The 113,342-nt window shown below is 30.7% G+C and overlaps 7 protein-coding genes and 2 long non-coding RNA genes across 23 annotated transcripts; 4 read left to right on the top strand and 5 right to left on the bottom strand.

Annotated features, from left to right (window-relative positions):
* Positions 1-2,156: 2,156 nt before the first annotated feature.
* On the bottom strand, positions 2,157-3,996 carry LOC107886098 (uncharacterized). The gene is made up of 2 exons (XR_001680639.2): positions 3,551-3,996; positions 2,157-2,404 (listed from the first exon to the last, which is right to left on the bottom strand). It is a non-coding gene; the product is annotated as an uncharacterized lncRNA (long non-coding RNA).
* Positions 3,997-12,589: 8,593 nt separating this feature from the next.
* On the top strand, positions 12,590-14,115 carry LOC107886097 (uncharacterized). Its single transcript, XM_016809932.2, has one exon. The coding sequence runs from the start codon at positions 12,939-12,941 to the stop codon at positions 13,815-13,817; it is 879 nt and encodes a 292-aa protein (XP_016665421.1). The 5' UTR covers positions 12,590-12,938; the 3' UTR covers positions 13,818-14,115.
* Positions 14,116-16,457: 2,342 nt separating this feature from the next.
* LOC107886096 (adenine phosphoribosyltransferase 4) lies at positions 16,458-22,196 on the bottom strand. Of its 2 annotated transcripts, none has more exons than XM_041083505.1 (6): positions 21,691-22,128; positions 21,230-21,340; positions 18,572-18,664; positions 17,954-18,103; positions 17,505-17,563; positions 16,458-16,859 (listed from the first exon to the last, which is right to left on the bottom strand). In XM_041083505.1, the coding sequence occupies exons 1-6, from the start codon at positions 21,770-21,772 to the stop codon at positions 16,842-16,844; spliced, it is 513 nt and encodes a 170-aa protein (XP_040939439.1). In that variant the 5' UTR covers positions 21,773-22,128; the 3' UTR covers positions 16,458-16,841. The 2 variants fall into 2 exon arrangements, with proteins under 2 accessions (XP_040939439.1, XP_016665420.1); XM_016809931.2 differs by lacking the exon at positions 16,458-16,859 and adding an exon at positions 17,028-17,325 and having other exon boundaries at positions 21,691-22,196.
* Positions 22,197-35,958: 13,762 nt separating this feature from the next.
* On the bottom strand, positions 35,959-41,270 carry LOC107886095 (uncharacterized). Of its 11 annotated transcripts, none has more exons than XM_041083503.1 (7): positions 40,838-41,258; positions 40,608-40,652; positions 40,422-40,524; positions 39,315-39,532; positions 38,827-38,910; positions 37,981-38,536; positions 36,308-37,861 (listed from the first exon to the last, which is right to left on the bottom strand). In XM_041083503.1, the coding sequence occupies exons 4-7, from the start codon at positions 39,423-39,425 to the stop codon at positions 36,513-36,515; spliced, it is 2,100 nt and encodes a 699-aa protein (XP_040939437.1). In that variant the 5' UTR covers positions 39,426-39,532; positions 40,422-40,524; positions 40,608-40,652; positions 40,838-41,258; the 3' UTR covers positions 36,308-36,512. The 11 variants fall into 11 exon arrangements, with proteins under 11 accessions (XP_040939436.1, XP_040939437.1, XP_016665415.2 ...); XM_016809926.2 differs by having other exon boundaries at positions 38,827-38,973; positions 40,608-40,699; positions 40,838-41,257; XM_016809925.2 differs by having other exon boundaries at positions 38,827-38,973; positions 40,838-41,257.
* A 5,443-nt stretch (positions 41,271-46,713) lies between these two features.
* LOC107886094 (protein RGF1 INDUCIBLE TRANSCRIPTION FACTOR 1) lies at positions 46,714-48,503 on the bottom strand. The gene is made up of 5 exons (XM_016809922.2): positions 48,045-48,503; positions 47,749-47,925; positions 47,590-47,664; positions 47,375-47,515; positions 46,714-47,259 (listed from the first exon to the last, which is right to left on the bottom strand). Exons 1-5 carry the CDS (start codon positions 48,045-48,047, stop codon positions 46,930-46,932), a joined length of 726 nt encoding a protein of 241 aa, XP_016665411.2. The 5' UTR covers positions 48,048-48,503; the 3' UTR covers positions 46,714-46,929.
* A 2,723-nt stretch (positions 48,504-51,226) lies between these two features.
* Positions 51,227-52,414, top strand: LOC107888016 (L10-interacting MYB domain-containing protein). The gene is made up of 3 exons (XM_041084240.1): positions 51,227-51,344; positions 51,405-51,565; positions 51,655-52,414. The coding sequence occupies exons 1-3, from the start codon at positions 51,227-51,229 to the stop codon at positions 52,261-52,263; spliced, it is 888 nt and encodes a 295-aa protein (XP_040940174.1). The 3' UTR covers positions 52,264-52,414.
* Positions 52,415-84,208: 31,794 nt separating this feature from the next.
* On the bottom strand, positions 84,209-85,132 carry LOC107888015 (uncharacterized). Its single transcript, XR_001681243.2, has 3 exons — positions 85,053-85,132; positions 84,667-84,803; positions 84,209-84,291 (listed from the first exon to the last, which is right to left on the bottom strand). It is a non-coding gene; the product is annotated as an uncharacterized lncRNA (long non-coding RNA).
* A 6,085-nt stretch (positions 85,133-91,217) lies between these two features.
* LOC107886093 (probable trehalose-phosphate phosphatase F) lies at positions 91,218-95,925 on the top strand. Of its 4 annotated transcripts, XM_041083495.1 has the most exons (14): positions 91,222-91,447; positions 93,096-93,192; positions 93,292-93,396; positions 93,485-93,834; positions 93,931-94,071; positions 94,176-94,247; positions 94,376-94,501; positions 94,626-94,682; positions 94,751-94,870; positions 94,957-95,034; positions 95,184-95,253; positions 95,330-95,400; positions 95,496-95,588; positions 95,687-95,925. In XM_041083495.1, the coding sequence occupies exons 4-14, from the start codon at positions 93,535-93,537 to the stop codon at positions 95,738-95,740; spliced, it is 1,182 nt and encodes a 393-aa protein (XP_040939429.1). In that variant the 5' UTR covers positions 91,222-91,447; positions 93,096-93,192; positions 93,292-93,396; positions 93,485-93,534; the 3' UTR covers positions 95,741-95,925. The 4 variants fall into 4 exon arrangements, with proteins under 4 accessions (XP_040939431.1, XP_040939429.1, XP_016665409.2 ...); XM_016809920.2 differs by having other exon boundaries at positions 91,224-91,447; positions 93,292-93,834; positions 94,769-94,870; XM_041083496.1 differs by lacking the exon at positions 91,222-91,447 and adding an exon at positions 91,573-91,695 and having other exon boundaries at positions 93,292-93,834.
* Positions 95,926-102,804: 6,879 nt separating this feature from the next.
* LOC121211139 (acid beta-fructofuranosidase) lies at positions 102,805-106,776 on the top strand. The gene is made up of 7 exons (XM_041083494.1): positions 102,805-103,391; positions 103,854-103,862; positions 104,783-105,639; positions 105,725-105,886; positions 105,979-106,214; positions 106,289-106,376; positions 106,476-106,776. The coding sequence occupies exons 1-7, from the start codon at positions 103,001-103,003 to the stop codon at positions 106,680-106,682; spliced, it is 1,950 nt and encodes a 649-aa protein (XP_040939428.1). The 5' UTR covers positions 102,805-103,000; the 3' UTR covers positions 106,683-106,776.
* The last annotated feature ends 6,566 nt before the right edge of the window (positions 106,777-113,342 follow it).

Genomic DNA, 113,342 nt, shown 5'->3' with positions numbered 1-113,342 from the left:
AAAAACAAGCTCTAAATTCAGGTGACAAGTGTTGGGCTCTTATAAGAAAATTGGAATATCTATATAAGTGTATGTGTTTAGAGATAGAGGGTTATTCTTCTTCTTCTTCCTTCTTCTAAAATACTACTATCTGATTTTTTTTTGGAACCAAAAACATTTCTTTCTTCTTTAAGCTAGATGTTGTAACTTGGATCTGCTCAATATTTATTGCATGTCTGGGTAAGTAATATGACTTTGCATATTAAACTCAGAAAAAGTAGTCTATAAAGAATATATGAGTAGTAGAATAAAGTACGAGGCTCTGCATGGTGGTTATCAGTGTTCAAAAAATAAGGAATTGTTTTTGAATGAGTCTTTGACGATATTCCTATGTTCTATAAGAGGTGGTTGTTGTAGTTTCATAATGGATGTTTGAGCCTAGAGCTTAAGTTGTTGGTCGTGAGTGTTAGGAGAGTTCTACACTAACTCTTGCATGTATATTGTTCACAGCGAAGTATGTTTGTAAGAGATTGATCGAACTATGAATTTTGATACATAGACAGTATAGTTTGAGTATGTTATATATGTGGCTATACGAATGATCACTAAAGAAAATATATGAGTGTATGAATGTTTGTTGGGGATAGTATGTATATTTGGAAAAGAATTTGATAAATTCAAGTATGTGATGTGTGGCGTATATGTACTGAGTTGTGAAAGTATGGTTGTATATGTCTGTCCGGAATGTAGGCTAGGAGAAGTGTGTTCTTTAGGGTGTATGTTAGGGAATTGAAGTATTGGGTTTAAATTGTGGCAGTGCTTGAAAAATCTATAAAGTAAGTTTGTGTCTGGTCATCGCGGTGGTATATGACGAAGCCCGTCGAGACAAAAAAACACAAACTCTGATATAAAACTCTAAAGAAAAATCCATGGCCATGGCAATATCTGAAAAAGGAATTAAGGACGACATATGTCGCCGGGGATTATGTGCGTGTCTCGAAGCAGTGACGGGCAAGAATCATGTGATATGAGTTTAAGTAAATTCATATCGCAAACACGACAGTCTTGAAATGTCTAGTTAGTTGGCATTTTGTGAGCATTTACGTGACCAACTCTGAAAGAATAACCTTTGTGGCAAACTTTGAATAAGTAGCCTTTGTGGCAAATTCTAAAAGAATAACATTTGTGGCGTATTGTAAATGAACTGCCTTTCAGGTGTACTCTGAAAGAACTGCCTGTGGAAAAATCGTAAAGAAATGGTTTGTGGTGTGATCTAAAAGAGGTGCCTGCGTGGCACATTCTGAGGGATTTCCCGTATGACGGGGTTCCATATTAAATGATTTAGCATGTTCAGTATGGCCTTAAGTAAGAACAGTGAAATTAGAATATTAAGGTATCTACTGGATTCCAGGTAAGTACGGAACAAGTAAGTTGTAACACCCAATACCTGACCCAATCATCGGATCCAAACAACAGAATATCACATTTGTTGCCGGAGCAACTGAAAACATTCATTCCAATACAAATAAATAAATAAAATCATACATTTAGACCCATGACCAAGTCATGATTAATATATATATATCAGTATCTCCACTATTAACCTATTTATTCGTTCCTATTTTCCAATTATATATATACCGGTTCACACACACACAAAAAAAAAACTTTATAACTTCATCTAAATATTCACATAGCATCATCAACATCAAACATCTGCATAGTACAAACCATTATCAACTATCATATATGGCTATTTATATAACATCAAAAATTGGACAACTTAGTTAACTCAATATATTAGTATAAATAACAGCATAATGGACAGTGAATATAAAACATTCGAGTACATATAAATTTCAAGCTCGCTATCAATTAATTTAGGTAGGAAATTATATACTAAAATTTCGATATTTCCATCATTCGGACCGCAAATGTCCCTTAAGGGCAGCGGCCAAGTTAAAAAAATGACAACCAATATTTTCTATTCGGTTTTGTATAGCTTTAACTTATGCTTCGGACATCATCAAATCTTCAACATTACAAGACATTAAATCAGCTTAATAGCATCACATTCAAACTGTTTTATTAGCCCCATCCGAACAGCTTAATTAACACCAATTTACATCCCCTTTAACAACGAATTTAACCCTTCCGATCAGCAACAAAAACTAATATTTAACAACTATTGTTTTCTTTTATTTTATTTCATACATGCAGCAGACCAATTGCTCCACATATTACAGCACATTCAAATCAGTATTTACATACTGGAATAATGAGCTTTCAAGCTGTAGTTTCCAGCAGTCATCTAAGCATTTAATTGTCAAATTTTTACTTCACTACTAACAACCGAACTTAGTAAGAAGAACATAATATTTTAGCTACTAAACTCGATTTATCAACCCCTACAACCATAGCTTACCTGCATGCAAACATTAGAATTTAAACATGAGAATTTGCAAAGTTTCCTTTGAAAAACTCACTCACAAGCACATTCAATTTGTCCTATTTTGGATAGCACAAGACAGCAACATGCAGGGCATTTGTATCCCGGAAGAACACACTCAATAGTATTAAAATTTATTAGCTCATCACAGTAATAATCCATGGTTTTTAATCCAATAACACTCAATTATTTGGTCCCAAAACTGAACAGCATAATGCAACAAATGGGACTATCTTTACAGCCCTCAATCGACATGAAAATAGAACCATTAATTTGTTCAAATTTTGGACAGCATAATAGGGGCACAAAATTGGATAGCAGTAATTTTTACACTATTTTCGAGCAGCATTTAAACTTACAATAAACTAATCTAGCTAATCTAGACTCAATTTGTACTTCTAAAATAACAAGTCATTCGGCAAATAAAACACAATTTACTCATTAACGGCACATCATCAATATCAATCTCAGAGTTATACATTTTAACCACGGCACCAAAGCACTATAAATCACAGCTATAACCCCTCTCAATTTGTTGTTTGAAGATACCACAGTTTCATTATTAAGACCGTTTAATTTACGACGATTAATCCGCTTCAAATAACGGTTTAAGAGAACATAAATCCTTACAGCATAAATACTTGCATTTTAATCAAGATTAAACAGTAGGACATCTTAATTATAACTATGACATCTTCTAATTTCAGCTTAGGACATTAATATTTAATCAATTGCAGTAGCAGGTTACCTTAATTTCATTACAAAAAGTCATATTCGGACAGCATGCATGGAGTTTGCATGCCTCGACAGTTCACTCAACAACTAACAATCATCAAGACTTTTCTCTTAATTTTCATCACACATACCAGCATTAGAGTACAATTAATCATTCAAGAAATAAGTTAAACTCACACCATAACCAACAGCAGCCATTTTTTTTATATACAACCATTTCTTCAAATTTCCAACATGATTTATTTGTTCCTAACCGAAAATCAACAGTAGCTAATTGACAGTTTAATAATAAAATTCAGACGACTTAATTGAAGTCACCAACTAGTTTAATTCGACTTGTCAATTAACTAAATGAGTAAGTGTGTGTAAATTTCAAGGAATACTTACCGAATTCTTCCCCAAATTGCTGTTACGAGCACAAACTTTCTCCTTGCCTTTACCACTTTAACCGTCTCCCACCTCTCAAGCTTCTTCATATGAAGAAACAACTATTTAATATGCCAAATCCATGGCCTCTCCCTCCATGCAACCGACCTTCCTTTTTATTTCATCCATTCGGACCAACAAAAGAAAAGAAAAGTAAAAGTACAGATAATATATATATAATATAGAAGAAAATATGAAGTTTTCCCCTTTCCTTTCACCATCGATTTCCCTTCTCACAGTTAAGGAAAAGAAGAAATTTTAAAGAATTCCTTTCTCCCTTTTCTCCTCTGGGGTTTCAGCATTTTGGGGAAGATGAAGAGAAAAGAAGAACAAATGTTCTTCCCCTTTTCTTCTCTTTTCTTTTCCCGATTTTTCCTTACCCTCTTTTTTATTGTTATCTATTTATTAAAATTTTTAAAATTTTATAATATATATGAAACACATATGTAAATCATAACCGGCCACTATAGTAACCATTTATATAATGGTTTATTTGTTAGATAAATCCCTTAGTTATAATTTAGTTTTTAATTTAATAACAACCACACTTTTACCACTTACGCGATTTAGTTCTTGTACTTAAATTGAGCACTAAAGCAACGAAATTATTTAATCAAAATTTAATTCACCTACAACATAACTCTGTAAATATTTAATAAAAATATTTACAACATCGATATACAAAAACGAAATCACAAAATTGGATTTTTCTATACTAATGACTTTTGAGTCGTTACATAAGTAATGAGTGAAGGTAAAGGTCTAAAGAGATTTAGAAATGTATAAGGGAATTGCAAGGTAAAAATGTCATGAAAAGATGTTCAATCTATATGTTTGAAGAATGTATTTGTCACCTTTGTTTGTGCTTGTTCAGGAATTAGGATTGTACTATTGATTCTTGGTTAAGTTTGCAAATGAAATGACTTACTGGTTGCATTGGTCATCTTAATGGAATTTGAGTGAATATATGCAAATTAAGATTGGAATATATGAATGAAGAACTGGAATCATCGATGGGAAATAGAAATGGGTTAAAAGTAAATTTACAAAAAAATCAGAATGTGGAAAGTATTCGCCAGAAGAAAGTCAGATGTCATATAACAGTAAAATAGACATTATGAATCATCAGCTACATTGTTCGTGTATCAACTAGGGTTAATGGCGTTTTTCTCGCTAAGTTCTTATGAACTTATCTGTGTGTATGTTTTGTTACATATTAGTATGCTGAGAGACTACGCCATGAGGGACGATGTTGGGACTACGCTAAGGAAGTGGCATATCGGTTTATTATGCATACAAGAGCAAGTCTAGTGGCGTTTTAGCAATTAGTAGTGCTACATATAAGTCTATACTTAGGATCAATGTAATAAGTTATGATATTAGATGATAAATTTTGTAATTAATTTATTCTACTTATCTTTGTATATGTCATTGTGTTTATGTGATTAATTGAATTTGTAATTATCGTGGTTTGAAATAATAGTTAAATTTATGTCTGTATTCGTATGGTAACACCCGAGACCCAGATTTGATCAATCTGATCGGGTCGAAGGTGTTACATTAAACCAAAAAGGTAAATATAAATCAATTTATTTATTATACGAACTTACCTAAACTGAAACAACAACAAACACGACACCAAGGACTACTCAGCAAATTTCCCCTTTTCGTGTTTATTTATCGATTTTGATCCTTTTCTTGATCTATATAATAATTTAATTCAATTAAAGATTCAAAATACGTTATAATATAAAAAAATATGCATATAACCATTTAGTAATATATTACGATATTTCCCTTAACTTTTACCTTTTATTCCATTTAGTCCTTAAAATCGAAATTTATATATTTTCCACAATTCAACCTAAAACCTTAGTGCCGAATTCAATATAGTTCCTTAACAGCACCTAACTAACAAAAAAATTGCAATAATTTCTTGTTAAATTTAATATTTTATCAATTTAGTCCTTGAATTCAAAACAAACTAAAATTACTTTACAAAATAGTTCTATTTTAACATCAAGCTTATACAAAATAGTTCTATTTTAACATCAAGCTTATAATCTATCAATTAACCTCAAAAACATCTAAAAACCATTAATGGAAGGTATCATAACCTTTAAGAGTTTTACAAAACAGTCCCTAAACTAGTTAGATAAAGCTATAACAATCTCAAAAACATAGAATTCACTAAAAACAGAAGCTAAATTCACTTACATGCAAAGAACCAAGCTTGATCGGTTCTTCTTTGTACAATAATGGTGTTTTCCGGTTGATATAGTTAAAATGGAGAAGATATTAGCTTTGTTTTCTTTTGTTTATGATTTTATTTATTCAATTACCATTTTACCCTTATAATTCATTTAAAATTTCCATCCAATACATGCATACATTGTCAATTACTATTTATTATGGTCTAATTACCATATAAAGCGAACCAATCATGCTTCTTTAGTCATTTAGCACATTTAAATTAATAGGGATTAACTTTTTCAACTTTTATGATTTAGTCTTTTTTACCTAATTAACCAACTAAACATCAAAATCATTGAACTAAACTTTAATATGACACTCTAATAGACTTGTAAATATTAAATAAATAATATTTATTGACTCATTAATTGGAATTGTGATCCCGAAATCACCGTTTCTGACACCACTGAAAAACGGGTTGTTGCAAGAATATTAAGTTAAATGAATATTAAACATATTTTACATTTCACATACATACTATATTTCAATGCTTTAGCTTATCTTTTACATGTCATTTAAATGTGAGTTCATACTTACAATTTCAGTTACATTCATTCTTCTCGTGACCATATTTTCACATATTTATACCAAATCATCATATTCATATAATCATTTATGCTATAATCACATATTTCATCAAGTAACAATTCAATTAAATATCAAGTCACAAGTAGAACTCAACTTTTATGAGACAAAGCACCAATGTCACCTTACTCAATTTATTACTTAGTCACCTTACTCAATTTATTACTTAGTTAAAATATGAATTAAAACAAGTCATGAAAGCACCAAACGTATTAGCTATTCGTTTATGATCCTTGCATTTTCATTTTCTCGGGACAGTCCCATGTCTTTTTTAGCTACTTACGATAATTCTTTATAGAAACAATATTGGTTTTCACCCAATCACATTGAAAACACATAATCAAACATATTTTGTATTTTATTCATTTTAGTCCTTATATCCAAAATACTAATATTTTTCAGTATTTATCATCAGATCAAATTCTAATTTCATATCCTTTCATTAAAAATCTTGTACTTTTAATCCATAGCATAATTTTTTAACAACTTTCAATTTATTCATTTTAGTCTTTAATATCACCAAACTAATTATATAGCTTAATAGAATTTCTAATCAAGTCCAACACTTGTCTCTAATTTTCAACTTAGTCCTAACATGCTCAAAACTCATACTTTAATTTCTCATCGAAATCAAACTCATTTCCATCAAATACCCAGTAATGGCAAATTGATAAACATTTAACAATTGACGGATCTAAGGCATGGGTAAGCTTAATTAAGCTTAGATGATCCTAAAAACATGACAATTTCAAAGAAAAAACATATTTAACTTAAGGATTTCAAACCAAATTGTAAAAGAAACTAAAAGAAATTACTCTTGTAACGCCCCTAACCCGAATCCATCACCGGAATAGAGTTACGGAGCATTACCAGAGTTACCGATTTATTTATTAGATATTTTATTTCATCTAACGTTCATATTTGGAACAAATTAAAATCAAACATATTGCCCCTTAAACGTACTTATTTTTCTCGACATGTTTTACTTGAATTTATTACTCGTCTCAATATACTTAATTTTCTTGTATCGACGTATCAAATATAATCACATATTTACATGTCATGATAAATATCATTCTCTTGCCATTTCTTCATAAACATAAATCAGATAATTCATTATATCGATATTTCATGCATTTAAAAATACAATTCAAATTACACTAATTTACCTCGTTGCTTGTTCATGTTTATAATTTCATTAATCCGATATCTTTTCTTTTCCACTTTCAAGTCTCGTATTCAAGTCATCCGGATCTTTATAAATAAATTTGATATTCGTTTTCACTTATTTCATATTCTAATACATTCAATTAATGCTCTAAACAAAATTACCATTTTGTCTCTAAACTTTTAATTAATGACGATTTCATCTTTAGGCTCAAAAAAATAAAATTCTTGCAATTTAATCCTTATTTCCAGCCATTATTCTCATACAAATTGATAACAACCCATGAATTCTATAAAATATCAGAATTTTCTATAATTTTAACACTTTTCAATTTAATCCTTAAAACATGTTTTTCCCCGATCTTGAACTAAGTTAATAATTTCATTCAATTTTATAATTTTAAATAATAAAATAATTCATTTCATGCAAATTGGTCATTTCTAACATTTTTACAAAATTTCCCATAAATTTTTACTTTTATTCAATTTAGTCCCTGAGCCTAAAACATGCAAATTAGCCATGCTAGCTGAATATTCATGCATATTTTCCTCCTCCTCCTCCTCTCCATTTCACATCCTATATTTATATAACATGCTATAGGTAACATTATCGATAATTTCACTATTTACTTATATGTATATTCAAAACTGTCCATTTGCATCATTGTCACTAAATTATTTATATCTTGAGCTTCAGAACTCAAAATTAAGATCCACTAATTTTATATGAAACTAGACTTACGTATCTTCTTACCATAAAATTTTAAGAATTTTTGGTTTAGCCAATAAGTCCAGTTTATTCTTTAAAGTCACCCTTATTCTGCTATCAGATAGTTCCGACCCTTCTTTACTAAAAATTAATTATCTCATTGTACAGGATTCGGATGATGTTCTCGTTTGTTTCTATTGAAAATAGACTTATTCAGGATTTTAAATATATAACTTTAAGAATCTAATTATTTTTCTCCAATTTTTGATGATTTTCCAATCAGAACAGGGGAACCCGAAATCATTCTGACCTTGTCTCACTAAATTTATTATATCTCACAATTTACGATCCATTGCTTACACCTTTTCTTCTATAAGAAACTAGACTCAATAGTATTTAATTCCATATTTTGTTCATCCTCTAATTTGATTTTCACAATTTATGATGATTTTTCAAAGTTAGCCTACTGCTACTGTCCAAAACTGTTTTAGTGCAAAATGTTTATTTACCACATGTTTATAACACCCTTATTTTCTTTCTCTACACTATTTCTCATTACTTTCTCTTATTTTTTTCTTCACTATATTTTTTTCTTCACTAACATATCAAGAACATAAGACCATATATAAGAAAACTCTACATTAACATCAATTCCATGCTTTTTCAATAATATTAATCTTAAAAATGTATTGAAATCTTGATGTTCTTACCTTATTCCATTAATTTCAATCTTTAACTTTATTTTCTCTCTCCTTCAGCTTCCTTTTCTTGAATCCAACTTGATATTCTAACTTCCCATAGTCTCCTTAACATTTTTCTCTTTTGGTAGTTATGGAAATTCTTTTGATTTTTGGGTGAAAATGGTGAATTTTTGATAGAAGGACCAAATTGTAAAGAAAGTAAACTTTCTTTCTTTCTCTCTTCCTCTCAAGTTAGTGCATGGGTAAGATGATGGATGGGGTGTGTGTGTGTGTGTGTGTTTTTTCTTCCACACACACATATATATATAAACTAAATAAAATAATAAAATAATAAAATATCTTATTAAAATATTAAATAAATAATAATTATCTAATTAAATAATTATAAAATATCACCAACATCATCATTACTTTTTAGATTCCTCTCTCTTTCAGTTGACCGTTTTGCCCTTTGTGATCCTTTAAAATTTCATTCTTGAGTCATTACTCAATTTGGTAAAATTACAATTTAGTCCCTCATAATTATTTACCTATTCAATTTGGTCTTAATTCATCAAATTTCTTTGGTTTCTAGATCATTCCACCGTTAAAATATTTGCACTATTAGTCCTTCAAAATTTTCATATTTACCTTTAATCCCTCAAATTTTGAGTATTTATTATTGTGTCACAAAAATTTTCTCACTTTTACAATTTAGTCCTTTCTTGAATCAATATGTCATAATATACTTTCCAGTTACATAACTCAATTTTCCTCTTCTTGTCACTTTATTTTCTTATTTTAATATATTAGGGATAATATCTTACTGTAGAAATTTTCAGGGTGTTACAACTCTTTTCCTTCCCCAAGCTTGGACGACAAAAACAAAATAGGAAGGTGATGATTCTCATCTTTCTCCTCTCACTTAATATATTTACTAATATTTAAATAGTGATTAAGTTTAATTAACTTAATTTTGAACCATTAAACATGTTTAATCCATTAATTAACCTTATTTAATCAAAAGTGAATATTGTCATCAAATTCCACTAATTCATTTCACAATAATGATTAAATTAATCATTTGATCCCTTTGATTAATTAATAATTGGTTCCTCAAATATTTCCCAATTTAAAACTTAATAACATTAAAATTTTACCATTTACTCTCTAAACTTTAATTAATAATTTTCTAAATTAAATTACTTGGCTGATATTAATTCCGTAACTACTCCTATCATAGTATCACATACTCATTTTATTAAATTAGATTTCGTAAGCAACTAAAATCGGATCGTTGCAGTAGATCACCATTTAATGCAAAAAGTTGTGAGTCAGTTAATGAGTTCATCTCCTGCTCAAAGGCTAAAATGGGGTAAATTTGAATGACCGGAAGGTGAGCTTTACATAGTGATGGCGTGTCAAACGATGTAAGGTATATGATTATATATTACGAAGGTGTGAGTGAGAGTAAGAATTAAGAAAAGTAAAGAGCATTTATTGGGTAAAGGATGGGAAAAAAATATGTGCATTTATGACACTTGAAGGCCTTCATTATTTTGGTCAAATTATGTCAAAATTCAAATTCATATCCTCCCCACACACACTTAATTTCAGGTTTCTGGTCTCACTCCCGTCTCCATCTATTTTGTATTCTCATTATCATTAATAATTAATTAATCACCTTATATTTCAACTCCATGTCCCTTTATTTATTTATCATTTCTTCCTATAGAAATGGTCGTTATTGTATCGGTTTCTTTATCATCTTCCATTTTTTTCATATAAAATTTATATTAAAACATTATGTAGTAGGTATTAGAGATTAACTCGATATTAAATAATTTTGTTCTTCCAATTATATATATATAAGAAAAATTATTAACTTTTCATGAATTACTTATTTATCTCTTAATCGGTAATTAAAATGACAAGGGAAGGGTATAGAAACCCTAGTTAATCTATTCAATTTTTATTCTATTAAGTTTTATTGCAAGTAAAGTGTTTTCTAGAAGAGTTTGCAGAATTTGCCTCTTGAAATGAGATTTAATTTGACTCAATCTCAAATTTAATTGATATATTTATAGCTTCCAAATACCGAAAATGAAAGAAAACGAAAACTAATCCGTTTTGGTATACCCTAAAAGAATTCAAAAACACACATAGAAGAAGGGTGTTTGAAAGGAAGCACGCCAAGATCTAACGCAGTTCCCGGAGCTTGAAAAATAGGTAAGATTCTGTAGGCGTGGAGGCAAAGGCTGGCAAAACTCCACCCACACCCTCTAAACCCTCTAACCCCAACTCCCCCCGACCTTATATTTACCATGCATGCACTCCTTTTTATTAACCTCCCTCTAATTAATATTCACTTTGTTCTTATCAACCTAATCACTCTTTAATCCATATATGCATTCAAATTGTTCTTGCCATTTCATCCACATCAATATTCAATCATGATTTCTCTCCATTTAATAGTTAAGAGGATTAAAATATATGCAAATCTCAATGTTGTCCCCTACCTTCATAACTAAGAGTCTATTATCCCAAGGGGGTAAGCACCAAATTGTGTGTACCAAGAGAAGAATTAAAAAGAAATGTGGTAAAAGAAGAAAAAAGGGGTTGTCGTTTTATAAGTTTGAATTTCAGTGCTCTTCCAAGATGCTTGTTTTTTTTTTTAAATCTCTGCCAGTTTCCATTCTCTTTCTATTCATTCCTAGTTTGCTTTTTTCTATTCATTCCATCTGTTTTTTTTTTCTCTCTTCAAAGTTCAAACTTCTATAAAAAGATTCCAAACCCTCTGAATTTGGCCCCTCTCTCACATATTTCTTTTTTCAAATAACACTATATTTAATGGAATCTTTAGAAAATAATACTGGGTTTTGTATGTAACTTATATATAAAGTTGGATCATGGCAAAGAAATCCAGTAGGTTAGAAGTCATGTAGGAATGGGAACAAGAGGGAGTTTCATCCTCTGTTTTTTATTGGCTTACTCATCTGTATGTGTATCACAATACAAGTGAAAGCCAAGGTCTACTGGTTTTCTGTTTCATTGAAACAGCAAGCTCACCAAGAACCACTGTATAAAAATAAAGTTCAATTATTCATTAATGTTTCTTTGATTTGAAGGAGCATTTTCATTTCTCTCAACAAAAAAAAAAAAGGAAGCTTTCTATAAAAGAAAAAAAAAAGACTTAATATTTAATCATTTTATGTAATAAAGCATAACATTTAGAAAAAAAAGAAAAAAGAAAAAAGGAACTTTCACTCCGTTCATTGTTCATTGACAAACTTAAGGCTTAGACAGCATATTATTCACTATGTACCTTTTTACGATGGATAAAAAGAATAAAGATAGAGATAGGCTAGCAAACTTTAACAAGTAGTAGTGGTAGACCATTTGCTAATGCTAGCTACCGGCACTCAATATCTTTAACCCCCAAAAATCAACCCTTTTTAAGTTTATTTAGAAATTATTTCATTCCTTAATGGTAAAAAAAACTCTGCAATATTGTTAAAGAATCTCTTAAATATTTTTACCATAATTTTTTTTAAAAAATGTGGGTAACAAACTTTCCTAGAAAAAGGAAAAAAGAGGAAGGAAAATAATAACTTTTCCATTGTTACATTGCTTTCTTTCATTAATGAATTTTTTGTCCATGGAACCAAAGCAAACAATTTCTAAGACAGAATCCACGTGGGTAATGAAGTTCCATAAGGACATTTTCGTCATTTCCACTTTCTACCCCTTCAAGACACAGCTCCTCCATTAATATCCCGCCATCTCCTTTCCTTTCCACTCTTTTCCCTCACTCTCAAACCCCCACCCCCAAAGAAAAACACACAAACTAAAAAGAAAAAGCAAACAAAAATGAGAGCAAAGCGTTAGAGAGAGAACAAAACAGGAAAGGAGAGCGATATTTTTTCTTTGGCTAAAAAAAAAAAAGGATCCGAGAATGGCGAGCGGGTGGGTCAAATCTTTGCAATGCAAATCGAGAGCATATGAAGATGTTTATCACCCCAGCCCTAAGTATTTGATCCCTAGTACCAGTTGTACACGAAGTTCTCAAAGCATCAAGGATGTCATCCAAACGGCCAAGAAAAAACCCAAGAAATCGGGCACCAAACCCAACCCCAAACTGCTTTCGAGGTCCAGCAGTAAACCCGAATCCGATTTGAATAGTACTCCGCCCCCGCCTCGACCTCGCCGGAGTAGTTCAATGCCTTCACGTGCAGTTAGGAACCCTGACCCTGTCCTGCCTGCACTGACCGAACTGCCTGAGGGTCACCCTTCGAGGAATGTCGTGGAGATTATTTTCCATACGAGTTGGAGCCCCAAGACTTTCACGGGTCGGATCGAGATGATTTTTAAAGTTCAAAATGGACCAAGGACGGTGAGCAGGTTCGAGGAGTACCGAGAGACTGTGAAAACTCGGTCCAGCTCGGGCTCGGGTGGCCCAGCTTCTGCCGACGAGGAAAATGCGAGGTGCGTAGCCGACGGTAACGAGGTAATGCGGTTCCATTGCTTGGGTCCCACTACAGGGAGCTGCGGAATGAACGAAAAGTGGCTGTTTTCCGGCGGGAAAGGTGCTGCGATTTGCACGTATTCCGGTAGCGGCGGGGCTCACGAGAGGGCGGGAGGTGGGATGGGGAGGAAGGCGATGTTGGTTTGCCGGGTTATTGCTGGACGAGTCTCGAAGCGGGGAGGGTTGGGGTACGAGACGTTGCTGGAGGGGCGAGTGGGGTGTGACTCAGTGAGTGGAGACAACGGCGAGTTGCTGGTGTTCGATCCACGTGCAGTGTTGCCTTGCTTTCTTATTATCTACAAATTGTAAAAATACTTTTTCAAAAAAAAAAAAAAAAAGAAGAAGATTTAAATGTTTGTTAAAATAATTATTTTTTGTGTGAGGGAGGGTGCATCGTCTTTATTGCATTTATCAACACAATTTTTTTCTTCTTCTTTTTGGTTTCAACTTTCCCTACGATTACTATTCTGGAAAAGAAAAAAAAATTGGGTTGATAAATGCTAATTAATTCAGGTACCTAACCCTTTTGCTTTTGCTTTTGCTTTTGCTTTTTCTTTTGTATTTAATTAATTAACCCAATTTAACGTCTGGAGTTTGCTTTTGGTTTGATCATGAATACCATTTCCATTCAGTATAATGAATTTGATGTCAATTTAGGTGATAATTCATAATTATGAGTTTGATTGAAGTTCAGTATCATATTTAGGTTACTATAATAATCTCACTTACTTTTAATTTAAATTATGCATATCTTCATGTTTCAGTTGCCGCCAAATAAATAGTAATAACTATTTTAAAATACATTCAATGTTTGAATTGAATAAAAAGCCAAAAATCATTAATAATAAAAAAAATAGATATTTTTAGCTCTATGTTTTGTCCATCATGATTTTATCTGAACCCAAACAGAGAATGATTAACAAAAAGTCAAGCAATAGATAGGAGAAATCCAGGGTCAAAGGTGATTCATCTCCCAGGCAGCTGATATAAGATTCAAAATCCCTGGAGACATTCAACTCCTATCATCATTACCATTCTACCTACTGCAAGTTAGTCTGAAATCAGCGTTAGAATTGGGAATGCATCCAAAGATGTTTCGATTGTATTTATGGTGCATGCTCAGTAACCTGCAGATATGATAATTAGTGTAGTTACGTCTTCTTTTTTTTGTCTGCTATTGTATCTATATTTAAAGTGATATGTTTTTATATCAATTTTGAAATGTTAATTATCATCCTAATCTTTGAATTGGCAGTAATAAATAAGATTAAAATATTGTAGAATATATATATATATATATAAAGTGAAGGTTTGTACGTAAAAAAAATATAATAAATATATTTATTAAAACTTAATTCGTACTTTAGTTACAATATTAAAGATAATCATTCATGGTGTGTAATCAATTTTTTTTTGATTTATTATATAAAAACATAAAAATATCTTCATAAAAAATATAATTTATTTTATATTCGAAAGAATATTTTAATAATTTCATAATTGATAAATTGATGCCCGATTAGCCCGTGATACTAATATCTTTAAAACTTTAATTATTTAACTTTCCACATTAGCTTATTTCACTCCATGTTTTTACTTTTTTTTATATACTTTCATTGTATAAATTATTAATAATTAAAAAAATACTCTTTGTACTTTTTGACATCAATGTCTCAAAACTCATAGTAATAGTTAAACCACTCTGATTATCTGTTTTTAATCTAATTAATTCAAAATAAAATTTCTTAAATAATTGAAAATAGAAAAATGAAATAAAAAATTATTATTATCAATACAAATAAGCAATAATTTAAATTAGATTCAAACAATTTTTAAATTGATTTTTATTTAATTTTGCATCAATCCAATTTTAATGATTTTAGATTGGATTACTAATTTTGGATTGAATTTTAAAAATCAAATCTGTATTTTTTTTTAGTCAACAAGTGTGCACAGCTTTTACATACCTCATCAATAATTATTATTAAGTTAAAATTTTATTTTATATTGTTTGCTTCTTCTTTTACATTTATTTATATTAAATAAAGGTTTAATGCTCAACAAACTCTATTACTTTTCCCACATTTATACTTAAAACCTTTTTCTGCTTAGTTAACTAAAATACTCTACGTCAGTTAAAAAGAAATTAGCACTAATAACCTATTATAAAGTGCCAAGTGTTGTGATTTCTTCTAAGTTAGTAAACAATGTGGGGATGACATGGAAAATATGAATTAAAATAAAAGTTCTGTTATTTTCCTCTACAGTTAAAATGATTTTTAATTTTGCAATTTGCATTATCCTTTTTTGTCTCCTCTCATTTCTTTATCCCCACTCTTCTCTGTCTCTTAACACTTTAATCAGATCAAATAATATTACTTAAAAACATTCTTTTTCCTCAAAGCTTTCCCAGATTTTCTATCTTTCCAAACAACCATTTCCCCTTCACTTCCACACTTCATTCCCATTCTTTAGCTACTTCAAAAGGGGTATAAGAAGTGACAGTAGGATTTGGGGTTAGTGAAATTCTCTTGATGGTGGAATCCAAATTATTTGGAGATTTGAAGACACAAAATGGCGACATCTATGGATGTTTAGGTAGAAAGAACAATGGGTTTTGATTCTTCTTTTTAACAATGTTCAGATTTCATGGAAGAAATTGGCCAGCCGGTTTTTGGGTTCCGAGGGATTTAGGGGTGACTGAACTGTTGTTTAGTTTTCCTCGCTAGGTAAAAGGTTCTCGCTCGTTAAACTGAATTGTTGTTTTTCTTTAATTAAAATTTAAGTTATTTCCATGTAGGCACCAAGTTGGTTGCTGATGCAGATATTTTTTTGAAATGTGGCTTTTTTTTTTATAGGTGGAGTTCCCAAGTTTTCGGAATATTTTAAGGCTGTTACAAAGAAAAAATAAAAAATTGCAATACATTAAGATATACGTATAAGGCGAGATCCAGAATAACGTTACTTGCATTATAACCTGCCAAATACGATAATGTTAATGTTCCTAAAATTTGAAAACACTGCAATCACCAGCCGACAGTGACATTGTAATGGAAAGTGAAAACGTAAGGGCACCGATCTCCACAACACTTGAGAACCTCCCTCTTCTCTTTTGTCTTAACCTTTGCCATCTGTATTTTAAATTAAGGAAAGATGCAACCGACATTTGCATTTTTGGAATATACATACGGTTTTTTTAGACCGTTGTTTTCTGCCCAAGTTACATCCATGGTTGAGTTGTAAAACATATGACCTTCAATAACAGCGGTATTGAACTCTTCCTCAACAGTGACAACCATTCCTAAATGTTTGTTCTCTTTGTGGACACGCAATCTAAAAGCATCTCCTGCCCTGAAGATTGGACAAATCCCGCATTGTTTGTTTCAGCATACATATCCAGGTATAAGAAAGCTACTGTTGTTACGAGACACGATTTTCAGGCACGACAATGGGGGGAATCTCTGTTTGTAGAAACTAGAAAGGGTCCATCCACACATGTCTTATCAAGACAACAATATATTCAGGGTCTATAAATTTCATTTCTTAAATTAAAAAAAAAGAAATAAATGAGAATAATCCTAAATAGCATTTTGTTTAATCAAAAGCCCTTTCTCCATCACCAAGGTTTTATCAATCTTCACTAATGAGAGTAGAGAATAAATAATAGTAATAATAATAAAAATAAAGATTCCAGGTGCAAGTAGATATCCATGGAGCTCTAATGTACATCTCGTTATGCTAGTGCACCGTTTGTCGGATAGGCTCAGTAGGACTCCAGAAGTACATACAATGGCTTGCCATTCAAGCGTTCTCGACCCTACAAATATGTTAATCACAATATTTTGCTAATTAAGGCCTAAACCAAATATACACAAACATCTATGTATATGGATAATGATATATACAGAAATTGAAAATTCCTTTGCCTTCACAAAGTGTATGCTTTTATGAGCACAATATACAAGATGCAGCTAAGATTGGAAGTTAAATACACACCTTTAAATCTGGCAACTCGATAACACATGCACATTCAACTACTTCTGCTCCAACGCGTTCTGAAGATTACCACATTTACAGTGAAAAGATTCAGCAAAATCAGGAGAAGACAAATGCCATCTTTGAGAATATGATAATCAATGTCAATGAAGATCACACAAGAATTAATTTTTGTTTCCTAGCAAAATATAATCACGGTATAACACAACTCAAACTAAATGTCACAGTCTGCTGCTACTTCCTTTTGGCCGAGACACCTCTCTGAACTCACTGACCTACCGAACTGAATGCCATGTTATGAGCATCTTATTAACAGTGCAAATACAAATGTGAACTGCAGTAAGAAACATCTTCAGGCAGCTTTTCTTGTAATACCATTGCCATTTAGTTATATGCATTCGGCTTTTAATAACAATATGCTGTTTGTGTTAAGAGTTTGTAAGATTTACCCAGTAACTTCATAGCAGCACAAAGAGTGCCTCCAGTTGCTATCAAGTCATCAACAACCAAAGCCCGCTCACCGGGTTCAACAGCTCCAAGATGCATCTCCAGACAATCCCTTCCATATTCCAGTTCATACTCTTCTGAAATAACTTTACCTAAAACATTGTACATTTTTAAGGAAAAAAAAAAAAACAGACAAGTTAACCTCGAGAATTTAATAAATCCGAATGGTATGAAAATAAATAAATATACTACTCAATCTTTGAGAATATCAAGTGATAAGATAAATAATGTACTCAGAAAATTATGAATATGTACGAAAAACACAGGCAATCAACAGTTATCACATTAGAGACAGCTCTGACAAACATGCACAAGTAATCACCCTGACTAATCATCAATCTTAGTTCATCGTTAAATACTGACTATGGTGCAATTTTTATCACTAAGCTTGAATTTTCTATTATTATAACAGTAAAATAGATAAAAGTAGAATGAAATGTATTACCAGAATTCTCGGGTACATCAGATAACCAGACAAATTTCTGATTATACAAGCATGATATATATATATATAAAATATAAAAGATTCTTGTGCATATCTGCACGGTAGGAAATATTACCAGGCAACTTGTTCGGTTTTCTCAAGGGAACAAACTTTGCTCCAATTTCCAATGCAATGGGAGTACCGAAGATAAAACCCCGAGCTTCTATACCTGAGATTCAAGCTTTCTTATTATAATCTGTAAGTACAACATATGCTAGAGGGAAAACAAAACAAGAGACAAATGCAGTGATAGAAGATTAATGATTTATATCAAAGGCTTAATATATAGATTGGCCCCTAAACTTGGAAAATTTTCTCAAATTGACCCCTAAACTTTTGTTTGGATCACATTAGTCCCTAAGGTTGGCATCCATTGCACAAATCAGTCCCTATGGTTAACACCATTAGTTTTTTAAGGCATAATATATAGATTGGCCCCTGAACTTAACAACTTTTCTCACATTGGCCCCTCAACTTTTTTTTGATCATATTAATCCCTAAGGTTGGCATCCATTACACAAATTGGTCTCTACACTAACACAAGTTGTTTTGAAGAATTTGTTTATGTGGACAAATATGGGGTCAAGATGTGGAGAAATACACATGGATTCATCTTTAATCATTCTTAAAAATTTCTTAAAAAACCTTAAAATTTTGTTAAAAAATAAAAGAAATATATAAATTATAAAACTTTAAAAAAAGAATAGGTATATAAATTGAAAATAAAAATAACAAATTTAGTTAACATTTCAAAAAAGGTTTAAAAAAAAATTGGTTAAAATTGTAGTAAATTAGAAGAAACAGTAAAAATATAAGATTAAAAAATATTTTAACCATTAAAGAAACAAAATTGACCGGTTGACATTGGTCAACTCCCTCTCAATGTCGATCAATTCTGGTCAAGCCCAGTTAACTTCAGTCAACACTATCAATTTTTCATTATTTTTTGTTTTATTCATTTTTTATATATTTTTAATTTTTATTTATTAAATATCTTTAGATTTTAAAAGTTATTTTTATTTTTTTTTAAAGTTGAATATTTAAAGAGTAAGCTTTTAAATGTAAAATACTAACTTAATTTATTGTTTTCATTTTATATTTTTTATATATTCAATTTTTTTTTCAAAATTTTAAAGCTTTTTAGTTTTAAGAATGGTTAAAGATGAATCCCCCTTGTCCACCTCAACAAATTCTTAAAGAAAAACAATCTGTGTAGCAGATGCCTACTTTAGGGACCAATATGATCTAAAAGAATTTTAAGGGCCAATGTGAAAAAAATTGTCAAGATCAAGGGCCAATCTATATATTAAGCCTATTACAAGTGGTATGTAAACCCCCTGCCACCCCTCCAAAAACGTTGTAAAATATTTTTGAGTTGAATTAAATAGCAAGTATTGCTCCAAATTCATCCCCCATTCCTTATCCGCTTAAAATAGGAACGAACTTGGGTATTCTAAGTAAAAGTTAGATTCTCCTCCTCAACCTTAAACCAGATGAAAAGCCAACTAAACAAGAAGAGCAGGCCAAGGCTAGCATGAATTACTTAAACGTGACATGTAGAAATCGAACCAACCACAAGAAGCATAAACATGATCAATGCGCGACCATTGGCAAAGAAATTGGTAGTTGATTGACAGTTTGCATAATCAGAAAAGATTTGAGTCTGACAAAAAAGGGCTTGAATTTCCAAAGGCAGTCAAATACAATATACACCCTTGTTCTAGTATGACAAAATCAGAACCCTAGGAACTGACCAAACCTATTGCACAACATTAACAAGAATGGTGAAAACGTGTTACCCTTATCTTGTGAGGGAAACGCCGCCATTTTCCACATAGGTTCCATTTACACAAGAAGACAACCCATGTCTACTTTACCACACACAGAGACAAATTATAATGAACATGCAATAAGACAAAGCACATATAAATAATAAATGCTTAAATGATTCTTTTCTTATTAAAAAGAAACAACATACTGACCAAGGCAACACTATCAATGATAGGATTATCAAAACCCATTTTAACTGCCCTTGTAGTGTGTCAAAGTGACAAGGCAAAAAAAACAGCAAATTATCATTTTATCCAGCAATGTAGAAGCTAACCAAAGCCAGCAATGAAAGGGAAAATGGAGGAAAACAACTAGTATTTCAATAAGCAACAAATGCATCAATCATTCAGCAGTGATAATCACATTATGGTTGTATAATTAAGGCTAAAAATTATAAGAAAAAGGCGGCTGGGAATTTACATCATCCTGTCCACCTCAAGAAAGGTGGGCATCCATCACCAACCACCATCAAGCCAAGTAGGATCCAAGGACATGGCCACAACAAGAATGTGTGTGGACAAAAGAGAGTGAGAGGGAGCAATCAATGGCTCCTCCCACTAACAAGGGGTGGTAGTCAAACGAGAAATGAAATTTAAAGAAAAAAAAAAAAACAAGAGTCACTTCCATTCCAAAATCCGTGAAACGGCATTAAAAAAGATAACCAGAAACTTATGCAATTTGAAGGGGGCATATCCCTTTTACCCCTGTTTCTACAGAAGCTTACTTTCTCATAACCATGGACCCCACCCTCTTTGATGCTAATCAAACAGCCATAAAAACAGTTCTTGAAAAGCTATGGATCAAATCTTTGGCACATCAAAAACCATAATAGTTTTAGGGAAAAAAAAGGACCTTCCATTTTTATAAAAAGGTTTTCTCCCCTTATCTTCACTTTGTTTTTTACCTGCAACAACTGAAATGTTCTTCCCTTTGTATCTCTCAACGAACAAATCCACTGTGTCCTTGAATGCTTTAGGATCCAGTAAAAGAGTAGTTATGTCTTGAAACATAATACCTGCCATTTCCACCATACATGATACCAAATGCACAATCTAACGTCAACAAACAATATGGAACTGGTTTAGATAAATCATGCAATTTTCTTTCAAAATGACAAGGTCCCAACTTGAATTGGGCAGAAAAACCGTATTAATCAATAAAAGTTCAGTCTTTATGGTCGTTTATATTATTCCAAAGGCTGTAAAAATCTGGGTTTTAAATCATAATCCATTTTACAAAACTTTCAAGGCAACAAAAACAAAAAACGGAGTACATGACAGAACAAAGAGACTAAGAAACCTTTTTCTTTTCTTTTTTAATCTTGCAAAAAAAAATTTTTAAAAGGGAAAGAAGGAACAGAGGAACCTGGTTTGGGGAAATTGGGGACAACACGAATCTTGGATTGGATGCCATGAATACGGGGATCTTTGTCTCTGTAAGCCGACATTGTCTATTGTTTTTTATGCAATCTATCTGTCTATAAATATTATCTATTTCCCTGTCTTTTTAATCTTATTTCTTCTCTCTATGACTCGCACCATGTAAGCAAAGAAGAAAGAAACAATAACACTCAACAAGGAAGACAGCCAAAACGGCCAACACTTCCTTTCCTCTTGTCTCCCCTCTCTCCCAATGTTCTTCCTTTGATACTCCTCACACCCTTTAAACGAAGCAAGACAAAAAAAGAAAAAAAGAAGTGGGCATTTATAAGAAGAGGAGATTTAAATTCTGTTAGAGAAAGAAACAGAGAGAGAGAGAGAGCGAGAGAGCTCTCTGCACAAGAAATATATAGAGGGTTTGCTGGATGTAAGTAAGAGAGAGAGGGTGTGTGTAAAAAAGGGTTAAAAACAAAAAGTTGTATCACGAGGCCCCCCCCTGCTTTTTCCTCATTAACTTGTAAAATAAAATTTAGATTTTTTTGTCAAATATATATATATAAGCTTTGCAATAATTTAAACAATACTTTAAAAAATATATAATAAAAATTTGAAAAAATAATTTAATTATGAAAAATTAAAAAGAATATAAAAAATTATGTATTAGAAAATTTTTAAATTTTAAAAATATTTTCTCAAAAAATAAAAAATATATATAATTTTAAAATTTTAAAAATAACTTTCTAATATAAAATTTAAAAATACTATTAAGTCAACATAGATCAAAATCAAAGAATGTCACATGGCACCTTCTAATTGGCCACATTTCATTTAATATTTTTAAACAATAATAGATTTTTTTAAAAGTAATGAACTAAATTGATAAATAAAATATAACTTTAGGTATTAATTTGATAAAAAAAAATTAGGTATCAAAAAAAGAAAAATTGTATACTTTAAGGCAAAAAAAATTCATTTGCCGAACTTAAATTTTATTAATGATGTTAATTTTAGATATTATAATAATACATGGATTGATAGTTCATATATCGCATTAGACAATTTCAATTATTCCAGTAACAATTTAAACACTAAATATGACATTATCCCAAAAATTATTACATCGTCAATTATTTCTTATCCACTATTTAGCGAAACAATTTTTGTTAATTTTATGTACAAATAATTTCTTTTCTTTTGAACTTTCATTTACCTTCTTTTTCTTTCTTTTCATTAGCTATTGATAATCCAAACATAGAGTAAAATAAATAACTGATGACAAAATATATTTCAATTTGCATGAGGAAAATAAAAAATAAGAGAAGAAAAAGCATTACACTATAATGGAGAGAATATATTAATAAAAGTTTTTATAAATTTTGGGAGCAGAAATTAAGCCAAGACTCGCTCACTTTCCACATTCCCACCTTGAAAATTAGCGTAGTTTCTTCCCAAATCTAATAACAACACTAATGTAAGGTCGTTGTTGGTATTAATTTAAATTCCGAAAAGCAACCCATCCATCAAAGAAATTCAATATAGGAGTTAGGACAAAGTGAGATAAAGACTGATAACTACCTATAAATCTTGAAGATGCATAGAATTAATTGACCCAGAGAAATTAGATGATAATAATAAAAATAAATTTGGGGTGTTGGTTGATGCCAAATATCGAAAATTTCAACATCAACTTACAAAATTTGCAGTTGATTTTGTGCTGTGTTTGAGACAAAAGTCTTTTTACTTTTTGTCTATCACCTACGGTTCTTAACTTCATGTTGTTTTCCTATATGCCTTAGTGTCGTTTTATTTGTGAAAACTTTAGATATTTGCAAAAGAAACAATAATAATTGGTGAACCAAGTTATTAGCTTTTTAAATACAATAACACATGAAAACTCAATTTAAGGGTTGAATAAAAAAATATTTGCTAATATTCTAAATAACCCTTACATTATTACACTTTATTTAAACAACCCTACCTATTATTTCTTCACTTCCTCATTTTACACCAAACAATTCTATCCATTAAAAATTTTCAACTAATAACATACGCCCACATCATATAAACTTTAAAATATAATTTCTATTTCTTTTATTTTCTTTTACATCATTTCTCTCTCTTTATTTTTTTTCCTTCCTCTGTAATGTTTGCCAATGCTACCTACATTTGAAATTGGCGCTCCTGAGGTCAAGATGCGGGTGATTAATTATGTTTTCGAACTTCACTGCCTACTTGCTTGACCTAACGGGATTGAAAAAATTCTTTCATCAATCAAAATTGGTGTTCTCCGAATCAGACTGAACTAAACGATTAGATTGAAGAATCAATCTAGAAATAAGGGTTGAACCAATTGAACCAAGTTAAAAATTAGGTGAACTAGTTTTCTCTATTTTTTAAATATTTATATAATGAAAATCATACTTTGTCATTCTTCTTGCTACATGTCAATTTTTATGTGGTTGTACTTTTTTAATAGATTTAACGGTTTAAGTAACGATTGAACTAATAAAAATGTCAATTTAAGAAAAAAACAGTTTAGGTACCACTTATAAATAAAAAAAACTGTTTAAATGCCAAAAAAAAATATTTGATAATCACCATATGAGCAAAGCGACCCCTTGACCCATTGTCAATTTTATAATCAACTTCAATCACCTTCCCAACTATAGTACCAATTGGACACAATATGTCTCTGTTATACATCTCTTCAAGTAAAGCAGGAAGCCTAATCCATACCACCATATTCGAGGGATAAAAGACTGCATGGTTGAGCTATTAGTTATTGATCAAAGATTACTTAAGGATCTTGGGTTAAATTTCTTTTATAGCCATTCACTGATTTGAAACCCAAGAAGAAATAATGATTCACAATGTACATAAGTTGCATTGATTGAGACGATTTTCACAACGAATAGATCTTATTATATACAACACTACAATTAAATTTTTTTGCCCAAAAATTTGATAACAATTGTACGCTTCATGCTTTTATTTATCAACAAATAAACTCTATCAAATAACCGGATCGAAGAAATCCCATCAACCATCTATTCGCAACATCACCTTCCGAGAGTTCAAAATCTTCATCCTAAATATTCCCCCAATCCTCTTGAGCATCCTCATTACCATTCATCAACATGTCCTTGAAAGAAGGGCACGTGTCAGTCTCCGCATTCATAGCCATGTCACCCTTGTCCGATGGTTCTCACCTTTTTCGATGTTCTACTAGCAGTACTGCTCATGAAATTGCTGTAAATTCATACTTAATTAACATCCAAATTTGTGACAAATGATATATATCATCTCCTTTGTGTAACAATTATGCTTTCCTTCTTTAGTGTGTTAAATTTCTAGGAAAATGTAAACAAATGTTGAGGGTATTTTATAGCTAATGGACTCTATTAGCTATAGAAGGCAAAGAAGTATGAAAAAATGCATGCAAGGACGAGTTTGTCAATAGAGCAATTATAAGTCTAAAGATTAGCTATTTAGGTGATTACATAATTGAGATTCATGTGATGATATTTGCTTTTCATTGTCTTTGACATCAAAATCTTCAAAATTAATTATTTTTTCAAGAGATTAGATCTTGCAGGATCCTGTATGCTTTTTACGGTAAGGTTTTTGACAAAGGCAATAAATTTAAATGTACGTACTCCAAATTTTGTTATATAAATGGATTGACATATTGGCAAAATTAGGTTTGTCAACATTTTTGGCAAATTATTTCAATTCACTTCGTGTCAGGTCCATTATATACGATTTTGACTTTTCTTCTTCTCTTTTTGAATTTAGATTTTCATGTTGATGATCGTGGAGTTAGGGATGGAAAGAAAGCTAGCCCTACCCTACTGACCCCCACTTAATTTGCCTTTTCTGGAAAAGAAGAAGAAGAGAAACCCCGGACAAATGTATTCATTGGGTTAATAGATTCGTATTTGGTAAGCTAATATTGAAATTTTTAATGTTATAAGTTGAGTTTAAAAATGGATGTTTCTAGGGATGGAATGAAAAAGTTTTTTAAGTGTTGAAATTAAATTATAATTTTTATGATAATATAAATGTGATTTTATTATTTTAATAGTTTATATATTTATAATTTTTAAATGATTAAATTAAAATTTTATTATTTTTAGGAAGGCCAAAGTATAAATTTACATTTATTAATTTAAATTTTTAAAAATTTTAAATAGCCTAAATAAAAATTTATCTAGTTTAGAGGGGTCGGGTCCTCTGCCAGCCCATATAGTTACACCCTTGTATGTCTCGATTTATATATATACTAAGTGAAATCAACTCGGTTAAATCAGATTAGAAGATTTATAACAATTAAAAATTTGATATATTATTAATACTAAATTTTGTGACGTTAATCTAATATTAACATTAAAATTATATAAAAAATTCAATAATTGAATTATGGGTAGAGTGATAAAAGTAAATCAAATAGAAATTGTCTTTAGGCTTGGGTTCCACATCTCATTTTAGTTGTTTCATTTAACTACTTTATATACAAAAATAGCAAATGACAAAAAATTATTATATATGACTATTCGTTATTTTATTAAAAATCAGAATTTAAGTGAATTTTTTAATGAATTATATAAATATTTATTTTTGTGATAATACAAGTGATATGTGGCACTCAATCCACTAATATTATCAAATAAATTTCCATTGTTAATCACAAGAGTGCAAAACATTGGTTAATTAAAAGAAATGTTAGTGAAAGTAATAGTAGAAAATATTATGATGGTCCTTCAGGGTATTAACTTTTAACTCAACTATATATATTCCAGAATCTTTTGGTTTTTCTTTCTCCAAGCCGCTAGCTTTCAAATTCCATATTATTATTTATTTATTTATTTTACTTAATTGATTAACTCCACTCTCAACTAATCTACTGCTGATGTTATACTTATACCTTTTGTTCATCTGGTTTAATTGTAACTATTATAATGTAAACTGCCTTTTCTTTTTTATCATTTTTATTACTTCACTTGGATAACATAACAATCAAATTAAGTAGGTAACATCTTAATTTATATCAATATCGTATACATAAAATATAATATAAATGGATGAATGCTCAACTCGATAAATTAATGAAAAAAATTATATGAATATAGTTTAGATAATTAGGGTGAATAACAATTTCATTATACGTACTAATCATATATATTTTTTTTTTATACAATGTCTACAAATATTTTCTAATCAATAATTAATAAGAAAATAATGCGTTTCAACACTCTTGAACTCAAATTTTCTTATATTCGATTGAGTTATAATTTTTAAAAATTGTAAAAAAAATATGTTTTTAATAAGTGTTAAAACAAATGAGTATAAAAATAAAGAAAGGAATGGAGACAAATTATAATAAAGGATTAAAAAATTAAAAATTCCACCGGAACCAAATAGAAAAGAAAAATAAAAAAGAGAAGGGGGAAGTTGGGTCCGAGACGGGGACCGCATTGTTTGTTTCTAAACAATTAGCCGCAATTTATGAGATGAATGGAAGAGAGAGAAAGTGGGACATCACGCATGAGAGGCACGTGCAACTCACACGCTCGAATCCGGCTGGGGTCAATTTGTTGGGTTGCTGACGTGTCTCAATCATATGGTCCGCTCTTTCCATATGTCCAGGCCTCTCTTACAACAAATATCCATCACCCGGGTTTATTAGAATTCGGCAAAATAACCCCCCTCCCCTGTCTCGCATTTGCAAAGATTGATCAAATAGGAATGATTAAATTTTCATTATTTCTTGAAATTTTGATATTTAATTATTGTAATTTTATTTTTAATAATTTAGATTTTTTTACTTTTTAATTTCAAATTTTAACTTTTACTATTAAATATTTTATGTTAAATAAAAAATTTATGACAGATTTTTACCAATCAAATTTGCTAGCTTTAAATATATTATTTTGATAATTATACTTTTAATATAAAATAGGTATTATAAAATAAAACTCAATAAAAATATACAAGATTGTTACACCCCTATATAATAGCCTAGACAAACCCTCAGAAGAACCTCTTGTAAGATCGTCTATCTTATAATTTTTTTGTCAAGCAAAACCACTCATTAACTGTCACACCGAATCTTAACTACCATGTCCTACTCAAGAAGATCATGACATGTTATAGCGCCACTCCGCTTAAGCTTATGGCACTGAACAACTTGGCCTATGAATTGTTAGCCCGATCCAAATTGGGCCAAGCTTGAAAAAATATTTTTTTCTCTCAGATCGACCAACTTGACTAGATTTTTAATTAAATATTTTAAAATTTTAGTTGTAAGATATATACCTGTTAATATAAAATATTATTTTATTGTTTTTAAAATGATGACATAGTTTTTTGAGTGGATCAAGCTAGGTTGAATGTGGACCTGAACATTTTTTTAAATTAATGTATCGCCCAACCCATAAATTAATCTACTCATCATTTAATTTCAGACTTCACATTCTCTTCCTCTTCTAATCTGGTCATGTTATCAAACAACTCTCTATCTTATTCCAAACAAAATGAACCACCTATCTTCGCCTCCTATTCAATGTATCAACAAATAATTACGAAAAATGAAAAATTCATCAAATCCCAAATTAAGTCAACAATGAAAAATTTTAGGTAAAGGATATGAATAACAAATAATTAATTTGTACTTGAAATTAGAAAAAAATTTGTTAATTAGCTAACATACTGGGTCAAAACCAGAAATTTTTTAGGGGGTCGAAATTAAATTATATATTTTTACGATAATAAAAATGTAATTTTACCATTTTATTAGCTTATATCTTTATAATTTTTAAAAGATTGAATTAAATTTTTATCATTTGGGGAAGGCCAAAGTGAAATTTTACCATTAAAAATTTAAGAGGTTTAAATAGAAAATTTCCATATTAGGAGGCCGAGGCCTGTGCCAGCCCTTGGGTTTGCCATTGTTGACATATTAACATGAAAAATTCATATTAAAGTTAAAAGAGAAGATATATTATTTATAGTATTTATATTGAGAATGATTGAGTTTTGGTGTGACTTCTAACTTTGAGTTTAATTTTTAAAGATTGAACACTTTTTTTTATGATATAATGATTTTTTTAGCCTTTCAACTTTATAAAGAAGTTATTTTATCCCTATATTTAATTTTTCGTCACTTTTAGCCTTTAAATTTATATTTTTAATTAAATCACCCCAAAATAGATAAAAAAAATTGAAATTTGTTAACTTTGCTAGCGTGGCTTACAAGTAGGTTGCATCGTAGATGACATACTAGCATTTAATTATTTTTAAAAATTAAAAAATAGTTTTTTATAATTTTTAAATAATTTTTAAATAATTTTTAAATCATAAAAATAGTTTTTTTAATTTTTTGAAAAATTAAATTTTATAAAATTAATTAAATGTTGATGTGTTATCCATATAGCAATCCACGAGTATGGAATGTGAGAAAAGTTAAAAAGAATATTAGCTTTTTCATTTATTTTGGGGTGGTTTAACAAAAACTGCAAGTTTAAGGTTGAAAGTGAAAAATTAAATGGACTAAAATGATTTTTTTTGTAAAGATGGAGGGTCAAATAAGTCATTATGCATTTTTAATTAGTTATGCAATCATGAAAAATATTTTCTAGGCCTTCATATTAGGGACAACAAAACTCGAATCACCCCATAGATTTTGAACCAATCCGATCCAATCCAAATGGAACATATTTTTTCTTCTGAAAAGTGGATGTGGGGCGGGACGGAGCAATGTGGATTTTTTCTTTTAGATAGTGAATATGGAGTAATTATGGTAATTCTTACCCCACCCGACCCGCTCTAATATATGAAGTTACCATTGTATCATTGTATATATAAATTATTAAAAGGTTAACAATTTAAAAACACAAACTAGAATAAAAATAAAAATAAAAATATTTTATGTTTAAATATTTTTTTTGAAAAATTATGTTTAAATATATTTACTTGACTTTAAAAAAATTAAAAATATTAAAAATAAGTAACAAAATTAAAATTGAAGCGGAGTGAGGCGAGGATGGATGGATTTAACATCTATAGAAGTTGTAATTATTTTGAAGATTATACATATATAGTGGAGTGGGGCGGGTGATAGAGCGAAGCAGTGATAGATTTAGTAATATTTGTCTCCGCCCTAGCTCCATTGCTATCCCTACTTTGTATATCTGAAATCTCTTTATAATTTACAATCACATCTTCTTTAGGTGGGATATTAAAGTTCGATATATATATAAATTATTTTTAAATATAAATTAAATTACTAACAAGTGATTTAAAGGGGAAGTAAACATTATTTTCCATACATTTAAACAATGTCTGAATTTTGAGAAATTTGAACTAAGTGCCACTATAATTCAAACAAAATTGATTTTAGAGGACAAAATGTACGAAAACACCTATAAATTTTAAAAAAAAATCATATATGCATATAACTACATGTCATTTGCTTACAAAAGGAATTACTTTATCTAAAAAATATTATTTTGGTCGCCCACAAAGTAAGTGTCATAAATTCAAAAATATAAAACCCAAATGGGAGGTTCTATTTCTAAAAGAACTAAATGATGGAAGTGTGAAAAATGTGGATCCTCATCATTTGCAAAGTAAAAAAAGAGTCCACACTAGGATTTTATATGAATGATGATGATAGTACGTGGGGGCAGTCCAAGACTTCCAATTTCAACTTTTATTTCTAAACCCAATAAAACTAAAATTAATATTTAATGGGTTGACGGTATATAATTTCATATAATTAAGAGTAAAGTTACATTAACATATCATCCTCGGATTAATTAAAAATATGCTGCATTTTTCATTTATTATGGAAGGGTGAAGTAGAATTTCCTTTTAAAATTTTAAAATAATTATATCAATTAATACAAATGAAGAATCATTGTGATCATAAAAAACAAGCAAATTTGTCTTAAGCGGCGGCAGAAATTGCTGTTTTGCTGTCGTATTAGTTTATTAGGCATGGAATGCAATTGGGTTTGGTGGGCTTTCTTACAATAGGAACCATTATTTTATTATCTTTGTTGCTCATAAAACAACTTTCTGTTTCGTTTCCCTTGTTCCTCTCTCTTACAACAAAACCAAATCATATTGGATAATGTGTTGTTTTTGGAATACGACAACATGTAATTCCATGATAAATTATTGAGTTTGTTAAGAGGTAAAGCTTGGGATGGGAATAAAATTAAAAACACCCAATCTTTTGTATTAAAAGCAACAGTTTGGGAAGGAGACCCGGTGGTTAGGAGAATGGTGTAGGGCAGGTAAAACAGGATTATAAGGATAGCTGGGTAGGGTACCCTACCCTAAGCTAGAAACCTAAAAAAATGTGGGATTGGAGGAGGGGGGGTTGGTACTCAGAATTGTGGGGAAATCTGTTAGGAAGATAGGGTAGAGATATTGTTGTCCCCACTTTTCCCCATCCCATCAAATACCAAATCTAATGAGCAGTTTGCTACGTTGTTTTTTTTTGGGTTTCGAGTGGCGTTTAGTTATTCGCTGTTATCTGTGCCACTTCAACTAACCTATGCTCCCCCTTGCTTGGGGTCTATTGTTAATTTTTATTTAGATTTGAAAATTTAATCTAGATCTCCAAATTTTATTGACTTTGATTTGAAAGAAAATTATTTGATATATTATTAGTGAATTTTTTTTAAAAAAATTTTGAGTGGGTTAAGAGTTTAATAAGAATATTATAGAATATAGTAAAAAAAATAATTATATAAATAAATATGACACTTGTAATATCTTAAGTTTATTTGTGAAATTTAAAAAATTCTATTAACGATGTAGTAAATAATTACTCTTAATTTAAATCTGTTTAATTTAAATTTAAATTAATTTTAATTTGAAGGAAGTTACTCAAATTTAAAGTTAAAATAATTTGAATAAATAACCAAGTGACTTGAATTTAAAATGATCGGATGATGAAATGATCTAAACTTATATTGACTGAACCAAAAAAACTTGACCTGACCCAAACCAAAAATATCACAAACATTTTAAAAATCGAATTGAAACATAAAACAATTCACAAGTCAAATTGCAAATCTGATTGAAACCCGCCATCTTTGTTTTAATCTTGTACAAGTGTTAATTTGGAATTTTACCCGAGCATTAGGAACATAATAAGTTTTCTCTCAAATTAAAACTCTTTCTATCATCGCTCAACCTTTCCAATGCAAAATCCTATGGATGGGCGACTGCCTTTTTTTTAGCGACAGGCCTCCACTCCATTCTGGCCACACTCCCTCATCTTGCCTCCCTCCTCCCCATCCCCATCCCTTCCTCTCTTTTTCATTTTTCTCACTCTTTCCATGTTTCTCCCGCATCCATCTTAGACATCTTTCCCTTGTTGTTGCAGAACTTTGCTCGCTCCTTGTGCAACATTTGACATGAGGAGGTGCCCTTTTTTAAAAATTAAAAAATAAAAACTTTCTCGAGTGGGTTATGGCTTATGTTTTCCCCTATTCATTGAGGCTCGCTTTTGTCCATGCTTGGTTTCGATAGTTTTTATCAATCTATGATACTCTAATGGTTCCATTGAGAAGAATATGGCTGTCGTTGACGGATCTTATGTACCGGCTCATGGAGGTTAGATCTAGTGGTTGATGTGGATTATGTCTGTGATGTTCATGTTCTTGCAAGCATTTTTTCTCTGAAGCGTTGGGTTTGGAGAACAAATGTTTTCCCATGTCTCTATATTTTTGGCAGGATTTTAATTTATTTTTTTGTTACATAACAATTTATTTTCATTTTAAAATATCGTACAAATAAAGTTAATAGTAAAAGTTAAACAATATTAACCTTCTAACTTAAATTTTAAAATATAAAAAATTAAATTGTTACAAATAAAAAATAATATTATTTAATTAAATTTCAAATGTATAAAAATAGCTAAGCTTTTTAAAGTGAAAGATTTACCAAGTCAGATGGTAGAGAATTAATTTTATTTAATTAGAATTAAAAAAAAAACCTTATGGGTTGCATTCATTCAATTGGTGGTGTTGGCTTAAATCCCATAGCTCATTGGGACAAAAAGATTTCAAATCTAGGGTTGTCTTATATTGAAATTTGTTTTATGTAGAAAGAAGAAGCGTAGTACAATCTTGACATATATATATATATATAATTCTCACTTTTATTACGTCCCAAGTGATATTTAACGAATGGGGACAAAATTTGAAACATAGAAGGACCTCTCATTTCACAAGTGGGGACACCATTTTAAGTTAAGATTTTAAATTGGATCTACATCCAAACTCGGTTCTCTCTCGTTTTATGATTTGGGGGTTTGGAAGATGACAGCATTTGGAGATTCAGTTCTAGACTTTGTGCAGACCTATCGACATGTGTTGGGTCACAATCACATTTAACTCATTTTAATGTTCGTTGCAAGAAAAAGATCCTTCTTTCATCCTCAACCAAACAAAAACACACTCTACACTGCCAATCCTTAAACATCTTATTTAAATTCAGACAACAATGATCATTAAACCTTTTGGTGCATGTTTAACCACTCAATTTATGTGTGTGTGTTCTTTTTTTTTTTTTTTTTTTTGGTTTTAACCAGTGATGTTCCTTTTTCTTTCAGCCAATGAATGTGAGTAATATATTTTCTCCACGAAATGATTGTTAGTAGGAAAATACATTAGTAGTTGATTATTGCTTCTTTTCCAAAAAATTCATTGGTGTCCATGGGCTTAAAATTTTTTTAGCCTGAATTTGGTAATAGTTTTTAGGGATTCAACACTTTTTTTTCTAGATTAATTCATTAAATCTGAAGGTGAAAACAATTTTCAAGTTTAAGGATTAATTTAAATAAAAAAATAAAACCCAAAACAATTATCAAATTTAAAATTAAATTGGATCAAACCCAAATAATGCATTAAGTGAATTATTTAATTTGAACTGGTGGACAAAGATGGCATCCAGCAGGTTGAAATGCCAACAACTTCATTGCCTTGATAAAATTAGTTTATTTTTTAACATAAAAAATAAATTAAGGTCTCTCCCACGAAGACAAATAATGTGATTGATGATTATTGATTAAGAAAAATAACTAGTTTCAAAAGATAATCATGATTCTAATTAGTTATTATTGGTTTGTTCATATATTCTAATTCATTTACTTTTATTAATTCAAATAAGGAAAACGAAGAAGAAAGATGATGATGGAATGGGGGTCTACCACTACCACCCAAGGAAGCTTAAGCAAAGGCAACACAAGTGGCTGAGATGAAATAACACAAGGTAGTGCCCCCCTCAACTTTACATAACACACCTGCTTCTTCTACCCAATATTCCACTCATGCATATACCTAAATAATATTAGGGATCCATCATTTCGATAAGGTTAGCCCACACTTTGACAAATCATAGTTTTGCTTAAAAGGACCTTCATCATTCCATCTACAATTTTATTACCATAACATCTTAATTTATTCATTTAACTCGTCCTTTTTTCTTTTAAAAGCCATTGATTTTCTTCATACAAATCAAAGTATCCAAAGCCATTGAAAAGCAAATGAATGGAAGCCCATATCTGAAAAAGGTGAAAGAATTCCTTTCAATTTCAAGGTTTAACCTGATAAAGTTAAACATGTGGGCTCAATATTTAGGCCCATCTCTTAAACACCAGTGCTTACTTTTTCACTTATAAATGTATCTTTGCAAGCAAATGTAGAAACGACAACACATTTTAGCACATTAATTGTGTTTAGTATTGGTAATGGTCGGTCGTTGGTTCTTTTAAGTAAGACCACCCCCCACCCCCGGGGGCCTTAATGGTTCTTAAAGTGAAGTTGCGACTTTTGGAGCCCACTTGGGCCTTTATATGTTTTTGCTTCGAATATGAATGCCAAGTATTTGATTGGTTTCTCAGTGGAGAAGACTAATTGGTTGACTTGATCTGCAACCCCTACTTTGAGATGCAAAATTGGGATCATCCATCAATTCAATGGGATTTACGGTATGGGATTTTGGCAATGAACCCTTTCGGGTCCTCTTGCAGTCTAATGGCAAGGATCATATATTCAACTAAGCAGGGGAAACTAGTGCAGATAAAGAAACAAACAGATGATGTGATCCCTGACTTTTCATATTTATTATTAGATATGCATTTCATCATGAATTTAAATGCAGTTGAAATCCCTTTGGAATGAGGTTGTTTCGCCAAGATTAAAGAACTTTTTTTGGGAGATTATTGCGTGGTTTTGTGCCTTGTATTAGTAAGCTTTTGACACTTGGGGCGAATATCGACTCCTTTTTGTCCGAGATGCCGTCAAACTAATGAGGACTTGGATCTCATCTTTATACATAGCCCTTTTGCACTTGCTGTGTGGCAGAAACTTGGTTTTGTACCAGGTTATTCATGGAACTTTGGCTAATCAACAAGATGACAGGAGGAGGTGTGTTTTGGGAATGTTATGGGAGGTATTTGGCACAGCAAGAATATGGTGGCTTGGAAACAAAAAGTTATCATGGCAGGCCAACTTGTCCAACCTGCGGATGAATTTATGTAATGTTGGTTGGGAGTGAGGTTAGTTCACAACTCTTAGGTTGTCATGCGTACGTCGGTTGAGGCGGGGAATGTTCGTTGGCAGAGGCCGGATATTGGAAAGCTTAAAATGTAATGTTGACATAACCATTTTGGCTGATAGTGGGTGTATGGATGGGCAGCAGTTGTGCGAAATGATTCAAGTGACTTTGTGCGGTGTATTTCCTATTTCATGAAGATCACTCTTGATCCCTTCCAGCCAGAAATCCATACGGTGCGGGAGACCTTTTATTGGCTCAAGTCTTTGCATTTAGATAATATTGCAACGGAGATTGGTAGTTAAAAGGCTTTGGCAAGCTTTTCATGTTGATAGAATGGATGCTTTGAATTCAGGTTTGTTATTAAAGGATTGTGTTTCCATCGTTTCGAAATTTCAATCTGTTTTGTTATGTTGAATTTATAAGTATGCTAATAAGGCTACTATGCCTTAGCAAGGGGAGCTTTGTACTGACTTTCCTTCCACTATTGCTAATATTGTTGATACTGAGAAATTCTCTAATCTAGATGAAAATGTGGGGAGAATTTAGGTGAATGTTTTATCCTTGTATGATGTTTCCAGCTTTTTCTCATAAAAAAAGTGACCCCAATTCAATGCATTATTTAAACGAATGCCATTCTATCTAAGGGTGGTACTGGTAGGGTATGTAAAATTACAGAAGGTGGCATAAAAGATTCAAAAGATTTAGGTGAATAATTCTGGCACATTATTCCATGAATCTGTTCCGCTAAAAACATGTTTAAGCACTCTCTCTTTGGACCATAGGTATTTTTCCTTTGCGGGGCCACGATTGAAGCATGCTTGTTCCTAAAGGATGTGCTCTTTAGTCGCTTTACTTCCATTCCTTCCATTATTTCATTGAGTCATTTCATAAGATCAATTCTTATGCTAATCTATGGAGTTCAGATAACAAGCAGATTTAATTTCTGAGATCTTTTCCTCCCTGGCTTACTGAAACAAAGAGCCCCTCTCTGCTGAAATGGAAAACGCTGGTGCCTTCTCAAAACAATATTTCCGTAGTCAACACATTGCTCTTGTTATTTCATCCTTGAATCACATTTCAGAACATAGCTAAATAGCTCTAAAAGAAAAAGGGTCAAAAATAGGAATGTCATATCATAATATCATAACATAGTCAAATAACTCTAGATCAATGAATGAGCTTAAAAGATAATTTGCAGTTAAAAGATATGGGGTTATACTAACTTGAATAGTATTATCTAAAACTTTTTCTTCCAACATAAGTGAGTCTTGACCGTTTGCCTCTCATTGGTGTGCACCAACTCTCTCCATTACCCATCTTAGCTCTCATTCTCTTGTACTCCCTTGATCTTAAAACTCCCTCCAGAATGTTTATGTCTTCACGAATTTCATGTCTAGAAAGACATGCAAGACCTGGAAGTATGTCCCTCTGAAAATCTTTCAGTCTTCTTCCTCTTCTCAGTTTGATACTAAAATCCTTTCCCTCCAGCTCACTTACTTCAAATGGCTTTGATGCTACAGAATAGACATCAACACTGCTTTCACTCAGTTGCAGAGTCATTAACTCAAAATAATCAGAGGTACACCGTCGATGCCCCTTGTCCTCATTCTCTAACTCATTAGATTCCATCTTGGTTGAAGATTCATGATGGAAAGCTGGGTTCTCCAGGGATAAATGGATAAGTGATTCAGCAGCTGTTTGGAGCAAATCATCCACTTCTGCTGATTCTTCCCTGTTATTGTTACATTCATGTTTCATTTCATTACTATCAGAAGATCTTTGATCCAGCTCACTTGAAAAAGTTTCTACAACCTGAGATCTTCCATGGGTTCCAGAAAACTGATCAGAAGCAGGAAGGTTTGAATCATAGGGTTCAATTCTGGATTGCATAGTCCTTACAGGGCTTGAATCATTATCTGAAATGCAGCTAGACTTCCCTGAAATAGGAGACTGATGAGTATGTTCATCTTCAATTATAATTTGGGTTTTATCAGAACATAACCGTGTGCCCCCTTTTTCAGTCTTCCCGCAATTCACCTGCATAGCAACTGCACGTGCAGTGTTCAGACCATGAGCAGGATCAGTTTGTAGTTCCGGCATCAGGACATCTCTTCCATTTTGGGTGTTTGAATGGTGACTGCCATGTTCTTGGGAAAGGTTTGTTTGGGTACTGGATATGCATGCAAGACCAACAAAGCTTGTTTCACATTCATTCTTTCCATTGAGTTCGGAATTTCTGACTTGAACATCCTTTATCCTATCTTTGCTATTGGAATTCATCAAAGTAAGTTTTACACCATCTTCTTGTTGAAGCATCTCAAAATTGTTATTGGAGAACTCCTTTATTTCCTTTATCCCAAATGCAGTAGGACACAAGGTTTCCTGACTCCTGCTAACAAGTTCACTAAAACCACCGGATAAGCTAGTTGTTGATGGATGGGCAGCTATGGCATCATTTAAGTGACATGAGGAATCACCAAGCTGAACTTCATTAAGATCCAAATGTCCCACTCCATAGGATTTGAACTGCTGCTTTCTAGTCAAAAAGTTTTCATGTGCCATATTATCTAGTCGTTTTGATCCTGTAGAGGAGACAAATAAAGAAAAGCTAACTTGCAATATTTAAAACATATGATTGAGGTGGACAAAGAACAGATGTTCCTACAAAAATGCTGCTCCAGCGTGAAGGAAGCATCAGTACCTTGATCAGAACAGCTCCAGTCTATGCAGCATCTGCTATCCATGACAAAGGAGCTACTCTCAGCAATCCCACGACATAGCTCTTTCTTCATGCTTCCTGAAATGACTGGATTAGAGATAACAGTAACTTCTGAATCATGCTTTCCTCCAGAATCTGCAACTTTAGCAACAAAATCAGAAGGCGGATGTTTTGCCTCCTCATCTGAGGTCCTCTCAGTAGATTCTTCCAAATCAATGACAATTCTGGGGCAAGTATTACTATTCTTGCCATAACAACTTCTCCGTGTATCTTCCTTTTTCCCTGCAGCCACTCCAAGGCTTAGGGAAAGCCTTAAGTCTAGTGGATCTGAGAAATCAGCATATTGTTGAGAATTTACATAGATGGCTTCTTTTAAGTGATCCCCAACCTTTCTTTTATTTAGAAGATTATCATCACCAAGATTTGTATATTGATCAGATAAAAGTTGAAGATCGAAAGGTCCTCGCTGAAACTTATGGTAATTGTTGCCCTTCCACTCACCTAACAACTTCTGACTTGATGATAATCTTGAGCCCAACTGAACATTTCAAAGAGAAAAGGCATAAATCAGTTAGCCTGTCAACTAGATCACTTCCAAACAATAAAAAGTTATGATAATTCATGCAGAAGTGAAAACTCTTAACCAGATTTCTTCTATGACAAAAAAAAAAAGAAAAAAGAAAAGAAAAAGAACTACCATATCTCGATTACATGGCATCATATTCCAAACTTCAAAAGCCTTTGTTCTCTAACTAATAAATTGAAAATCACTTTAGCATCTTTGGAGGTCAACTTTCTAACAGTCAAAAAGACAGTAGCCTCTATTACCATGGGAATTGAATCTGCAGGGAGTCTGGTTTCTTGGGACCACGATTGGTCATTTTCTTTCCATAAATTGTATGTTTCATGCTCCTGCAGGTGAAGATCCTTCATTAGAGTCTTCTGAACACTATATAAACGATGGAGCTCGTGGACCTGATAAAACCAATAGCAAGAATATAAGCATCTAAAGTGAGGGTAGAATCGTGTTTCTTTATGCATCAGATTTTGACATGCATGGCCTCATTGTCCACCCTTTCAGTAAAAGCAATATATTAAAGTATAAATCCAAATCATGTAAACTCATCCAGTTTGAAAGCTATAAAATTAACACCACAAAGTTTAAGCCAAAAGTTTCCACACCAAGATCGTCAAAAGTGTGCCCAACAAAGGGACATTATTAATAAGCATCAAATCCTGGCCTGACTTTATGGCAAATTCAGAATAGAAAATTTTAGCAAACTAACAAGTAATGAGCCGAGAAGGTATCCTTGTACCTGATTTCTGAATATGATCTCCTGATCGAGCATCGTCAGTTTGAAAATATCTTTAAGTGAATCAGTGTATCGTTGCACTGAATTCAAATCAAAATCTCCCAGCATCAACATCTTTTCCTCAGAAGAATGAAACAAATACCTCAATTGATATCAGATCTTGCATCCTCGAATAAATGAGTCTTGAAAAGATGTTTCACATGTTCCTTTGCTCTCCATTTCTGCACACAGTTGTCACATAGAAACCACGGTGATAAGATAATGACTACCACTAGTAATCAATAAGGTTGCCATAATGACTACCACTAGTAATCAATAAGGTTGCCATTCAGGGAAAATGATAATAGCCAATAAGGCAGCCAATCTTGGAAAGACAACGGTCTTTCCGTGTGAGAAACACGTCTAGAAAAAATCATGTTTAAGAATTATCAGATGAAATTTGAAAACATTCCATCAATTTCATTATAAAAACATAGAATTTAACCTTGCCTTGTCCATTCAAACAACATATTTAAACCGAAACGCCAACTGATTATAGTCATTGCAAGATTTTAGCCATAATTCTAACTACTGCTATACTTTGCTATAGAACAGTTTAACCTTATTAATATTTCCAACTACACAAATTTGTTTGGTCAATATGAGGTGTAATTGGCAAATTTAGAATTATTACTAAAGAAGAAAACCAAAGTAGCCAATAGCAAGGACTCTGAAGAAATGGCGAAAATATCTATGTTATAAATGGAAGAATTACTGACTAACATCAGCATCATACATCAATGCATTTTCTTAGCTGTTTCCCACTGAAACAGTGCTATTTGTAGGATATTATGACACAATGGCATCCTTCAGAATTACAGATTTAATTCATATATAAACGTTGAAATAGCGTATTTCTAAAAGATAACTTAAAGGCTCAACTAAGCTTCATCCATAAGAAACTTTTCCCTATGATCCAACAATTACCAGCTGAGGAGAAAATTAGGTGGCTGAAACACACAGCGCCAGGAGAACATTGAAGTCACTTCTCACGATCACATACAACAATCTTATGAAACAAGCATGGACAAGTATGTGATTAAAAATAGATGCGGGTCTGTAGATATTTACCATAAAAAGGTCTCTCTTTTTTTTTTGCTTCCATTCAGACATAACTAATGTAGTGACTAGTCCATTGTTGAAACATGCAGATGAATCTGGGTAAAATTTTAACCTATAAAACAAGCCATTGAAGCCACATTCTGCTTATATTTATACGCCTTTTAGAAAAAGAACAAGAAACTTGATTATGATTACCTCGAAACGGAATCTACCGAGAGGAACAGAACTTGATGTTAAATCCTAATAATTGGTGATTATATCAACGCTTAGTAAAACAAAAAGCCAACCTCATAAAAAGCAAAGACATGAAGCATTAAAGAAAGAAACAGAAAAACTAACAAGACATGAACACATAAACAATAAAGAGAAAAAAGCTTAAAATATGACCACGAAATCCCAGAAATATAGAGGGAGAAAGAACTCACCAGGAGACAAATAATCCACAAAAATAAATTTAAAAACATTCCGCCATGAGATAAAGAAAACCCTCTACTTTCCACTTTGTGGTTCTTCCCAGAAACAAGTGACCCAACTGTATTAACCAGATCACAATAAAGATGTTAAAAGAAAAAAAAAACAATTCCCAAGAATCTCAACTACTAAAAACTCAATGCAGTTAGACGAAAGAGATGATATGTTAAAAAAAAAAAAGAAATGAAAAGGAATCAGATCACGGGTTTGGGACCAAATAGAAAGAAACTAAAAGAGAAAGAAAGGAAAAGAAAATTGAAAGAGGGAGGAGAGAAGATAAAAAAAAATTCTCATTTTCTTTTTATATTTGAGAAGAGATTGTTGCAGCACATCATTGTTTCTTTTTATGCTGCTATTTATATTCACTTTCTGTCTCTTTCTCTCTCACACATATTATATAATCTTTGGGACTCCACTGGGTTTCTTTTCTTTTTAGGGTTTTGACAATGTTTACTTTTTTGTTTATCTTACAAAGATTAGTTCAAATTTTAATTAAACTCATTTTTCTAATATTAAATACAAATTTAGTATTCAATTAGGAAAGGAAATGTAATACTAATTAAATATATTAAACTATACTTATAAACATTTGCTAGCTGCTACTAGTATTATTATTTGTAAATAACACTATTACGAATATATGTTCAATAAATTATAATTTAAAATTCAATCAATAGATGAAAGCTCCGGGATGGTAAATTGTAATTAAATTGATTTTTATTTTATTTTACGTTTTTATCCCTCCATTAATAGTTGCTTGTTTTAAAGTATAAACCATTTAATTTTGTAACCCCAGTTGGTCCACCGCCAGTGCCCATCCTTATTCCGAGATGCCCGATTTATATTATTCAGTTGAAATAGAAAACTTGGAAATTAATTCAGTCATTAATGTGGTAATTAAAGAATATTTATGACTTACCTTTTACTTGCATATGAACAAGTTGGTTAGACATGAATGCATACGATTTGTACTTGAAAGTGAGAGGTTAAGAGGGGACATTATATTATAATAATATTATCGGTGGGACCATGCATTTCTTTACCCATCTTATTATAAAATTTAATAATCATTTTTTTAATTTTAAATACAATCCATATATTAAAAATGATTGAAAACATTATTAATTTAAAATGTGCTCTTCATTTACTTTTAAATTAATCATTATTATTACCTTAAGTGAACACTCCGATTTCTACAAAAAAAAATTTTAATAAATTTATCTCAAATATTTATTTATTTTGTATTTCTGTAAAAGTTTATCAGAATTCCATTCAAAAAGTTAATCAGAATTAGAGGTATATAATAAGGAATAATACAAAAATTTAATCATAAATTTTATTTGAGTGAAGGCTTTTTTGAGAAATGCGAAAACGGTCGGGGTGGAAGGATTTTTTTATTATTATATAACTATGAGGATAAACAGAAACCAACGATCAAATACAGCTAACGTACATCCATGCAGCAAGTTGCTTCAAATGGTAAGTCCAAACGCAGTAGCAGCGCGTATGATTACCCTTATTGACCCGACCCGGGTAGAATAGTGGAGCGAGGAGGTTTCCGGGTCAGAATGCAGTGTGGATGGGTTTGAAGGATTTGGGGGGAGGCAAAGTGATGAAAGTCTGAATTTTGGAGAAAGGGGAAATGGAAAAAGACAAGTCTTTTTCAATAACGAAAATAACGATACTCGCAACTATGATAATTTTTATAATATTATTATTTATTTAGGGTAAACTATTAAAATAATTATTTTTATTTGTATCAAGTTATATTTTAGTAACATATATTTGAAGTATCATATTTTTATTATTTATAATATTATTTTGTTACGAAATGGTTAGTCTATCTTTAAGGTATGTTACCTCTCAAATGACAATCTGACTTGATAGTTAAAATGACTTTTAAATGCCAACATAGATGTCTAGGCAAATAAATTAATTAATTTTTAATTAAATAAATTGAATTAATTGAATTTTCTAAATTAATTAAAGGAAGATGTTAATTTGATAATCAAAACTAATGCATCATATTATTCTTTGAAATAAAAAAAAAACTTCGGTCTCATTTTTTTTAAAATTTTTGTTTCCATTTTAAATTATTTGATTTTTTATTCAAAATGAAAGAATAAAAGATCGACTCAATAGAAGGTTCAGTCATGAATAACAGTAGGTAATGAGTTTTTTTGTTCTTTACATGGGCTTTGAGTTCATATATTATGTATTTTTTTTTGTAAAAAGGTGGTCCATTTTTTATATTTTTCTATATTGTGACAGACAAAAAGGACACACTTCATATTTGTTTATTTGTATATTGTGGGCAACCACAATTGTAATTAAGTATAGAGGTTGATGTGTCAATTTATTCATCTTCTTTGTCGTTTTGCTATTCTTTTCTCTAATTGTTACAAAAAGAATCCAATTGTTACTTCTTTTTAAATTGGAGAAAATTGAGTTTTAAGACTAAATTTTGTATTCTATTTCCATAAAAAAAAATTTAACTTTTTTCATCCCAACTGGACATCCATGCTGGCATTTAAAATTAAATTTAATTGTCACATTGAACTGTCATTTGGGAAGTAACAGATCTTAAGGACAGAGTAACCATTTCATAACAAAACGATAATGCGGGTAACTAGAACATAACATTTTAAATATAAGTAATTAAAATATAACTTAAGCTAAATAAAAGTGACTATGTTAAAAATTTATCCTATTTGTTTATGAAAATGAACAAAAATTGATGATAATATTTACGAATAGGATGCTGTCCTTGTCTGGAGTAGACATTACAATGTCTACCGGGACTGCATTGCACTGCCGGAATTTATTGGGAAAATGTTGAACCGTGTTAAATGTAATTTTCGTTTTCCTTTGGTTAAAACCAAAAATTCATTAGGTAGGAATATTCCTGTACTTTATTTTTCTTTCTTCTATTTTTGGACATGAAGATGATCATGGTTTAGCTGTTAGTTTTTGGTTAACTTCAGATCAATGCCTAACATGGTTAAATAGCTTTTGCATAATTGTGTATTTTTAACCTTTTTAAGTTCGGCGCTGGAGTTGGTAATTGATGGCTTGTTGTCACAGTGTTTTAAAACACAATGACGTGGTATTAAATGGTGGTGGGTTGGGATAAAGTACCGGAATTAAGTATCATTTACTTCATTTTATCCTTCAATCACAATATTGGAATCAGATTATGATTTTATGAGATTTGAGCATATTTCATAATTAATTGTTTATTTTATCAAATAGTGTTTATTAAATACTGTTACCCGCTATTAATACCCTAATTTTGGACAACAAAAAATTCAATTGCTGGTGTTTGCTACTTCGATAGGTGGAGTGTGGACAGATTTGGCAAGGATGGGAGGAAGTACATAACTTTGTTCATGCCAGACCAGAACACAATCAAAGCAGCTGTCAAATGAAAAAGAACGCCAAAAATGATTACTCTTGTGCACCAGCCGAGAATCGAACCCGGGTCTGTACCGTGGTGCTGTCTGCTCACATTTTGATAAATGTAAATATATATTATTTTAATATTAAAGTTTCGGTCTCCATCATTGTTGCCTCTGATTTTGCAATGAGAATTCAAAAACGATATTTTATCTTTAAATATAATTGAATAAAAGTGTAATTAATAAAGTAATAATTATATTATTTTATAATTATAAATTATTGTAATTTTTTAGTCGTATTTAGCTGACAGAATATGATTTCTCATGTCATGTTTGATAATGAAAATTATAATTATACAATTGCATAATTTATAATTTTAAAATAATTATTATTATAAAAAAATATTATTAGTATGATAAAAATAAGTTTTAAACAAATAACAAAAATTAAAATCAAATAATCATATGTATTATGTTAATATAAAAAAATAGTTGATAATACGATTACTACTAAAAATAATAAGAAAATTACACATCGTATACAATTTTATCTAATTGTTTTATTTCATATTTGTTGGGTTATTCATTCTTTAATATTTAATATTTCGGTTCAGCCCAAATAGTATGTAGAGTTAATTATACAAAATTGTATAAACTTAATTTGAAAAAAAATTTATGTTAGATTATATTTATTTTTATAATACGTAAATTAAATAAAAAATAATATATATTTTATAATCTATAACATTTATAAAAAAAATATAAATTATTCAATAACTTTCATAACATTTTTTATAAATAATATAATTTTTTCCATAACTTTATAGAAAATTATTTTTTGTAAAGGGTAAACTACACCAAATACCATTAAACTTTGACTAATTTTTAATTTTGCTACCTAACTTTAGAAAATTACAAAGATGTCAATAACGTTATTGCGTTATTACAAAAGATGCCACTCTGCCGTTTACTATTGTTACTTAAGTAGTGATGTCTGATGCGGTATGTTAAATGTACAACATATTTAAAAATTAATTCAATATTAATATTAAAAATAAATTTTTAAACACATGGCAGATTTAACATGCCATACGCTATTACTGAAGTAATAGCACTAAACATTCGAGTGGCATCTTTGTAATAACACAATAATGTTAGTGGCATAGTTTTAAAAGTTCAACGATAAAAATTAAAAAGTAACCAAAGTTCAGTGGTATTTGGTGTAATTTACCCTATTGTAAATAAGTTATGATTTCTTTTTTTTCTTTTTTTTATTAATAAGTATATTAGTTTTATAATATACAGTAAGACACATAAATAAGTTACAATAAAATAATATAATTTTTTATAATATGTAAATTATTTTTTAAAATAAACTTTTTAGCAAATAATTTTAATTTTTTTAGGATTTAAATGATATAAAATTTTGTTATGATTTTATAAAATACATAAAGTATTTATAAAAAATAATTTTTTAAGATTTATAATATGAGAAATTTTTTTGTTATAATCAACTCAAATACTCATAAATATTCGTATAATTACTTCAATTCTTACCCTACCGCTAAGAATTAGAAAATATAATTTAAGTGACTACTCTAATTACATCCAATTCGATGGAGCTAACAAACTTAAATAATTACACAAACATACAATTATTATATAATTAAAAATAATTAAATTAAAATCCAATTATTAAATTAACTGAGTGTAAGGAATGAACAGATGTAAAAAAAGAAAAAGGGGGTGGCAATTTGCACAAACAGCTAAAAAGTTAAATACTTTCCTCTTGTATTGTCATGTTTTATGCACGGTAAAAAGAAGGATGTGGAAAAGAGAGGAAAAAAACAAAATGTAATAAAAAAAAGGGTGTTGTGGGCTTTACCAATTCCATCTTTCCATGGTGTTATCTGTCTGCTTATCTTTTGTTGATTTTAGGGGCCCATTTTTCCAATCCAATCTCAGAGGCTTAAATAATGCCTTCAGATTTGACATTTTGCTATTCCCGTTTCCCAACTTGCCATAGATTAAGGTTTTGATTGAATGGTACCAAAAATTCAACTACACTTTCAAACCCCTATCATACTACCTTTTTACTATTTACCAAAATTCAATCTCTGCTTTTTCTTAGTGTTCCATTATAACAACAATTTTGATTTCAATAGTTGATGATATTTAATAAATTTAAACGTCAAATCCCCAAGGTTTTTCTTTATATATATAAACAGTAATAATATGGATAAGCTTGTTATGACTTGTTTAATCACCCAGCAAAAGGACGCTATAGTTTATTTAAACACTATTTTGCAATGCGAGAGAAACCCACTTTTCCTTTTGTCGCATTTAAACAAACCACCCTTTGAGATGGTCAATTGTCTGCACCTTTCTAAACCATATAATTCACATCCTTCACATGACTTTTAAAAGTTAACTTGACTCAACAATGGCTTAGATTTAGAATCCCATCTGAATTACTACAAGTTTGACATAACGAATCATCTTTCTCTAATTCTTTTAACAGTGATCCAATTCTAATATGTATTCTTATGTCTAATAGGTTTAAAAACTACACAAAATTTGAGGAAGAGCAATTAATTGATTTTACAATGCACTCAAAACTTCCCCATTTCTTTGGAAACACAACCCATTTAATTCAAAGGTGATCTATGAGGCACACCTTTCCGGCGGCTATTACTCTCAGCCTGTGAGCATCTGTGGCCGTGGGGAACTCGAGGGGTTAGGATGCAGCTCCGTTTCTTCTTGTTTATCTTGAGAAACTCGGTTGTAGCTGTGCAAAGAAGTAAAGATGGCTTGCAGTTGGTTCCACTGTCACCATTGCTAGTGGCAGCTGTGTTTGCGGATCCTCCTGACCAACTTGATCTATGGGAGTCCAGGACTGAGTCAGGAGTCATTTGAGGATCCTCTTCCTGCTCTACCAACCAAAAATCATTTCTACTTTTGTACAACAAGTGCTTAACCTGCATGCATGTTGCGAAAAAAGGACATCAAATTTAGAGTTGAGAACAAAGAGAGAAACAACAACAGTGACATTGTAAGAAAATCAATATTAGGGAGTGTGAATATAGGATGAACCTTGCAAGAGAGGGAGCAGAAGAGAAACGAGTCTTGAAGGCCGCGATCGCATTTGACGCACAAGTTACCAGAGCCTCTAAATGGGCGTGACATTGGCCTTTCATTCAAAAATATTACTTTGGCACTGTTTGTTGTGTAAGGCTGTGGAGTTATGAAACTGATCAGATGAATAGAATCCAAAAGAAAGAAAAAAAATTCAATGATTATTTTCATACTTGAACGAGGGAACAATTGATCAGTTTCTGAGCATCACTCAATCGTATAACATCTTGATAAACATACCTTCTTATCTGTGTACAAGGAAAAACAGAGTGAATTTGATCTGCAATGGTGAATTTTAATATGATTCCTGGGGAAATTATAGATGAATGAACCTGTAAGCGACGATGATGACGGTGAAGAGGCAAGCAGTGAGGGCAAATTGTAATGCAACAATTCAAGCAGAAAATGTTCTTCTCATTCTTCCTTGCAGATTCATGAAGTATGCAAGGATCGAAGAACTTTTGTCCAAGAAGAACCCCAAGCCAATGAGGAATTGATCTTGGACCAACCTGTAAGAAATTGAAAAGAAAAAAAACACCCAACAAAGTTGAATCAACATCAAATGATTTCATGAACTGAAAAAAAAAATTAAGTTCCAGAAATTAAGGTATAATAAAGAGACATATACCATGTTCTGTTTTGCTGTTTGTAGAAGAAGCAGGAGTGGATGTCAGGAGTTTTATAACGAATAATTGGAGGAGGAAGAGAGGTGGGCGTTAATAAAGTCATCAGCCATCAATGAAATGTCATTGAAAGAGAGATCTAAAAAGAGGACAAAGAGTTGGGTTGAGGGCCTTTGTGGATGTTAGTGGTGGGGAGAGATACGAAAAAATCAGGAAAAAAAGGGAACGGCGCCTCTCTCTCCAGTGGCAGTGCCAGCAGTAGTGGCAGCCAACAGCAGCGACTGTTTGCAGTGTTGTAGCGAAATGGGGCCTGGGCCTCATTTAAGGCATAGATGTGAAGGGGCTACCTACACTATACTAGTAGTTAGTTGTTGTGGTAAGTGTGTATGGTGTGCAGATTTTGAATGTCAAAAGCAAATCTTTTAGCAGATTTTAGACCTTAACCTATCATCTCTCTTCCCCCCTATAACCTTTTAAGTGTCTAAAACATTTATGCATACTGTGCATTGATTTTGTTCTTATCGTGTTCAACTCACCCTCTTGGAAATCCGGATGCAATCTTCAACTTTGCTTGAAGTATGGGGGTATTCATTCGTTTTTCAGCCAAAAAACAAAATTAGGCGTTTCCGAAGGAGTTATTATTATTTGAAACTAGGGTGTTAACTCTATTTTATTTTCATGAACGAGAATACAATCTCGATGTCGTAATTAAAGAAAAAGATAAGGTGCAAATTTTGATATTAAAATGTAATGATATTGGTGAAAAAGAGGCAAGTGAGAGATGGAAAGGGACGCGTATGGGAATACATAATATAAACAGTAGTTATTTGTGGTCGCTACCAAACGGACCAAATTCGGCTAATGTTGACCATTGTTGCAGAGTGAGTGAAGAAGGAAACTATCATTAATGTTCTGTTCTTTTAAATCCTCCCTTAATTATGGAGCTCAAGCTTAGGTAGTTATATTAAATTTGAAACTTTTTTAATAAAATTTGAATTTTAAGTCTTACTAGTTAATCCATCAAATTTTAGCCTCCAACTCAACCTTAAGTTATTTACATTTGGACTAAGGCCCCGTTCAGCACTACTTGTGTGATGGGCTTTTGGCAAAAAAGTAATTTTTTTGTTAAAAGTAATAAAGAATAACCTTCATCTGTACCACTTTTTTCAACTAAAAAAAAGGACTTTTGCACATATGAAAAGAAGAAATTTTTTGCTTTTATCAGCCAAAAGTACTTCTTGGCAGTATTTTACTATTTTAACCTCTGCTTTTTCTAGACGTTAGAGGATATTATTTTCCTCTTTTCTTGTCTGATTTGTTCTCTGGTTTGTTCTTCTTATCTTCACCTGCTGCTTTAAAAGATTTCTTGCAGAACCTATTTCTTCCATTTTAAGTAAAAAAAGCAAAACCATAACCAAAACATGTCTCATCTGCTGTAATTCTTGCAGAAGTGTTTTGTTCCTCCATTTTAATTTTCAACAATATTTTCTCCATTTTAATTTTCAACAATATTTTCTTCTCTGGTTTGATCCTCTTCTCCACCACCGGTGAGTTTTTTCTTTTCCTTCTCATTCTTCTCTTTAATTTTTTCGTTCTCATCTTCTTCTCTTCTTCTCTCAGTTTGGGGCTTCGCTCACTCACTCTCTGCTTTATTGAAAGCTCACAAATCTTTCTTGCACTCACTCTCTTAAGCTCAAATCGCCCACAAATCTGGTACTTTTGATCTTGCTTTCCCATATATTTGATTCCAATCGATTGATCGTTATAGCAAAATCTTGCTCTCTTTTTTCCTGTTGAATTTTGTTGTTAAGTATGCTTCATACTATTTATTTCTGAAAAATGGTTCTTTTTGGGGTCTTCTTTTTTTTATTAAACTGTTTTAGTTGTTTGTAGATTGAAAGAACTATATCTATGCCTTTTATCTTTATAAAGATTTTGCTTCCAGTGATGGGTTAGTTTTGTTGATAATTTTTTCGTTCAAGTTTAGGTAAGATTGTTGAAATTTGGTTTATTTGTAGAAAGAAGGAAAGTCAAAAGGTTAGTGTTGCTTCAGCCCAACAAAAAAATAGCAGAATGTTGCAAAACAATAGGCCACCATATTAGTTGTAGTCAAATAGAAGACAATGTCTTGAATCTACTAAAGATAGAGCAAAAATTAATCTAAAATTTATTAAAGATGTATGCCCAGATCTTAAAGCACCTAAACTAGGATGTAATAGGAAAGACATAAATAATATAAATTATGAGTCAGAAGATTATTCAGATATTAACAAAATAGATAACATTAAAAGAAGTAAAAAATATCCTTATAAGAAAATATAGATACAAAGATTTTAAGAGAAATAAAAGAAGATATTCTAAAAGAGAGAAATATATGAGGAAAAATACTTTCTCAAAATAATATAGATAATGATAAAAAAATCTATAAAAGAATGTAAATGTTTTAGTTGTGGAAAAATAGGATATAGCTAAATATTGTAGGGAAAAAAGATAGGATTAATGAGATAAATATTAATAATGAAATATTTAAAGGAAGAATTTACAGATAGTGATATTATATATTTATAGTATAGAATGACAGAGAAGTTCATACAGATAAAAAGATAGAGGATGTAGATAAATTTGTACAATTATTAGATTGTCAGGAACAATTTAATCAAGAATCTAAAATTAGAATAATTATGTTTGATATGAATGAGCTAATTAAGTTTGCTGCTAAAGCTAACTTTGATTTATCACCTAAAAACTATTTTATCTATGTTAATTATTTCGATACCAATTGTCGAGAAAATTCTCAACATGGCTCGCTGCTTGGCTGCTATCTTCTCCATATTTCTACTCCAACGTAAAGAAATTAATTCTATAAACACTTTTAACCAATGCAAAATATTTCAGGTTATTTTATTAATCATTAATAATTTCAGCGTTAAACAGCCTCTCTATGTTTTATTCGTATGCTTGTTTTGTCATTGAAGCTGCATGGTTTAATTGTGTTTGATGTTATTATTAGTTGTGTTCTTTTTCTTGGTTATTATTCCATTCTTGAAAAGTTGATTTTGATTGAGAAAAAAAAAATCTTAGGATCCTATCTTGATTTCGATACACATCTAAAAAAATATACTTTTGTGACATTTGATTTTCTTAATTGCTTTACTGGCTGAAACGAATCTGTTCGTATACACAATAGATGAGTACGTCGGCGATTGAAGTTAGTGGTAAAAAAGTGAAAGCAATGTGGGATAAGAGATTGACAGAAATATTTTGTGATATTTGTATTAAAGAGATATTGAAAGGCAATAGGTCTGGTACTCATTTCACAAAAGATGGATGGTTGAAAATAATGACTAACTTTGAGAAATAAACAGGCAAGGGTTTGTCACAAAGACAACTTAAAAATAGGTGGAATGCCCTAAAAAAAGAATGGAAAGCTTGGAAGAAACTTAAAGGCGAAGATACTGGTCTAGGGTGGAATCCTATAAAAAGAACCGTTGATGCATCGGATGATTGGTGGGAGAGTAGGCTAAAGGTACATTAATAATTCCCTATATTTTTGTTTTTTTCTTATTTATGAGTTTATTGATAATTACTGTTATTAAACTATCATTTGATATGTAGGTTGTGCCTGAAGCTCAAAAATTTAGAACATCGGACATTGATCCTGAATTCGAAGGGAAGTTAGACCAAATGTTCATGGGGATAGTTGCAACAGGTGATAAAGCATGGGCACCTTCTTCTGGTACACTCTATAGTGATATTTTTGAATATGTTAACAATGAAATACCTGAAGAGAATGAAGAAGAAAATGTGAGAAATGATGTTCACATTTTAAATGATGTTTACATTTCAAATGATGTTCAAATTGATGGAAACGGTCAAAAAAGGAAAAACCCTGAGATATCAAGTTCACATTTTAAAACTGGAAGAAAGAAATCCTCAAAGCAAATTGGAGGGGCTACAAGATTGTCTAGTCAAATAGAAAAATTATGCAATGCAACTGACAATATGAGTCAAGCCACATCTAGTTTGGCTCCTGTTATGGATCCATATGGTATTCCACAAGCAGTCAAAGTGCTCGACAGCATGTCGGAAGAAGTTCCAGAAGCTAGTCTGCTATACTTTTTCGCACTTAGATTATTGCTCAATAAGGACAAGCGAACTATGTTTTTATCAATTAATCCCAAGATTAGAGCTTTGTGGCTTAAGACGGAAATGGAGGATAGCTGAAAATTTTCTAATCTTCTAGGGTTAGGAGATATCTATTATGTGACTAAACAAAAATCCTAAACTAGTTTTATCAATAGTTATTTATGTTTGGTTTTTGGATATTGAATTTATGTTCTACTTATCTATGTGTAATCTACTTTTATTAATAGTTGTTTATGTTTGGTCTTTGGTTATTGAATTTATGTTCTACTTATTTATACTAAATTAGTTTTATCAATAGTTGTTTATATATGATTTTGGATGTTCAAATTTTTTGACAGGTGATGAGTATAGTTGAGAATTACAGCAGTGATGACAGTGATGATGAAAGGGAAAAGAAAGAGATTTTACAACGCATGGAATGTTTTAATCGATTATTTGTTGTTGCATCTTCTTCCGTACAATTATATTACGAGAAGTATATATTAAAGCAGCCATGCATGAATTCAAAACAGTCAGGTGAAACATGGATTCGAGAGATCCTTAACGGTCACGAGTCACGCTCTATGATTAATTTTAGGATGTCTAAAATGGTATTCACAAGTTTGTTGAGAGTTCTGGAGACAAGATACAACTTGCAAACTTCAAGAAACATATCTTCTAGTGAAATATTGGGAATTTTTTTATACATCTTGGGTACCGGTGCAAAAGTTTCCCAATGTCGAGAAAGATTTCAAAGGTCTGGATCAACAATAAGTCAGTACTTTGCAATTGTGCTTGAAAAAGTTTCAAGGATGGCCACTGATCTAATTGCACCCGAAGATCCTTTTTTTAGCTCAATACCCGAACAAATACGTAATGATTCTAGATATATGCCGCATTTTAAGGTTAAAATTTAATTTTATCTTATTATATTTTTAATATTTTTGGTCGACTTAAAATATGCACGAGACTAATATGATTATTTGTTCAGGATTGCATAGGTGCAATTCATGGTACTCATATTGCCGCTATTCTTCCACCAAATGAACAAATTCCCTATATTGGAAGAAAAGGTATCCCTACTCAAAATGTCATGGCAGTATGTGATTTTAATATGTGTTTCACCTTTGTCATGGCTGGATGGGAAGGATCGGCACATGACACTAGAATATTTCTTGATGCAATTCGAGATCCAAAATACAAATTTCCGCACCCACCAAATGGTTAGATATTTTATTTATATGTGATTTTTAAAAAAATAAAGTATAAGTTCTTTAATTGATAATTTTTATAAAAAAATTCTTGAATTAATTGTTTGTTATATTATGACATGTAGGAAAATATTATCTTGTTGATTCTGGATATCCTCAAATGAAAGGTTATCTTGGACCATATAGAGGTCAGCGGTATCATTTACCTGACTTTCGTAGAGGTAGACCGGTATCTGGTAAAGAAGAGGTATTCAATCATTCACATTCATCATTACGTAGTGTGATTGAACGAACATTTAGTGTTTTGAAAAAAAAATGGGCCATTTTAAGAGATATGCCAAGTTATAGTTTTGAAAAGCAAACGATGATCGTTGTTGCTGCAATGACGATACACAATTTTATCCGAAAACATGCCGGCCGAAATGATGCAAATTTTATGGAATACGAAGATATTAACTGGGCATATGAGAATAATATTGATTTAGAAATTGTGCATGGTCGAGAAAGTGATGATGACGACGACGACGACGACGACGACGATGGTGATGATGACGGTGAATCAAACAATTCAATTGGTTTTGAAATGGAATTAACAAGAGATGTTATAGCTTCTAGTTTAATGAATTCACTTTAAATTGTAAATGCTATTGTAAAATTTTTAGTATTTATATTTGGTATATAAATATTATCCCTTTTTGAAACTTTAATCCAAATATATGTAATATTTTAATTTGTTAGGTTTATATTTTCTATGTTATTTAATATGAGTTTTACAAATGTGTTAAAAGCATTAATTAAAAATAAAAAATAATTTTTAAAAATAATACAATTGTGTCAATATCTAATTACAAATATTTAATTATTATATTTAAATATTTAAATATAGTTTACATATTTTAATTAAATTTAATAAATAATTAATATTAATTACTTAGAAATATTTAAAATTAACATTATATATTAAAATATTAACAATGAGTTATAATAAATTATTTTTATATTATTGCTAAAATTTCATAATATTAACTAATTTAAAAATTATTTAAATACATATTTGTTACTTTATAATATCATGTCTAAAATAGACATTTTACTTCTCAAAAGTACTTTTTGACAGTAATACCAAACACTTAAAATTTTCAAAAGTACTTCTCAAAAGCACTTCTCAAAAGCATTGCCAAACTGAGCCTAAAAAATAGCTAAACTAAAACATACGTGGCAATCTTTATAATTAATTTATAAAATTTATTATTAACATATCAAAGAAAAAACCCAAACAAAGCTTCTTCTTCTTCTTCTTTTTTTTTACTTTTGAAATTGCAAATGAAAAATAGATAACCATATATATTCCTATATATAAATTTTGGACTAATTTACCCTTCATTATTATTATTCCAATTAATTTTAGTTTTTTTCTTAAATAAAGTTTAAAATTTATTAAAATAGTAAATGTCATAAATCAAAATTATAATTATTATATTTTATTTAAAATGTATTTATTAATATATTAATTATAAATTATAATTAGTGTTGCAATCACTTTTGATAAATTATTATAATTATGATTTATAAATTTATATAAATTATAAAAAAAGTAATAATTATCATAATTTTATGAAAACTGATATTAAAAGTATTACAGGAACTAAACTTGTTTGAAAAGACAAATTCTATAATAATAAAAATTGAAAAAAATGTGGTTCTATGTAATTTTACATTCTGTCAATTACGCACTTGAATTTTATATTATAGCCAAATGAATCAAATAAGATAATATTACATTCTCGTAATCTTATTATGAAACTTAATTTAAGATTTGCAAACCAAGCACACTTTAATAGTTTTTCAATTTTTTTAGGTCTTTTGTTGATATTACAATCAAAATGCTGACGTCAAATTTTTTAAGAACATTATTCTAAGAAAACATACCATATTATGACGAGTTTGTATGAGTGCTCTTTTAAGAGCATTATTATTTTTTAATTTTAAAATATTAAACCAAAGAATTTAATAAAAAATTTTTTAACAATTGTAACAATTTAATTTTAATTTTTAATTCTTAAAAGATAAGAGACTAAATTCTTAAAAATAAAATATAAAACTAAGTCTCAAAGGTACAAAATATATGTAGACTTAGATCATATATTGACTTTTAAATATTTACTTTATAATTTCACACAAACAAATATTTAACTGAATTAAAAATTATACAATTTAAATAATTTAAAATATAATAAGAAGATTAAATGTTAAATTAATATGTAAGATATGATTGCATGGTATGTATAAAGTCAAAACACAATCTATCATGTAAAGCCTGTCCTGTCATGCCCTACCGATGACATGATACAACACTTTATTTTTTTACGACTGACAAGTGACGGTGGAGCTAAGGCAATTCCATATCCAAATCTAATTCCAATTATGCATATTTTTTGGTTATGTTTAGCTGTTAGCCATTGGGTTTTTTGGTGGTTGTTGTACTGATTCCTAAGTTTTATATTTTTTGTACTGGGTGTTATTATTAGGATTATGATTTCCACATATAAATAATAATTTCGATTATTAAATTAAAAAGAAAAGTAAACGGCATCGGGGAATGGATGGGCAAAAGGAATGGTAACAAATAAATTATTTTGCATTTGCCATTTTTTGAATTTAGTCCTTTGGGTATTGAAGATAAAAAAAGATGTTAAATTGCTATCATATTTACGACCATAATGATCTATAGCTTGTTCTATTAGGTCGGCGCGGACCAAAACTTCATTTATTCATTACCACTTCCATTTCTCATATAATGGATGTGTTGATTTACAAAAACAAAGGTCAGAATTTGCCATGGGATGCATCATTTTGATGATCTTCAAGATGTAATCAAATAACTCTCCAATTTTATTAAATAAAATTATACTTCTTATTCATTTAACTTTTTGGTTTTTTTAAACATTTTAAATTTAGGTTTTTTTAAATCACCTTTGTTCACTTTACTAACGTGGTATACCACATGTTTGGAAATTAACCACCTAATTAGCTTTTAGTAGAATATTTGGGTAATCATTTTAATTGGTGGGTCTCATCAAATTGGATATAATTGAAGCACCCTAATTACAATTTCTAATTATTGAGGGGAAGGATGAGAATTGAAGTAATTACGTACATGATTATACCAAAGTCAATTTTTTTTAAATAATTTTATACAAGTTATAAAAATTATATTGTGGTATGAACATTGCTAGATTAGCCATATATACCAAAAAAAAAGTTTATTGTCCAGATAGGCCTTTTTTTTTAAATTTAAGGAAATAAACCTATTTTAGAGAGAGTGTGTGAAAGTGCGTCCAGCTCATCGCACTTTCTACATAAGTGGCAAGAAAAAGCCCGCCTAACTTTAAATCGCAATTTTTAAATTTTTTATTATAATTAGTTGTTATAGTCAGATGGTTAAATGTTAGTGGTTGTCTTTGAGTGTCAGGTTCAATTCCTCCTTTTCTAAACATATTTGTATTTTGTATTTCATATTGTTTCAAGCTTTTTTTTATAAATTAATAAATATATTATTTTCAAAATAAAATTATTTTAACTCATGTTTTTAATTAATATCTATTTTATTGATAAAATCAAATAATAAATATGTAATTATATAATAAATATATATTTTACATATATTATTATGTTAAAAATATTTGAAATTAATAACTCATTTATATATAAAATAAACATCAACTAATTTTTTGATATATTTTTCTTTATAATATTTATATGTCAAACATTTATTTTCTCCTCGTATATTATGAGTATGGTGATTTCTAATATTATAAGATGAAACAATTATTTCAAATATAATTATTATTTTTATATGTAAAATATTTTAAATATCATTGTTTTTTCATCTACATTGTGGGTATGATATTTCAAATATTTTTATATGTAAAATATTTTAACTAATTATTTCAAATATCATTATGTTTATATGTGAAATATATTAAATACACATACACAAATATATAATACAAAAATTTATTACACTCATGATATGGATTGAAAAATAAATATTACACATATAAAAATTATATTTACTAAAAATAATGATATTTGTAATAATTGTTTGATTTCATGAATAAAAGAGATATTAATTAAAAATATGAATTGAAAAATTGAAAAAATATATTTATTAATTAAAAAATAAAAAATGCTTGAAACAACATGAAATAAAAATTACAAATGCGTTTAGAAGAAGGGAAGTTGAACCCGAGACTCCAAGATAAAATTATTATTATTTAACCATTTAATCAAGAGAGTTGATATGTTAAAAACATTAATTCAAAATAATAAAAAGCTTAAAACAACATGAAATTAAAAAATAAAAAACAAATGTGAGTAGGAGAGGAATCAAATACAGGACTTAATGACAAAATCACTAACATTTAACCAACTCACCAAAGATACTAGTTATATTAAAAAAGTAAAAAAAAAAGTGATTTAAAGGGAAAGCGTGTCCAGCTGAGCACGCTTTCCTACCACCTGTACAGAAAGTGTGTGCAGTTCTCTTCCTAAAATCATCATATTTCCTTAAATTAAAAAAAAACGATCTATTTGACCAATAGACTTTTTTAGGGGGCATATATGGCTAATATAATTTATGAACACATATGAACGTTTAGGATGGTTATGACAAAAAAAATTATATTATAAAAAAATGTTTATTTTATAAAGTTATAACAATAATTTATTTGAAACTTAAAATTTTTTAAAGTTATAGCCAAAAATTTTATGATAAAAAATAATATACTTATTCATAAAAAATGTTATATATTTTTTATTATCATAACTTAATTATAATAAATAATTTTCTAAAGTTATGACAAAAAATTATAGTATTTATAAGAAGTGTTATGAAAGTTTTAGACCATTTATAATCCCTTTGATAAAATTTATATATTATAAATTTTATATTATTTTGATTTAATTTACATATTATAAGAAGGGGTATAGTTTAACATAATTTTTTCTCTAAATTAATGATAAATTATAAAAGTAACCTATTTTAATTTCATTATTAATGCGTTTTTGGATGATTGATTATGCAAATTAGTGAATTTGATGCTCCTAATTCTTTTAAATTCATGTTTCTATACTTAGAAAAGTATTTAGGAGTGAAAAAAGAGCCAAAATCGGACAAAAAAAGCTGTTTTCAAGATCCACCCGGGCTGGACACACGCCCATGTGCCAGCTCTTGTCAATTTCATACCCTGCTTCCCAAATACACGGAAAAACCCAGTTTTTAGGCATTCTGAGCATTCTAAAGTCTATAAATACCTATTAGAATAAGACCTAAGAGGGAAATCAGAAAAGATCAAATAAAACACTCAAAGAACGCCATCGGAATCAACTCTAAAGCGGATTTCCCTCAAGATCGAAGATCTCCATTTAATTTCTTTCGAAGTTTTATTCAGTTTCTTTATATCTTGTAGTTATCCTAACCTTGAGATGTTTCTATTCAGTATTATAAACTAAATTCCCTAGATACCTAGGGAGGATGAAACCTATGATGAATCTTATTATTTGATTTCTAATTTACATGACAATTATTTGATTCTCATTCTCAATTATGTATACTTATTTCTTATTTTAATATTTCCGGGATATTAATTCATGTTTAATGTGCTTATTTCAATGGAGCAAAAGTCTCAATTTAAGAGTAGATCTAGTATAATTGAGTGGAGTCGCATGCAATCCTAGAAATATGACGACATAAATCTACTAGATTAGAGTCAAATCTAATATAGGGTATCCATAGATCGAGTTAATGCAACAATATGGGTTTGAATTAGAAAGAGATTTCAATTAATCAACCCATAGTCAGTTGTTCTTACTTTCGAAAGAGATATTAATATAATTTAGGGATTTCTATGGATCAAGACACAAGTGAATAAATCGTTTAATTCATATTCATAATAATAGGTGAAGTCTAGGTGGATTCTTTCAATAAGGGTATTGTCAATCTCATTGGTTATCTTCGATTATTTTCCTATTTCTTTCTCTGTTGCGTTCTTAGTTAGATTAGTTTAGTAATTTTAGATTAAAAACAATCACTCCAAATTATTGGCTAAATAATAAAAAAAGGGTAATTACTAGTACTTTTAGTCATCATGGATATGATATTCCCTACTCACCATAGCTATACTATTGTTCGATAAGTGCGCTTGCCTTAGTCGTATTTTTAATTAGTTTAGTAACCATCAATTAAATTTATATAAGTTTTTATAATTAAAGTTATAGACTATTCGGGCTACGAGCCCAAATATAACAAGGTCAATGGTAATTATGCAAATAGAAAAAAATTTCTTGCATAATATTATGAGGTATGATACCATTTGATAGAATGGTTCCAGACACAAACATCATAAACAATTCAAGAACTATTTAATTTAAGACATTCAAAACTTCGAGATATGGTTAAGAAGATATTTGTTGCTCTAAAAAAGTATTTCTTATTAACAACATCACCCTAGTGTAGTATAAAAAAACAAGGTTGAATCGTACTAGCATGTTGTATATTTCATAACTTCAATCATAGGTGGAATTGAGATGATCCCTACTTAATAGAGTACATGGAAGAAGGAGATGTTGATAAATTTAATGATGCATATTCAAATTAAGATAATAATGAACTCGTTCAAGGAGCATATGTTAAATATTGAAGAGAGAATAACTTAACAAATATGCACTAGAAAATTTAGATAAAACTGCATATGATGTTTATTTTTCTTACTATTTTTATTAGTAATCATGCTATCAACTACTTTTTTAATCGAACATAATAATATGATGATTTGAATTTGATTATTATTACTTGCTTATTAATATTTTTTGTAAATTATAAATTATGTAACTGTGAAATTACAAATTGTAATACCAAACATGGCATAGGGAATTACGATGTAATTACACTATTTCAACCAAACATGTATAAGGAATTACACTTCTTTATAATTACAAGAAAGTGTAATTACTACTTTAATAATTACACATTCATTCTTGTCCAAACAAACCTATTGACTAGAAAGTTGTAAGTGTAATGGCGTAAATTCAATGTTATCGGAACAGTGGTTTCGTAACCACAAATCCGATTTAAAGAGAAATTTATTTCAATATTTTTGCTTGAAAATTTATATGATAGGAAAATCGTATGAAAATATTGATAGGAAAATTTTATCAATTTAGTGATTAGTTAGAAAAAGAAATTATTGAAGAAATTGGGTAAAATAAGGTATCGAGACCTCTATCTCGTAAAACCGAGTCAAAAATAATTTTATAAATATTTATGAAATGTTATTAATGTGGTATTAAAATTTCGTTAGGAAATTTTAATGTTTGGGTAGTCAATTAAATGAAAATGACTGAATTGTAATAGGTGTAAAAGTTGCTAGAGTGATTAAATAGCTTATTAGTCTAATGAGAAAGGATATAAAAGGCAATTAGACCCAAAAGTTATTTGGGCTGGACGGCAAGGGTATGAAATCAGCAGAAAAATTGATAAATTAAGGGTGAAATTGGAATATTGCAAAATTAAGTAAATAAAACTAGGACTAAATAGGAAATATCTAGATTTCTCTTCATTTCTCTTCAATTCCAGCAGCTAAAAATGCCATAGGAGGGTTCTCTAAGCTGGTATTTCATAATTTTTGCACCAAGTGAGTTAATCCTTGCCTTTTTCTTGTAATTTTTGTGTTTCTAAGACTTTTACAACTAGATCCTACTATTAAATTCATTAGTTTTTGATTTCATGGATGAAATTTAAAGTCACCATGGTTGAGTGCTGTAAGTTTATGATGAAATAGAATGAAATTAAAGCTTTAACTTGTTTATGAGATGATTTTATTAGGCAATTTCAATGGAAATTGATTTTTGGGACCTAATTGTGAAAATGTTTGGAATTAAAGTCTATTGCTGAAATTCTGATTCCTAAAGGTTGTAAACTAGTTTAAGGTGATAGAATAAAATGTTAATTGAGAAAAATCAGCTCAATTGAGAGGCTAATTGAGTAGGGACGAAATTATCATTTATTAAAAGCTTAGGGGAAAAATGGTAATAAACAGCTTGCACTAAAACAGTTTGGACAGCAGCAATAGACTAACTTTGAAAAATCACCAAAAATTGTAGGAATCAAATTAGAAGATGAACAAAATATGGAATTAAAGATTATTGAGTCTAGTTTCTCATAGAAGAAATATTGTAAGCAATGGATTTGTAAATTTTGAGATATAATGAATTTTGTGAGACAAGGTCAGAATGAATTCGGGTTCCCCTGTTCTGACTTTGAAAAATTATAAAAAATTGAATAAAAATAATTAGGGACTTAAATTTATATGTATAGAATTCTGAGTGAGTATATTTTTAATAGAAACAAACAAGAACATCATTTGAATTCTGTATAAAGAGATAATTTATTTTTAGTGAAGAAGGGTCAGAACTGTTAGACAACAGAACAGGGGTGACTTTGAAGAATAAAATGTACTGGTTGGCTAAACCAAAAATTCTAAAAATTTTATGGTAAAAATATATATGAGTCTAGTTTCAGGAAAAATTAACGGATCTTAATTTGGAGTTCTGTAGCTCAAGTTATAAATAATTTAGTGACTATGACTCAAGTAGACAGCTTTGAATGAACTATAAATAATAGTTGAATTATAGAGAATGTTGCATATGAACATGAAATGTATTAAATTGATAATTAAATTTATTTATTTAGATCCAGAAGATTCAAATACGAAGCTAGATCGAGGAAAGAAAAAAGTTCAGGATTAATAGATTTTTACTGTTTACAAACAAGTATCAAGGTAAGTTCATGTAACTTGAATTATATTCTTAAATGCTTGAGATTGTATGTTATTGATGTGAATATGATTTGAGTGTTCATTGTATGAAAATTAATGAAACATTGATATATTTGATAAAATGGGAAGAAATCCCAGTTGAATGAAAGGAAAATTCGATGGATCTCTAAAAAGGAATCGACGGTAAAAAGGATCTAGCCCGGACGGGTGATCCTATCCTGATATAGCCCTCCCGAAGAATATGTGTAAAATGGATTTAGCCCGGACGGGTAATCCGAATTAGGGTCTGAATTTAGCCTGGACTGGTAATTCAGATCCAAGCTCATTAGAGTAATTGTCGTTGCAGGGGATTTAGCCTGGACTGGTAATCCCGACAATACTCTATGAGTTTATATTGCAGGGGATTTAGCCTGGACTGGTAATCCCGCTGCAAGGTTGAGGTTCGCGGGAGTGTGCTCTCTGAAATGGAAATGTGCGCACATGAATATGAATTGACGGACCCGGAATTGTACACTAAAAGTGTACGTCTGAAAATCCATCGAAATTTCGATAAATTCAACGGGATAAATATGAAAAATAATAAGGGAATGAAAATCATGGTATTGATGAGTACATCAATCATGGTATATATATTATTGATACATGGAAATTATTGTACTAACTTGAATGTTGAGTTTGTGCATGGTAGGGTAATAATGCATTGAATGGATATATGAATGTTTATTATATTGTATTGAAAATATTAGGTAAGTATAATTCTTGTTACATGAGCTTACTAAGCACAAAGTGCTTACCCCGTTTCCTTTTTCCCTGTTTTGTAGTGTTAAGAGCTCGGAGGTCGGATTTGGTCGGAGACACATCACACTGTCAACCTCAGGATTTCGGTATATAAAGAAACTTTATTTTGGAAATCAATGGCATGTATAAGCTAACAAAGTAAATGTTAACGTGAAATGAATGTAAAGTTAGCCATTAGTATGGTTAACAAACCTGGTTATAGATATGTGATGACGTTATCTTATATAAATGCATGAATCTATCATGAAAATATGTTGAATTGAAAAAAAAATTTAATTCGTAAACTCCGGTAATGCCTCGTACCCTATTCCGGCAATGAATACGGGTAGGGGTATTACATTTATTGGTATCAGAGCTACGGTTTAGCCGGTTCTAGGACCGATGTAGCAAATACGGGATTAGCTATACATGCCATTTAAATTATTGTTGATAGTGTGATATCTCCTGACCATTTAAAATGTGTTTTTCTTATAGTAATGTCATCCGACCAAGCTCAATCTGAGGAAGCTGGGAGTCATGCTCCGGCTTCAGTACAAAGAGAAGAAACTAGCAGTAGAAGGCCTGAGACAGAGGGTCGAGGGGAGGAGGCAAAAACAGCCTTATTTTCAAATGATGAATGAATGGTTTAATCAATACTTAAGAACTAACCCTTTAGTGCAGCAAGTTCAAGCTCCCCTTCCTGCTCCTTCACCGGTTCCCGAGATCCCACAAGGTACAGGTACTGAATCTGTTAGAAAAGAGAAAGCTCCAGTAGATAAAATTCGAAAATATGGGGCCGAAGAATTTCGAGCAGCAGTTGATGATGATTCCGAACGGGCTGAATTCTGGTTAGAAAATACTACTCGGGTTCTGGAAGAATTATCTTGTACACTAGAAGAATGTCTGAAATGTGCCGTCTCACTACTAAAAGATACAACTTACCATTGGTGGAATACTAAAGCTTCAGTTGTTCCGAAAGAAGAGATTACATGGGAATTCTTTCAGACCGAATTCAGAAAAAAATATATCAGCCGGAGGTTCCTTGACCAGAAAAGAAAAGAATTTCTTGAGCTAAAACAGGGCAATAGATCAGTATCTGAATATGAAAGAGAATTTGTTCGATTGAGTAAATATGCTCGAGAATGGGTACAGTCAGAAGTTGAAATGTGTAAACGATTTGAAGAAAGGTTGAATGAAGACATTAAGTTACTGATTGGAATTCTTAAAATTCGAGAGTTTGCTACATTGGCAGAGAGAGCTTATAAAGCAGAAGAATTGAGTAAAGAAAAGAAACAGGCTGAGAGGGAAGCTCGAATTTTTAGTAAAAGACCGATGGGAAAATCCCAGTTTTCTGCTTCAAAGAAATTGAAGAAATATCAGGATCGTCCTACTTCAGCCATTGGGTATTCGGGCAAAGAACGAGGTTCTCAACGCACTAATCCAAGGCCTTCTACTCCATTAGTGACCAGTGTTGGCAGTGTTGGCACTCCTAAACCGAGATGCCAGTACTGTAATAAAGCTCATTTTGGTGAATGCCAATTTAAGAGTGGGGCTTGTTACCGATGTGGTTATTTTGACCATTTCCTCAGAGATTGTCCAGAAAGGGTTGAAAAAGAAGTTGAACATATATCGAAGCCGAGTAATCTAGTTTCGAGGGGCAGACCACCTCGACCATCCGGTAATGTCAATGGTAGTCGAGGAGCTACAAAAGATACTATAAGTAGGCCTGAGGTACGAGCACCTGCTAGGACATATGCCATTCGTGCCAGAGAAGATGCTTCAGCACCCGATGTTATTACTGGTACATTTTTTTTACTTGATACTGATATTACTGCATTGATTGATCCTGGTTCTACGTATTCATATATATGTGTTAAACTTGCAATTGTTAAAAATTTATCTGTTGAACCTACTAAATTTGTGGTTAAAGTCTCGAACCCCCTGGGCCAGTCTGTGTTAGTGGATAAAATTTATAAAAATTGCCCACTGATGGTAAGAGGTTATTGTTTCCTGGCTGATTTGATGTTACTGCCATTTGATGAATTTGACATGATATTGGGATTTAGCCTGGACTGGTAATCCCGCTGCAAGGTTGAGGTTCGCGGGAGTGTGCTCTCTGAAATGGAAATGTGCGCACATGAATATGAATTGACGGACCCAGAATTGTACACTAAAAGTGTACCTCTGAAAATCCATCGAAATTTCGATAAATTCAGCGGGATAAATATGGAAAAATAGCAAGGAAATGGAAATCATGGTATTGATGAGTACATCAATCATGGTATATATATTATTGATATTGATACATGGAAATTATTGTACTAACTTGAATGTTGAGTTTGTGCATGTTAGGGTAATAATGCATTGAATGGATATATGAATGTTTATTATATTGTATTGAAAATATTAGGTAAGTATAATTCTTGTTACATGAGCTTACTAGGCACAAAGTGCTTACCCCATTTCCTTTTTCCCTGTTTTGTAGTGTTAAGAGCTCGGAGGTCGGATTTGGTCGGAGACACATCACACTGTCAACCTCAGGATTTCAGTATATAAAGAAACTTTATTTTGGAAATCAATGGCATGTATAAGCTAACAAAGTAAATGTTAACGTGAAATGAATGTAAAGTTAGCCATTAGTATGGTTAACAAACCTGGTTATAGATATGTGATGACGTTATCTTATATAAATGCATGAATCTATCATGAAAATATGTTGAATTGAAAAAAAAAATTAATTCGTAAACTCCGGTAATGCCTCGTACCCTATTCCGGCAATGAATACGGGTAGGGGTATTACAGTAAGCTTGTTACAAAGACTTTCTCATCACAACCATCACCCATATTTTACCAATATTTCACATATTAGGACTTCCAAATAGCTTGGTACAATGTCTTCATCGTCAACAACTAGAGTACGAGATACTCTTCATTCATTTACTTCAAATATGGTACATAATAAAAATTTCCCAACTGGTTTCGAGAATGGTTGAATTGATATGGAACATATTCCTTTAATATCTTATTAGAAAAAATCCAAAACTTATGACCCAAAATTTTTAACAAATTTTAACTAAAGCCAAATTATAAACACAAATTCAAAACAATTCACTTCTTTTCAAAATTATGTATTTTTTTTGGATTGTTTCATGGAATTATGATTATGAATAGTACTAATAAATGAGGATCCCAATGTTACCTCGAAATTTTAAAACAAAGTGGTGGAAAAAATTCAATGACGAGAAATATAATTCTTAGTGCTTAGATGGATTTTTCAACAAATATTCAAGATTGTGCAAGTCCATTGCCTCAAACCAAACTGTTGTAAAGTTTATTGTTAGCGCATTGTTGGCTTAGGCCAAGACCAAAATAGAATATTGGAAGCTTATGGCTAAAATGTTTAGCTCAACATACTTCGATTCAAAAGACAATAAATCGTCAACATCTTAAATTAAAACAATAGATCTTGTAGATGATACTACAATAGTGACAATCACTAAAATCGATAAAAAATGATAAAAATGAGATAAATAGTGAGATTCCGTATAAAGTTTTTGAAATGTACATGCAAAAGTCTTCAAAATAAAAAAGATGAATAGTAAGGTTCCTTGTAAAGTCTTCAAATTTAGGGAATATATTCTAAAATGATTCAGAGAATAGTGAGATTCATTGCAGAGTTTTTGAAATGATTGAGGGAATATATTCTAAAACAAGATGAATAGTGTAGATTCCCTGCAAAAGTATCTAAAATTGTAATAATGTATGCAAAACTATTAAAATTTTAATGATGTGTGGAAATAGATTCCTCAATAATGTCATTGTAAAAGAGGTAAGAGCCTTCTGTAAAAAACTCTTAATTAGGAGATAAAAGGCATGTCTTAATTTTCTCAAAATTCTTTTAAGCACAATTTTTCCATCTTCTCAAAAAACCCCTCCAACAAATTCTTTAAAATTTTTTTTTAAAATTTAAAATTCTAAGTTTTCATTTACATTCATCTTTAGATCCTTAAGCCTCATTGGTATCAGAGCCATAAATAAATATGTAATTTTAACTTTTAACTTTTAATTTTTTGTAATATTTTTGAGTTTTGGTTTAACTATATTTGTTAATATATTGTTATTATCCATTTTGGATTAGTCCAAATATGTGTCAAACCGTCAGTGTTGAAGCTATCAAAACTATCTTAATTTTTATTATTTTAAGAGGCTGAAGACACATAGTGTGTAATGTCCTAAATTCAATGTTATCGGAACAATGGTTTCGTAACCATAGATCCGATTTAAAGAGAAATTTATTTCAATATTTTTGCTTGAAAATTTATATGATAGGAAAATCGTATGAAAATATTGATAGGAAAATTTTATCGATTTAGTGATTAGTTAGAAAAAGAAATTATTGAAGAAATTGGGTAAAATAAGGTATCGGGACCTCTATTTCGTAAAACCGAGTCGAAAATAATTTTATAAATATTTATGAAATGTTATTAATGTGGTATTAAAATTTCGTTAGGAAATTTTAATGTTTGGGTAGTCAATTAAATGAAAAGGACTAAATTGTAATAGGTGTAAAAGTTGCTAGAGTGATTAAATAGCTTAAGAGTTTAATGAGAAAGAATTTAAAAGGCAATTAGACCCAAGATTATTTGGGCTGGACGGAAAGGGTATGAAATCAGCAGAAAAATTGATAAATTAAGGGTAAAATTGGAATATTGCAAAATTAAGTAAATAAAACTAGGACTAAATAGGAAATATCTAGATTTCTCTTCATTTCTCTTCAATTCCAGCAGCTAAAAACGCCATAGGAGGGTTCTATAAGCTGGTATTTCATAATTTTTGCACCAAGTGAGTTAATCCTTGCCTTTTTCTTGTAATTTTTGTGTTTCTAAGACTTTTACAACTAGGTCCTACTATTAAATTCATTAGTTTTTGATTTCATGGATGAAATTGAAAGTCACCATGGTTGATTTCTGTAAGTTTATGATGAAATAGAATGAAATTAAAGCTTTAATTTGTTTATGAGATGATTTTATTAGGCAATTTCAATGGAAATTGATTTTTAGGACCTAATTGTGAAAATGTTTGGAATTAAAGTCTCTTGCTGAAATTCTGATTCCTAAAGGTTGTAAACTAGTTTAAGGTGATATAATAAAATGTTAATTGAGAAAAATCAGCTCAATTGAGAGGCTAATTGAGTAGGGACGAAATTATCATTTATTAAAAGCTTGGGGGAAAAATGGTAATAAACAGTTTGCACTAAAACAGTTTGGACAGCAGCAGTAGACTAACTTTGAAAAATCACCAAAAATTGTAGGAATCGAATTAGAATATGAACAAAATATGCAATTAAAGCTTATTGAGTCTAGTTTCTCATAGAAGAAATATTGTAAGTAATGGATTTGTAAATTTTGAGATATAATGAATTTTGTGAGACAAGGTCAGAATGAATTCGGGTTCCCCTGTTCTGACTTTGAAAAATTATAAAAAATTGAATAAAAATAATTACGGACTTAAATTTATATGTATAGAATTATGAATGAGTCTATTTTTAATAGAAATAAACGAGAACATCATTTGAATTCTGTATAAAGAGATAATTTATTTTTAGTGAAGAAGGGTCAGAACTGTTAGACAACAGAACAGGGGTGACTTTGAAGAATAAACTGTACTGATTGGCTAAACCAAAAATTCTGAAATTTTATGGTAAAAATATATATGAGTCTAGTTTCAGGAAAAATTAACGGATCTTAATTTGGAGTTCTGTAGCTCAAGTTATAAATAATTTAGTGACTATGACTCAAGTAGACAGCTTTGAATGAACTATAAATAATAGTTGAATTATAGAGAATGTTGCATATGAACATGAAATGTATTAAATTGATAATTAAATTTATTTATTTAGATCCAGAAGATTCAAATACGAAGCTAGATCGAGGAAAGGAAAAATTTCGGGATTAGTAGATTTTTACTGTTTACAAACAAGTATCAAGGTAAGTTCATGTAACTTGAATTATATTCTTAAATGCTTGAGATTGTATGTTATTGATGTGAATATGATTTGAGTGTTCATTGTATGAAAATTAATGAAACATTGATATATTTGATAAAATGGGAAGAAATCCTGGTTGAATGAAAGGAAAATTCGATGGATCTCTGAAAAGGAATCGACGGTAAAAAGGATCTAGCCCGGACGGGTGATCCTATCCTGATATAGCCCTCCCGAAGAATATGTGTAAAATGGATTTAGCCTGGACGGGTAATCTGAATTAGGGTCTGAATTTAGCCTGGACTGGTAATTCAGATCCAAACTCATTAGAGTAATTGTCGTTGCAGGGGATTTAGCCTGGACTGGTAATCCCGACAATACTCTATGAGTTTATATTGCAAGGGATTTAGCCTGGACTGGAAATCCGGCTGCAAGGTTGAGGTTCGCGGGAGTGTGCTCTCTGAAATGGAAATGTGCGCACATGAATATGAATTGACGGACCCGGAATTGTACAATAAAAGTGTACCTCTGAAAATCCATCGAAATTCCGATAAATTCAACGGGATAAGTATAAAAAAATAACAAGGAAATGGGAATTATGATATTGATGAGCTCATCAATCATAGTATATATTATTGGTACATGGAAATTATTGTACTAACTTGAATGTTGAGTTTGTGCATATTAGGGTAATAATGCATTGAATGGATATATGGATGTTTATTGTATTGTATTGAAAATATTAGGTAAGTATAATTCTTGTTACATGAGCTTACTAAGCACAAAGTGCTTACCCTGTTTCCTTTTTCCCTGTTTTGTAGTGTTAAGAGCTCGGAGGTCGGATTTGGTCGGAGACACATCACACTGTCAACCTCAGGATTTCGGTATATAAAGAAACTTTATTTTGGAAATCAATGGCATGTATAAGCTAACAAAGTAAATGTTAACGTGAAATGAATGTAAAGTTAGCCATTAGTATGGTTAACAAACCTGGTTATAGATATGTGATGACATTATCTTATATAAATGCATGAATCTATCATGAAAATATGTTGAATTGATTTGGTTGATGTGGATTGGTCTCGATTTAATATTACAGGGAAGGTTAGATATTTATAAAAGGGCTATATTGAATAAAAAAATTAATTCGTAAACTCTAGTAATGCCTCGTACCCTATTCCGGCAATGAATACGGGTAGGGGATTACATAGTGTTTAATGATTCATTATTAGGAACAGTTGAAACAAACCTATGTACTAGCTCGATACATTTTAATTGCTTCCCAAATTTTATGGTTTCATTAATTGATAAAAAAAATTTCAAAATCCTTGACCCTTCAAGTTCATACTCGTACTTACAAGAAGCATCCTAGAATAGAGGTGCTAACATTAGTTTATTAGCTCCATTTTAAAGTCATGTACTTCGTAGTCAACACTACAACTTTAGTCCATAGCTCAAAAGAAGAAACTTTTTTAATAGAAACAAACACCTTACGATTCCACCGTATTCTAGTTCAGAAGTATCTGTTTCTGCTATCTACTTGTTTCATATGGTGAAAACACCTAGAAAAAAACGACTATCATTACTTGTAATAATTGATTGTTAACTTTAAAGGTAAAAAAAGGTTTTCGTAATTTTAATATTCAAAAGTTCAATTGAATGCAATATATATAGGGGCTTATTTGATCTTTTTGAAAAACTTTAGGGGCTTTTAAGACTCTTTAGCCTAAAATTTAAGAAAAATCAATATGAAGAAAGAAATTATGGTTAAATAGTGTGTAAAATAAATAGAATGTTGGTAATAACAATATATCGCAAAGAAAAGAGAAAAAAAAAAGAACACAAAAACCATTGGCCGAGGAGAAGAAAGATCACTATGTCGAATTCGAATGATTACAAGAGGAGTAGACTATATGTGATTGCTCGAAATAGGGCCTAATCGGAATAGTGGTTTCGTAACCACAAATCCGAAGTGAAATAGTTTAATTTTATAAATTTTTATTAGTTACTGATTGATTGAAATATTGTGTGAAAATATGGATAGGAAATTTTAATACTTTAGTGCTTAATTGAATTTTTAGGACTAAATTGAGAAAAATGCAAAGTGTGTCTAATTAGTGATTAAATGACTTAATTGAATTATTGCATGAAATTGGAAGTGTTTATGTGGCAATTAGACCATAAATTAGTGTTATGGACACAAAAGGGTATTTCTAGAAAAATATCTAAGTAATGGGTCAAGGGCATTTTTGTCCAAATTGGGTAAAAGACAAAATAAAGAGAAAATAAGTGTCCATCTTCTTCAAAAAAATCAGAAGCTTGCTGCCGAAAGTTTCAGGTTACCATAGTTAAGGGTTTTGATTTTCCTAAGCTCAATTGTAAGTGATTTCTTGCCCCGTTTTTAATTATTTTCGTATTTTTATGCTTATTGAAGCTTGAATTCCATGTTTCTACCATTTAATTTAAATGAAATTAAAGTTTAAAAATTGACCCATTCATGATATAATTGTAAATTGATTAGTGATGTTAGATAATGAATGTTTGAAGTGTTAATTACAAGTTTTACTAGATGAATTTCAATGAAAAATGTTGAAAAAGGGCTAAATTGTGAAAGATGGTAAAGTGTGCATAAAGTTGTGATTTTGTGAAATTGAGGCCCGTTATGAGCATGAAATATGATTTAGTGAAGTTTGAAATTTAAGAATTTAGAGAATTTTATTTTTACGAGCTTAGGGACAAAAGTGGAATTTTTGAAAAGTTATGGGGAAAAATGTAAATGTGTCAAAATGTTGTGTATGAATTGTATTTGAATGGAATATTGATAAAATGTATTAAATTGTGTTAATATAGATCAAGAAAGAAGAAATAGTGCAAGTGATCGGGGAAAAGAGAAAGTTATCGACTAAATTACAAAAATAGTCGTTTTGCATCCGAGGTAAGTTATATGTAAATAATAGTTATATTTGTATAAATTGTGAATTATATTTGATATGTGAGTTAATATTGAATGTGGAAGGAAAGTTGTTCATGAATTATTCAAGTGATAAAGTGTTGAAAATAAAGTGTTAAGTGTAAATTCCCGGTTGAACTTAGGAATAGAATTGGATACAAGTGACATGTCACTAGAGACCAGTGTTACAGTGTTACAGTGAGTCCCGGGTGCTGGGTGATCTAGCATGTGTTGCAGACACCTGACAGCTTGTGTGAGCAGACCCGTGGACATTTCCAGTGTTATTGATCAGTGGTAGCTTCGGCTACATTTCAGTGGTAGCTTTGGCTACATCCAGTGGTAGCTTCGGCTACATATCAGTGTGGCACTTATGTGCTAAATCTCTACGTATCCGTGTATATTCCAAGTGTTCAACGGGATTAATAATGAATTAAAAGTGTTAATTATTAATTGAGTAATTATTGTTTACATGTAACTTACTAAGCTATTTATAGCTTACACATCTCTTTCTTTCCTTTGTTTTATAGTGATTTGAACTTGATCGAATAGTGGACCGTCGGAGCTCGTATCACACTATCATAACCATCTCGGTATTATGTGCTTTTCAAAATGTTTAAACTATGGCATGTATAGGGTCTTAATCATTTTGAGCATGTCCAAATGATATGGCTAATGTTAGCTATTGAAGTAGTTATTAAAGAATATGTTTTGGAGTTATGTACGTTTAAATGGTAACTAATTCAAAGAAGCAGTTTCTTTGACAGCAGCAGTGACGTGAATGTGAAAAATCACCATAAATAGTAGAAATGGAATTAGAGGGTGAATGATATATAGAATTAAAGCTTATCAAGTCTATTTTTACATGAAAGAAACGGTGTAGGCAAAGGAATTTTATATTTTGAGATATTTAAATTTTAGTGAGACAGGGTCAGAATGGTTTTTGAAGTCCCCTGTTCTAACTTTAGAAAATCATTATAAATTGTACAGAAATAATTATAGGTCATAATTTATATGTTTAGATTCCTTAGTGAGTCTATTTTCAAAATAAATTAATGGTAACCTTATATGAATTCTGTACAATTAGATATTTGATTTTTAGCACTAAGAGGTCAGATCTGTCGAGCTGTGAAACAGGGGATACTTTAATGAATAAACTGTACTAATGTGCTAAGTCAAAAATTCTGAAACTTTTATGGTAAGTAGGAATATGAGTCTAGTTTCACGGCAAATTTACGGATTTAAATTTTGAGTTTCGTAACTCAAGTTATAATTAAATTAGTGACAGTTGCGCAGGTGGACAGTGTTGTTATGAACAGTGAATTTAATTTTAAAAGCAAATTTTTATGCTCCGAATCGGTAAGTTAAATTGGATGACATCTCGTACTCGATTCCGGAGACGGTCTCGGGTAAGGGGTGTTACACTATATCTATTTATAGGCTTGTAAAACCATATTCTAATAGAAGTGTAGTAAGATTGAAACACCTTATTCTAATCAATATCAAATAGATGGAGTTTAATAATGTTTAAAAAACCTTATTCTAAATAAAATAAAAGAAGTGTAGTTCTATATGGATTTTACTTTTTATTTTATTTTATCACTATATTTTATTTAAAAAAGGATTTGGGTCACTTAATTCTAACATAGTGAAATCTTAGTTTTGATTTATAAGTTTGATCATCGATACAAAGATAAAATTCATTATTCTTCAATAAATTAGTTATAGTTGTTGACATCGCACCTAACAACCAATCTCTTCTTACCTCCCTCAATAATCAAGAGGAAGCTTGTTAACATTATTTATCTTATTAACTAACAACCTTATAATGAAGCGCCTAAAATTTAATTTATTAATAGCATAAAAAGCTAGAAAAAACCAATTTTAGCAAACAAAAACATACAAATTAAATTCTTTGAGACTCGATTACATATTCATGTAACAAAGAATTGCATAATTCATCATACAGAATCATGCTCTTATTAAAATAATTAAACAATTATAGATTTAAAATATTAATTGACAAGACAGATGTTATAAAATATCAAATATTCTAAACTAATAGCAAATGCCGTTGGGTTTAGTTCTGATCTTAAAACTATGTATTTATATGGTAAATTCTGCATAAAGGAAAAAAAAAATGCCCTTAAGAACTAAACCAATTTTCTTGACATATTTCAAGTGCAAACTTACAAGCCATTATTGAGAATTTTGTTGATGTTTTTAGGCTTTTTTAAGTGTCAAAATAGTTTCGTTAGACCTTTTAATTCCTTTAAAAGAATTTGACAAATTATGGCAATACGAGTAACGCATCCATTGAAGTGGAAAAGTGAAGGCAGGCCATACAAGTGAGCAACTTGAGGTTTTGGGGCAGGCCTAGCTTCGGGTTCTGCATGGGGATGAAAGTGTAGAAAAGAATAGAATATTATTATGAAGAGCAGCTGTCGAGCTCGTTCTTCTCAATCCAAAAGCTTGCCAATAATGGGTGTGTGCACTTGCATAATCTTCATCAGCTCCAATTTGTTTGATCCAAATTCATTAAATTTTTGTTGTTAACCATGCTTTGCTAAAACTAAATGTTTTATGAGGATAAATGATATACAAAAAAACACCATATTCTAAGATGTTAGCAAGCTTATCTTTGATTGCAGGGATCCAGCATCCTTCTTGGACCTTTTGGCCCACAATTCTTCAAAGAAAACTGGTGCAGTGATATGAAACGAACATTGGTCAATTCCAAGAGCTTTGGACCAATGTTGAGCAGCCCACTCTTTAAGGGTTGGATTATCAAAATGAGGATCACAAGGATCTAAAATACGACATAACTGCGGTTGGTGCCTTGATCTTGACGGTCGAGTATGGTTTTCAGGTAATATATATAATGTCTGCAACAAATACAGGACATTAACTTTGTTGAGCACCAAACCAACATTATCGTCAACAACACTTAGTTTATTTCCTCAAACGGCCCTGCCGCATCATGTGCATGTGCAATTATATGTTCTATCTCTCCACCATAATTTACTTGCCTCTATTTATTTATTACTACTTTGAGGATTTGTTTAATGATCACCAACTGAAAGGGAACAAACTTCTAGACATATTATACTAATCACACTTGTCTTAATAATTAATCAAACTGCGTTTTTCAGGTAACAGAGCAACATCAGTTTTTCTGGAAGTGGATTAGGTTCAGATCAGTTTTATTAATTCCACTTGATATTCTCTTCTTAATCTTTATCCAAAACCAAAACAATCATTTTAAAAGTACATTTAACAGATATTCAAATCCGTATATGCCAATTACGCTGTTTCCACCGATTGAATCCTCCTAAATCTCCTCATTGGCTATATATGCGTGTAATTCACCATAGAATCCCAGGATTATATGTCACCATCTTCCTTTCTCTTTGTCGTGAATCTCTTGCATTAATCTCAAGGATTGTCTTTAATTATGACGAGTTGATGGGTGGATAGAGAACAGAAAAAGCCCTTTGAGAGTAGGCAAAGGACAGCAAAGTGAGTTCCAACTCATTAAAACCATAGAATATATTTGAATGAATGAATCATAACGATGTCAATAATGTGCAGTGAAAACATCAACAGGTTCAACTTGGCTCTGAGCACAACACCTGAGCCAGGGAGTTATTGATTTTAAAAATTAACTTGGTGATCAATTGTTAGAATATCATTCTCAATAAATCTAAACCAGTCCAGACAGAGGCTGATATATGTTTTCCTTTAAATAAGTTATCCTTTTAGGCCCAATTGGTCACCTTCGTGTACATGATCACACCCAAAACAAAAGACACAGTCATTAAATGCTTGATAGAGGAGGTCCATGTCTTCCCTTTTATTAACTTATCCCTTCAAACCAAGTCTTGATCTTGACCTTTTTACCTCTCTCAATCACGCACGCTTGATTATAATTATATTGCAAAGTTGGGTGGTGAAAAAGTATAGTATTTTTAGTGCTGACTAGATAGTTTTCTCAAAATTTTCATGATTTGGAAGTGAACTAACAATCACAAAAGAAAAAAACCCATAGTTCTGGAATGATTAGGACTTGCGAACTACTTTTTTAACATAATATGCTTCACATGATGAGTTTAAAAATTGGGGGTAATAAATAATAATAATAGACACTCAATGGTCAACATGAACAGAAATTGAGTATTTATTTTGGATAGCGATGGCCCTATAAGTTTATTTCTAGGATAGCCTGTTTGAGCAATCTTCCAGCTTGAAAAATGTCACCGCAAATAATTACACAATACTTTATGAAATGTGGTAGTTAATGGAATCTAATTAAACAATTAACCTATTGGATCTCATCTTATTATTCTTAATTTTTTTAAATCTCAACAAAATTTGCTCTATACCAAAATTGAATTTCTTTATCTAATTAGATTAATAAATTTAAGTTAGAAATGATTGAAAGAATAATAATAAACATAAAGATCGGAAAAAGAGTAAAAATAGGTGTGGGTATAGAAATTGTTTACCCAATTCTAAAGTATTTCTAGTCCTATTCGGTCTTATCAATTTGCAGTAAAATATGTGGTTTAAACGTATTTCACTCATCAAGTTAGAACCTTCACTTTTATATATCAATCTAAGATCACTTTATTCTACCAAGACTTCTACTTGAAAACATGATACTAACAACGAACAAAGAAGTGTTATTACTCAATAACTAAGCGAGGCTTCTTTAATTAGGTATTATAGGCTTACAACCTTTTAATCAATGAAAACGTATATTTCCTTGAAATGTGTTTGAATAAGTCTTATACATTGAAATCAAATCATTGGAGATCTTCAAGTGTTAGACTTTAATAAAAATCAAATCTCTTCATTTATTGAAACACAATCACATGTAAAGTTTCCGTATAATCTTTTTGCGTGATACTCATCGTGGATCAATTCATATAATTACTACTCAAAATTCTTAAAGGATGTAAGAATTAAACCTAGATATTTCAATAAAAAAATTGTTAAATTGCATAATCGATCTGTTGCAAAGTGAGTTGCAACTGATAATAGAACATGCAACTAATGTAAATAAATTTATTACATTAAAATAAATAAAAAAATCAAAATTACGAACTTGCTAGACATGTAATCACATGAAGCTAGTTAAATTTGAGATAAGTTTGTTACCAATTTAGAGATTTCTGGAATCTCCTATGACAATAAACGAAACAGGTCAGAGTGCATAGGAAAACTTGTAATTAAAAGCAATAGGTGACCGACAGCATGGTGTTCCATTAATTGACTGAAAATTTGTTTGATACCAAAGCTAGGAAGTAGCTGTCAGTTTGCTTATGTTGTCTTTCATGCAACTCCGCATTAAACTGATGCTGAAGAAAAATTGAAATGACAGAAAAGGGAAAAAGGCTTCTAGGGTTCAATTTCGAACTGTATCGATGCCGCATATATACGTCTAATTTATTTAGGTGGTAACTGATGGAAAGGGGACCTTTTGTTTCCCCTTGTCCTTTTGTTTTCTTTTGACAATGGTGTCCAAGGGTTTGGTCTGGGACAATAACCAGCTTTTGATGGACCACCTTTTGCATGAGACGCACCATGTCCCATGCTTTTGGTCCTATCGTACTCACTGCTTCATTACTGTCGAAACGTTTTCAAGAATACTGGCTCGATTTGATATTAGGTTTCTTTTTTCTTTACATTTAGATGCTGTTGAAATGTCTTTGTTACTGTAAAATTATTGACCATTTATTAAATAAAATAAACTTAATTATCACCTTTCCATTACAGCAAAAAGAAGATTGTGGAAAAGAAATGTTTGGATTTAAACCCACAAATTTACTACATTTCTTGTAAAATATTGACTGTTTTGAAAAATATTTAAAATCAATTTCGAATTTTCTAGTTAACATTATCAAAAGCAATTCTATTTAAATATTATTTCAATCCAAATAGAATTATATTCGTACCATAAAACAGATAATAACATTTCTTATTTATACTCAAAAAGAAAATGTTAGCCTTTGAAATAAAAAAAAAATAAATTAAAATATCTGTTTAAAAAAAAAAGGTAAATTAAAGTAAGAGAAATAGATAGTGAGGGAATATGACATAGTTTCATTTATTAAAAGGAGTCAAAACTCCTATCTACCCTAACTAAATTCTAGCTATTCCCCATTTTATGTAGACGATATTACTGTAAAAAAACAAAAGGGTAGTGATGTGATGGGTAGAAAAATACAGGAGGAATGTAAACAGTATTAATCATAAAAATGTATAGCAAGTTGCGAGAGGGTAAATATTTGGGTTCAATAATGTGGCCGAAAGTTTGATAAAAAAACAAAGGAATTGCATGCCCATTTGAAAGATACCATTAGAAAAGAAGCCTTAAAATTCCCAAAGGTCGTATGTTGCCCTTGAAATTCCCTCTTTTCTTGTTGTTTTCTTTTCTTCATTAAAGCTTAAAAACGACCTTTCAGGCGCAGACAAAGGGAACCCAGTTTTCCCATTTTTCATTACGAGTCAATAATATTATACTCGGTCGTGTCAGCACCGAGTCAGGCTCTCTCTCTCCATTTCATCACCCTCGCGTCACCCAACCTAAAAAGTAATTTTGAAGTTTGTAATTTAGATAATGAAAGAAGTTTATATAATTTAAGAAAAACTTACCTTTTCGATGAAAAGTTTCAGCCATGTCAGCAGGAGATTGGTGTCAATGATTGGGCATTGTAGTGGGGATAGTGGGCCAGGGTTTGAGTTTTGTCTTTTACGGTGTGGGCAACCATTCACCCTCGTGTATCCGACGCCACCCTAACCGTACTTCCCATTTAGGATAAATTTCATTCAAAGTCCATAAACTATTACTAAATTTATGTTTTAGTTATTTAATTTTAAAAAAAATTATAAAATGATTATTAAAATATTTTAAAAAATTCTATTTAAATTATTGAATTATTAAAAAATTTTTAGTTAAATCATTAAGTAATTAGGGTTTTTTTAATCCAACTAATGAATTCCAAGCAACAATCTGATCATTGTTGCGATGGATTCGTGCCTATTGATGAGTTGAATAACACACCTTAAATTCAAATTAATCTAATGGTCATTGTTCAATATCGAAAAAGAAAATTATTTGGATTTTGATTCACAAATTTGTGACCTTCAAAGTTATTTTATGAAAAACCTAAATTGCAAGAGAAAGAAGATCTTTCAATTGGTGTAGGTGGTGCAAACAAACAAGGTCATACAACAATTTAACAACTTAATGACTTAACTGAAAACTTACGAATAGTTTAATGATTATTTTATAACTCTTTAAAATTGAGTGACTAAAACGTAAGTTTACTAATAATTTAGTATAGTTTACCCTTACAATTTTTTATTTTCCATTTTGTTAGCTTAAAGTCTTAACTCAATTGGCATTGACATTATTTCTAATACAGGAGGATGTGAGTTTAAGTAAACTGCAGCACATTATCCTCCTCTCCTATTTAAAGGTTAAAGATAAATAGTTCTAATGTTATATAAAAAATATATATATAAAATAATAATCTATAATTAAATTAATGTTAATAAATAAATCACAACTTTAATAAGTTTATTAATGTTTTTCGACATATACTACCCAAGATATGCTTAAAATTACATTAACAATGTACAAAACATAATTGGCGTTTATATATAAGATCCCAAGTAATTATCCTTACTTACCAAAAAAAAAAAAGTAATTATAGTTAATCAATTAATCTCCACTAACTTAGAAAATAGACGTATTTATTGGCGAAAGGTGGGAGGTTAACGCACTTCTTTTTTATGCAATATCCCTAATCCTACCACTCCCTTTCCTTATGTTTCTGGCACTTTAAAATATATAATACCATTTTCTGAACAATCTTGAATTGGATGAGGATTAAACTCATACCTTGAATAATAACATTCGTAATTGCTACCTATGGGCAAGTCTTAAATCAACTTTGGATGGGCGATTTGGTATGGTACAATGTATTTAGTTTATTTTTTGTCTCACAATATTATTACAGTATTTAATTTCATAATTACCGTTATTTTTATATTAATCACAAGTAAATGTATCATTCATCTAAATTTATCCTTAATAAATGAGTGAAGTTAACATAATTGAACTAAACACGTGAGTAATGAAGCGCACTAAAACAGGTATAGTGGAGAGTGTATCACATCAGATTAAGATTTGAAACCAATTCTTAAACCAAACTTGACCCAGAAAGAAGGTATGGAAGGGAGGGTAGCTAGGATTTTGTTTGGTATCCACCTGACCTGATTAATATTGTTTGGTTGGTTATTCTATGGTGGGGTTTCATCATTTGCCTAACTTTACCTACTTTCTTTTATTTGCTTTTCCTTCCTCACTATTACGTTTACTTTACCTAAACATTAGAGCTACACTCACAATGTTGGACGATACACAGTTGGTGAATCGGTATGATCTATAATTATCGTATTCGATAAATTGAAGAATAAATTTACATGATCAATTGAATGATTGAATCTATCAAGGGAGTTAGTGATGAAGTTTAAACTACCCGTGCTGTTGAAGTTGTTCATTTGAGTCAGGTTTTTCTAGTTCGTAAGGTTGTTGAGGAATTAAATCGTGGAAGTTGCGTTCAAGGTTGTTCGCTTGGTAAGGGTTAGTTGTCGGGCTGCTCCTCCAGTTAATTTACTACTATGGAAGAATGAGGAGGTTTGAGGTTGTTCCTCGACTGTTAAAACCGACTTTATCGATTAGAGAATAAAATCTATTTTTTGGGATCAGATTGAAACCAAAGTCAAAATGGCGCTTGAGGCTAGATTTTTCATTTATTTGTTTTATTTAGATTTAATTTTGTTCTACTTATTTTTATTTCATTTTTATTTTTATTTAATTTCTATTATTTATTTAAGATTTATATTTAATCCTTTTTTTTAATTTGAAGATTTATCTAATATTGGCCATAAGAAATATCAAAATTAATCAATCACGTCTTTGTAGGATCGGCCCTACTTTTTATACTGCAAATTTAAATTTATTTCTTATTTAAGCGTAAGAATTTATTTTTGGTGGATTCAGCACCCACCAAAATTTAGTGTCGTTGTCAAGCACTAACACTAACTAATTTTGTGTTTTCTTTATGATCAAATTTGGACGTATAAGCCACTCGAGCATGATCTAAAAATAGAGAAGATTTCTCATGTAAAAAAATAAATGATAAATTATTGAATGTGTTCTGCTATAGCTATGAATTATCAACTGTTTGGGTTTATATTTGATTACCCAATGAGATCACAAGGGGTAAATGTATATTCCATGGAAAGTAAACTTGGTGATATTAGTAATATTGTTCATCAAATTGGTCCAGAAAATATGACGTCAATCACGGTGTATGGTATATTTATTGCACCCAACCTTGTGACAGGAGCGTGTTCTGTTTGGGAGGACGATTATTCGAGCAATTTAGTACTACTGGAGATTTCCACGAACAATCTCAAGGATAATACGTCTCATTCATTACGACATACAGTTATGGGTGAAGAAACCATTCTAATATAGACTACGAAATGAGACCCCAATTCGATCCATTTTATCAACCTAGTCCACCAATGCAACAACCATAGTCCTTAGGTAAACTTTAGAAGACCTCGTAAATAACTTTGCCACTAACACTTTTAAATTTGAAAAAAAAACTCTTCAATTCCAATAAGAAATAAGGGTAAGTAGAAAAGAATCGGAGAACATAATGAGTTGGTTTGCCATATAAAAGAGTGAATTGAACTCCTAAAAGGAGCTGTCAACCCAAATGAAACTTAACACGAGCCAAAACGTGAGCTAAATGACTCTAAAAAGCGGAACAGTTTTGAAATTTCCTTCATATTTTAAAATATTTTGAAATAATTTATGGATTTATTTATACTTACAATATGTATGTATAAATTGACTTTTAAATATTTATAATATGTATGTATAAATCGTGGATTTGTTTATACTTACTTTTTTTATTTTTATTAATAAAATATGCATATCTATGTTTGAAAATTTTTATCTTAAGTATTGTTTTTTATAAGGAGAAAATTTTAAACTTAAAAAAAATTATTTATACTTACAATAATCAAATATGATTTAAATTTCAAATATTATTATCTAGACTATTAATAAAATATCATATAAATAATGTATCAATTTAGTTAAAAAATGACTAATTTACTATTTTATTAATGGTTATTATTATTATTTTGATGGTTTTTTTTATTTTATCTTTTCATATTTTATATCGTTTTAAATAAAAGAAATAAAACTAATATGTCATATGATTGAATCTATGCCTAATGAATTTATAAATAAATTCTTTACCACTACACCATTAACAATTTTTAAGTAAATTTAAAAAAAAAAATTAACTTTTAACATAAAATATTTTTTTCACCGAATTTATGTATATAAATAATGTCACAAGTTAATTGAATATTTAATTAAAAAATATTTTTAATACTGAATTTTCTTTTTAAAAATTAATCTACTTTAGTATATGTTTATTATATATTATTTTTAAATACAATTTTTATTAGTTTGTGTAATTATTTTTGACGTTGCCTGTAAATATTTTCCGAAGTTTGGTTTCAACTTTAATAATTTTTAAAATTAAAATTTGAGTTTTAAAAAATAACTTTTGTGTAAATATAATTAGAGTGAGAGTGAGTGGATCAAACCACTCAAATGATGAAGCCTAATCATAACATTGCATGACATATTAGGTGACATCATGTATTTTGTCGCTACATGTAATAGATGACATAGTAGTATCACATCACCCTGCCTTCATCTTTAATGGTTGTTTTAGAAATATGTTGGAATTACAAACACCTTAATTTCACAAGAAAATAAAAATAGAAAACGTTGAACATGCTTTTAATATCAAAATGCAGCACCACAATTTAACAATTTATTGCTCATATACTTTTTTTTCAATTGTGGTGAAGAATGAGGTTGCTTAAATTTACACTCTCAGGGCACGTTTGGTTCGCTGTAATGGAATAAAGGTGTAATGGAATAGAGGTGTAATAGCAAATCAACTGTTTGGTTGAATGTAATGGAATAGAGGCGTAATAGTAATCTTGTGTTTGGTTGAATGGAATAGAGGTGTAATAGCATAATGGAAAAAACTAAAATGACTAGAATACCCTTAGCATAAATTTGTTTTGGTAAATGATTATTGTTATTGTTATTTAAATTTTAATAAGATTATTATTATCAATAATAAATAATTTAATCATATTTAAACATAATTATTATTAAATATATTATAATTAAAATATATAATTTAATAAAATTCTTAATAATTAATATTCTTATATGAATTTACTCAAATTATAATATATGATACTATAAAAGATAATTTAACATAATTATTATTAAATATATTATAATTAAAATATATAATTTAATAAAATTCTTAATAATTAATATTCTTATATGAATTTACTCAAATCATAATATATGATACTATAAAAGATAATTTAACATAATTATTAGACAACTGCCAGATAAATATTGGTCCAGGAAAGTTCCTCAAATTCCCCAATCACAAAACCATGTTACGGTTTAGGAACAAAAGATCAGCCCAATTTCAAAGAATAGTTGATCTGAAATTTAGCAATCATGGACGACTGAATGGATCTAAAATTTAGTCTAATTTAGTATATAGTTGATTTATAGTTACCTTTTAAGAGGTGACATATAAACTTTAAATACCAGCATTTACAATCCTTTCCAATATTCTCAATTGCTGGAACCTCCTTTATATTGTCATGGTACATGCTTTCCCGGTTAAGTATGGTATCCATTGTTCTGCAACATTAGTAGATAATGTTCGATACAAAAAAACATGTTAAATAACATGTCACAAACTATATTAACATTAAAAAAAAGGCATACTAGGATTTTCTGTTCCCCTGGTAACAATTAACTGATGAAAACTTTTGGGGTAAAACCAAAAAAATATATAAAATATAAAATCAAAGAAGGGAAAGATAAAGCTCAACATTTGATGTTTGGTTGTAATGGTAGCCACCCTGATATCATTACAGTTAAAAAAAAATGGGATCATTGTTACAACTATAACAAGGCCTTGATTTAAGTGAATCCGAGTATTGAACCGAGTTCTAAGAATCACAGATTCACAGGTGGGGTTTTTATGTCACTCTGTCTTGTCTTCTTCCAAATCACCATTAGAAGATGCTCCATTGCTGCCCTGCACCGTTCTAGTTTCCGGTGCAGTTCTAAAATCTTTTGAAGGTGTTGGAGAGGGTTTTATGAGTGTCAAATTAGTATCATCTTTGTCAAAATCTTCATTTGCTTCACCAGAGTAAGCATACCTATTAAGATCGGAATAACAAAATGGTGAACTATAAGAAACTGCAAAGACATTGAAATAAAATTCTCAAAGATCGACACTGAAACTAAAATATGCGGGAACATCAACCACAATATAAAACAGCCATACATCTTTAAATTCCGTAACACAAAGGAACTAGCTACAAATTAAACAAGTAATCAAGCCTACACAGACATCTCAAGTTGCTGAGTTTTACCTTTATTAACGATCAAGAAATATCTTAAACAATTGAGGGTGTGAGTATGAAGTTTTTTTTTCTTTCATTTTGAATGTCCATAAAACAGTTCATAAACAACCGTAGCAGAAAAGGAAAGGCAGAAAGAGAAGCTTAGGGCTCAATAAGTTAGATATTTACCGCGTAGAATTCTGAGAAGGAGCCCAAAGAACACAAATGACACATAGCAGAGAGAAAGATAAGATTTGCCAGAAGGCTGGGATGATCCAAGCATTCTGCCACTGCTCGTTGTAAACATCATTTGCCTTGAAGTAAATCTGAAAAGGCAGAGTTTCGCAGTTGTAAGGTGCAGCAGGTTTTTGATAATGATGCCATTTCTAAAATGCTATATTTTCATCACACTATATGTTGCAGTTTTTGATTACTCTACCCTATACTTCCCATCATAAAGATACCAGACTGCACTTAAATTGCTAGCGTGTTCTTTGCTTTCTTCTACATTATATGCTGAAGTCTATTGATAAAGCAGCCTAAAGAAAGCATCAAAGATAATGGACTTGATTTACCTCGTAGCAAATCCAACCGACATAGACAATAACTACTACTACCAATGCATTTGTGAACTTCCTGTATATATCCAGCTAAACCAAAGTTGAAATGATGGCTTTTGGCAAGTAGCAAAGTACCTTCTTGATCATTCTATTCCAGTTCAGAGACAGATAATCAAAGAAAAATCTTGGTTAGCCTTTGACCTTATATCATTAAATTTTAAAGAAGAAATGTGATCACATCAACAAGCTTATCTTAGTAGGCCACTTCATACATAATCAAATAGAAGCATAGAGAAGAGAAACAGAACCATCAATTAGTTATGCAGATCACATAAAGAATAAAATTGTTTTGTAATTTGTTCAAAAAATGAAATGATGAGACCTGAAGCCAATATTTCAAAAAAGATACTTAAACTAGTGAACATATTATGGTTGAAATGCGAAACTATAATGTCTTTTAATCTATTAACTGAAAGGTTAAATTTAAAAACTGTTTTAGCATGCTCACAAAAAGTTTTATTTTCCAACACTAATAAAGAGAAGGCTCAACTCTCCATTAAAATTAATCAAATAACACAACTTAATCTTGGGGTATTTACAAAGAGACTACATATCACAAAATTCTCCTCTAATAAAATAAAGTTAAAAAGAAAGAAAAGTAGCAACCGAACTCGTTGTTTTTCTCCTTTTTTGCTTTACTTTATAACCAAATTTTTAGCTTAAAATCAGTACAAACCAATAAATATTTCACTGATTCCAAATTTCAGCACACAATTTAGGAAATTAACTTCAATGAGTAAACAACTACAATGTAATTTATCTCTTTTTATGCAACAGAACCTATTGTAAATCCAAAAAATGAAAACCCAGATTTCCAAAAACCACAAGTTTTTATCGCCGCAACATCCCCCATCTCAAAAGTTTCCAGCTCAAAAGCAGTTATTCCAAATTACAAAGCTAAAATAACTACAAAAGCACTACAAAACTAACTGCATGACTTGCAGACATTAAACAATTATGCCAAGGCACACAATCTAGCATTCAATTGCCAAAATCAGTTCTGATTGAAATGAAAATACAAGCTTAAATAAACTACAAATATAGTAATGAGAACTATTCAACAATAAACGAATAAAACAAATAGAAGAAAATTAGAAAGAGAGCGAGAGGATATACCCAGTTCTCTGTTCAAGGATAGCTGGAAATTGCATCTTCAAGTAAGTGCAGGTGCAGATTCCCAATAGCACTACCGTTAAGAATGAATGGAAATTGAAGAGTGCCGACTGAAAGCGCACATCAGAAAATTAATTGAACATATAAATAAAAATGAAAAAAAAAGCTTACGAATCCATGACGATGGCGATCAATCACAACCTAAAATTTTATGGGATTCTTTTCCCAATATTTTCTATTTAGGATATGAATGAAGCAACAGGGAAGAAGAAGTAATTTAGCTGAGCGGGGGGATGAACTAAAATGCCGATGGAAGAAGAAGCAGAAATCTATGAGGGCAGAAAAAGGAAACGAAAATAAGAAATGGGTAAGGATTCTCTAATCGGTGCTGAATGGGAGGAATACCTATTACGGGACCGAGTGTATTAGGCAAGGAACAGATTTGGGACGTAATGGCAATACAACCAACCAAACAACAGATTGAAGGGAGATTAAATGGGGCCCACCGATTAGGTGTGTATTGGCTATGCCAATACACCCAACCAAACATTGTGTCATAAAAATAAGGTAAGATACTATTTAAGATTATTAAATTATTAGTCATTCAAATTTTAAAATATTATAAAAATGATTATTTATTTATTTAAAAGTTTTTACTTAAGTAACTAGACTATTAAAATCGTTGTTGTATAGCATTTCTATTTATACCACTTACACTAATCGAAAGCTCTTCTTCCCATTCTCTTTTATAATTTATTTTTTTATGGAACAGTTTTGAATGTCACGAATTTACAAATTAAAACCCAAACAACTTTCTTCTTTAATCTTTGACACTGACTATTAGATAAACTTGGATTTAAAGTATGCTATTCTACTTGAATCATCACTTGAATCTCACCAATTAGACTTTTAAATAAACTTAATAACCCAGTGAAGTAAATGAAAACTTTCAAATAATTCAATGGCTATTTTATAACTTTTTGACGTTAAGTTACTAAAACTCAAACTTATTACTAATTCAGTAATTTTGAACGTAATTTGCACCTTTTTGAAAAAAAAAGTCAATATATATAATTATTGTTAAGACTTTATTCTCCTCTTGTAATTCATTAAAAAAAAACTAGATGATGTTTTTAGAGCCATAGATACAACCATACACACTATAAAGGTTAATCAAAGCAGAAATGGGAATAGAAAATTAACTAGTTTAATTCAAATTTGATTGATCTTAATCAAGAAAAGATGAATATTGGACATTAAAAGATAGTGAGAAAGAGGAATGAAAACTGTTACTTTTTTTTTTCCAACTGGGTTTGAAAAACAACATTTTATTTTCCATATTCTACCAATCATTGATCTACTAAGTGTTCATGAATTTGGTTAAGAAATTAGGAATAGATCCATCTTTAAGCTTAAAAAGTCTAAACCCACTTAAAAAGCAACCATAATCAACTCATTTTAAACACATAATGGAACTTTGTCGCCCACATTAATTCAATTGAAAAAAAAAATATTAAAATAATAATAAATAATAAATTTAATACTTTTATATAAATTTTTTGAATAAAATTATTAAAAATAAACAAATAGACCAAAACTCGATTTAAAATTTACTCTAAATTCAATTATATATACACATGTTTGGTTTTTACAATGTAAATAGTGGTCTATACTATGATATAGTGATATTAGATTTAAATCGCAGTATTTAAAGAATTGTTTATCCCTTTCATGGGACATTGTGTATAAATAAATAAAGTAATTTATTTTTGTAACGTATCTAATATAGGTAGGTTTTCAAGTAAACTTGATATATGTTTTTTACTTCTAACCTACTTCTTTGCTTGACAAGTGTCATTTGGTTATTTTATGAGTCATGTACTAAAATAAATGTACTCTCCTTTAAATTTAAACCATAGTTAACCGTGATTGTGTAAAATACTAATTACATGATTTAATATTGCTTTACTGGTGCAGTAAAGAAGAAGAAAAATGATGAAAGGCTTCACAAAAATAGGTGAAATTAATTACCTGTGATGCAACTAGAATTTCCAAAACTGTGAACCAATAAGAACTTCCACGAAAATAAGGTTCATCTTTGCCATTTGGTCATGTTGGTAGTCAGAATTTTTCTTATAAAAACATGGACTATAATTACTTCCAAAATAGTACTACATTTGGATTGTTCCATAATTTCAGTTCAGTTGAAATACTAACGATTTTGGTATTTTTTGGAATATCTTTTGCTTCTAACTTTGTCACTTGTGTTGTACTCAATTTTTTTTTGGATTTAATCGGTGATTAAATTTTTATTCTATCATATTTTGGTATTTTAATAGTAACATCGTTAAAATACGTTGTTGTGTTACTGAGGATTAATAGCATGATGACACATGATAATTTCACATTTTGAAACGTGACAAAAATTCAAAAATTATAATATATAAAAATTATAATTTTTTACAATATAGAATGAACCTGAACAAATGATTGTCCAGATACATTTATTTAGGTTTATTCTAGACATATTTTTAGTAATTTTATATATTTTTAATTTTTCATAAGTATCATTTTTTAATAATATTATTAAATTAAAATTACATAAAATTTTAAGTTTTATACCTTTAATATATTTTAATTTCATAATAATATTAAAAACTAATATTTTATTAAAGCTTAAAAATATACAAAATTACTTTTAAAATGTATGAAATGAACTGGGCAAACTATTGTCCGAATTCAAATGTATTTGAACAAAAAATTGTCCAAGTTTATTCTTTATGTATAAAACTTATAATTTTTTTAATTTATATATATATTTATATTTAAAAATGTGGAACTATCACGTGTTATCATAATATTGCTAATCAATGCCACATCAACATATTTTAACAGTGTTACTATTGAAGTACGAACGTATGTGATGTAATTGAGTAACCATAACTTTAGTATTTCATAATAACCACTACAACCAAATAGTGTTTTTTAGCATTTTTTTAGCTTATAGTGGTGTTTATAAACGCCACTAAAAACATAGTGGCAACCACAAAAAACCCAATAAAACTGATGCCACAAATATTTAGCAATGTTTGAGCAAGAGGTGCCACTATATTTTTATAAATAATATGATATTTTTAGATAATTTTTTTTTAATTCTCAAAATATTTGACGGTGGTTTCTAGAATAACGTCGTAATTTGATTCATTATTATGTTGTCAAACGTCACTAAGTTACATATACTTTGCAGCATTTTTTTAAAGCAATTCTAAAACTTAACATTAGACATTTGTCATAACAAATACTATTAAAAGTAATATATAGTGGCATTTTCTTGACAAATGTCACTAGTTCCAAAAACTAGCAACATTTTATTTAAAAACACCACTATTTATGCTGTTATATTCATATTTTGTTGTAGTGAAATAAATAAATAAATATAAAAATAGAATATGTAGTTTATATATAAAAAGTAAATTAAATAAAATTAAAAAAATCAAGATGATTTGAATAGATGAAATAGTAAGATATGGTAAAAAAAAATTAAAATGAATTAATTAGTTGTTAATTTAATTATGGTGAAAACATAATTTTTAGGTAAAGGTGAATCTGATATTGTGGGGATTAAGAAACATGAAAGGGAAATAAGTGGTAAATATTAATTACATCAACATCCGTTGTCCCAAAGGAATTTAGATTCTTTTCATATTATGCAATGAAATAGTTGCCCACAAGTTATTTAGTCAAATTTCAAACAGAGGTTACGTGCACAAATAGCTTGTATGACTCATTTCCTATCTAAGTAAATTGTAATAACAAAAATATTTAGGTCTCTAGGTGGGAAGTAACTTACTCTTCAGTCCTACTTTATGGGAATCTCCTACTCATATTGTCTAATATATTTGTTTCTAAATCAATCATATTGCTTATGAAAGTTGGAATACAGATTAGCTACAGCTATCAAAATATGGGAAGAAATTAATTTACTTACTTGTTTAATTACCCCACCAAAATGCCAAACAACAATCATTTTAGTTGATGTAAAATATGGAAATGTTGCCAAATATGTTCATGACATACGACCTCAATCCACCACTCTCTCCAGAAAACTACCTTCATTTGCTATTATAAAAAATTAATAAAATATTTTACACGTTAATATAGTAGAAAATCTGTCCTCATCCATGGAAATATGTTCTCCCTTAAATTTTCTTAATTTCTGCTCACATTTAAGTTTAGTATATTGTTTTTGACGTCAATTACTTTCCTGCCAATAATCATGTGATGCGTTATTAAACTTTGGAATAAATAAATTACTTTCCTTTCATTGGTCATATTTCTGTTGCTTTAAAAAATAGTATATTCTTCTTTCTTTTATAAGAAACATATAACGTAATTGTTAGTTGTTACAAATATTAAACGTCTTGACATAATATTATTATACCATGCATGTCCAACATTATATATATATATTTGCATAATTGTGGTTTAACTCAGAACTGATATATGAAAATGTTTTCCGTTATTTTTTACTTCAATCGAACAATAGAAAGGCACTTTGGGCAGCTTAAATGGCGAAGCCACGTGAATTATCGCACGAGATTTGTGCTTCCTTTCATCAGTAAACTGTGAAAAAGCGGAAACTGTTTCTTTAGTTTTGTTTCTTCCACGTGACACAAAAAAAAAATCCAGAATTGAGTAAATTAGACAATAATAATCCGATTGGAAAATTATCATTTTTTATTATCTTAAAAAGAAAAAAACAATTGCGGTCACCGACGACTGCCAGCAATGCAAGAAAGCGACGTCCGTGGACCCAAACTGACACGTGGCCACGTCACCTGTTACTCTTACAGGTGGCATTGCTGTAATACGGTTCATATTTTCTTTTTCTTGTTTTCAAAAATAAAAACGAAAATTACAGCTTATGTTTCCTTAAAAAAAAAAAAACCAACTTATCTTGATTAACACGTTCCCTTCCTCTTCAAACTCTATAAATAGGTAACCATTTTTGCCTCTAAATTCTCCTCCTCCTCTTTTTCTTCCTTCTTTTTTGCTTCTATTTTCATTTTTTCCCTGATATTTTTAATAGATTTTCCTTTCCACCTCCATAAAAACCTCTGTTTCTCTGTTCCATTACGTTATTTGCTTCTTCTTCTTTTTGTTCCGCCTTTGTCGAATCTCGTAAGAACTGCATTTTAGAGACCGGTTCTTCGTCTGGGTTTCACCTCGTTAGCCAGGTTCGTTACATTAAACGTTTTTTTTTGTCTCTATATTTTTATTTGTTGGGTTCTCATTCTTTGATGCTTTTAAGGATTTAAGATCTCTTATTTCAATTCACATTAAGGTTTTTAACTCGTTTGGGTGATACATGCATGTCAAATGAAATGAAAACACGCAAACGTATAAACATATGATGTATCTATAACCCAGCTATATATTTCCAGCCTTTGGGGATGTTATACATTTGATTCTTCTTCTTCTGTGGGTCTGTTTTTATTTGTCTTCAGTTTTTAATCTTTTTCTTTGTTGTTTTTAAAAAATACATATATTTTAATTGTTTTTTAATGGTGTACGGGATCTTTCCTGTTTCGGTGGCTGTAGTGTATATAAGAGAAGAAAAATGATTTTGATTGTCGATTTCATTTGTTTGTTTATTTGATTTTGTAAAAGTTTCTATTTTGTCGGTTCCTACCTATGAAGAACTAGGTAATAAATTTATTGAAAAATTTAGAAACATGTCTTAATCTTTTTTCTGTTCTCATGTTAACATTCAATAGGGAAAATATCAAATTACTGTCGATGATTCAATGCTATTATGTTTTCGTTAGGGTCGCCTAGTTTCAAATAAAAATTGTTTTTTTAAAGATTTGATGTTTTTGTTGTTTTAGTACAATTTTATTATTGATTAATTTTCTTTTATTTTGTCATTGGAATATCATTATATTGACGAAATTCGAATGATTTAACCTTTCACTTTTTTTTCTTTAACATTTCAAGAATATTAAAAATGAAACCTTCTTTGCTGATTGTAACTATTCCATGAGATTATACCATGAATAGTCTTCCTTTTTCTTTTTAAAATATGAATGATATTTTAATATGATAGCTTTGTATCTTTCACTTTTTTTTTTTCTTATTTCAACTGTAATTATTTTATTTACAATTTTGGTGTGTGTGTGTGGGTGTTAAATATGATCGTTTTGGTAGTTGCAGTTTCTTGGAAAAAGAGTTAATACTATTAGTGACTTGTTTCTTTCTCTTTTATTAGTGTGTGTTTTAATACTATAATACTTTGATGTTGATGTATGGATTTAGATCTGCAGTGTAATCACATGTATGATAATAATCTCATGACGTTTCAAGATCTTTTTAGTTTGATACAAATTGGTGAGTCATTTCATTTAGATTTTCAAGTATTACTTGATTGTAGATGTATGTATGAGCTGGACAAAGAAATGAAAATGAGGTGATACTTCCTACTATGGTGATCAAATAAGTGTATTTACTAAGTTTTTTTTCCCAACTTTTGTGTGTGTACATATATATTCGTCATTTTGAGTTTTTTTTTTTTAATTTGTAAAATATTACTGTTGTTTTTGCTTAATATCTGTAGGCTATGTATGAAAATTTTCTGACATCTATTATTTGTTTTGTTTTATATCCCTCCTTCAATTCATTTACCTTGTTTTGTTTATATATATGACTATATATGCTTTTCACTGTTTGCTGTGTCCTTTCGTTGGAAAAAATATTAGGACTTGTTTGTCATATTGGCAAAACTGAGTTATTATTTTTTCTTCTTATTGAATCACTAGTTATACATACGTTTATATATATTTATTTATGGATGGATTATAATGGTTCTTTCTAATATTTTACATGCAGATTTTAGCACATTCTGGTCAAATTCGGAAATCATATTACTAGGCAAATAATGTTCTGTTATCTGCCATAAATGTGGTGTAGCTTTGGAGATGAGAAGGTAGACACATGTTTAACTTGAGATAAAAGAACTTCAAATCTCAAATTTACACCTTGCTGATATTTGGTATTTTGAATTTTTGCTTGTGATGTTCACCAGTTTCGAGGAAGCCCGCAATTGATGGACTGCTCACCCAGCAGTAGTGATAAGAAAACATTGAAGAGGTGGTTTTTCATTGACAAGAGGGTCGGATAAAAAGTTCTTGTAAGGATTGAAACTTCATAACTCTACTTGACAAAGCTGATTCTATCGTAAACAATCTAGTTTAACCTGTTATAAGTGTATTAAAAAGTGATCCGAAGTTATCATCGACGAAAAGGAAAAAGAAGTGGTCTGAATCTTATGGAGTTGAAGTCAAATCATTCATCTCCGGTTCTCACTGATCCTATTCCAGTCAACAATTCAAGACTAGGAATCCACTCGAATCTGCTCTCCTATCAGCAATCAGGTGGATCTTTATCCTCGGGCAAGTATATGACGATTCCTAGAAAGAAACCTGGAAAGCTTGAGGATGTTTGGTCCAATGGTTGGCTAGAGGCGATGAGATCATCATCGCCCCCTCGTAAGAGGTTAATAAAGGACAAGGACTTCACCATTGAGGCTGCTGCTGATGATTTTGATATTGCTTATTGCTCCTGGATGGTATGCCTAGATTTAATTGTTGCTGCATATAATTTTACTTGTAATATACGTTTCACTAGTTAAACTGGCTTGCTTGTTGTTATGCCAAATATGCAGATTAAATATCCATCTGCACTTAAATCTTTTGACCAAATCTTGAAAAATGCCAAGAACAAAAAGGTTGCAGTTTTCCTAGACTATGATGGTACCCTTTCCCCCATAGTAGATGACCCAGATCGGGCATTTATGTCTGATTCTGTAAGTATGATGATCCATTTTGATGCATGTTTATGGCATTGCTTCGGTTGTCTTCATCTTCCTTCGATTAAAATTTAAGAACAAAAATCTTGCCATATTTTCAGATGCGTTCTGCTATCAGGGATGTTGCGAAGTATTTCCCAACAGCAATTATTAGTGGCAGAAGCCGTGATAAGGTAGATTGTAGGTCATTCACGAATGGTCTTATGTTTTTATTGCTTCTTTGTTCTTTGTTGCTATCATCCGAACGCGGGTAACAATATGGTCTCATTTACTGCATTTTTGTTTTGTTTCTTAATTTCAGGTTTATGAATTGGTAGGACTAACTGAACTTTATTATGCTGGTAGTCATGGAATGGACATTATGGGCCCTGTGAGTCATGCAGAGTCTGGTGACCATCCAAATTGTATTAGATCAACTGACCAACAGGTAAGACTTGTAATACTTTAGACAGCTTCTCGAATATATTGTCTCTATAACGAGGTTATCAAATAGGTGTTTATATTGTGAACTTCATTCGCAATTTCAAGTTAATCATTAGCTTATGCAACAGGGCAAGGAGGTAAACCTTTTCCAGCCCGCTAGAGAATTCATCCCTATGATTGATGAGGTGCGTAAATGTTACCTTCAGCTCCTTTTGTTCTAGATCACTCTTTAATAACATCGAGAGGTGAACAGGCCTGGCTTGTTTTGCAGGTTTTAAAAACCCTTGTCGAGAATACTAAAGATATTAAAGGTGCAAATGTTGAGAATCACAAGTTTTGTACTTCTGTTCATTACCGTAATGTAGAGGAGAAGGTGAGAGATAAGGTTCCAACATCCAAGTGCAATTTTGTTTCTAGAAAGTAAAACATAGTTCCAACGATTTTGTTTCCTTTTCTCAGAACTGGCCGACCATCGCACAACGTGTTCATGATATTCTGAAAGACTATCCTCGTTTGAGATTGACTCACGGGCGGAAGGTATCGAAACAAGTCCTGTTTTTGTTATTTTATATGCAACTCAACCCCTTTTATATTCTTTAGAATTCGTTGGCATTATAGTTAACATTATAGGAAAACTCTTACCATTTTACCTCATGCTATATTTACTTATTTTCCTTGTTCTTCAGGTTTTAGAGATTCGTCCTGTGATTGACTGGAATAAAGGGAAAGCAGTCGAATTTCTGCTCGAATCCCTCGGTACTTCACTTCACTCCATGTTTCGATGTCAAGATAATTTTGGTTTCGGTATAATTTAATATGCAAATTGGTGCAGGATTAAGTGATAGAGATGATGTGCTTGCAATCTATATTGGCGATGACAAGACTGATGAGGATGCATTCAAGGCAAGTAAATATAACTCGAATTCCAGGTTTACTGTATGTGCAATTTAGGGAATTTTCAATCAGATTCTAAATACAAGTTTAAAACACTAAATCAGGTTTTTAGGGAAAGAAATCTGGGTTATGGGATACTGGTGTCTTCAGTGCCCAAAGAAAGCAATGCATTTTTCTCTGTCAGGGACCCATCAGAGGTAAAACAAAAGTCCTGGTGAAGAAATGTTATTATTTCCATTGCTTTCAAAGCAAAGCTATGCTGTAACATATACAATAACATGGAATTATGGTGCAGGTGAAGAAATTTCTCAAGGCTTTGGTGACATGGAAGAAGTTTGAAAAAGCTTAAAGAAAAGCATACAAGAGCACTTAATAATATAATAATTATATGTTTATTTTCCTTTTCCTTTTCAGTTTCTTTTATTAAGATTCTAAACCTATAATGAATCCGGTCGTTCAAATGCAATGGCCATATTATTTCAAATCTTTTGTCAGAATTTTGAAATATAATATATACAAATTATTTAAATAAAATATGTTCACCATGATATTGCAAAGCATTTTTCTCTGGTCCATGGGTGTTTTACATTTTCAGATTGCTTTCTTTTGTAAGAGTGCTCATACAATGTGAGCAAGCAAATTGAATATGATCCACAAGCTTAGCATCTTTTTCCTTCATTTTAGTGTACTTTGCCGACTGTCACTCTCTGACACGACAATATTGTTGTCTCTTTACAAGGAGAAAATATGTGATTAATAGTCGCATATCGCTTTTGACTGAATTATAGATGAGTTACTTGGCTTTTAGCAAGATCAACTGTGAGCATAAAGCAAATTAGATATGCAGCAACTGAACTTGAAGAAAAACTGCTGATTTGAACATTTTTGTTATACCAAATAATATATTATTTAACTATGTTCTTTCGTTCAATTTGTATTATAGGAATCCATGTCCAAAGTTGCTTATATTCAAGAACACGAATGGGATTTTTAAAATTAAACTATTAAACAACTTTGGAATCAATGAATGTTGAGTAAGTGGTTGAAAAATTATAACTTTGACACATGCATTTGAAACTCTTACTATTTCAATTAAATTATTAACTTTTACAATTTTACATAAATATTAGAAATGTTGGTATTTATTTATATACTATTTCTAATATTTTATATGTTACCATTATTCTTCTTATTATTCCTCTTACAATATGAAGATGTAAAGAAATTTAAAAAATTAAGCTTAACATAAAGAATTGAAAAGACTTGAATAAAAATTAAGAAATCATCCAACTAATAATGATTTTTTTGTATAAAATTATTTTGGATAGGTTGCATCCTGATTAGAATTGATTTAGTTAAATATCACTTGTAACCATAAAACAATATTATATGACGACCCTCGCAGTTAGTTCAACAATACATACTAAAAATTATTGTTGTTTGGGATAGTAGGTTTGTAGTGTAGGGTTTGGGTCATGGGTTTTAAGTTTGTACAAGTTATTGGTTTAACCTCAATATCAATGGGTGTTGAGTTGAATGAATTGTTTGAAATTTATAATTGAGTTTAACATTTACTTGATCAAACTTTGAGATTTATGGGTGAAGAGGTCAACTTCTTTAACAGTTGGCTCATAAATACACTCAAACCCAACTCTTTCATTGAACCACATTAATTCAAAACTTTACGTCCTTAATCCTATTAACCTTAAACTCGAAAGTGAAACATCAAACTACCAAACTATTTTCCTCCTATTTATTCAAACTCTATAGTAATGGCAAATAAGATTTCTTTAGCTTTCGAATTTTTTTTGCCTGAGTCCAGGATTTTAAATCAATTCCAACTTCAACTAAAAGAAACCTCGGTTTTTTAATGTTCTGTGACCATATTCTTTCCCAAGTGTTGCAGCATTTCTTGGATAAGGAAAACCCTCTAAACTAATTGTAAATAGGATTTATTGTAAACCTTAAACCCTATTTAGGGTTAGTGCATCTACATGGTTTGAGTCAAAGATTGACTTTGTAAATTTCAAGACAAATTTTATTTATCAACTTAAAAAAAAGTTATGATCTCTAGGCTTCTTATATACAAAGAAATTTCATTTTATTCTTCTCTTTTGTGAAACTTCGATTTAAGGGTAATTTAAACTTGATCTTAGAAGAATGTGATTTGCTTTAAGTGTTATGACGATTTGTTCTTAAAATATGTTTGGATCTCTTTTTTTCAGATGAACAAGATCGAACAATAGCTTTATTCAAATACTTTTTGACCTCCTTATAGATGAAAAAACTTTCAGACCAATTGCAAAGCACCACATGTCAAGCCAATATTATTAGGTTTTAAAACGATGACATCACTTACTGTTTAGTTATTATTTTTTTCTAATTAATTTAAATTAATTAATAGATAAATGATAAAAATTTATATTATCATTAATTAAATTAATTTAAGTAAGTGATGATATTAAATGCTTATTTTATCTCTAATTTATTAAATTAATTCAAGATAAATAAATGAGTTCAAATATTTGTGGAACAATCAAATGAAAAGTTTGTATTCCACAAAAAGTCTCTTTCACTTCAAGGGCTCACTTTCAAGCTATTCTACACATCCACAAGTCTAGATATCTAGAAGTTAAGAAATCAAAACCTGGAGAGAAGATTTCGAATGCTAAAAACTATCTCCAAAATCCAGAAAAATCGAAGAATCCAAAAAGATTTCTAAAAAAAATTTGCTTGCCAATCTTGTTTAACCGACAAAAAAGAGAGAGGCTAAATTTGTTTTTTAAATCTAAAGTCTAGAACGCCTTAAAATATAATTATCCATCCAAGATCAGGTCTACAAGACCCTTGGATCAAATCTTCATCACTCATCTTTAAAATCAAATCTCAACAACCCTTTAAGCGGATTACATTGATTCAAGATCGAGTCTCAAAGATCCTTAAGTCCAACACAAATTAAAATCTCAAGGAATCAAAACTCCTTAAGCCTCACTTCAAATTCAAATCTCAACAATTCTTGAATCAAAGAATTTATCTAAAGATTGTAACTCATAATTAATAAATAAAATTATTTAATTTATTATTTTTCAAGCTTTATTTTCAACACGAAATTAGTGTGTGAACTTCTTTTTTCGATTGAATAAGATCAGATGACAACTTTCTTCAAAACCAATATGGTGTTCTTCAAGAAATTTTTTCAAGTTGTTTAAATTCTGTAGAAATTTCTTGAAATTTTGGAGAGAATTTAGAATTCTCAAAATTATTTTTTTGAAGATTTTTTGGTTTTCTGAACTTGTAAATATGTAGAATGGTTTAAAAGAGACCCTCTTTTGTAATATTAGTCATTTGGGTAAAAAAGAGTTCTTGTAAAATATAAACTCTTCATTTGAGTAATCCAGAGGCATCTAAGTTAAACTCTTTTATTTATTTTTATCTCACATTAGTTTAATTAATTAGAGATAAGATAAATATTTAATATTATCACTTAATTTTTTTTGTACTACTGTGATTTGAACTCAGGCTATTCTTGGAAAAATAAACATTCCGCCAATAGGTCGCAACTTGGATAATTTATATTATTTGCCTCTTAATTAATTTAAATTAATTAGAGAAAAATAATTATGACACAGTATGTGATATTATCATTTAGCTCGTCGTAATTTTAGCTTTGACATAAGGTGCTTTGCAGTTGATTCGAAAATATCTTTGCCTACAAATGCCCCTTAAAATATCTTTGCCTTTTGCCATTTTGTAGTTACTATTTTAAGGGTTTAGATTATAATTAGTCTTTAGTATGTTAGCAAGTTTTTAAAATGTCTATATATTGAGATACTTGTATAAGTTTTGTGTGAGAGTATAGATAACACTTTATTGTTCATGGAATAATGTATTTTGTGAATGCAATAGAACGTAAATAGTTTATGTTTACAACTTTAGGGGTGAATGTTCTAGTTTTTATGTACAAAAATGAGATCTTTATACTTGGAGAGTGAGAAGCCTCAATTCACTTGTTATATTGTGAAATAAAAAATAGTGGAATTACTTGCCAAGCCTGGCTTCGTACACGTAGGAAAGTTGAGTTACGTAAATAATCCTTTGTGTTCATTGTTTACTTTATTTTACTTGTTCATTGTAGTGGTTATCAAAGTGATCACGACAGTTAGACACTTCCATTTCAACATTTGGTTTCTAAGTGACTAGCAAATGTCTATGGCCCATCCCATTTTAATATAAGTTTATTGTTCATGTGATGTGAAGTGTTAACGGATCTTCTCATAATATAAATTAAGTCCTTAAGTTGAAAAAATTGTGTCTTCACTTTCTTGACACTCGAATATAATTATTTTTGTCACCTTATAAAAAAAATTAATACCATTAATGTTTGAGAAGGTAAAGATTAAATTGAAAAAAAACTTATATACTAAGTTAAGAAAATAAAATTCAATTATATTATGCTTTTTAACTTATTTCATATGCATAGAGATTTCAATCTTTTAATATATATTATTTTATTAGACAATTTGACATTCAATTTAGTTCATATAACGAAGTTGTTGTTTTTTTTTTAATCAATTGTTCAATTGAAGTTGTGACATGATAATTTTCGGGGGAATCAATAATAATCACTAAATTAAACCATAGGCATTTAAATCGGACATGTGTTGGTGGATGTATAGTGGAAAATAATTTTAAAGGCTTAAATCATATGATGGAGAAATATAACTGGAAATACCATGCGACCTTCATTTGCCTACCAATCAAAAGAGTTCATGTATTAATAGCCAAAATCCTTAGGAGCCCACCCCAGTCTCCACCTCAACCTTCACCAACCATATTCTGCATTATATGGTATAATTATTGTAGCAAAATCATGTACGTTTTGAACTATACACTGTTCCTGATTGGTCCACATTTTTCATTTTGACGACAAAAAATCGGTGATCTAAAATTTTTCAATTTAATTAAAAGTTTAAACAATAATTCCCCCCCCCCCCAAAAAAAAAATGCATGTGGAAACATGCAGGACAGGCAAGACATTAAAACAAAAGAGGAACATGCAATATGAGGTTACCTTTTTTTTTTTTGGGGGGGGGGGTGGGTAGGTATAGTTGTATTGTTTGCTTTTGTTTTGAGTGTGTTTAGGACATTAATTGATATATATTTTTTATAATAATTATAACAATTGATATTTTTTTACGTGTCAAAAATTAGATGAGGATAATGATAATTACATGAATTTAACTTACAACTTTTAAAGGTACCCAAAAATGGACCACATAAATATATTACTATCGAAAAATCCTAAGAAATTAAAATTTCCCAAATTAAAATTTTGTTTTGCCATTGGTGACACCAATTTTTAATTTCAATATATATATTTTTAAATTTTATCTTGTTATTAATTTTAATCCTTATAATTGTGATTTGATTTTGTCCATATTTTTTTTTGTGAATTTTATTTTGTCAACTCTATTTTTTTAAAAAGTATTTACAATTTTAATTTTAATTTTTAGTCATGTTTTGACATATATATGAGATTCATCAATATAATGATGTCACTAGATCTATTAAGAATTGTTCTCAAAGGACTTTATAATGATAAATCGTAGCAATGGTGACAAAACTGAGATAATGAGGAGGAGGATAAGCTATTTGAGACTTAACCTTTTATGCGTCACTATGCAACGAGTCTCTTAAGGCTTTTGCCATTTTTTTGTTGATTGATTGGTGTTTCTCGTTAGGTTCATTGATTTGATGATGACGAGGTTAGGTTGCAAATCAATGTCTTAATTAAATTGATACATCTTTGATTTGCTTAGAATTTATTTTAATGTTGCAATTATTATTAGTTTGTCCTTCAAATTTTTTGAGTAGACATGACATTTATGCATTAATTTGTAATAATTTATTTATCGTAATATGTCTTTGTGTTATTATTATTCATAATTTCTAATAATAATAATAATATATTTAAAAAAAAACATTAACAGCTGTTGTTTAAATTGTCGTGGGGAAGTAAGTTTTAAAATGTAGTTTAAGCTGTTCATTAATTTGAATGTAACATTGAAAATAGACAAAAGGGAGCAGAATAATCAATTATCTTTTGCATGTGGATAGGAGCTCCACATGATCCAATAATTTATGTGTTGCCATTAATTGGTTTTCTTTAAAAAGAAAAAAAAAACTGGTGGCTGTGGATGGACCATTTCTTTTCAAACCCTAATCAGCACTTACTCATTCATCCTGGTTTTTAACTGAATAATTGCCGGACCTACGTGCACTCAAGTTTTTTCTTGTAATAAAAGCTAAACATATACCTAACAAATACTCACAGTCTTCTCCTTCAGTTGTATTCCTCTTTCTTTGACTGCCTATTCTTTACTGATAAATCACTGCTAAAATTTAATTTCTTTTCGCAAGTTTTATAGAAATAAAATGAAGTGTTAAATGAGCCTTGCTGTCATTATTAAGTAGCCAGATAAAAAGTTCCATAAAAATCATTGTTTTCTACATAATTAATATACTTCCATAACTGCGAATAAGCAATTATTTGTATAAAGCCAATATTTTGTAATTTTCCCACCCCCACCAAACCCGCTGCTAATATACAACTAAAACTAAATGTATGGTCTGTGAAAGCAAATGATACACCTCTTACCCTCTGAATACAACATACACGAGACTTGTCCAACTTCTGTCTTGTCTGCGGTTATTCAATGGATAACATGATTGAAACCCCTATGCTTTTTTTTTTTTTACTGTAATAACAGCTAATACATGTGGCAGTGGCAGTGGCACTTCCCTAGTTTACCACAAATCAAGTAGAATGTGTATGACAAATTATTTTGTTATGCTTTTAGATTTCATTGCAAGTGTTAGATCTAAAATTTCATTTCAAATAAACTAGGTTTAGTTTACTCTATGTATTAAATTTTATCGTCTCGAAGTCGTTAAAGCAATTTAAGAGACTTTTTTTGGTGACTTAAATTCTGTTTTAATTAAAAAATTCATCAGCTTTTAAAAAGGATAAAATATAGGAATATCTTAATATATCTCTCGAAAAAATAATTTAATTATAGATAGTCTTGTTAAATTGGTGTGAGATAAAAAATCAGGTTTAAACCTATATGAAAACTCTCCTTTAAAAAAAGCTAGTTTCATTTAGTATTATGAACTTTATTTTTTTTTAAAAGAATTCATATTAATTTTTGTTTCTTTGCATATAAGAGGGTAACTTTATAATATTTTAATTAAATTATTGTTTAATTTATTCATGATATTAACTTAATTAAAATTTTAATATAAATATAAATAAAATAATATTTTAATAATATCTCAACCCAGTTGTTCTCTAATTAACTTCCTGAAAAATAAAAATAAAAGGTATAATGTAAGTACAGATATAGATGAGGTAAAATTAGTGTTGGTTTTGGTCACTTTCTTTGCCCCCGTCAAATGTCAATCCTGGAAACCGCCCAACTTATTGGCCAAGCGAAGCACAGCCCTTATATAATAGTCAGACGCCAACTCTTCAAACATACTCAGCCATCGCTCATCTCTTTCTAACTCACATTTTTTCCATCTCCATTTTTTAACCAAGTTATCCACAATGGTGGATACAAGACCATTCCTTCCGGTTTCTAGCCATGCCGGCTCCGATCCAACGGGGCCTTCGGAAAATCGCCGGAAACCCATGAAATTGCAGCTTTCAATCTTTTTTGTGTTGTTGACGGTCGGATTTTTTGCGGCTTTGTTGACAAGTAACAATGGATCAGATAATGGTTTCGTCAAAGAAAACGAACATGGCTCATTGGCTTCGCCCTCCTCCGAGAAACAGTTGCGGCCGGTGTCACGTGGGCCGGCAGTCGGAGTGTCAGAGAAATCGAACAGGCTTTTTGCCAAAGATAACGAGAATCAGCTGGCGTATCCATGGAATAATAGCATGCTGTCATGGCAAAGAACAGCTTTTCACTTTCAACCTGAAAAGAATTGGATGAATGGTAAGAGAAAAAAGAGGTTCCTTTTCCCACTTCCTTTGAAATTATTTAAAAAGTTCCCCTACTTTTTTAATATTATACTAGATAAAAAAGTTTATTAATAATTTCCACTGTAATTCAATCATATTATCAATGGTCGAAAGCTGAAAAGATGTGGGAGAAGAACATGAAATACATACTTAGTTGAATCTTAACAATTTTTTTTTCTTTATAAAAACACCATGAAAATGAAGTAGCACATACTTGATGATTAATTTCGGGTGGATTCAAATTTCCAACAGTTCCTTATTTCATGGAAGAAAATGACGAGTGATTAGATCTGGGTTTTTCTTTTTCTTCTTACATATGTTGTTTTTTTATTATTGTTACATATCTCTGACATTTTGGGTTTTTTTTGTTTGTTTGGCTGGGTGCTTGTTCATACGTTATTGCTCTGACATGGGAATCTGGTTCGTTCTGCTTCAGATCCTAATGGTAAGGCCCTGTATAATTTTGTATACCCAAGCCTGTATAAAAGTGAAACCTTTACGACCTCTTATTTTTTTGAGGTTAAAAAGGAAGAGGGTTTTTTTTTTGGGGGGGGGGGGGAGGGGGCAAGACGCAATCCACAAAACGACTTTTTGCCCCCCTTGATTAACTGCAGTATCTGATTGAATAGACAACTAATTGAAAACTAAATATTCCCTAATTAGAATTAGATTCCATAATATACTCAATAATTCCTAGTTTGTTAAAAAGTTGGAGCCCACCATTGCTATTAATTTTATATTTTTTCATCTATTACATTCATTATTATTTAACCATACACTGTTATGAAAGTACATATCATTGAAATTTTATTCAATTATTTTTAAAATAGAACTGATTAAATTAAATTAGACATTATTTTTTTTCCCTCTTTTAACGTAGACAGCTCGTGAAATGAGGAAAATTGATTGTTTTGGTATTTTCTTTCATTCATTTGTCAAATCCAACCTGAAATTTCTAGCATTATGAACTTGGGCTGTAAATCTGTAACGTGCACATGATTAACTGTTCAATTATAGCTTTTTTTTTTTAAATAAAGAAAGAGCACGTGACTGACTGGCTTAAAAGTTGCTATTAAAATGATAGAAAAGTAAGAACTTGAATGTTTGTAAAAGCTCGATAGGCATAATTGGCAGGGCAGAAAACCGAGGTTGCTTGTCCACATATTACAGCATAGGCATAATTGGCTTTTGACAACTAAGATTCATGTATTTGAATGCATGAACAACGAAAATGTAATGGTAATTACTTCTATATGATTTGAAGTAATTTCATGGCAATCAGTTCCATAAAAAATGTCAGAATTCTTTTTTTAAACGACATGTTTTGTTTATGATTGGCTGAATTTGGGCTGTTAATCGTTACAGGTCCATTGTTCTACAAGGGATGGTATCATTTCTTCTACCAGTACAATCCCCATGCTGCTGTGTGGGGTGACATAGTTTGGGGTCATGCGGTATCCAAGGACTTGATCCATTGGCTTCACCTCCCACTGGCAATGGTTGCTGACCAGTGGTACGATAAAAATGGCGTCTGGACCGGTTCCGCCACGATCCTCCCTGACGGCAAAGTTGTTATGCTATATACTGGATCCACCACCGAGAATGTTCAAGTTCAAAACCTTGCTTATCCTGCTGACCACTCTGACCCTCTTCTTATCAACTGGGTCAAGTATTCTGGGAACCCTGTTTTAGTTCCTCCTCCGGGCATCCTTGACAAGGATTTCCGCGACCCTACTACCGCCTGGTTGACCTCCGAAGGGAAATGGCGCATTACCATAGGGTCCAAGATCAATAAAACCGGCATAGCTTTGGTGTATGATACTAAGGACTTCATAAACTATGAGTTATTAGATGGGATACTTCATGCTGTGCCCGGAACTGGCATGTGGGAGTGTGTGGACTTCTTCCCTGTTTCAAAAACGGAGGAAAATGGCTTGGACACTTCGGTTAATGGACCGAGTGTGAAGCATGTCGTGAAGGCAAGCCTGGATGATGACAGACATGATTACTATTCTATTGGGACTTATCATGAGAAGAATGGTACATGGATTCCTGATGAACCTAAGATTGATGTTGGCATTGGACTAAGGTATGATTATGGTATATACTATGCTGCCAAGACTTTCTACGATCAGAACAAAAACAGAAGAGTTTTGTGGGGATGGATTGGAGAATCCGATAGCGAAGCTGCTGATATGCAGAAAGGATGGGCATCTGTTCAGGTATCCACCATAAGCATAAACTAGAAAACCGCATTTCTTCAGTTCCTTCAACCGTTTAACTTGTTTCTAATGTGCTGTCTTACAGAGCATCCCGAGGACGATTTTGTTTGACAAGAAGACTGGTACTCATTTGCTTCAGTGGCCAGTGGAAGAAATAGAAAGTTTGAGGTTGAAGAGTTACGAATTTAACCAGGTGAAAGTCCAGGCCGGATCTGTTGTTCCTCTAGATGTTGGTCCAGCCACACAGGTTCGTCTTTTTGTCATGTATTTATGTGTATAACCGATACTTTCTCGACCGAGATCCTGTTAGTTGACAAGAAGATTCTGGTCATGTTACAGTTGGATATCATAGCGGAGTTTGAGATAGATAACGAGGCGTTAGAGAAAACAACAGGGTCCAATGTAACATTCAGCTGCAGCAGCAGCGGTGGAACTGTAGAACGTGGGGCATTGGGACCATTTGGTCTGTTGGTGCTTGCGGATGACAGCCTCAGTGAACAGACACCTGTATACTTCTACATCGCCAAAGGATCCGATGGCAAACTCAAGACTTTCTTCTGCAATGATCAATCTCGGTATGCATAAACCCTAAGCTGTTCTTCACTTACCAGATGTCTCGGCCTTGAACTTACCATGTTGCATTTTTCAGATCATCTGTAGCATCTGATGTTAATAAACAAATTTATGGGAACTTGGTTCCAGTACTGGAGGGCGAAAAATTATCCCTCAGAGTCTTGGTGAGTTTAAACCATGCTCTCCTATTACTACATGTATAAAATGCATCACTATCTATGAGAATAATCAATAAAACATGAAAATGGTATTTTGGTTTGCAGGTGGATCATTCGATCGTTGAAAGCTTTGCTCAAGGTGGAAGGACAGTCATCACATCTCGGGTTTATCCGACGAAAGCAATCTATGGAGCTGCTAAGCTGTTCTTATTCAACAATGCTACTGAGGCCAGTGTCAGTGCCTCACTTAGGATCTGGCAAATGAACTCTGCTTTCATTCGACCTTATCCAAACGATAAGGAGTCCCAATAGGACCGAATAGAAGTTAATCCAAAAGTCACCATTGATTAATTAATTATTGTACCTCCTGCTATTCAAAGGAAAATGAAGTTTCTTGTTTTTTGTACTAGTTATTCTTTTCGGCTTTTTAGTAGGCCAATAAAAATTTTATTAGAAATCGAAGAGTTAAACCGAGTACTTCAGAGGAGCAAGAACCCCTTTAGTAGAGAGACAACTGCGAAAAGGGAGGATGGATAGAGCTGGGAGTCACCAAAGTCTATATTAAAAGATATATTTGCAATATGTCTTAACATATTTGATCATGGCACAAACAAGATAAAAAAAATTAAATTAGGTATAAAATATTAAATAACATTTAAAAAAAAAAAAAGAAGAAGCACGAACAGGTCTAAATATATGTCCGATTTGTGTAGGGTGACCATACATACATGTCATGTAAGCCTAGCCTGCAAAGCATCCAAGTATATGGAGCCTTGATTGGGCTGAGAATTGAGAGCCATTTATGTGGGAGATCCAGCCCATGGCCTTATTCTGGGTCCATTTATAGCAGGTACTCACTCCCCTGGAAGATAATGTACCATTCTAAACATTGGTGGACGAAGTTGAGAAATGGCTCTCCAAACCTGAATGAATCCGATGCTAATTGGGAAGTCTAGCTTCGATACAATTTTAACAGCGCATATGCCAAAATCCCTCGGGTCACCATATTCGCTGGGAAATCTGGATCCAACGGTTTTTGGCAGATTCGAATAATATAAAGGCTAGAGTGTTGTTAAACACAATTTTATGCCCTCTCTGCAACGCCGAGGATAGTCCCTTTAACACCTATTTGGGGAAGAGAGCAAGAACGGGTTCTATAAAACTCAATGCAGATTGATCATCTATGGGTAATTCGGACGAGCGGGAGCAGAGCAATCATTGAGGACCATGAAGTAAATTGGATCATCGGGTTATATACACACATTTCTAGTGTGATAAGCTGAACTTTGGACATTTTGACATGGACTTGAATTTGTTCGTTGTTTACGTAATACCAACAACAATTGAATTTTCTCAGAGAAGCCATTGAACTAGCATAAAATGCAAAAGTAAGTTCGTGCAGAAAACAAAGAAGAAAGGAATAGAAAAACATGTCTAGTTCTATTATTGATAGGGAGCAATCTTTTCCTTTCAACTCTAGTCAACTGATACTTCTTTTCTTATCGGACTGTTGTGGGGAGAAGATGCATCAAACTCTTAAATGATATCTACCAAGAAACTCTTGTTTTGAAAAATTATTAGCCTTCTTTTTTACAGGAAAAGTATTGATCTAATGATGATGGAGTTAAAAGCTTCCATAAATAAGGATAAAGTACACTATCGTTTCTAGATAATATTGGAAAAATTAAAAATAAGCTAAATATACTCATATTATTTAGAGATATAGTAATAAAAATGTCCCTGAATTTTGTAATTTTTCTCAACATTAAAATATATAACCCATAATTGTTTAAACTAAATTAGCCAACACATTATTATAAAACAGCAGAAAATTGGTTGATTCACAAATTAGTATGAATCGAGATAAAAAATTAATTGAGCCAATGATTAAATAAAGTTTTATCGTTTTATATATATTAATTTTTAAATTTTAAGAAAATTTTAATAATTTATTTAATTAAAATCAGACCAACAGTTGGATTAAGAATAAGATTTGACTAGTTCGACCACTAATCCGATTTCAAAACTCATGATGTAATCTAAAAAATGCAAGAAAAAATTATAAAATTATAAAGATATTAGGTTAAAATATTTGGTTAGCCCTTGTACTTTGACAATATTTTTAGATTTAATCTCTATACTTAAAAATGTTAAAACTTAAGTCCTATTTTTTATTTAAAATCTTAGTCTAGTCATTAAAATTTATTAACTTGAATTTTTTTATTAAGTTGTCCTTATACATTGTGGTATATGATTGACAAAAAATAACATACTTAAATTAAAATAAAAATAAAACGAATTAATTTTTAAAATCAGATTCTATATAAAAAAAACTTATATATACTTAAATTAAAATAAACAAGGAAGTTAAAATTAAAATTAAAAAAAATGAAATTACAATATTTGATTGGAAATGGGGTAATGCGTCAGAATACATTAAGCTTTAAAAGAACTAGAAAAGGGCGGGATTATCATCTCGGATTGCTTTATTTATATTTAAATCCAGATTAAATTATTAAGGAAATCATAGCATTGAATGTGATGGTCGGTCCATTTGGATGATAAAGTGGGAAAAGGGAAATGAATCGCTGCTGGAATTATGGAAGCTTGCTTTGTCACCACGAGACTTCTTCCTTACATCTCACCCCATAAATAAATCAATCGGACACCCAAACCTTTTCTTTTTCTTTCTTTGCTATTATTTTCTTCAATTTTGATTATATGATGTTACAGTACTCCAACCACAACAAGTTTCTTGTCCGTTTGAGATTATCCCAAGTTTATGGTATTAGATTTTGGGAGCACGAGTTAGGTGACCTCAACCATTTTCCATTTCTTTCTTTTATCTCATTATCTCACCTCTATTTTTCACAGATTTAAAATTTAATTTTTGTATTTTTATTTTAGGAGTTTAGTTCTTTTATTTTTCAGATTTTTAATTTTAAGTTCAATGGTTAATCCTATTAATTTTTTGTTAGATGAAATTAAAAAAAATACTCACTTAAAAAAATTACATTGAGATGAACTTAAATTTAACAAAATAATTTTAATTGTAGTAACAATTACACTTAAGTTTTAAAATATGATAAGTAAAAAGAGATTAAATTCCAAATATACAAAATTTGACTTTTGGAGTTTAATATAATATTCGGTACTTGAACTTGACATTTTTTCTTAATTTGGTACCTAAATTTTTTTGGTCCAATTTGGTACCCAAACTTGACAATTTTTCTTAATTTGGTACCTAAACTTGATATTTTTTTCTCAAGTTGGTACTTAAACTTTTTGGGGGTCTAAGTTGGTACCTGAACTTGACTCTTTTTTCTAATTTGATACATTTTTCTTTGTTCGATTTGATACTTGTTAAACATTTACAAATTACTCCAATATACTAACAATGTTATTTTTGTTCGATCGACATGTGACATATAATATAATTTTTTTTTGTATTTTATATGTTCAATTACTTTTAGTTTTATTTATTTTATTAATTGAATATAATGAATTTCTTTTAATTTGGGGTTTTTAAAAAACTTTTTTCAACATAAATTTCCTTTAATACTAACAATATTTTAGTAGCATAATACAAAAAAATTAACACTGTAAGTGTTTTGCATAATTTGTATAACATATAATAAATTTAGTTATCAAATTGAACCTAAAAGCTTAAGTACCAAATTAGAAAAAAAAATATGTCAAGTTCAGATATTAAATTGAACCAAAAAAAATTAGGTACTAAATTAAAAAAAATGTAAGGTTCAAATACCAAATATTATATTAAGAGTTCAACATAAATCCTTGATTATTTAGGTTTTCTTTTAAGTTATGAGTACAATTACAACTACAATAACAACTGTAAGTACTAATAATACATATATAAATATTTATACCTAAAAACAACCATTATTAAGCATAATCAAACCTTCAAAAAAAAAATCATACCCAAAATATATTTAAACTTACACCTCAAAATTCATAGATTCTCAATTTTATTATTAAGCAAAAGTTTCGTTGGCATATTTATGTATCTTATAAATTGCAAAACTATTTATTTTTAGTGTTTATATTATTATTTAAGGTTTTAAATGAGTTCATGTTATATATGTTTATTTATTTTTATAATGAAAGAAGGTAACCAATTGTCATTAAATCAAATAACTCTTACATGTGATGTAACACCCTTAACTTGTATCCATCGTTGAAATAGGGTTACGGAACATTACCGAAAAATCGTAACTTAAAAACTTCTATTCTTAAACATTTCATATATCATAACATAATTCATTCAAACACATGCATAACGTCCCTTATTTGAGCCCTCAGGGCCTTAGAATCACTTTAAAAATAGTTCGGGACTAAATCAGAAACATTTATAATTTCATAGAAAAAGATAGAAATTTTCAAACTATAAGGTTCACACGGCCATGTGGCCAGGCCGTGTGACTCACACGACTGAGACACATACTTGTGTCTCAAGCCGTGTAACATTTGAAATAGGGACACATGGTCATGTCCGTGCCCGTGTAACTCACTGACTTGTGCCACACGGCCAAACCACACGCCTGTGTGCCAGGCCGTGTAACATTTGAAATGGCCTCACACGTCCGTGTGCTAGGCCGTGTAACTAGCTTACTTGAAACCTTTAGAAACTATAGGGGACACATGGTCGTGTCACATGGCTGTGTGTCACACACGATCGAGACACACGTCCGTGTCTTAGGCCGTGTGGATAGGAAAATGATCACTTCCAAGCCATTTCTTTCACCCTTTCAAGCATAAACCTATAAGAAATTTGTACATGTATACAAGGTCTTTAAACATACTCAAATTATGCAAAGAATGACTAATCTCCATACCAAATGTTCATACAACCAATATGCCAAAAGACACCTCAATCATCAAGCATCAAACTTATATATATACATGAGCATATTTGTTCAAACCTTAACTATACATACCTAATTTATCTCAATACTATTTCCATGCTATATCAAAAATAATCTCACCACATTTGACCAAATTTATACCATTTACCAACTGACTTGTTTCCATACCAACACATAACACAATTGACACATACCAACCTTGCTATATTAGGCATAGCATATTTCAATCATCCACGTCTATTCAAGACTTTTCCAAAGCATACAATGTCTTGGCCATATTGAGATGATACAACACATACCAAATTTGGTTATTTCTAAACATACATGAAATTGACCATATTAACCATAACCAACATGATATCTGATAAACCATAAAACTAACATATTTTAAATGCTTGACATGTTTTTGGATGATTTGTTATGTGAATTAGTGAATTTGATGCTCCTAATCTTTTAAATTTATGTTTCTGTACTTAGGTGAGCATAGGGAAGTGAAAAGAGCGAAAAATGAGCCAAAATAGTATAGAAAGAGCTGTTTTCAGGAGCCGCATGGCCTAGGCACTTCCACACAGGCTGGGCACACGTCCATGTGAGCCACACGCCTATGTGCCAGCCCGTGTCGATTTCAAACCCTGCTTCCATAGCTATACTATCATTCGATAGGTGCACTTGCCTTTGTCATGATTTTAGTTAGTTTAGTGACTCATCAAGTTTTTGGCTCCGTTGCCGAGGACTTAGATATTAGGAACACTAGATTTTTATTAATTTAGCCATTTTTAATTTTTATTGCATTTTATTTTTGTTTTCTAATTTTTCTTTTATTTACTTCTGGCAAGTTCCTTTAGTATATATGTAACACCCCCTAACCCCAAGTCGTCATCGGAATAGGGCTACGAGGTATTACCGGACTTATACACTAACATTTATACAAAACCGAGTCATAAGCTTTACATTCTAGATCAATTCTTATCAAATTTCATCTTAAAGTCCTTAATATGGGCCTACAGGGCCCAATATAAGTTTTAGAAGTGATTCAGAACTAAACTGACAACTTTAGAATTTTTTCCTTGTAGATAGGGGCACATGCCCGTGTGGCCTGGGACACGCCCGTATGGCCTGGAACATGCCCGTGTGGCCTGCCCGTGGGCAGGTTCTGACTTATTCACACGGCCGTGGAACTAACCTATGGCCAATTCTGACTTTTTCACACGGCCTGGGCACATGTCCATGAGACTTGGCCGTGTGAAAACATAATTTTTGACCATTTTAAAGCCATTTTCACATACTAAACACACCCTATTCATGCCCAAAACATTTACTTATATATCTTGATCAAATTACATTCATCAAACCTTTCAAACTTAGCAAATTTTCATTCATTCATTTCATTACCTCTTAAGGATTATGCACCACATTTACATTCAAAATATAAAACATTTACAAGTGACAAACACCAAACCTAGTACATGCCACATTTCTAAAAGATAGATATATCACCAAAATTGAGCTGAGGTCGGGATTGACTTGGATGCTTGACTGAACTTCAATTTTACCTAACCTGCGCACGGAAAACAACCGTACGCTGAATATTAAAAATACTCAGTGGTATTATCATAATTCAAATTATAACAACAATAAAATTTAATAACATACATAGATAATTAGCAACTCATACATATAAATCATACATATAAATTCATACCAAACTATCATATTTCCATTACATAATTTCCAATGATAGATCCAATAAATCATCAATGAGATTTCAAATAAGTCATGAACCTTTGATTCATCTCTCATCCACTTATAATTATTCAATTCACATTTCAAATATGAACACTTCATGAACCTTTGGTTCATGCCTTCAATCTCTTTACAAATTTCATTTCACATTCCATCTTACAATATCACTTTCTCTTTTTATTCGATAGCTCGATTAATCAAATTCATTTGATTTTATTATTTCACTTATTTTCCCCTATTAACATGACTCGGACTTTGGCGGATACACAGATCCAACCAAACATACCAGAATGGCGACCAACGCCTCATTGGATAGTTCGAAGCAAATAAGTGACGACCAACG

Source organism: Gossypium hirsutum, chromosome A12 (assembly GCF_007990345.1).
Source record: "Gossypium hirsutum isolate 1008001.06 chromosome A12, Gossypium_hirsutum_v2.1, whole genome shotgun sequence".
Taxonomy (NCBI): Eukaryota; Viridiplantae; Streptophyta; class Magnoliopsida; order Malvales; family Malvaceae; genus Gossypium; species Gossypium hirsutum.
This window is presented reverse-complemented; position numbering and strand designations above follow the sequence as displayed.

Coding starts and splice junctions, on each gene's coding strand:
- LOC107886094 (XM_016809922.2), bottom strand. Junction 47,516..47,589: donor TCAATTGTTCCCTCGTTCAA/GTATGAAAATAA, acceptor ATAACTCCACAG/CCTTACACAACAAACAGTGC. Junction 47,260..47,374: donor TCTGCTCCCTCTCTTGCAAG/GTTCATCCTATA, acceptor ACATGCATGCAG/GTTAAGCACTTGTTGTACAA.
- LOC107886097 (XM_016809932.2), top strand. CDS start 12,939: ATGGCGAGCGGGTGGGTCAAATCTTTGCAATGCAAATCGAGAGCATAT.
- LOC107886093 (XM_041083495.1), top strand. CDS start 93,535: ATGGAGTTGAAGTCAAATCATTCATCTCCGGTTCTCACTGATCCTATT. Junction 94,248..94,375: donor GTGGCAGAAGCCGTGATAAG/GTAGATTGTAGG, acceptor TCTTAATTTCAG/GTTTATGAATTGGTAGGACT. Junction 95,401..95,495: donor CTGATGAGGATGCATTCAAG/GCAAGTAAATAT, acceptor ACACTAAATCAG/GTTTTTAGGGAAAGAAATCT.
- LOC107888016 (XM_041084240.1), top strand. CDS start 51,227: ATGAGTACGTCGGCGATTGAAGTTAGTGGTAAAAAAGTGAAAGCAATG. Junction 51,345..51,404: donor ATTGAAAGGCAATAGGTCTG/GTACTCATTTCA, acceptor AGAAATAAACAG/GCAAGGGTTTGTCACAAAGA. Junction 51,566..51,654: donor GGTGGGAGAGTAGGCTAAAG/GTACATTAATAA, acceptor TTTGATATGTAG/GTTGTGCCTGAAGCTCAAAA.
- LOC107886095 (XM_016809924.2), bottom strand. CDS start 39,425: ATGTTGATGCTGGGAGATTTTGATTTGAATTCAGTGCAACGATACACT. Junction 38,537..38,826: donor CTGCAGATTCAATTCCCATG/GTAATAGAGGCT, acceptor TGAAATGTTCAG/TTGGGCTCAAGATTATCATC. Junction 37,862..37,980: donor CTGGAGCTGTTCTGATCAAG/GTACTGATGCTT, acceptor TCTCCTCTACAG/GATCAAAACGACTAGATAAT.
- LOC107886096 (XM_016809931.2), bottom strand. CDS start 21,772: ATGTCGGCTTACAGAGACAAAGATCCCCGTATTCATGGCATCCAATCC. Junction 18,104..18,571: donor AAAACCGAACAAGTTGCCTG/GTAATATTTCCT, acceptor ACAATGTTTTAG/GTAAAGTTATTTCAGAAGAG. Junction 17,564..17,953: donor TGCTGCTATGAAGTTACTGG/GTAAATCTTACA, acceptor GGTAATCTTCAG/AACGCGTTGGAGCAGAAGTA.
- LOC121211139 (XM_041083494.1), top strand. CDS start 103,001: ATGGTGGATACAAGACCATTCCTTCCGGTTTCTAGCCATGCCGGCTCC. Junction 105,887..105,978: donor ATGTTGGTCCAGCCACACAG/GTTCGTCTTTTT, acceptor GTCATGTTACAG/TTGGATATCATAGCGGAGTT. Junction 106,215..106,288: donor TTCTGCAATGATCAATCTCG/GTATGCATAAAC, acceptor TGCATTTTTCAG/ATCATCTGTAGCATCTGATG.